This window comes from Narcine bancroftii, chromosome 6 (genome assembly GCF_036971445.1).
Source record: "Narcine bancroftii isolate sNarBan1 chromosome 6, sNarBan1.hap1, whole genome shotgun sequence".
In the NCBI taxonomy this organism is placed as follows: Eukaryota; Metazoa; Chordata; class Chondrichthyes; order Torpediniformes; family Narcinidae; genus Narcine; species Narcine bancroftii.
The window spans coordinates 234,561,354-234,705,532 of NC_091474.1; the positions used below are offsets into that span (position 1 = coordinate 234,561,354).

The following is a 144,179-nucleotide window of genomic DNA, read 5'->3' on the forward strand; positions in this document are numbered from 1 at the left end:
GATTGCGCAAACCCTACACAGAGGATTGAAGTAGGGTCTCCGAGTTAGAGAGGCTGTCAGTTGGGCTCTGGTAACACCCTTTGGCATAACATGCCACGAGACTGCAGAGCTGACAGGAGAACACCATCTCTTTCAGTTGCAAACAAGCAATTATTGAAACATCAGACTTTGTTTGTTTTTGAGGCAAGCTATTGGGAGATGTGATAAATGATTGCAAAAGTTGAAGGATGAAACAGGAGAGAAATGAAACAAAATCATTGTATCAGATACAAGATTGTATTGAAAACAGCAAAAATAGGGCACCTTAACAAAACGATGTCAACAGAATAATGCCCTCGGGCTTCATTACATAACTAAGGGTCTAGCCCTCAAAGACGGTGCACTCCAGATGTTACCTTTGGAAAGCTACAGGTTTAGTCTTCAAAATATTCAAACACAAAGTCATGATAACAAGGGCTGCTATACCTAGGAGTAAATAATTATAAAAAGAATCCTTAGACTATGTAGTGTATACATTGAAATTCTCTGGTGTTCCAATTGTGATAAAGTTTACCTATTCCACCCCCCACCCCCCCCCCCAAAGATTTTCAAAGACGTGAGTTCACAGGACTGGGCTGAAATGTTAGAATTTTAGAGAAAAAAATGTAGAGACTTAGAATCCTTGGTTAATTTTCTGTCAAAGGTTACTACTGATGACACAACATCAGATACCAATCGGTATCACACGCCTGATGTCAAAACAAAGGGAGCCCTCAAGCTGCCTGACACAAACTAGAGTAAATAATTGAAGCCCAGAGCTGGGAAAAAAATGATCACTACCTGAAGCTTCCTCTGCCAAAACAAAAAATATTTTGCTGTGAAGTTGTATTAAACTCACTTGCTAAAGTTTGCCACTCAATTTCTGCCCCTGTCCCTCTGTATATTCATGAACTAAGTGCTATATAGACTGGTTTTGGGAAATCGCCACAAGTAAACGTCTCAATAAAATCTAGCAAACAGTGCAAGTACAATCAGAACAGTAGGTTAAAACAAGGGGCAATCAATTGGTATGCATTTACAGGAAAGTGAGTGATAGCATTGGCATTAATGTCAACAAGGAGGCACAGCAAGTACCAATTAACTATATGAAAGGCTGCAGTACTTTAATAGAGCATCGAGTTAACAGATGTGGCTCCTTCAATAAATCTTGATGGCGCTTGAACCAAATCTGTATATACAGACGTACAACTTCAGAAATAAATAACCAAATCCCAAACAGTAAAACCAACTTCTTTGCAGACTTCAAGGGATTATGCTGGAGATAGCTTAAAGGTTGAAATAATCTTTTTTGTCCCAGCCTTAGACCTATTAACCTTCATCCCAGCCCAAAAACAAAATATTAACAATATGCACTGGTTACTGGAACTACATTGATTTACATTACAATATGCCACACCTGCGCATTTACTGGAAAACATTTTTTCAAAAAGACTTAGTTATTTCTTATTTTTTTTACAAGCATTGAGGCTCACATAGACAGACAGTAGCAGATGGTTGGACAGTGCCTACAGGTTACACACATTAGAATATGAACTGATTTACTGGTAGCTTTCTCCGTGTACAAATGATAAGGTGTTTCGGGCTGTCCTTACTATTCACCTCTTCTTGGGAGGGTTTGCCGTGCGAGGTGGTGTTACAGGGCGACCAGAGTTCAGACCGCCATACTGGTATTTTGCTTTCTTCTCAGAAGGTTTTAGAATCTGAAAGAAGACAAAATGCATGCTAAGCGAAGGAAAGAAAGAAAAAACACGATCAATCCAAAGGCCTGAAATAAGTTTACAGCAAGTGCCATATTCAACATCAAGGTAAAGGTGCAAAATTTACAAAAAGAAAACATTCTCCAAAGAGACAAAGAAAATGTGTGCCAGGCTTGATGGAGTAGGACAAAAGATGATCCAAAATGACAATTAAATTAACATTCCAAGACTTTAAAGTGTAACCTGTTGACAGAGATGTAGGTGAGCTCAGAATACTATGAAACACCCAACACATACTCCCCATTCTTCCCTATCCCTTGGTCTTCTTACCTCCAGCTCGCCACTCCATTCTCGCTCCATTCACAGAGCCATCTCCTCTCCCCTTGTTTGCTAGTGCGCCCTCCATCCCTTATCCACCTATTACCTCTTGCCAGTGCTCCTACCCCTGGACCCCCAAACTATTTTGTTTGGGCACCTACCTACAGTTTTGCTCATACCTTGATGAAGGGCTCAAGCCCAAAATGTTGGTTATGTATCTTTATCTTTGCTGTATAAATGACACTGTTTGACCTGTTTGGTTTTTCCATCATTGTGTTTTTACTTCAATCACTGTGTCTGCAGTCTTTCGCGTTTTACTCCAAAACATTTGGAGCTAGTTCTCAAAGGAACACTTTTTGTTCATTCGGAGAGAAGTGTCTTTTGGGATGTTTTAGGATATTGTTCTGGGATCATGTTGAACATAGAAAACAGGTGCAGGAGTAGGGCACTCAGCCTGCACCACCATTCCAATTCATGTCTGGCCACTGCTGTGCCTCCAAAGGTTCAGTAGAGTGGGTTCAGACTTTAAATAGGAAATGCAACCAAGAATTCAGAGGGAGTGGAGATTCCTGCTGGGTGACGTTGATGAGAGCTCAATATCAGTATGTATGATTGGATCCATTTTGTTATTCAAATAAACCCCAAACTGAGGAGGGGTAGTTGAAAGATGGAAGAATTTACAATGGTCAGTTCTCAAGACATTAAAAGCATCTGGGTTGCACGGTTAGCGCCACGCTATTACAGTGTCCATGACCCGGGTTCAAATCTTGTGCGGCCTGTAAGGAGTTTGTATGTTCTCCTTGCGCCAACGTGGGTTTTCCACGGGTGCTCTGCTTTCCTCCCACCTTCCAAAGATGCACGGGGACTAGAAGGTTAATTGATCACATTTGGCTAGCACAGGCTAGAGGACCAGACCGTGCTACATCTCTGAAATTTAAATTTAAACTCTTCATTTGTGGAGGATTAAAATAAACAAAGAACCTAAGATTGGAAGAAAGAAAACAATCTGCAGGTCGTATATTCCTTAACCTTACTCCGTCATTCATCCACCACACCTCCTACTATCAGCACCATGCATTGAAAATTAGCTGGATCATTATAAAGAGCTGCGGGTTCAAGATCCATATCCAAACCACAGGATGCTGTGGAAGGGCAAGGCGGATCTCAAGATTATTTCGATGTTACCTGGCATGTGGGAATTGTAATTAGAGAGAAACACTATAGTTATTATCACAACAATGTAGAAAACGGCTTCCACACCATAACCAATTTGTGTGAAAAAAACTAGAGGTAAAACTTGAAAGTCTGCAGACACCATGGCTGAAGTAAAAACACAATGCTGGAGGAACTCGGCAGGTCAGCGTCTTCTTTGCTATATAAAAGACACGTTTGAGCTGCTGAGTTGCTCCAGAATTGTGTTTTTTCACTTAAAAAAAAACCCCAGAGGGTTGTTAACTTGGCCTGCGACATCACGGGCATCAGTCTTCACTCCATCGAGGTCATCTACAAGTGGCGGTGTCTTAAGAAAGCAGCCCCTCTCCTCAAAGAACCCCACCACCCAGCCCATGCCCTCTTTGCTCTGCTACCATTGGGGAAAAAAAGTACAGGAGCCTGAAGATGATTGCTCAGCAGCACAAAGACAGCTACTTCCTACTGCCATCAGATTCCTGAATGAACAATGAACTACAGACACTGCCCTTTGACTTTTTCTTGCACTAGTTTTATTTATTTTTTTTAAGGTGGTTTATATGCTGCCACAAAACGATGAATGTTGTGACAAGTTCATGTCAATAAATTCTGATTTAAAATAATGGCAAAATTGATTGAAATGTATTGCTTGCAGAGACAGGAGGGTGGGCTGAAAAATGATAAGATATACAGCTGCAGAGCACAAAACTAGGACTAAGTAGACGATAGTCATGTGCTAAAAGTACCCAAAATGTGGAACCCTCTACACGAAAAGCAGAGATGCATTTAAAGGGAAGGTAGACAGGTACTGAGGGGAATTAGTGTGTTGAGAAGACACGATGAAATGTCAAGGGTTGTACAGCACGGTCAATACCAACCAAGGCATCTTCCTGAGCTAGCCTCATTTACCCGTGTTCAGTCATGTCCTTCTAAACCTTTCAGATCCATGTATCTGTCTGAACATCTTTTAAACGCTGTAATCGCATCTCCTTTTTACTCTGGCAGCTCGTTCCATACATCTACTGCTTGGAGAACTCTGCTGCTCGAGCCCCCCTTTTAAGCCTTTTCTCTCCCAACTTACACCCTTTAAGTTTGCATACCCAATTCTCCTACTCTGGGCAAAAGACCCTCTGCATTCACCTGGTCTATCCCTCTCATAATTGTATACATGACTGTGATGTCGTCCCTTATCCTGTGCTCCAAAGAATAAAGTCCTAACCTGTTCAACCTCTGTCTAAAGCACAGCCACCCCCACCTCCACCCAAGTCCTGGCAAGAGCCTTGCAAATCTTTTCTGTTTGAGGAAACGTTTGATCATCCTTTACTACTGCACATATTGTGCAATCTGAATGGAATATTAAAAGTTCCACAACACCAAAACAAAGCTCTGTTAGCACTTGATGAGAACGTACCTGAAAGGAACACATTAATGTTTCATCAACACTCATCATTCCTCCAGCATTATCAAACTCCCCGCAGTAGTTTGGAGCAGAAAACAAAGTAACCAACTGGCGTTTAGCAAAAAATTCGTAACCATCTTCAACCACCTGAAAAACAGATAAATTATTATGAGCAAGATTCCAACTAACCAGCTGGCGTTTAGGAAAAAAATTCGTAACCACCTGAAAAACAGATAAATTATTATGAGCAAGATTTCAACTTGATGCAAAATTCTATTCAATCCTACACCCCAAAGATATTCCCCAACAGTTAGGTGGCTGCATGGATAATGTAGCGGTTAGCACAATGCTGTTAGAGCGCCAGCAATCAGGGTTCAAATCTGGTGCTACTTTTAAAGTTTGTACAGTCTCCCCGTGTCTGTGAAGGGTTCTCCGGTTTTCTCCCACCATTCAAAAAACGTACCGGGGTGTAGGTCAATTGGGCAGCACGGGCTCGTGGACCAAAAGGGCTTGTTACCGTGCTATATAACTGAATTTTTAAAAATTGTCCAAGGAAGAGAAAGTCAACTGATCTGGTGATCTACATGTAATCAGTGAAGTCTCCAAAACCTCCCAAGGATGCCTAGTAAATATCTGCATGTTCCGCTCTCTCCCCATCATTATTTCTGCTGTAGAAATATAGAGGAAATGTCCTCATTAACAGCAAAATCAAAAGTGCAGAAATTTCAACCATGCTAGTCAGGTTGGTGAAATATGAGAGAAGTCTGAAGACAGAGTATCCTCATCCACCTCAGGAAATAACTTTCCAGTGCCCAGCAAGAACATTACACAGTCGCTGTTATAGCTGCTTCACAAAGGATTTATTTTTAAACAACAGCTTGTCTCTTTACCTGATGGGCACGACATATTAAATCCAAATCATGCCTGTTCAGAAATTTGCTGACCACATCTGCTCCAAAGGTGAAAGAGACGCCACGATCATTCTCACCCCAACCTTGCACGTCCTTGTCAGGATCTGACCACAGCAAATCACACAGCAAACCTAGACGGTAAACACAGCAAAGATTAAGTGCAAGCAACTCTCCCCTTTGCCTAGGCAATGCATAATTGCATCTCTACTATTTCAGCCAAGCTGGAGAAACTGAGCATCGCAATGTGAGTTTCAAGACACAGAGCAGTGGAGCCCCCTTAACTAACACAAGTTAATGGACTACAGTTACTCATCTTGGCTTCTCTCAACAGCACCTCCCAAACTTTGACCACCAAGGACAAGGGGAGCTGACACTTGTTGGTCGTGCTCCAAGTTGCATGCTGTACTGTTGTGGATATATATTGTTAGACCTTCGCCAGTGCTGGATTGCATCGGTCTGCATTGGTCAAGGATGTGGTTCACTTCTTATTTTTCAAAGGCAAATAGGGATGCGTAGCAAATGCTGGCCTTGCTAATAATAGCCAACATAAAAGCACAAGTGATGTTTTAACTTTGATAATTCTAAGCAGTCAGATGGGGGAAAAGTGCACGAAGATTAACCTCAGGGAAGATCTAAATCAGGTATTAAATAAAATCTCAAAAAGCAACATACCAAAAAATCCAGAGATCTTTCTTCTAAGCAATATAAGAAGTAAAGAATTAGGCCACAAGTTGGATGAAGCACAAAAAAGATTTATTATGATAGCCTTAGCTGTAGCAAAAAAATGTATAATGTCAACCTGGAAATCAGAAGAGAGCCTGAGAGAACAGCAATGGTACATGGAAATGAATAAATGTATTCCATTGGAAAAAAATAACAACTTAAAAAATAAAGTCACATTATTTGAACAAATTTGGGAACCGTACATGGAACACAACAGAGAGGACCTACCGCGGACCTCCACCCCCTAAAATGATAGAATGAGAAGAAGACGAAATGAACTGACCCAGTGTGTAAAAGTAGATGACACAATTTTCTTGTTTATTTTCATTGTGTGATGACATTGTTTAATGGGTTTATTGTAATGTATATGTTGAATATTGAGTGGGTGGGGAGGGGGGTGGGAAGGAGGGAGGGGAGAAAAATGACACTGTGTATATTCTCGACGGAAATGTTTGTGTGTATTTTGGTTAATATGGTTCATAGTGTGAAAAATAACATTTTTTAAAAAAAGATTAACCTCAGGGCCTACTGTAACAAGCTTCTGTATTTTCACGCTTCTTATTCACCTCTTCCTGCTCTGAATTAAACAAAAAGTACCCTGCGTCAATATTATAAAACCAAACTGCAGAGTCGGATCTGTTTGGATGCAAGGAGGGGGCAGAAGGAAAACTGCCAAGATCTCTCGCAGACCTATGAATTTTTTAAACATTACACAAATTCCCTGAATGCCACAATTTATTTTTAGCAGTTATTGACCTGATGACAAGATTTACATTTGAGTTGGTATTTGATAACTTGATTAAAAGAATTTATTTTCGTATCCATTTCGCTCACTGTTGATCAGTAATATGGCAAAATTCTGGGTAGAAAACACAAAATTTGTGAGTTTATTCCTCTGGTGTCACTGAGCAATGTTCTATTGAATAGCGACGCACGTTTTCATGGTGTAGATGAGGTTGTTTGAGCTGCCTGGGCTACTCAATTACCTCATTTCTTGGATGGATTCCTAATATAGTGTAATCTAACCTTAATTTCACCCTAAATGGGCAATCCATGCGCTCAGTATGGGGAATTACATCTACTAACTTGCTACTGGCAAATGCCATAAATTATAAACACATTTTCCACTCCATTTCCAAATCCAAAGGTTCTTCGCACTTGGGATGAACATCTTCCCACAGCAGGCTGTTATGACCAGGCAGCATGTAATGCACTAGAGGTTGCCTTAATTCTTTTTTTTTTAAATTCTCTGTTCCCTAAAGCAGTAGATCATTTGGTGCCAAACAAAACTGACACCTTTGGAGCTAAAAGCCTGCATTTTTTTTTTTAAAAAAGTGAAGCCTTCCCGTCTCCTTTCACAGCAGAGTGTTGCCTCCGCTGCTCCAGTAGTTCTTGGTCATTAAAGGAAAATGTGGAGTCCTGATTGTGCTTTTGCAGTCTGATTCAAATACCAGAATCAAGTCGACCCAAAATTACTTAGGAAAAAAAAATAAAGCATTTGGCTTAAAATAAATGGGGGAAGAGGCACCCCATTTCAACATAGAGCAAATTAATTTGAATTCATCCTTCACGCTTGAGAAGGGACAAGATCAAAAAATGAGTTTGGTTGCCAGTGTATAATTTGGAGGTCTTAAAGTGCAGGAAGATTCACACACAGATATTTATACTTTTGTTTCCCTGCCAATTAGATGAGCATCCAATGGGAAGGGAATATTATGATACATGTTGGTTGCTCTCCTTTCAAAGTGATGGTTCATACAAGGGTAATGAAGTATGCAGTCATAATTATATAGTGAAACCAGGTCCTACAGACTCTTCCAAACAACAAACTCCCATAAAGTGGTCATTTTAAGGCAGTCCCAAATATTTCATATCACAATGGATTCAAGAGAACTTTGATATGAGAGGTCAGTGACAAGGGATCTGCTCTCTGTGGTTTCTAGACGAAGAAGTCAAGGGATGGGTCAGTAAGTCTGCAGATGACGGGAGGGTTTGAGAGTTGTGGACGGTATTGGTTTGTGTGGGCTACCACAGGATAGAGACAGGTTGCAGAATTAGGCGGAGAAGTGGCAGATGGAGTTTAATTTGATAAGTATGAAGTGATACATTTTGGAAGGTCAACCATGAAGGCTGAGTTCATGGTTAATGGAAGGATTTTGAAGTGTAGAAGGACCTTGGGGCCTCCAAGTTGTTGCACAGGTTGGTACGGTAGTTAAGAAAGCTTATGGTATGCTGACCTTCGTAAGTCAGAGGATTCAAGAGTCAAGAGGTAATGTTGCAGCTGTTACACCAAACTTGGAATAATATATACAGCTCTGGTTCCCTCATTATAGAATGATGTGGAAGCTATGGAAAGGGTTCAGAGGAGATTTACTAGGACCTTGCCTGAATTGGAAAAAGTTTCTTATGAGGCAAGGTTAATGGAGCTAGGGCTTTTATCTTTGGAGCAAAGAGAGATGAGATAAGACTTCATAGATTTCTACAAGATAATGACAGGAATAAATTGGATGGATAGCCAGCAACATTTTCCTGGGACAAGAGTAGCAAACACCAGAAGACATCTGTACAAGGTAAAGGGAGGAAATTTTAGGGAAGACGTCAGGGTTAAGTTTTTTTAAAATTAAACAGAGAGTGGTGGATGCCAGGGGTGGTGGTGGAGGCTGGTACAATAGGGACATTTAAAGACTCTTAGACAGGGACATGGATGCAAGAAAAATAGAGGGATATGGGGGTGAGGTAGGGAAGATTTAGTTTGTTGAGTAGGATTTATATAGGTTGGCACAGCATTGTGAGGCGAAGAGCCTGTATTGCAATATTCTATTTGCAACCTGCAGTCACCTACTGACAGGTGATAATGGAATTGCTACACGGTGTTTGCTTTATGCAAACCATCTGATATATTTCTTCCAGGATGCCAGTGATTATATTTAAATAAAGACAAAAATTGCCTGCAAAACTAGGAGGTCAGGCTGCAACTGCAGGGACAGAAAATGCATCAACATTTCAAGTACAAGACTCCTTATGATTCCTGCAACATTAGTTTGATTTCTCCTTACCCAGATACTCCCTAGTTTCACAAATACTACAAAATACCAGCTTTATCTGGCGTTATTTCAAATGAACATGCTTTTGGCCGACTTAAGTTTCTTGCTTTGAAACATTGTGTGCTCACGAAAAGTTAGAATTTTTTTTTGTTGTTGCATGTATTGTAACTACTCCAGATACGGCTCCCCGAAACCCCATACCAATTTTCACAAGGCGCCACTGACGCCCAAGAATCAAGGCTCTCATTACAATGAGGCCTCTCCATGTCTGGTATCTGTGAAATTTTGGTGTTTGTGGTATGGCGATTTTGGGAAAATTGAGAAACTCTGCAGCCAGAGAGAAAATTATAACCAGCATTAGAACTGCAGGTAAGAATAAATTACTTGGTTATTAGTTATGGATGGGGGAAAATGAAGCCCAGAGAAATAATGTTACCAGTACTTTAAAATAAATGAATAAAAATAATGGACATGAACAAAGGACTAACATCTAAAGAATTTATAGAAAAGATCAAAGAATTGCTGGAGGAACTCGGTGGGTCAAACAGCATCCATCAAAGCTGACTGACCATTTCTATCCATGGATACTCTCTGGCCTGCTGAGCTCCCCCCAGCAAATCTTTGTTTGCTCAAGATTCCAGTTTTGAGATCTTCTAATTTATACAATAGCTTTAGTTCTGAAAAGTTTCAATTTGAATACATTTTTCTTAGACATTGCAAGCAGCAATAAATTAAAACTAGGCAATTTTATTAAAAGACATGCTTTTCCTTTAGGTCAAATAGACAATTGAAATTAAAATCTGACCTAAACTACAAGGCCTTGAAAAATTGTGCTGGTAAAGAGAATAATTGTTCTGGATTTTTTATTTATAGCTTTCTAACTATAATGTTAACCTTCATTTTTGACATCTGAAAATTAATCTAATAAGGAGGCAAATAATTTGTTGATTTATTAACAAAATTTTGTAATATGGATATTTGCTTTGGTTCTGACTTAGATCCACCTAGACCTTTCACAGCAGAGCTCAATTATTGGCTTTTCTAAAACTTTATGGGCATTGGCTTGAGAATTGTTTGTGCCATGGCCTACCTGTATCAGGAACATCTGTTGGTCTCATGATCCTGCGAATCTGCTCCATTGACTGCAAATCTGGGGACAGCCCTTTGGAATGAACAATAGAGTCAAGAATGAAACACTCCAGTCTGCAGACACAGTGATTAGAGTTAAAATAATGTTGGAGAAACTCAGTAGGACACATAGCATACTTTATATTGAAAAGATAAAGAGACACAACCAACGATTTGGGACTGAGCTCTTCAGTGCTTCACCTCAGACTGCTGATGCAGGTCAGGGAGTGAGCTCTGTCTCTCCTTGGTCTATCTGACATTGAAGGAAAGGTTATCGTCCTGGATTAAGCCGCTCGTCCCTCCATCTCCCTTCTGTGCTCCAATTCATCATTGTTAGAGATCCTGCCTACGATGGTGGCGTCATCCACAAATTTATGTGTGGAGATGAAGCACCGTTTGGCCACACCGTCATGAACGTAGAAAGAGTAAGGTGCTGAATACACCCTCAATCCTGCTTATTTTGTGAGTTCTTCTGGCCATTATATTATAGGAAGGATACAATTAAGATCCTCATGTTAATGTAGCAGATAGCGCAACGCTGTAAGAGTGCCAGCGATTGGTTCTAGGGGTTGAATCCCGCGCTGTCTATAAGGAGTCTGTATGTTCTCCCTGTATCTGCATGAGTTTTCCCGGAAGGTTCCAGTTTCCTCCCACCCATCAAAACATACCAGGGGTGTAGTCAACTGGGTGTAATTGGGCGGCATTAGCTCGACGGCATGTCTAAATTTAAATTAAAAAAAGATATAGAGGATGCAGAAAAGATTCACAAGGATGTTGCTGGGACTAAAGGGCTTGTGTTACAAGGAAGAGACAGGATAGGCTTGGAAAGTTTTCCCTGGAGTGGAGGTTGAGGGGCGACTTTAGATGTTTAGAAAATAATGAGGGGCACAGATAAGACGGATTGTCACAATCTTTTCCCCAAAGAGAGCAGCCCACAAGTTTAGGGTGAGAAGGGAAAGAGTTTTAAAAAATCTTGAAGTGCAGTTTTTTATTACTCCCACAGATGGTATGTGGAATTTTTGCCAGAGCGAGTCATGGAGGCAGGGGCAATTACAACATTCTATCGGGAGAGAACAAAAAAATGGCAGTGCTGCCACTGGACTGGACCCACGGGGAACAGGGAGCAGAGACACAGTGTTCCCGCGAGGTCCAACCGTCAGTTCAACCGCCGTCTGCTCCATTCAGGCTTTAAATGGCCTGTTAAAGGAGCTAATGGTGGTTTTATTTAAAAACCGTGACCACGGGAGTCTGGGCCCAAGATGGCAGTGCCTATGGTCAGCGGCAGCCACAAGGAATTCAAGATTCCAGGGAAGCGGAGGATTGGCGCTGGACACCAGAAAATGGGGAGATCAACCCCCGTCTGAGACGTAGAGGCAGAGGAGCCACCACATATGTGGTTCGAACAGACCAAGGCCCAATTCCACCTTCGACAGATCAATGCTGACGACACACATTACAACTATGTGGTAAGCTTGCTCGACCAGGACATGGCAGCAAAGATCGTCGACTTCCTGCAGCAGCCTCTGGACCAAGGCAAATACGATGCCCTCAAGGAGCTATTAACCTGCACCTTTGGGCTCTCACAATGTAAGATACATATAAACAGCTTAGGAGACAGGGCCCCCATCCCCCCATATGAGCGAAATGCTCGCCCTTGCTGAGGGACACAGGCCTTGCCTGCTCTTAGAGTAGATATTTCTGGAGCAGCTGGCTGAAGATGTTCGATTCTTGCTCGCTGACAATGACTTTAGCAACCCCAAGAAAGTCACAGCGTAGGCGGACGTGCTTTGGAGAAAGAAGAAAGAAAACAGCGCCTCGGCAGAGCAGGTCGCTTGGCCCCACACACAGCTGGCAACAAGGCCACAGCAAACAGAGAGGCAAGTTGGGCCCCTGACCCAACAGTATTGCTTTGATCATCAACGATGGGGTGCGGGGGCCCATCGATGCCGCCCACCCAGCACGTTTCAGGGAAACGCCATGGCCAACCATCTTTAATAGCTGTGGCGGTTGGCCAAAGTGACAATCTCTGTCAGGAAGGTGCTTCCCAATGGACAATGGCGACAAAATAAGTGTCCTCCCCCCACCCCTGGCCTACAGCATCCAGAACGGCAAACCGGGCCTGGCACTGAAGGCAGCGAACAGCACCACTATACAAATGTTCAGCACATACCCCGTCCTCCTCCGCTTCAGCAGCAAGCAGTTCATGTGGTCATTCATGACTGTAGCGGTGGCGCAACCGCACCTGGGAGCAGACTTCCTGCGACCCCACAGCCTGCTGGTGGACCTTAAAGGGCGGTCTTTGGTGCACGCCAGGACTTTTCAAACTACGCCCCTAGGGGAAGCCAAGTTACCTGTCCATCACCTTGACTCCGTTTCACTATCCGACAACACATTCACGCGGATCCGAGTGGAGTTCCCTTCGATTGTAGCACCACAGTTTTCCACCGCTGAGCCGAAGCACAGGGTAAGGCACCATATCCTCACCGAGGGTCTCCAGTGCCATGTCAGGGGGTGCTGCCTTCCCCCCCATAACCTAAGAAGAGCGTCGACAGCCCTTGGGCCTCCCCCCTGCACATGGTTCCAAAGGCAGCAGGAGGGTGGAACCATGGAGTGATTATCGCCACCTCAGCGAGGCTACCACACCCGACAGGTACCCGTGTCCCACATCCAAGACTTTTCTGCTGACTTACAAGGGGCATGGGTGCTTTCAAAAGTTGATCTCATCAGGGGTGATCACCAGATTCCTGTCCATCCCGATAATATCCCCAAAACCGCCATCATCATCCCTTTCGGACTCTTTGAATTCCTGAGAATACCCTCTGGACTTAAGAACCCAGCCCAGACCTTCCTGAGGCTGACGTGTGTGGTGGGTCAGGGTCTCCCATTCACATTCATCTATTTGGACGATAATCACATCACCAGCCGCTACAACACGGAGCACGAGGCCCACCTGAGGCAACTGTGCGCCTGGCTGCAGGAATTCAGGGTAACTACAAACCCTGCTAAGTGCCAGTTCAGGTTAGAATCGATCGACTTCCTGGGGCATTGGATCAACAGGCATGGAGCAAAACGCCTGCCTGAAAAGGTAAATGCCATTTGGCGTTTTGCCAAGCCCCAGACAGTGAAGGAGTTGCAAAGAATTTGCTGGTATGGTTAACTTTTATCACCGATTCATACCAGCAGCAGCTCGCATCATGCGCCCCCTTTTCGCACTCATGACAGGGAAAGGTAAAGACATCATCTGGGACAATGAGGCCTCAGAGGCTTTTCAGAATGCCAGATGCCCTGGCTAAAGCCACCCTTCTGGTACACCCCAGGCCAGAGGCGTCAACTGCCCTCACAGTAGATGCCTCCAGCATAGCTGTAGGGGGCGCACTGGAGTAATTCATTGAAGAGCAATGGCAGCTCCTGGCCTTCTTTAACAGGCACCTCTAGCCACCTGAAATCAAATACAGCGCCTGTGACCAAGAGCTTTTGGCATTGTACCTGGCAGATAGGCACCTAGTATTTTCTGGAAGGCAGACAATTCAAGGTCTTCGAGGATCACAAACCGTTGACCTTTGCCTTCCATAAAGTGACTGACCCGTAAACAGCCGGGCAGCAGCAACATCTCTCATGCGTGTCGGAATTCACCATGGACATCCAACAGGCCACACAAGGGGCCGAACTGAATGATCTGCACTGCAACGAAAGAGGACTTCAACGTCTCTGGAGCCGAGATGGTATACAGTGCACTGATGGTAATACTGGGGAAGTTCTTAGCTGCTGCCAAGGACCTGGAGGACCCCACAGCTTCAGTGACTAAGCAGAGGGGAAAACTGGGTGCTCTAGCACTTCCGTAGCCTCCACCCCATGGCCAGGCCAAAACCTACGTCCCCAAAGACTTAGAAACCTGCGAGTTTGTTTTTGTGCATGGGGGGGGGGAGCACATTAAACACCTCTGCAATGGCTGGATGAGGGGCCGTATAAAGTAATTAGGCACAACAGGTGCCTAATGTGTTGGATATCGACAGTAAGGAAGAGACTTTCACCATCATCCTCCTCAAACCAGCATACCTGGACATGAGCCAACCAGTCTCTCTGCAGCCCCCACATCGCAGTTAGGCCGCCGAAAGTGGCGAACAGTGCTCCAATCTCCGGTACTAGGGGGTGGGGTCGTGTCGCGGCCCGCTAACCGGGATGCGACCTGGTACTCAAAATGGCTGACGAACGTGGGGTCCGCGCAGACCCCACAAGAGCGAACAACTTTCATTCCAGGTTACCACCCACACGGCAGGAGAAACAGCGAGCAACGGTGGGAACGCTGCCCAGTCGGAGATCGGCGCTGCTGTGACATCACTCCTGATGTCAGCAGCGAGGAGTGAACATAAGCAGAGCTGCCAGCGCAATAAATCAGTGTTCGATTTCTTCTGTGTGTCTCCTTTCCACACTTTGCGATAGCGCGCACACTTCAACAATGTTTTTTATTACATGCCAATAAACTGAATCTTGGAAATGAAAGGGATAAGGAGCCAAATATGGGCAAATAGAACCATATCAGGTAGGTACCTTGTTCAACATGGACAAGTTAGGCCTGTTTAACTAATTAGGCCTGTTTAACTATCAATTGGTCAATCCAAAACTTGCTGACTGCTTTAATATGCAATCAGTAGAGCGGTCATCAAAAGATACCTCAATCACAACGCGTCTGGTCCACTTCAAAACAAGCTCAAAATTGAGTAACATTTAATTCACAAGTATGCATCGCCTTTTGTAACGATTAAAAAAAAAATCCCTTCAAAAACAAAATTTAAACCGCTCCTCAGGGTTTTGCTAATATAATCATAAATGGTTTCATATAACCGATGAACTTATTGATCAACATTTGTCCATCACAAGGATTAATTTCTAATCTTTCGAGTGCATGAAAAGCAAACAAGAGCGTGCTCATAGAACAGAACATCTAGTTACCATTGTTATGGAGATTATCTGCTGAATGCAGTCCGAAAATTGCCCAACTCTTGGCTAAGCACTGAACAGATTCAATATCTGGACTCAGTGCAAATCTGAACAAGCACTGTTACACTGACTATTTCATTCCTCTATACACTTAACTTAGGGCTAAAACACCACTTGCAAACTGCAAACCCTTGAATTGCAGTGTTGCAATTAAAACCTGTCAGCAATAGTTTAATAAGGCTGATCAAGGTACAAATTGCCTGGAACTATGTACCTATATATAGTTCATTATTTCTAGCTATACATTATGGTGCTGTAATTTATTCAGAATTAAATTTCCGCTCATTACTTGGAAATATTTTTCCTTATTAACGATTCAAACGTTTGAGATGTGTAAAACTAAACAGGCCTTTAAAAAACTACCGACTGATTGGAAAGATTACATAAGTTTATTCTATAGCGCTGATGATCCACATCACACCATTATCAATTTGAATGATGTGGGCCTGGTTGCTGGTAGAAATGGATTCCCTGCTCATTTTTCCTAACCAAAATTAAAGAATCTGTAAACTAAATGGCCTTCTCCTTGTCCTGGGGGTGGGGGAGGTGTGGTAAGTTTTCATTTCTAGCCAATGGAAAACTCAAAGCTACAGGCCTGCTTAACTTCACTACTGCAAATACATTTCCAATGCAAATTTAAGTGGTATGAAGCTGGAATTGAAAAGCGAAGCTGGAAACTTACCTCCATGACAACAGAAAATTTTCTCGTCCACAATGGCTGCAATCGGAAGACAGTTGAAACAGTCTGTAAATGTCTTCCAGAGTTTGATATTAAAACGTCTCTTACCTATGTAAATAGTCAAATAATTTTCAAAATTAAATCTTTAATATCAGTATACCTCTCAAGATCACTCCCCACCGCATGCCCTCAACAGCCATGAACAACCAACCCCATTTGTTATTCTTCTTCTAAGGTCTCAAGAAGGCTGCAGTGATTTAAATAGATTTTAATATAATAGACATAGAGCTTCCACTTGAGGAAGGATGACGCAAATGGTCACAAGACATTTCTTTTCCCAGAGATTGCTGAGAATATGAAGTTCAACTATAAATGATGATCGATTGAGACACAACACAAAAGGGGGAGATTTTAAACACTTTGTTTTGCATTCATATTTACCTGCGAGATGGACAGAGTCTGTAAAAGAGGAGAGCCATCCTAAGGCAATTAAGGATGGATAGCCTGACAAGCTACTCCCTATGATCCTGAATAAGCCCTGCACAGAAATTGCAGGTGCCCTAGCGGAGGCATTTAAGGTGTCCTTAGCCACGAGTGAGGTGCCAGAGGATTGGAGGAGAGCTAATGCTGTTCTGTCGTTTAAGGTTCCAAGAATGATCGGAGAAATTAAAGGCCAGAGAGTCTGATTTGTGAGTAAATTGCTGGAAGATATGCTAAGAGACCAGATGCACACATACGTGGATGCACAGGGACACAGCTTTGGTTAGACATGCACAATCTTATAAGGTTCTTTTAAGGAGGTTACTTGGAAAGTTGATGAAAGTTGTCACCGAGAAAGTGGATGTGGACAACATGGATGTTAGGAAGGTCTTTAATAAGGTCCTGCCTGGGAATTTAAAAAATAAAGTCACATTATTTGAACAAATTTGGGAACCGTACATGGAACATAACACCTCCACCCCCTAAAATGAGAGAATGATAAGAAGACAAAATGACTTGATCCAGTATGTAAAAGTAGATGACACAATTTTCTTGTTTATTTTCATTGTACGATGACATTGGTTAATAGGTTTATTGTATTGTATATGTTGAACGTTTAGTGGGTGAGGAGGGGGGGTGGGAAGGGGGGAGGGAAGGTAGGGGGGAAAATGCCACTGTGTATATTTAAGAGGGAAATGTCTGTATGTATTTTGATTGATATGGTTCACAGTGTGAAAAATAATTTTTATTTTAAAAAAAACAAGGTCCTACCTGGGAGGTTGGTCAAGGTTCTATCATTTGACATTCAGGATGAGGTAGCAAATTAGATCTGACACTGGCTTTGTGGGAGAAGCGGAGCGTGCTAAGTTGTTTGCTGTACATCAGTGAACGGGATGATAATGTGGTACACTGGATCAGAAAATTTGTATACGACACCAAGATTGTGAGTGCTGTGGACCGTGAGGAAGGCTCTCAAAGCTTGCAGCAGGTTCTGGACCACCTGGAAAAAGGAGCTACAAAATGCCAGCTGGAATTTAATGGGGACAAGTGCGAGAAGTTGCACTTTGGGAGGAACCAGGGTAGGAAACAGTACGGAACTGTGATGTTCTGCAGGAAAGAGGGATCTAAGAATACAGACACACAATTCCTTTCACATGGCACCACAGGTAGATAAGAGGGCTTTTGGCACAAGTACAGTGGGGACTTGAGAAGCTGAGTTACAGGGAAGGTGATCTAGATTTGGATTTTATTCCCTCGAGCCTTTGGAGCATGAGGGGAGATTTGATTGAGGTATATAAAATTATGAGGGGTATAGATCGGGTCAATGCAAACAGGCTGCTTTTTCAGTGAGACAAGAACTAGAGGACATGGGTTAAGGGAGAAAGGCAAAATATTTAAGGGGAACTTCCTCAACGAAAGATAGTGGAAGTGTGGAACAAGCTGCCAGATTAGGCTTCAATTTTGACATTCAAGAGAAGATTGGATAGACATAGATGGGAGAGATACGGAGGGCTATGGCTCAGGTCAATGAGAAGAGATGGAAATATAGTTCAGCATGGACTAGATGGGCCAAAGTGCCTGTTTCAGTGCTGCAGTTTTCTATTGTTTTGAGAGTTAAATGGAAGACAAGATGAACATGTCTAAGGGAGAAGGGAGTAGGGGTTGTGCTGGTAATACTCGATTTGGGAGCATGGGACATGGCTTGAATAAGGCATGAAGATCAGTCTGAACTGTTGGAGTTGAATGTCTGTTTCTATCTATATTATTTGTGAAATACAACAGCCAGCACAGATTTGCCAACCTGATGGAGTTTGATTTCATTGCTGCATACCAGATTTAGGTAGAAATTATGAAATTATAAACTGGTCAGTTGCAATTGGGTACATAATTGGCAAAGGGGATAGATACATGGTTGTGGTTGACAACCATTTATCTGACTGAAGAAAAGAATGCAATGGAGTCTCTCAGGGTCAGTAATAAGAAAATATGTACAGAGGGCATATTTTTGAAGTTTGTAGTTTATACAAAACTCGGCAAAGTTTGATCTGCAAATCATGAAGGGGTTTGAGGGTGTCTTGTAAAATGAGCAGGAACATGTCATTTGGCCCTAATATGCACAAATTGATGAGTGCTATTTCAAGGTACAGATTCAAACTTTTGCAGATTATTCGTCAGTGGATGGAATATTTGGTTTGCGTATAGGAAGGACAAACACAAAGCAATGAAGTCATGCCAAACATCCAAAACTACCAAGGGGATATTACATTCTGAAGAAAGAACAGGTGGTTTATCGGATAGAGGGCGACCAGAGCTGAGTGGTTAATTATCTGAGGAGTGAGGTAAAGCGTGAATTCAATGCCTTAGTGCAGGGAAGTTTAAGCAGAAACAAATTAAAATTTTCAAAATGCAGGCTTTTTAGATATGCAAATTTGGAGGAAAAATAAATGGCTGTGCTGAGGAGGTTAGCAATCAGAGTTGAAAGATTTAATGTAACCTGGAATTTGGAATGGACCACCTAAAAGCATAGTGGAGACAAATTCCTCTAGAACTTCTGAAGACGATTAAATGCAGGCTTGGAAAGGACCTGCTTGCATGGTCATTAGGAAAAGCAGAGAGAGAAGTTGAAACTGGACAGTTGGTTCCAAGAGCCACCACAGACACAAAGGGTCAAATAGTTCCCCTTGGTTACGGAAAATATGACAATCTTATTCCATATATTAGAATAACTTTGCTAAACATTAACTTGAATTTAGAAGCCCTGAATTTCCTTCTCATCAGGATCGAGCTGTTCTGGCAGATAATAGTACAAGAATTGGTTGCTGTGATTCTGCTATTTACAAAGCTCCAAGATAACTTTCCTTATTTACAAATAGAGTCCAGCTGCTGAATCAGAGATCAAAAGGGCATCTTTGAGCCCAAGTCCCAATTGCTAGTGGTTGGATTACACCCAAAATACTTTTATTTACCAAGACTGATTACTCTCAAGAACCATTAAAGTAATATAGAGTTAACACAAGCCAATAATTTTCACATTCCAAGTGAGAAAGATGAACATTGGCACACACCATTGTTGAGATGTGTTCCAAATAAATTAAACTTTTGAAGTCTACTCCTTATCTTTTATATCATAAGGTAGACACAACCATGCAAGAGATTAATTTATATTGCTATTAATTTATATAATCCAGTCCAATTTGTACTTCACCCCCTCATGAGCTACCTAATAACCATATAATTACAGCACAGAAATAGGCCAATTTGGCCCTTCTAGTCCATGACGAACACTTTCTCCCACCTAACCCCACTGACCACACTCAACCCTTAACCCTCCATTCGTTTCCCATCCATATACATATCCTCTCTTTCTTTGGCTTGGCTTCGCGGACGAAGATTTATAGAGGGGTAATGTCCACGTCAGCTGCAGGCTCGTTTGTGGCTGTCAAGTCCGATGTGGGAAGGCAGACACGGTTGCAGCGGTTGCAAGGGAAAATTGGTTGGTTGGGGTTGGGTGTTGGGTTTTTCCTCCTTTGTCTTTTGTCAGTGAGGTGGGCTAGCGGTCTTCTTCAAAGGAGGTTGCTGCCCGCCGAACTGTGAGGCGCCAAGGTGCATGGTTTGAGGCGAGATCAGCCCACTGGCGGTGGTCAATGGGGCAGGCACCAAGAGATTTCTTTAGGCAGTCCTTGTACCTCTTCTTTGGTGCACCTCTGTCACGGTGGCCAGTGGAGAGCTCGCCATATAACACGATCTTGGGAAGGCGATGGTCCTCCATTCTGGAGACGTGACCCACCCAGCGCAGTTGGATCTTCAGCAGCGTGGATTCGATGCTCTCGGTCTCTGCCATCTCGAGTACTTCGATGTTAGGGATGAAGTCGCTCCAATGAATGTTAGGATGGAGCGGAGACAACGCTGGTAGAAGCGTTCTAGGAGCCGTAGGTGATGCCGGTAGAGGACCCATGATTCGGAGCCGAACAGGAGTGTGGGTATGACAACGGCTCTGTATACGCTAATCTTTGTGAGGTTTTTCAGTTGGTTGTTTTTCCAGACTCTTTTGTGTAGTCTTCCAAAGGCGCTATTTGCCTTGGCGAGTCTGTTGTCTATCTCGTTGTCGATCTTTGCATCCGATGAAATGGTGCAGCCGAGATAGGTAAACTGGTTGACCATTTTGAGTTTTGTGTGCCCGATGGAGATGTGGGGGGCTGGTAGTCATGGTGGGGAGCTGGCTGATGGAGGACCTCAGTTTTCTTCAGGCTGACTTCCATTCCAAACATTTTGGCAGTTTCCGCGAAACAGGACGTCAAGCGCTGGAGAGCTGGCTCTGAATGGGCAACGTTCACGGACAAGTTGCTCTTGTGTCTTGGTGTGAGCTTGCAGGCGCCTCAGATCGAAGTGACTGCCATCCATGCGGTACCGGATGTAAACAACGTCTTCATTTTTGAGGTCTTTCATGGCTTGTTTCAGCATCATGCTGAAGAAGATTGAAAAGAGGGTTGGTGCGAGAACGCAGCCTTGCCTCACGCCATTGTTAATGGAGAAGGGTTCAGAGAGCTCATTGCTGTATTTGACCCGACCTTGTTGGTTTTCGTGCAGTTGGATAACCATGTTGAGGAACTTTGGGGGGCATCCTTCAAGCCTGCCTCCACCACTTCACCTGGAAGCTTGTTCCACACACCCACCACTCTCTGAGGAAAGAAGTTCCCCCTCATGTTTCCTCTAAACTTTTTCCCCCTAACTCTCAACTCATGTCCTCTTGTTTGTATCTCTCCCTTTCTTAAAAGAAAAAGCTTCTCCACATCAATTCTATCTATACCCCTAATAATTTTAAATACCTCAATCAAAACCCCTCTCAACCGCTACACTCTATTCTTTGGACCTAACTAACTTAGACCCTGTAACCCCGGTTACATTCTCGTAAATCTTCTCTGCACTCTCTCCAATTTGTTGATATCTTTCCTATACTTTGGTGACCAAAACTGTACACAATACTCCAAGTTTGGCCTCACTAATGCCTTGTACAATTTTAACACAACATCCCAGCTCCTATACCGAATGCTCGGATTTATAACAGAGGAATAGCTTTCTTCACCACCCTATCCACATGTGACATCATCTTCAGGGGACTATGTACCATTATTCTTAGATTCCTCTGTTCTACTGAACTCTTCAATGCCCTACCATTTACCATGTATGTCCTATTTTGATTAGCCCTACTAAAATGTAAAACCTCACATTTATCTGCATTAAACTCCATCTGCCATCTTTCAGCCCACTCTTCCTTAAAACCCTCTGCAAGCTTTGAAACCCTTCTTCACTCTCCACAGCTCCACCTTTCTTAGTATCATCCACATACTTACTAATCCAATTTACCACCCCATCATCCAGATCATTAATGTATATGACAAATAGTAATGGACCCAATACTGAACCCTGAGGCACTCCACTAGTCACCGGCTTCCAATCTGACAGTTATCTACCACTACTCTCTGGCATCTCCTATTCAACCATTGTTGAATCCATTTTACTACTTCAAAGTTAATATCTAATGATTGAACCTTGGAATCTTACCCTGAGGAACCTTATCAAAGACCTTACTAAAGTCCATATATACAATATCCACGGCCTTACCCTCATCAACTTTCATATTAACCTCCTCAAAAAATTCTAAAGTTTATCAAACACGACCTCCCCCTCATAAATCCATGGTGACTGTTTCTAATCAAACTCCCATCTTTCCATTAACTTACCCACCACTAATGTCAAACTTAAAGGACTATAATGACTAGATTTACTCCTCACATCTTTTTTAAAACAATGGAACTACATGAGTTACCCTCCAGTCCTCTGGCACCATTCCTGTTACTAAATTCATTTTAAATATCTCCGTCAAAGTCCCTACTATTTCTACACTAACCTCCCTCAAGGACCTAGGGAACATCTTGACAGAACCTGGAGACTTATCCACCTTTATTTTCCTTAAAAGTGCCTGAACTTCCTCTTCTTTAATCTTCATCACTTCCATAACTTCCCTACTTATTTCCCTTACTTTACATAGATCAATATGCTTCTCCTTAGTATGTACAGAAGAAAAAAAACTGTTAAAAATCTCCACCATCTCCTTTGGCTCCACACACAACCTTCCACGCTAATCCTTTTGGGGACCAATTTTATCCCTCCTGATCCTTTTGCTTCTAATATATCTGTAGAAGCTCTTTAGATTTATTTTCACCTTACTTGACAAAGCAACCTCATATCTCGACTTAGCCTTTCTAATTTCCTTCTTAAGATTCTTTTTACATTCTTTATATTCCTTTAAAACCTCATTTACTTCATGTTGTCTACACTCTTTGTACACCTCTCTCTTTTTCCGAACCATATTTCCAATAACCCTTGCAAATCAAGGCTCCCTAAAACTTTTAACCTTTCTTTTCATTCTAACAGCAACATACTGTCTCTGTACCCTTAAAATTTAATCTTCGAATGCACTTCATTTTCCTTCCACATCCTTCCCATAAAAATAATTTATCCCAGTCCACACCTTCCAAATCCATTCTCATCTCCTCAAAGTGAGCCTTTCTCCAATCAAAAATCTCAACCCTGGGTCCAGACCAATAGTATTGTGATCAGTGGACCCAAAGTGCTCCCCAACACACATCTCCGTCACCTGATGTTTCATTTCCTAATAGCAGATCCAACACTGCCCCTTCTCTAGTTGGTACCTCTATATATTGATGTAGAAAATTACCCTGCACACATTTAACCAACTCAAAACCATCCCAGTCAGTGTGTGGGAAGTTGAAATCTCCCACTATCAGGTGCTCACTACAAATATCTGTCATTTTCTTACAAATTTGTGGTCTATATCCACCCGCCATAAATGTTACCATTTCTTTCCCATTCCTCAATCCCACCCATAATGCTTCTCTAGATAAGCCCTCTATTCTATCCTTCCAAAGCACCACTGTAATACTCTCTTTAACAAGCAATCAACCCCCCCCCTTTCTTGTTCCCTTATTCTATCACACCTGAAGCAACAAAATTCAGTATGTTTACTTGCCATTCTTCTGCAGCCATGTTTCACTAATGGCTACCACATCATTATTCCAATTATCTAACCATACTCTAAGCTCATCTACTTTTCTCACAGTTCTCCTCGCATTGAAATAAATATATTTAAGAAAATCTCCTTCCCTTGCTCTCTGTTGATTTTTAATGGTGCATACAACTTCTCTGACTTCAATTTCATCTTTCTCCTCTACATCTATTCTTTCATTCTGGTACCCCTCCCCCTTCACATCTAGTTTAAACCCACTGGAGCCACACCAGCAAACCTACCTGCAAGAATATTTGTCCTTTTCCAGTCAAGATATAAACCATCCCTCTAGAACAGTTCCCACCTTTCCTGCAACGTTGCCCATTATCTACAAATCTGAACCCCTCCCTCCTGCACCATGTTTTCAGCCATGTGTTTACTGCACTATTTCTTACCTACCTGCACGTGGCCCTGGTAGAAATCCTGAGATTGCTAACCTGGAGGTACTGTCCTTAAACCTAGCTCCCTAAACTCATCCTGCATGATCTTCACATCCTTCCTCCCCACATCATTGGTTCCCATATGGACCACAACATCTGGCTGTTCTTCCTCAGTATCTTCTTTGGCTTGGCTTCGCGGACGAAGATTTATGGAGGGGGTAAAAAGTCCACGTCAGCTGCAGGCTCGTTTGTGGCTGACCAGTCCGATGCGGGACAGGCAGACACGATTGCAGCGGTTGCAAGGGAAAATTGGTTGGTTGGGGTTGGGTGTTGGGTTTTTCCTCCTTTGCCTTTTGTCAGTGAGGTGGGCTCTGCGGTCTTCTTCAAAGGAGGCTGCTGCCCGCCAAACTGTGAGGCGCCAAGATGCACGGTTTGAGGCGTTATCAGCCCACTGGCGGTGGTCAATGTGGCAGGCACCAAGAGATTTCTTTAGGCAGTCCTTGTACCTTTTCTTTGGTGCACCTCTGTCACGGTGGCCAGTGGAGAGCTCGCCATATAATACGATCTTGGGAAGGCGATGGTCCTCCATTCTGGAGACGTGACCCATCCCGCGCAGCTGGATCTTCAGCAGCGTGGACTCGATGCTGTCGACCTCTGCCATCTCGAGTACCTCGACGTTAGGGGTGTGAGCGCTCCAATGGATGTTGAGGATGGAGCGGAGACAACGCTGGTGGAAGCGTTCTAGGAGCCGTAGGTGGTGCCGGTAGAGGACCCATGATTCGGAGCCGAACAGGAGTGTGGGTATGACAACGGCTCTGTATACGCTTATCTTTGTGAGGTTTTTCAGTTGGTTGTTTTTCCAGACTCTTTTGTGTAGTCTTCCAAAGGCGCTATTTGCCTTGGCGAGTCTGTTGTCTATCTCATTGTCGATCCTTGCATCTGATGAAATGGTGCAGCCGAGATAGGTAAACTGGTTGACCGTTTTGAGTTTTGTGTGCCCGATGGAGATGTGGGGGGGCTGGTAGTCATGGTGGGGAGCTGGCTGATGGAGGACCTCAGTTTTCTTCAGGCTGACTTCCAGGCCAAACATTTTGGCAGTTTCCGCAAAGCAGGACGTCAAGCGCTGAAGATCTGGCTGTTCTTCCTCAGTATACCATGGACTCAATCTGTAATACCCCGTACCCTTGCACCAGGAAGGCAACATACCATATGAGATATCCAATCTCTTCCACAGAACCTTCTATCTGTTCCCCTAACTATAAAATCCCCTATCACAATCCCATGCCTCCTCCTATCCTTCCCTTCTTAGTCATAGGACAAGACTTTGTGCCAGATACTGGATTACTACAGCTCGCCCCCCCAGTACATCAACCCCCTCAACAGTAACCAAAGCAGCATACTTGTTCTTCAGGGGACACTCCACTGCCTGTCTATTATTTTTCCTCCTAACTGCAATCCAACTACCCTCCTCCCGACTCTTAAGTACAATATTATCCCTAGAGCTACTATCTATTACCCCCTTGGCCTCCTGAATGCTCTAAGCCCATCCAGCTCGGATGCACCTCTCGCATATTAAGTCCCTAGGGTCACTGCCAGTTTCCCCAATCTCCCACATCATACAAGAGGAGTATTTCTTTGCCTTACCTTCTCTCTTTGCCTTAATCTACTCTCTTACTAACTATTCCACGAGCCCCTCTTCACTTTAACTTTTTGTAACTCTGACTACTTCGGTAGCTCCTCAAACACTAACAGTTCACAACTCTAACTAAACTCTCTCACAACTTCACTCTGTAACTAAACTTGTCTTCCTAATTCAACCAACCTCCTACCCTAAATCTTTTTAAATCCCTCCCTCTCTTTTTTTAAACCTAGCTCTTACTCACCTATCACCTTCTCTTTTACCCTCTAACTTTCACTAACCTTCTTTCACTCCTTAAACTTTATCCTAACTTTAAAAATCCTCCCTAACTTTTCCAGGTATTTATTTATCTATTTATTCATGTATTCATTTAACCATCCATGTATTTATTTATCTATCCATTTATTTATCTCGCTATCTATTTATTTATCTAACCATCTATTATTTATTTATTACCTGTCTATTCATTATTTATTTATAACACCTAGTTACATTGGTAGTGTACCTTTAACCAATTTAGGAAAAACTTGGAACATTGCTCCCTGACTCCCTAATGTCAATAATCATTGCCAATGGGACACAAGGGGTTAACATGGATGGCAACAGATAACTTGTAGAATTAATACATCTCAGAGCAACTGGTTGAATAGCCTCATCAGATCTGGGATCCTGCCAAATGGTTGCTCTCCCTCCCTTTGGTATTTAATATTACTGACGTCGCATGAGGGGTGGAGTAAAGGAGCGTCCACAAATAGATCAAGGACTTAATATGGTGCGCTGATAATGTGGTATACAGGCAATGTGAAATGCCACAGTCCTTCATACACTAGCTAACCCGACATTTGTATTGATCAAAGCCATCAGATTAAAAAAAAATAAGTTTCCTAAAACAAAAAAAAAGCTTGAACAGATTCTCTGATTTCAAGAGTACAATTAATAGTCCAGATCACTGTAGAGTGGCCCATGATTATTCCTCAATATCAGAATGAGCAAATTTACATTCTCGGCAGTCACTATTTCACATTAGTATCGTGAAGAAAGCATGACAGCACTTCTACTTCCTCAGGAACTTTGGCATGACAATGGAAACCCTGGCAAATTTCTACAGAGGTGTGATGGAAAGTGTGCTGACCGGCTGCATCACGGTCTGGTATGAGGACACCAACACCCCTGAGTGTAAAGCCCTCCACAAGGTAGTGGACGTAGCCCAGGACATCACGGGTAAAACCCTCCCCACCATCGAGAACATGTACAGGGAACGCTGCCGTCAGAGAGCAGCAGCAGCAATCATCAAAGATCCACTCCACCACCCAGCACTCGCTCTGCTCTCACTGCTACCATCAGAAATGAGGTAGACGTGCCAAAAGACTCGCACCACCAGGTTCTGGAACAGCTGCTACTCCTCCACCCTCAGACTCCTCAACATCAAACTCAATCAGGGACTTATTTAAGGAGTCTACTTTTTCACTTCATTGATTTTTTCCCCTCTGTTTTGCAGTTTGTTTACATTTTTTTATTTGTTTACAAGGGGAAAAACAGAGTCAGTAATTCTGCCTCGTCTGCAGGAAAAAGAATCTCAGGGTTGTATGTGATGTTAAGTATGGACTCTGATAATAAATCTGAAACTAATCTACCAAGTCTCTATTTGCCCTATGGGGAGGACAGGATGGCTCTGAAGCGGAATGAACAATAGCGAAAAGTTAGAATGGGAAGAAACATGGCACAGTTGATGTAACATCAGGATTAGTTCTGCAAATGGGGTCGGGGTGTGGGGGGAGGAGAGAAGAATGCAAAATGCCATTTTGAAACAAGGGAGCAGGGAGGGTGGGAGGAATACTGGTAGCTCAAAGTTGCAGGACCGTGGAAAGGTGGCACAAGGTATAGAGAGCAAGAGCAAAATTGGACAGGAAAGGTAAAAAAAAGCACCATATTCTTTTGAAGAGTCAGAATTAGAGCGGAGAGAAGATAATTAGTTAGGAGATGCAAAGCACAAGGAACATTTAATTATTGGGAAGGTTCTATTAGTAATCAGGAGGTTCAAAATGACAGATATATATCATCAACAAAGACTGAGAGATGCTGGAGAAGATAATGAACTAGGAGCTATGGAGTGATAGAGTGTGGGGAAATAACTTTCCCAGAGAAGGTATTTAAAAAAAAAATCACGAAAATGATTGGCAGTCTTATATCGCCATCTGCACCTTTGCCAGTTGATAGGGGTGTTGAGGGTGGGCATTTCACAATGCCACCCCAAGTCCTGTTGCTATCAGGACCAACCATTATGGATGTGCTGCATCCGGCCCAGAAACAATGCAGAGTCTTCAGGCAGTGGGTAGTTCAGTAGGATCTGGCCCCACTCTCATTTAGGAGTTTGCTGCTTTTATCGGGTGGGGAGAGGGGCTACAATATCAACTCCTACAGAGTCACTTGTCAAATTTTTCTAGTTTTCTTTCTGGCATAAATAAGTGAACTTCCAGTTTTACATAAACCCTTCTTCAGATTGGTTAACAAATCTCCAAAAATTAAATAATTTAAAAAAAAATTAAGCTTACATTTGGCCTGTTAACTGTTGCATTGGAATTAGTATCCTGGATCCACTCAGAATGCACAGGCACAATATGGATATTGAAAAAATACAAATATCTTATTTTTAGGGCAGCAACAAAAACTTTCCATTGTTTTATTTGAACCCCCTCTCCAGACGTGATAAAAGAGCAATTCATATTGTACACGGTATGGTAGATGATGTAACAATATTGCAGTGCCAACAACCTGGGTTAGAATCCGACATTGTCTGTAAGAGTTTTCCTGCTCTCCTCACGACGTGCATGGGTTTCCACCCACAGTCCAAAGATGTACAGGGTAAATAGATCACATGGGTTTATGGGCTCAAGGGCTGGAAAGGCCTGTTATGGCGATGTATCACTGAAAATTGGAGGTGATGCGACCACAGCAAATTAAGTCAAAGTAACATTATACTCACATTCATCGTAGAAGCCATAGATGCGATTGATGCTGGCGCATTCATGATTTCCCCGCAAAAGGAAGAAGTTTTCCGGGTATTTGATCTTGTATGCTAGGAGAAGGCAAATGGTCTCTAGAGACTGCTTCCCTCGATCTACGTAATCTCCCAAGAACAAATAGTTTGCTTCAGGTGGAAACCCTCCATATTCAAACAACCTCAGGAGGTCTGTGTACTGCCCATGAATGTCACCTACAACAATGGAATAGAAAGTTCAAAATTTAGTTATCCAATTTCCACACAAACATCTTCTTGGAATGATTCTTCCCAATCTTAATCACATTAAAGCAATTCTCCTCAGGACAAAGAGCACAGAAACAGGCATTTTGGCCCATCATGTACCTAGTGCCATGAATCCCATTTCCCATCATGTCCACTTTGCCTTAAAGTTGTGAAAAAGATTCTCTTACCCCCATCCTCAAGCAGTGCATTTCAACCACTTAAGTGTGAAAATATGCTTTGGGCTCCTTTGAAATCTCCTACCCCCTTGCTTTAACTCTTTGGACTCTGGCCATGTCATACCTTTTGTAATATTTACGCTGGATTGGGTCCATGGGTAAACTACAACATGAACACCAGTACAAACCAGCTGGTGCTTGGGTATAAAACCAGTCCTGGAAAATGGGGACATGAAGTATATACACTAGTCGGTAGTCCCTGAAATCTGAGGCATGGGAGTCCAAAGAGTTAGGAATCAGGATTTATGGTCACGAACAAGTCATGAAATTTGATGTTTTGCACTCTGAATAGGGGAAAAGTTGCTCAACATTTACCCAATGCATCCTGTAACTTTGTATAACTTAATCAGGTCCCTTTTCAAACTTTTCAGGTCTAATTAAAATCCAGTCCATCTAATCTCTTCACTTTGTTGCAACACTCCATCTCAGGCACCTGCTTTCTTCCTCTGCACACTTTGGTCACTAGTGCAATGATGTCCTTCCTATAGTGTATCAACAAAACAGCACATCATGTCGCAGAGGCCTAATTAAAGTTGCACCAAAACCTCCTTGCTCTTGTATTGCCTCGACCCATGAAGGCAGACAGCTGGTAGTTCTCTTAACTAATTCATCCTCCAGTGTTGACTTCATGTGATACACACCAGAGGACATGGGTTACAGGTGAAGGGGGAAAAGTTTAGGGGAAACTTCACACAAAGAGTGGTGGGAGTATGGAACGAGCTGCCAGCTGAAGTTGTGAATGCAGGCTCAATTTTAACACTTAAGAAGAATTTGGACAGGTACAAGGATATGGAAGGCTATGGACTGGGTGCAGGTCAGGGGGATGTGGGAGAAAAATAGTTTGGCACAGACTAGAAGGGCCTGTTTCTGTGCTGTAGTGTTCTACATCAAGTTGGTCTGCTTCTTAATACTTTTCCTATAATGTATCCCCTCATATTTTTCAGAATTAAAATCATCTGCCAAGGCCTTGACATCTTATAAACTCAATATTGTTCTGGTATTCAAAGACTACCCTCCTCCTATCCACAACTCCACCAATTGTCATGTCATCCTGCATTCTCATATACACAGAGCATTCATGTTTTGCAACAAGCCCTTCAGTCACAGGCTTCCAATCACAAAATCAAACCTTGATCAGCACCCTCTACCTCTTAATGCTGAGCCAATTTCAGATCCAATGTCAGACCACTATAAATCCTACAGCCTCTAAATTTTTGGAATGGACTTCATATGAGATAAGGGTAGCACAGCTGGTATAGCAGTTAGCATAATGCTGTTACAGTGCCAGTGATCGGGGTTCAATTCCAGCGCTGTCTGTAAGGAGATTGAACATTCTCCCCGTGTCTTGTGTGTTTTCTCCGGGTACTCTGGTTTCAAAAACATACCGGCGGTATAGGTCAATTGGGTGGTACGGGGTCGTGGGACGAAAGGGCCTGTTACCGTGCTGTGGGTCTAAATTTACAACTGTAAAAAAAATTGCTAAAGTCCTTACTGAAGTAGACAAGTGGACCAAATATACTGCATGTTCTACTGAGTTTCGCCTGCACATTTGTGTACTGCAAAGAATACATTAACTGTACCCTGTTCAACATACTGAAACAACACCTCAATAATTCAATTAAATTTGAGAAAAAGGCTATTTCCTTGAAGCCCTACCTCTCAATTTTTGCTTCTCCAGTGCTTCTTAATACAGCCCCCATCCCAATAATTTCCTTACCATTATTATTAGATTCACCAGCCATTAATTGCCTGGGTAAGTTGGAGGAGAGTCTGGCAATCTCCAAGTGAATGGCTTTAACATCGAGTTCTCTGGTTTCCATTAGGACACTTCCCTATCTTCCCAAATCCTCCTCAGCTATCCACCCTCTTTCCTCTCCAGAGAGCTATCGCACAAGACTCTGATAGAGCAGAAATAGGCCATTCAGCCTGTTGAGTCCACTCTGCCATTCCATCATCAGCCTATCCATTTTCCCACTCAGCCCCACTCCCCTGCCTTCTCCCTAAAACCTTTGATACCTTGTCTATTCAAATACATATCAGAGACAGATAGACACCAGCTATGGCAGGGAGTGCAAGCCATTACAGCCTACAAAGTGAGGGTGAACACCATAGATGGCCGTGATGTTCACTATCCAATGAGCTGAACACCTTCTATGCCCGCTTTGAGAAGAACCACTAAACAGTACCTACTACAATCCCTATCTCTGATGGCGACATCAGAATTTCATTCAAGAGGATGAACCCTCAGAAGGCATCGGAGCCTAACCGCATACCTGGAAGGGTACCGAAAATCTGCAACAGCCAACTAGCCAGAGTGTTCACAGACATTTTCAACCTCTCAATGCTGCAGTCAGAGGTTCCCATCCGCTTTAAAAGGGCTTTAGTCATCCTGGTACCCAAGAAGAGTAGTGTGATCTGCCTCAACAACTACCACCAAGTAATATTTACTTCCACTTTGAGATACTGGATATGGCTAGAATTAACACATACCTAAGTAAAGATGTGGACCCACTGCAATTTGCCCATCGTCACAATTGCTCCACAGCAGATATAATATCGCTGGTTCTCCCCTCAGCTCTGGATCACCTCGAAAACAGCAATTCATACATACGGCTGCTCTTCGACTACAGCTTGGCCTTCAATACCATTATTCCCTCAGTGCTGGTCAAGAAGCTACAAACTCTAGGCCTTTGTACCCCCCATCTGCAACTTGACCAGTCAGTACGAATTGGAAACGTCTACTCCTCACTGATTATCAACAGAGGTGTACCCCAAGGATGCATGCTTAGCCCACTGTTCTACTCATTATACACCCATGACTGTGTGGCCAGGCACACAAGTTTGCCGATGACACCACAGTTGTCAGAGGAATCACAAATGGCAATGAGGAAGCATACAGCAGGGAGATAGATCAGTTCGTTGAATGGTGTAAGGATAACAACCTTGCACTCAACATTAGCAAAACCAAGGAGATGACTGTGGACTTCAGGAGGAAGACAGAGGAACACGACCCAGTCCCCATCAAGGAAATAGAATAACGGACGAAGTACACAGCTTTGGGGAGCTCCTGTGTGGATTGCAAGTGTGGAGGGCGAGGTACTGCACAGATAGGCACCCACAACTCTGCGTTTAAAAAAAAACGTACCCCTGATGTCTCCCATAAACTTCCCTCACTTCACTTTGTAGATATGTCCCCTGGTGTTTGCTACTCCCAACCTGGGCTAAAAGTACTAGCTGTCTGCCTCTCAGAACCTTGTAGAACCTTTTTTAAGTCACCTCTCATTCTTCTTTGCTCTAAAAAGAAATCCAAGCTCTGCTAACCTTGTTTCCCAATCTAGGCAACATCCTGCTATATCTCCTCTGCACCCTCTCCATAGCTTCCACATCCTTCCTATAATGAGGTGACCAGAACTGATTAAAGGAAGGATACAGAAGCTATGGAGAGGGTATAGAGGAGATTTACCAGGTTGTTGCCTTGGGTTAGTTCACTCTTGCTCTTGACTGCAAGTCATGTCGGAATGTACATCGATACGACTAAAGAGGCTGCTGATGCGGGAATTTGGAGAAAATAAAATCTTCTGGAAGAACTCTGTGGATTAAGCTGCACCTTTTTCTCCCACTGATACTGCTCGACCAACTGAGTTACTCTAGCACAGGGGTGGACACCTTTTAATTTTTAAATTTAGATATACAATCTGTGCAGCTCAATTAACCGGTAATATAATCGTGGGCCAAATGGCCTGTTACCATGCTGTATGTCTAAATTAAAAATTAAAAGGTTGTCCACCCCTGATAGACCATGTATTTACCTGAGAATTAAACATGTTCTCTTTGGAGATACCTAGTTCCTGTAAAATGTTCTGTATTATAAAGGGACAACTAAATTTAGAAAAAAAAAAGGTTGTCCACCCCCTGATAGACCATGTATTTACCTGAGAATTAAACATGTACTCTTTAGAGATACCTAGTTCCTGTAAAATGTTCTGTATTATAAAGGGACAACTAAATTTAGAAAAAAAAAGGTTGTCCACCCCCTGATAGACCATGTATTTACCTGAGAATTAAACATGTACTCTTTAGAGATACCTAGTTCCTGTAAAATGTTCTGTATTATTAAGGGACAACTAAATTTAGAAAAAAAAAAGTTGGCCACCCCTGATAGACCATGTATTTACCTGAGAATTAAACATGCACTCTTTGGAGATACCTAGTTCCTGTAAAATGTTCTGTATTATTAAGGGACAACTAAATTTAGAAAAAAAAAAGTTGGCCACCCCTGATAGACCATGTATTTACCTGAGAATTAAACATGTACTCTTTAGAGATACCTAGTTCCTGTAAAATGTTCTGTATTATTAAGGGACAACTAAATTTAGAAAAAAAAAAGTTGGCCACCCCTGATAGACCATGTATTTACCTGAGAATTAAACATGCACTCTTTGGAGATACCTAGTTCCTGTAAAATGTTCTGTATTATTAAGGGACAACTAAATTTAGAAAAAAAAAAGTTGGCCACCCCTGATAGACCATGTATTTACCTGAGAATTAAACATGCACTCTTTGGAGATACCTAGTTCCTGTAAAATGTTCTGTATTATTAAGGGACAACTAAATTTAGAAAAAAAAAAGTTGGCCACCCCTGATAGACCATGTATTTACCTGAGAATTAAACATGCACTCTTTGGAGATACCTAGTTCCTGTAAAATGTTCTGTATTATTAAGGGACAACTAAATTTAGAAAAAAAAAAGTTGGCCACCCCTGATAGACCATGTATTTACCTGAGAATTAAACATGCACTCTTTGGAGATACCTTGTTCCTGTAAAATGTTCTGTATTATTAAGGGACAACTAAATTTAGAAGAAAAAAAAGTTGGCCACCCCTGATAGACCATGTATTTACCTGAGAATTAAACATGTACTCTTTGGAGATACCTCATTCCTGTAAAATGTTCTGTATTATAAAGGGACAACTAAATTTAGTAAAAAAAGGTTGTCTCCCCCTGATAGACCATGTATTTACCTGAGAATTAAACATGTACTCTTTGGAGATACCTAGTTCCTGTAAAATGTTCTGTATTATAAAGGGACAACTAAATTTAGAAAAAAAAGGTTGTCTCCCCCTGATAGACCATGTATTTACCTGAGAATTAAACATGTACTCTTTAGAGATACCTAGTTCCTGTAAAATGTTCTGTATTATTAAGGGACAACTAAATTTAGAAAAAAAAGGTTGTCTCCCCCTGATAGACCATGTATTTACCTGAAAATTAAACATGTACTCTTTAGAGATACCTAGTTCCTGTAAAATGTTCTGTATTATTAAGGGACAACTAAATTTAGAAATGTTTATGATCATCTGATTGTGTTTTGCACCCAAATCTAACCACAAGGATACAGTTCGATTACCATATTGCTATTTCTGAATGAACAATGAACCACAGATACGACCTCATCTTGTCTTTTTTTTAATTGTTTTTATTTATTTTGAAGTGTGGTTTTACATGAATATTTGCACTGTAATTGGTGCCATAAAACAACACATTTTGTGACATGTTCATGGCAATAAATTCTGATATAGAGTTCTACATTGTCACAACAAATAGTAATCCTGTTCTTGATTTGCAGTAGGATTGCACAACGCTTCCTTAAGCCTTTTCTATTTCTGGTAGCTTCCCTGAAAGGAAATCTATGGCTGACTGTCAATAACTTCACAATCAATTTGACTTATTACTATTTAGCTCTATTCATGTGCTCTAATCCTAACCACATAACAGTATTGACATACACACGACTAATTTTCAAAACAAAATTTATAAATTGAGTAGCATCTGTGCCATAACTTGCATTTAAAATTGACAGTTGGTGTTGCACGACAATTGGTAAAATATTCATTTCAGTAATTTCAATTTGTCACTTCATTGACAGCTGGAAGGTTAAAATATGTGATTTATGTGTTGCCTGGAGCTTTTGGTTTCAGTGCAAGGGAAAGGCTCAGATTTGGGAATGCGTGACTGTTGGGACTCCAGAGCGAGTCGGCTGGAGGGTTAGGACTTGGGTGGGGGGGGGGGGGTGGGGTGGAAGAAAAGCATCTACTAAACAGACAAACAGCAAGTCACACAATTACATTGCTGATCTCCAAACACAAGCAAATTTATACTGGTCCGCCCTCCGTAATTAAATACTTCAAATCCATTTCAAAATACACAGCTTTACCTTGGAACTTAGGACAGTTATGTCAGGGAAGCTTGCAACCTGAGGGCAGATGCCAGATTTAGGACAGCTGCGGCTGAATAATTGATAGTGGGTCATCCGTGCCCATCTGCACAAATTGGTGAACTTACCATTAGAGCACCTCACGGTATGCTGTGCCAATGTACATTCGTAGCACTGAGTGCCAGCTGGAATCAGACACTGGTTCAATTTAAACAGAGCTTGTCGGTTAACCACTCTGCCACAGACATAATGGAGCATGTATATCCAGGTGTCTGTGTGTAATTATCATGTGTATATAGGGTGGCCATTTCCAATTTTGCAAAACAGAGGAATTTTGGGGGCGGGGGGGGGGGGGTGTGGAAGAAGAGGGGAAGCTTATCTGCCATGAACCTTGGTACATCATCATAACTTCCCCCTCATCAGGCATGCATCAGCTGGAACTTTGTGCACCACCATCACACTTCCCCCTCATCGCGCATGTCCCAGCCGCACTTGCACATGCGCACGAGAAGAAACATGGCCGTGAACGGCCTTACAGACCCCAGGATGCTGCAAAATTCACAGCTAATTTCTACCCCTTATTTTGTCTTCCATTTGGGGGTATAGGGCCTACACCCTCAAATGGAGGACAAATTAACTTTAGACTTGACGTGGCGCCAGACAGACGATAGAAGGCTCAAAAGCCTGACTGTCCGGCCTAAAACTGGACATCAGCCACTCCATTTGACACCACTATTCCATGAGAATTTTCCTTTTCAAGCCACAACAGATTATTCATATATTGTAGTACATTGTTCAGAGAAATTAGGCCCTGTTCAATGTACAGCCCCAGTCAGACTTTCCAGAGCAAGAAGTAAACCAACCCTTTGTTATATTGCCTGCATTTTGGAAAGATCCTTTAAATGGAGGGATCTGAACTAATCAAACAGCCCATGGTATCCACAAAGAACACCAGTTGTCTCTTTCCATTAACGATATCTACTGGCAGTATTTATGAATATGCTGGAACCTCCCTTCTCAATTTAAAAGGCCTCTCTGTGTTAGTATGGACGCCACTAAGTTTCTAATGAAGTTAAAGCTAATTAATCTTTTGGCATTGACATTCATTCCCTTTTCATTTTCAAACATGGGAATGATATGTCAAGCAATGAGCTGCTGGAGAAACTCCAGTCAGTTAGCATCCATAGATAGAAATGGTCAGACAAACCTATGGGCCGAGACCCTTCATCAAGACTAAAGTGACAAGGAGATGATATGTAAGAAGTTGGAGAAAGTGATAGGATTTGGACAGAGGTCGGAGATGGAGAGACAGTAAGGGGGGCAGGTGGAAGTTTGAGAGCAAAGTACACAAACGGCTAAAGAGAGGTGGAAAGAGTGAAACCAGATGGAGGTGGGTTGGGGGAGGGGGGCACGGCAGTACCTAAATTAGAAAAAATCAATGTTCAAGTTTATGAGGTTTATTTATATTGGGAATTGTATCAACTGTTCTCTGGAACCCCTCCCTTTTCATCTGTTATGCATTTTTACATCGCCTTACCTAATGTTTATTAGCTCCCCTGCTCAATGTTTGACCAAGTTCATTTCACATGAAAAACTGGAAACTAAGCATTTTAAATTCAATTAAAATATAACATCTTTCAAGGTGCAGACATCATTGACAAGTCCAGAATCTTCTTGCCTACCTCAAATGTCATAAAGAGATGTTTTATTTTAAATCAGATTTTTGAAGTCTGTGACAAGGTGGTTGGGGAACGTCAGTATGAATTTCTAAAATAAAACAATGTTTTGCATAAGATATTTTGTAGATGAAAGCCCATGGAATTGGAGGTAATGTGTTTTTTAAAAAAAATGTTTAATTAAAAAAATTAAACCACAATTACATTTATCAATTGATAATGAATTATATAGAAAAAAATACATGTGGTATATATGGCCTTAATCCCCCCCCTCCCCCCTCCCGTGCTACCCCTAACCCCTAAGAAAGAAGGATATTATCAAAAATACATTTGCAACTTCAAATCAACTACTGTGGAGCCAAAAATCACCGCCAGGATGAATTATTGAGAGTTCTAAATCTTCAGACCAACATACTGTTTGTTTTCAAAAAAAAATTATATTTATCACATAAAAACTACAAGTTATTTGGTGAAGTGCTTTTGATCTGTACTTTTTTTCTGAAAGTTTGGAAGCAGAGGAAAGATTTACTCTCTGATTGGCAAGTTAGTGCATCTGCATGAGGGGCTTACCATCTCACTTAATATTTTAGCTTGGATGAAGGAAGAGCTACATATCCACTTGCTAACAACAGTTGTAAAGCACATCAAATCATAACTTAGTCCATCTTTCCAAGCAAAGCAATGTGGTCAGGCTCCAAGAGGACAAGAGCAAAGCAGATTAGGCTCAATGCGGAGGCAGATATGGGAGCTCCTGCTTCGGATCTGAGAGAGATGAATCACAATTTTGTTTAAATGGTAAGAGGTGAGATATGACAGGCCAAAGGAATATGGATGCACACATAAAATTAAAGCACAAAATCCAAAACATTTTGTATATTGGTTTGAGGCCTTTTGCAATAGGCTAAATGTAAGCATCGGAGTCAAACACAAATTGCTGGAGGAACTCAGCGGATCAAGCAACATCAGTGGGACAAAAAAGATAAGACATTGAGCCAAAGCATCAGTCCTGATGATGTTTTGGCTCAAAGCGGAGACCATTCTATTTTTTCCACTAATGCTGTTTGACCTGCTGAGTTCCTCCAGTAGATTGTGTTTGATTTCAGATGTCAAGTGGTGCAGCTTTGTCTGAGTTTAGACAATAAGACATCAGAAGATTCAGCCCATTGAGTCTGCTCTGCCATTCAAATCATGGCTGAAGCATTTTTCTTCACAACCCACCTTCACCCCATAACCTTTGATACCCTTGCTAATCAGGCATCTATCAACCTCCATTTTAAATATACCCAATGACTTGGCCTCCAGAGCCATCAGTGGCAACAAATTCCACAGATTTACCATCTACAGCATGAAGAAATTTCTCATCTCTGTTCTAACGTTTATCAAGTTAACTCTTGATGGATCAGCTTGGGTATGGAGGCAGGTGAGGGCTTATTAGGTAATTTCTCCTCATTCTATATAGCAAACCATAGTTTAAAAAAAAAACCACACACACATTATTTGGAATTCAAGCAACTGGCAGCTTCAAGTAACTGACAAATAAAAAGTAAAATAAATAAGTAAAAAATTTTAAAAAGTTTAAAATTGGCACCAATTACACAACACTCCATCTCAAGCAACTGGAAAATTCACTTATCCGGCATCTACAAATCCCCATAGCTGCTGGATACCAGGGGTTTTACTGTACTAGGTCACTTTGACACGCATGACAGCCCCAATATAAAGTCTGCGTGGGAGGTGCCTATCACAACTTCTCACAAATGGTTGTATGGAAATATTGGCCGGAAGGTCACTTCCAGTTATTGGCCTCTTCCTTGTCTTCTGCATTCTGATGTTCTCATTCGTCTGAAGAGGAGGAAAAGCAACAACCCTGCAACGAAGAACTATGGTGAATAATGCATGGATGGATGAAGACATTGGGTGACTGTGACTGAGCAAGAGGCATGACCCTACAGGGAGCACGTGGCTTTGAGATATCAAGTACTTTCCTGCAAATGGTGTGACCAGACAGAGGGTGTTTATTATTCTGTTGACCACAGCTCTCCAGATATCTAGTATTTTAGGTGGGAAACCTGGAAGTGATACATTAACATAAATGTTGGGTTAAACTCTTGGATAGCCACAATTAATTACTTTTTAGGGTACCATGTCCCCCATCACCATAAATGTACCAAAAAATCTCTTTAAATTTGTTTTATGCATAGCTTAAGCTCTGTAGCACAGATTATGGGCACATGAGTTTAGACAGTGCTCTGGCAGACTAAATAACAAGATAAATTAGGACATATGGATTGGCAGAGGGTAAGAAATATTACTGTGCCTGTAATTTTTTAAAAAACAGTCCAGGGAAGAAGGCTCCCTGTTTTAATACGTGTACTATTCCCTTTTACTCAGGACATGTTTTCTTGGAGAATGAAGAGCTTAATTCAAATTCTGACAGTTTTTAAAAAAACTTCGCATTTATTTTTGTTGCTGCTTTAATGCAAAGGGTTAACAAGTCTGTCTTAATAATATTTACTTCAATGTAATCCTATCATTCCATGATGTCAGAAATAATCCTCCTTTAACCTATAATGACAAATCCAGAAATAGCTCAGTTGGAGAACAGGTTAAGGGCTGCTTCTTTGTTACACATAATCCTCACTTTTTGTTCAGGTCCAAAGCTATCCTGCTTCTTTATTCAAAGCTTTAACCCAAAGTATCTACAAGCAACCTCACGCTGCACATTTCACGAAGAAAATTGCTCAGTTACACCTCCTCTGGTAACTTTACTCAGCCACCCTGGGTCCAAAGCAGCAACAGTGGAGAAGTGGGAGGAGATGAGGAATTTTCCAACCTTTTCTACCTATAATCGAACCTTTGGTAGAACTTGGGCTCCATAGGTAATGGTCAGGCAAATGAACACAGCTATGACCTGCTGAATGTTTCCAGCACTTTTGTGTGCAGTGCAGCTATGATTTATTCATTTGTCAGGTCATGCACTTTTACAGCAGGGACACAGGCTCTTCAGCCCAACTTGACCATGTCAATGAAGCCTGTCTACCTAAGCTTGTCCTATTTGTCTGCATTAGGCCCATGTCCTTCTCATCTTTATCCTACCCATGTATCTCTCTCAATGTTTCTTAAATGTTGGAGAACCAGAGAACACCACAGCACAGAAACAGGCCCTTCAGCCCATCTGGTCCACACCAAGCTATTTTTCCATTTCATCCCATTGATCTACATCCAGACATAGCCCTCCCATCCATGTACCTATCCAATCCTCCATAAATGACAAAAATTGAACCCACATTCGCCACCTTTGCGTGAAGAAGCTCCCCTTAATCCTTTCACCCTCAACCTTGTTTCACTTAACTTCAATGAAAAATGCCTGCTTACATTTACCCTATCTATACCCCTCATCAGTTTGCATACTTCTGTCAAAGCTCCTACATTTTAGGGAATAAAGTCCTAACTTATTTAATCTTTCCCCGTAACTCAGCTCGTCGAACCTTGGCAACGTGGTTGTAAATTTTCTCGGTATTCTCTCAATATTATTGATATCTTTCTTGTAGACAGATGAGCAAAACTGCACACAATACACCAAATTTGACCTCACTAATGTCTTATACAACTTCAACATCACATCCCAACTCCTGTATTCAGTATTTGAATTTTGATTGTAAATGCCCCCACCTCTATCGCTTCCTCTGGTAGTCTGTGTCATGTACCTACCTTTCCCTGTGTGAAATTTGTACCTCGCAAGTCCATGTAAAAATTCCCCCCATCTCACCTTTCTCATATTACCCTGGAAAAAAGCCCGACCATTTAACAATTCTATGCCTCTCATGACTTTATGAATTTACAAGGACTATAGGAATCAGGCCCCTAGCGGGTTTAAAAGGTGAGACAAAGATGCACAAATGTGCTTAGGTTGAGAATGGCGATTACATTTTGAGCAATTAAGTGGTTTTAAATAATCTAAATGTTGAACCATAGTTACTCAAGGGAAATGATCAAAAATGCTTGAGAACAATGCAGTCACGACGATAGGAAGACAAAACTGCCAATTTGGCTTGCCAACTATCCTTTTGGCAAAATCCAACTGGCACCCTTCCCAGCAACAATCTCTTGAATGATGGAATATTCAACTATCACAATTCAATTCAGAATAGAATTGAATCCCAAGAGCTAAAATTGCAGTTCCTGCACCCATTAGCACTTTATTTAAACTTACAATTAACATATTTGCCAAGAAAATAAGATGTTCATCATAAATAGTTGCAAATAGTCAGGTAAGACAGCACCCAGCAGATGCAATTTCACTGGCTCTCCACTCACCTACATCAGGCTATTCTTCATTGACTACAGCTCAGCTTCAACACCACCATACCCTGAGTACTGGTCAACAGCTCTAAAACCTGGGCATCTGCATCTCCCTCCTCAATGGGATGAAATGGAAAAATAGCTTGGTGTGGACCAGATGGGCTGAAGGGACTCATGGTGAAGACCACCATCAGTGCATATCAGTAATAACTTCTCTTCCTCACTGACAATCAACACGGGTGCACCTCAAAGATGCGTGTTTAGGCCACTGCTCTACTCTCTCTACACCCATGACTGTGGGGTAAGGCACAATTCAAATGACATCTACAAATTTGCCAATGACAGCAATGAGGAAGCATACAGGAGCCAGTTAGAGCAGCTAGTTGAATGGTGTCACAACAACAACCTTGCACTCAACGTTAGAAAAATCATGGAACTGATTGTGGACTTCAGGAAGTGGGGAAAGTAGGAGAACACAAACCAATCCTCATCAAGAAGTGGAAAGAGTTTAAAAACTCAAAATTCCTGGGTGTAAGCATCTATAAAGATCTATTCTGGGGCCTCCTTGTCAATGCAATCATGAATAAGATTCAGAAGGTTTGCCAGGAGCTTGGGGATGTCACCAAAGACTTGCAAATTTTTACAGGTGTACTGCAAAGATCATTTTGACTGGTTGGATCATTGTCTAGTATGGAGGTGCCAATGCAAGGGACAGGAAAAAACTAGAGTTGTGAACTCAGCCAGCGCTACCATGGCTATCATTCTTCACTCCATCGAGGACATCTACAAGAGGTGGTGTCTTAAGAAAGCAGCCTCATTATTGTTACAGATTGAAATGCCTGATAAAGAGAAACCAGTTTCTGGATGTAGATTAAATAGTTTACTTTTAAAAAGGTCAGATTTTTGTGCTTTTGTAAGAGAGCAAATTCGATTGTTTTGTGATCTGAACTTGCATTCAGTAACTGACAAGTTGTCATTTGGAAATACATTGAAAGCTTATTTGAGGGGACAAATTATAAATTGTACCTTTAAAATAAAGAAAAACTATATGAGGGAATTGGATCAATTAGAAAAGGAGATAACTGATATGGAAAAAGATTTACGTTCAGAGGATAAAAGGAGGTTATTACTTAATAATAAGCTTCAACACCATGAAGACTTTCAGAACAGAAAAATAAATAATGAGAACTAAACAAAGATACGAAGAATTAGGTGAGAGATCACAGAGTACTAGTGTGGCAATTGAAAATGGAACAAATCTCCAGAACTATAAATGCTATCCAGAAAGACATACTCTCTTTTGCTTCTCTTTCTCCGACTGAAAGAGGCACTTCCCGCAGTTTTTGCTGATGGCGAATTTGTCTGCCTTACAGCAGACAAAAGCAAATTCCGTGAAACATTGCACTGTTTTTACGACATGTCAATAAAGGAATGCTGAATCGTAAATGGCCACTGCAAATTGCCTGCTTGGTAGAACATGGGGTAGATTATGGGAATGTAATAACAAGTTTATTGTCATATCCATGGTACAATGCTCATTTGCACTGAAATTCTTATTTGCTTCAGTAAACAGATACTTTCTATCAAAAAGTATACACAGGTCATTTAAAAAAAGTATAAAAAAAAAGGCAATAGATATTCAGATATCCCAGTGTAAAAAAATGACAGCAATAGTGCTAATGTGATGCCAGAGCAATCCATGATTAGTGTACCAAGGGAAGGTTCAAGCTCCAGTTGGAAAGAGATTATTCCTGAACCTAGAGGTGCTGATTCTCAGGCTTCTTTCTTCCCAAAGTTAGCAGGACGAAGAGGTTATTTCCAGAGTGATGGGGGTCCTTTATGATGTTGGTTGCCTTCTTGAAGCAGCTCTTCACGGAGAGAATTACAATGGATGGGAATCAGAGCCTCCGATGGATCTGATTACGTTTGCGGCCTACTGTGTGTACCTGGGCAGTCGAATGCCCAAATCAGGCATTGATGCAACCAGTCAGCACCCATAGAAGTTCGATAAGAGTATCCGACAACATGCTAAATCTCCTCAGATTTCTTCAAAAGTAAAAGCGTTGGTGTGCATTCTTTACGGTTGCCTTGATGTGCTGGGGGAGATCTGAAATATGAACTCCAAGAAAATCGAAGTTTACTGTATACACTCATGCAATTGTTTTTTTGGAATAATTTTCTGGGTCAAATTTGGTCCGGGATTGGGTAGTAAGTCTGCGTTCGGGGACTTGGAAACTCGGATGGGTGGGTGGCTGGGGCAAGGATCAGTGGTCGGAGCATCAGGAACTTGGATGAGTGAGAGGCTGGGGCCTAGGAGAGAGTCTGTGGCCAGAGCATTGGGAGTTTGGGCGGGGGAGCTAGGTCAGGGCATCAAGAGCTCCAGTGGATGGGCAGTTGGTTGAGGGTTTGCGGTCATGGCATCGGGAGCTCCTGTAGGCAGGCGGCTGAGGCAATGGGAACTCCATTGGGCAGGTGGCCAAGGCAAGGACCACGGTCATGGCCTCAGGAGCTTGGATGGGCATGTGGTTGGTGTCAAAAAAAGGGAGGTCAACTATTACATGTGATCGACTATTACATGATATAAACCTCCACACTTCTGTCCCATCAATACAGAGAGGTACATGACCCTCAGCTTCTCCTTCCTAAAATCAACAAATTCTTCTTGGTGACATTGAAATCAAGGCTGTTGCTCTGAACCCAATCGGTTTCTTGATCTCCATTCGGATTCATAATTTTCAGTGATGCTGCCAACAAAGGTAAATGGCATCAGCACATTTGTTGATTGCGCTGGAGCAGAACTTGGCTATGCAGTCGTGAGTGTACAAGGAGTACGGGACTAAGCATGCAGCCTCAAGATACCCGTGTCGATGGTCAGTGTGGAGGAGGTGATGTTGCTGAGTTGGGATTGCTGATGAGGAAGTCGAGGATCCAATTGCAGAAGGTCATTTAGAGTCTCAGATCTCTTAGATTGATCATGTTTTACTGGTTATGATGGTGTAGAATACCAAGATGTGGTCAAAGAACAACAGTTTTTAAGAAAAAATTATTTTTCGCACTATGAACCATATTAACCAAAATACACACAAACATTTCCCTTTTGAATATACACAGTGTCATTTTCTCCCCTTTCCCTCCCTCCTTCCCACCCCCCTCCAAACCCACTAAACTTTCAACATATACAATACAATAAACCCATTAAACAATGTCATCACACAATGAAAATAAACAAGAAAATTGTGTCATCTACTCTTACACACTGGATCAGTTCATTTCGTCTTCTTCTCATTCTATCATTTTAGGGGGTGGAGGTCCACGGTAGGCCCTCTCTGTTGTGTTCCATGTACGGTTCCCAAATTTGTTCAAATAATGTGACTTTATTTTTTAAATTAGATGTTATTTTTTCCAATGGAATACATTTATTCATTTCCATGTACCACTGCTATACTCTCAGGCTTTCTTCTGATTTCCATTATACATTTTTTTGCTACAGCTAAGGCTATCATAATAAATCTTTTTTGTGCTTCATCCAGTTTGAGGCCTAATTCTTTACTTCTTATATTACTTAGAAGAAAGATCTCTGGATTTTTTGGTATGTTGCTTTTTGTGATTTTATTTAATACCTGATTTAGATCTTCCCAAAACTTTTTCACTTTCTCACATGCCCAAATTGCATGTACTGTTGTTCCCATTTCCTTCTTACAGCGAAAACATTTATCTGCTACTGTTGGGTCCCATTTATTTAACTTTTGGGGCGTGATATATAGCCTGTGTAACCAATTATATTGTATCATGCGTAACCTCGTATTTATTATATTTCTCATAGTTCCGGAGCATAGTTTTTCCCATATTTCATTTTTTATCTTGCCCCCACTTTTGTTTGGGTTTATAGCTTATTTCATCATTTTCTTTCTCTTGCAGCCTGATGTACATGTTTGTTATAAATCTTTTAATTATCATTGTGTCTGTAATCACATATTCAAAGCTGCTTCCTAAAGAACAACAGTTTGATGTAGATGTTCCTGTGGCCCAAGTGATCTCACGCAGAGTGGAGGGCCAGCAAGATGGCATCTGCTGTTGGCAAGTGAAATGAAGTGGGTCCGGGCCCTTCTCGAAGTAGAGGGCTCCTTTACCAACCTTGGGTACTTAATAATAATGGACACCAGTGCCACTGGCCAATGGTTGTTGAGGCAGGTCCGCTTTGCTTTCCTTGGGTACTCAAACAATGGAAATCCTTTGGAAGCAGATGGGGAGCTCTGAATATTGTCAAGAAGTTGAAAATGTTCTCATGTCTAGAATGGTGGCCTGGGGGGGGGTTTCTGTTTAAAATTATGGCAGATTTAAAACAGAATTGAGGCCAGAAATATTTTTGAGAATTATGATTTAGAAAGAGCAATGGAAGCAGAAACTTTTGAATAGTTTTAAAGCAGAAGTAGCTCGTTTCCAACCATTAAAGGTTATCTTCAACGAGGAGCTGAAGTCACAATCAGTTCTACTCCAATTTTGTATGCAATTCTGCCTGTAGACAGTAATAATATAAAAATTATATTACTCCAGTGAAAGGAAAATATATCCTTTCATTTCCCTAAAAGAGAAAATACTTAGAATCTTGCAGCATAGAAAAAAAGTTTGACCAACAGTGCCAGCACCGAGAAAAACCCCTAACCTTCATCAAATTAAACAGGGGAGTCTGCAAACACTAATGGTTTTTTAGACCGCAGTCGTGTAACCACAAAATCCAGGAATTTTGCTGCTACACAGGCAGACTAAAATGGAATGTGCAGGAATTTTGAGGCCACCAATTCCTGCTCCGCAATTTATCCTGCAGGAGCCCTACAACTTTTTGGAGGAAGCCTGCAGTGTAAATCGTACCGGAAAAATTCATTGATGGTCATTCGCTCGACTGCAACTGGGACCTGTCGCACTCAGGTACTTGCAGTCTAAAAAAGGCACTTAATGTGAATGACCACACGGGCAGTAATTATGTTAATATTTCCCACGGTTTTCCCGACATAACTGTGATTGTTGTTTAATAATGAATGAACTCAACAGCTACATGACCTGCTGAGTTTCTCCAGCACTTTCATTCTAATCTTATTGGTTTGTTCTTAAGATTTTTCTTATTTTTAATCATTCATCCAGATCCTCTTCGAATAGTGCTATTTTATCTTGTCTCACTCATGGCAGCAGTGAAATCCAAATCAATACTCTGAGGCTTGGAGAAACACCAAGAGAAAAGGTGCATGTTCAAATTAACCACAACAGACTGCTTCAATCTTTATGGTATACAGGCAGGTCCTTGCAACTTGGCCTAATATCTGCATTTGCAGTTCAATGAGCTTGCGACTGTCCGTTTGCTTAATAAATAGGCGCACCTAGTGTGTGGTGAGCAACTTGAGTCAACACAGCGCAACATTTACATTGGAGGTGGAAAGCCAGATTGTTGGCTGCTTGACCAATCTTTTGATACAATATAGATTAAATTTCACAACATCCCAGTGAAATTTTCCATCTTTTTCACTGATCCACTGCTAATCCACTGTACTTGGCCCTGAGATTACAAAGTACAGACAAGGAAGATGAACACGAGTTCAGCCCCCTACTACAACAGCAACCAATAATTTTTGGAATAAAAGGCTGTTGCTATCAGTAAATGGTGACCACTAAAATTAACAGATTGTTGTAAAAACCCATCCAAGTTCACTGATGGAAATTTGCTTTCCTTATAAAATGTGGCCTTAATGTCTATAGACTAACCCAGCCATTCTCAACTTTTTTGCATCTTTATACATTTGTCACATTGAAGCAAATCAGTTCAAACTACAAAAAAAATCCCTCCCTATCCCCAACCCCCCCCTATAACAATAATAATGGTTGCATATTCTCAGATTATGTAGTAACATAATAAAAAAGTAATGAACTTGTACTAGGATAGGGTTTGGGACTCCAAGGATTTTTATCATCTAAATTTTTTTTTTTACTCAGCTTTCATCAATTTATCATGTGGCTCATTATTGCAGGGGCAAAAAAAACAACCTGCTGGAGGGATCCAGCAGGTCAAGCTGCAACAGTAGAGGCTCAGAAATGAGTCAAAACCCTTCACCAATCCTTCCCTCCACCACTGTCGCTGATCAACCTGCTGAATTCCTCCACCAAAATGTTTTTAGCTCTAGATCACAGAATCCATAATCGCTTGGGTCTGGAGTTTACCTTGTCTGCAGACTTTCGTGTCTTACTTTTTTCTTCTTTGTGTGGTGCATAAGCCAACTTCATGAAGTTTCAGCATTTGGTTCTTGATTTATAAATAGAATTGTCAATTAATTCTAAACCTGCAATCAGACTCCTGGTTCCTGCTGTTCATCTTTGCGGGAAATACATTTTTTTTCCAAAATCTGAATAGTATGGAAGGTTGGCAAGGAATGAGGGTGGCACAGTTAGCAGAGAGGTTAGTGCAACGCTGTTACAGTCCCAGCAACTAGAGCTTGAATCCGGCGCTGTCTGCAAGATATTTGTATGTTCTCTCCATATCTGTATAGGTTTCCTCCAGATGCTTCGGTTTTCTCCCACCCTTCAAAAGGTACTGGAGATTGCAGGTCCATTGGGTGGCATGGCCTCATGGATCAAAAGGGCCTGTTTACCATTCTGTCTAAATTTAAATTTAAAATTCAGCAGGGACAATGATCAGTAGAAATATGGGCAGAGAAATGGCAGATGGTGTTTAATCTGGACGTGCAAGGGGAGAGCAACAGTAAGAGAAAATTATTTAGTAAATGGCAGGACCCTTAGGAACAATGATACACAGAGGAATCTTGGGATGCAAGCCAACCGATTCCTGCATGTGGCAACACAAGTAGATGGGGTGGTAAAGGTGATGTTTGGTATATTTGTCTTCGTGAATTCGAATGCTGAATATAAAAGTCACATCGATGTACAAAACTTTGATTAGGACATATTTGGAGTATTACAGGTAAGGTGTGGAAGTTTTGGAGAGGGAGAAGTTGTTCTAGATTAGAAAGCTTTAGGTGCAAGAACACATAAGACAAACTTAAGCTGGTTATTTTTTGGAGTGTCAGAAGCTGAAGGACATAGATAGGATAGATAGTCTTTTTTTTTCCAGGTTGGAAAAATCAAATACAAGAGGCTATCACTTTAAGGTGTGGTGTGGAAATATAAAGGAAATATTAAAAAGTGGCGTCTGGAGAATGCAGCCATGAGAGGTAGTGGAAGCAGAAAGTATATCTACAGTGCTGTCTATAATGTTTGGAAGAAAGACACTTTTTTTTCCTCTTTATTTGCCCCTGTGCTCCAGTTTTAAATTTGTAATCAGTCAATGCACATGTGATTAAAGTGCACATTTCAGATTTTATTAGAGTATTAGAATATTGGAAAAACAAGCACCCCGCCTCAAAAAAAATTCCTCCAAAATAACAAAAAAAATGAAAGTTTGGCATTACCTAATTTTAGATTTTTATTACCCTGCAGCGAAAACGAGATCTATTGCTATTTGGATTCATCATAATGAATACCAAGGTGCTTCAAGATGGATTGATTTGGAGATTAAGTCTATTAAAAGGTATTTTCTCCTTTCAATACTTGGAGCACCCTTGCCTTTTTTGGCTTCTAAATTAACTGATAATTTGGTAGTCAGACAGACTTAATTTAGAAAACATTTTGGTTACCATTGGTTAGCTCCATTCTACATAACCTTTGGTCCAAGATATCGGTTATACTCAGTGGCTAATATTGGGTTTCCGATCTTTTCTAGATCTATATATTGACCAAAATTTTGCTTCTTTTGAACAATTATCTAAATTTAAAATACCTAAACATCACTTTTTTTGTTACTTACAGAATTGGAGCTTCTTAAATTCTTCAAGGTTGAAGCTTCATCAGAATTTAGATCTTAACCTTATTTGGAAATTTTTTTTAAACCTAATCATAAAGGATTGCTTTCTGCCCTTTATGAACTACTTTCAAGACCTAGGGATAGTTCCCGGAACAGTATTAAGAAAATATGGAAACTAGATTTTCAACAACCATTTGCCGAAACTACACAGGATTCCATTTTGAAACATGTTCACTCAGATTCTCTTTGTGCAAGGCATTCATTAATTCAATTTAAAGTAGTCCATCGAGCACACTTTTCTAAGGTTCAGTTAGCTAAATTTTATCCTAATATTTCCACTAAATGTGATAAATGCATATCTGAGGAAGATACTTTGATTCATATGTTTTGGCTATATCCTTCTCTCTTTAATTTCTGGTGAGGGGTATTTCACACCTTATCGTTAGTTCTTAATATTGACTTGACCCCTAGCCCTTTCATTGTTATATTTGGAGCGAGTGGGCTTATAGATTTAATATTGACTTTTTCCACAATCCCACATAGTGGCTTTTGCGTCCCTCATTGGTAGAAGGACGCAGCAAATATTTGGCTGAGATGGAAAGATGCTGTCCCTCCCAATCATACTCAATGGTAGTCAGATATGATGGCATGTCTACCTCCAGAAAAAAAACTAGGTGTTCTACTACTGCAATAGATGTTGTTCAGGGTGCCACACCAGACCAGAAATTAGGGGTCTTCCTATAAACGAGTGCTGATGGCGGGTTCCTCAACCTCACAAGACTGAGAGCAAAATCAAAAGTCAAGGACATTGTGGTGCACAAGCTACAATTTTCTGATGACTCTACATTGGTTGCCCACTCTCTCGAAGACTTACAGGAGATCACCCGTCACTTTGCCAGTGCGCCAACAGCTGTGGAATGACAATCAGCCTGAAAAAGACGGAAGTTTTGTACCAATCGGCCCCTGGCTCAAGATACAAAGAACCAACTGTCCTCATTGAAGACACTCGTCTCAATGCTGCCAACAAGTTTGGCCTCCTGGGCAGCACAATAACATCCTCAGCTTCTTTAGATGTAGAGATTGGGTCAAGAACCAGAAAGGCCTGCTTTGCCTTTGGTCAGCTGAAAGATCGGGTTTGGTCACAGAACATCAGGTTGGCCACCAAGTGCTGTTGTCATATCAGCCTTGGTTTATGGACGTGAGCCGTAGTGTCCATATCAGAGTCACTTACGTCAACTTGACCAACGGTAGCAGCTTCACCTACGTTCTCTGATGAAGATCACCTGGCGAGACAAAGTCTCCAATAGCAATGTCTTTTCTCGAGTCGGAAGGCCAGCAGTTTCAACAGTGGTGATGCCAGCCCAACAGAGCTGGGCAGGACATGCTGTCAGAATGTCTGTCGGAAGACTACCCAAGGACATCTCGTACGGCCAACTGTCCGGTGGTACCTAAAAACGAGGAGGCCAGCGACTCCAATACATGGACACTCCTGAGGAAAAGTTGAAAGAGGCAAAAGAGGAAAAGCACAGGAAGTGCTATAACAGAGTTTCTGCCCCTGTTGCCCCTCCAGACCTCACTTGCTAAGCTTGTGCAAGCAGTGTTTGTCAAGGATCTGCCTGCACAGCCACTCCAGGACGCACAGATCAAACCCCACATGCTGACTGAAAGGAACCATCATTACCCACGGGATAGAGAGCCAGAAGAAGGATCTTAACTTTCTTTCTCTTTGGGGTTCTTTTCTCAATTACTTTCAAAGCTTGGATAGTAATCATCTTTGGTTTATTTATTCATGATCTCATAATTATTATTGAGTAGTGAACTCCTTAACTTTGCCAGCAGTCCTCATAGGGTGGGGGTTTGATTCTTAGTTTAGGAATATTTTATTTTCCTCTTTTTCTTTTTTCCATTTAATAATATAGGTTAATGTGTACCTTGTTCATTGTTATTTGATATGTGACGATATTAATTTACTTTATTATTACTATATATACCTATGTATTTTACATGTAAAAACTAATAAAAAGATTGAAAAAGAAAGTGGTAAGAGTATTTATATACATATTAGTTTGACCATGTAGAAATTACAGCACCTTTTATACATAGTCCACTCATTTCAGGGCACCCTATTATTTGGGACAGAGCAATGTGTGTATATTAAAGTAGTCACGTTTCATATTTGTTGCATATCCTTTGCATGCAATGACTGCTTAAAGTCTGTGATTCATAGACATCACCAGGGCTGAGCATCTTCTCTGGTGATGCTCTGCCAGGCCTCTACTGCAGCCATCTTCATTTCCTGTTTGTTTTGGGGGCCTGTCACCTTAATTTTCTCTTCAGCATATGGAAGGATGCTCAATTGGATTTACGGGTGACTGACTTGGCCATTAACGAATTTTCCAGCTTTTAGCTTTGAAAAACTTTGTTGCTTAAGCAGTACTGTTTATTTTGGTGAACAAGTCGACTGGCGTATAAGTAGACCAACCCCCCCTCCCCCCTCACCTTTTCAGCCTCATTTTAAGGGCTTTATGGTATACCCAGTGTACAAGTCAACCCCCATTTTCTGGGTGCCTGAGGTTCCCCATTGACCAGCGTATAAGTCAACCCCCAAAGCTTGCGATGCCTGAGATGGGCCATTGACCGGTGTATAAGTCAACCCCCAAAGCTTGCATAGTCTGAGATGGGCCATTGACCAGCGTATAAGTCAACCCCCAAAACTTGCGATGCCTGAGATGGGCCACTGACTGGCGTATATGTCAACCCCCAGAGATAGTGCAGATTGATCTGCTGGGTGATGGGTGGAAGTGATTGCTATCATGGAGGGTCTTTTGACACAATGCAGCATGTGACGAAAATATGAAGCAAGCTTCAAGTTGAAAGTGAAAGAAATGGCCAAGAAAACTAAGTGCGCTGCTGCAAGAAAATTTGATGTGTAAGAGAAGATGGATAAGAAACTGGAGGAAGAAAGAAGAGACTTTAAGAAAAATACCAAAAAGACAACATTTTTTGAGAAAAGGAATCACTCATTGGCCAGAGTTGAAAAACCATGTTTCAGAATGGGTACAGGAACAGAGGTAAGATTGCTACCTAGTCACCTGTAATAAAATAAGAACATTTGCACTGCAGTGGGCCAAGTCGCACCCAAACCTCAGTGATGATTTTGAGGCTACGGTAGGCTGGTGCAATCATTTCATGAACAGGAAAAATCTGGTATGACACCACGAAACCAAAATTGCACAGAAACTACCAAAAGATCTCGATCATAAAGTTGCAAGTTTTCACCAGCTTATTATATGTAGCCAGCAGAAATAGCAGTTTGCATTGGCGAATATCGGAAGTGTGGACGAAACCCCCATGAATTTCAACATGATAGGCAGTAGAACAGTGGAATGAAAAGCTGTTAAAACTGTGCAAACCAGAAGTACTGGCCTTGAAAGCATCATGTTTACTGTGATGTTATCATGCATGGCCGACGGGACAAAGTTAAGACCCATGGTAATCTTCAAATGCAAAATTAAATGGAAAATGAAATTTCATGAAAATGTACAAAAATACCTGCAGGAAAATGTATGGATGGATGGATGAAAATAGTGTAAAACTATAGATAGATTGTGTGGAACAGGCAGCTCAAGCAACGAACAGAGTTTGGGATATGTTTGTAGCTACTTAACTGAGAAGACTAAAAGTAGATTAGCACTACATAATACTGACATGGCAGTTATCCCAGGTGGTTTGACACCTATATTGCAACCTCTTGAACAGGCCATTCAAAGACCATATGCACAAGGAATGGAATACGGGATGTAGAGTACAGAAAAGTAGTTTACAAAAGGCAGGGCAATGTGTGCTGCATCATTCAATGTGCTGTGTAACTTCATGCTCAAGGAATGAGTCAAAGTTAGATACTGTGATAAAATTGTATAAAAAGTCCAGTATCTCTTGTGCAATTGATGGCAAGGTAGATGATTTATTGTGGGACACTGACGACTAAGCTAAAACCGCTTCATCAGATACAGACTTGTACCCATATGATGATTGTTTAAACAGTGAGAGTATGGATGTGCTTGCCGCCATCTTTGCTTCAGACGATGATACCGAGTGATTTTAAAGGGTGCTACTTGTGTTGTTGTTTACAATAAAAATCTCAATGAAAATCTGTCGCAGTCAGTGTTTTTTTTTGTTTTTCAAGGATCGACATATGCTGAATCAGTTTTTCAAGGGTTGACCTTTACCAGCACGGATTGGATTTTGAGCTGAATTTTTGTACGCTGGATATACTTTCGAGACCAAGTCAACCCTATTTTGGGGGGGGGGGTTTCACAACTTGACTTATACTAGGGGTGGCGAAACTTGCTTAACATAAGAGCCGCATACCATAAACTTCAGATGTCTGAGAGCCGCAGCAATCACGCGATCTCAAGCCACACCCACTAACATTATCGTTAGCCCTTCAGGTGGCCACACCCGAATGTAAAGCCGCCTAAAATATCCGAATGCGGCTATTGGGAGGCCATCTGAAAGCGAAGAATTCGTCCCCAACCCACCTCGGGGAGGTACATTCTCCGCTTCCGAGTGCTCCCCTAGGCACCTGAAAGCAGCAGCCTGAAAGTGGCTAGCAGCTTTCAGGTGCCTAGAAGGGGCCGGGTTGATGGCAATCAGCCAGCAACCCAACTCCCTGTGTCTGACAGCCCCCCTTCCCCACTACCCAGTGACCCAACTCCCCGCTGCCAGACAGCCCCCCGGCGCGGGACATTGGGGCTGGAGTGGCCAGTGCGGGAGGTTGCCCACCCCTGTACAGTTTTGTTGAGGAAAGTATTTTCCAATCCTTGTCTTGCAAATCATCCATTTGTAAAATACTGATACACTGCAGATAGTGAAGAAGCCCTGTTTCAAAGGGAGCAATTTTGCAAAAGATTTTTTTTCCTAATCAAGTCTACACACATTAAGTTATTCTCTCTTGCCCCTTTAGCCACCTTCAGGTGCTCAGATGCAGATAATGAGCCTGTAGAGTCCCTTTCTGGTGGCTTTGGCTGGGAAATGCAGCTCCGGAGCCTTGTGGGTGTGGACCTTTCAGGTGGCAGACCTGCTGACAGCCACCCTCCCCGCGAGCCACACATTACATGTCAAAGAGCCACATGTGGCTCGCGAGCCATGGTTTGGCCACCCCTGACTTATACGCTGAAATATACGGTAGGTTTGGGATCATTGTCTTGCTGTAGGATGAAGTGGGCCATCCAATGAGTTTGGATGTATTTGCTCGAACCTGAGATGTTTCTATAGAATTTATTTCGCTCCTGTAATCAACAGTAACATCATCAATGAAGATAAGTGCACCTGTGCACTTACAAAGATAGTACCTGTGATAGCCATTCATCCCCATGTTTCTCAGATGAGGTGGTATGCTTTGGATCTTGGGCAGTTCCTTTATGCCTCCATACTTTGCTCTTGCCAAGTTAATTTTGGTCTCATCTTTCCACAAGTCCTTCCTCCAGAATTCTGCAGGCTCTTTTAAATACTTGGCAAACTCTAATCTTGCCTTCCTGTTTCTCTGGCTAATCAGTGGTTTGGATCTTGTAGTGTAGCCTCTATTTCTGTTCATGAAGTCTTCTGCAGACAATAGTCCTTGATACATCCACATCTGCCTCATGAAGAGTGTTTCTGATCTATCGGACAGGCTTTGGGGGATTTTTCTTCACAGTGAGAAGAATTCTTCTGTCATCGGCAGTGGAGGTCTTCCTTGGCCTACCAGTCCGTTTGTAATCAGCAGTACGCTCCTCTTAATGATGTTCCAAGCTGTTAATTTTGGTAATCAAGGTTTGGATGATGTCTCTTACTGTTTTATTCTTGTATTTCAACCTATTAATAGCTTCTTTGACTTTCACAACATGAACTACTTTGTTTAGGAAAGCAATTTCACTGGTTCTGCAAGGCTAATGATAATGAGTTTATTGTCGTACACATTGTAGTGTATACAAACGCCAAAATTCTTAGTGGTTGCAGCCAATCAGGTGCTAGCAATGAAAAGCTATAATAGTAATCCAACTGAAATAAATTAAGAGACAACCAATGCAAGACAGATAGATAATTATTCACAGCAACCCTAGTGGAAAAAAAGATGACTTGCAATAATGCAGACAGTCCTGTAGTGCTGTATAAGCAATTTATGATTAGTGTCGATTAAAAATACTTCCAAACAAATTATAGTTCATGCCCACTATATTGTTATTTCACACTATTCAAAAATAAATTTAATTTAAAAGATAGACTAACATCTTCATTTTGAACATCTGAATTAAATAAAATCCTAGCTCAGTGGTTCTCAACTCCCCCCCCCCCCCCCCACCACATATCATTTTAAGCAATCCATTTCTAACTACAGAGCATTGTAGCATCGGATGACACAGGCGCTCTATAGTTTGTAAGGAGATTACTTAAAGTGGAATGTGAGTGGATGAAAAAGGTTGAGAACCAGTGTCCTAGTCTCAATTATGACCTCGTCAAACCTGACCCCATGTGTCGATAATGTTTTCCATAAATAATCCATCGTCCTAAAATGAACCAATGTTGCTATTTGGGTGATAAATATTAATATCAAGGCTTGGACAGAAAACAGGACCAGGCTGCAAGGCAAAACCTAAATACAAGCCCTGTAATTTTACATTAATATTCAACTGATCCAAAGCTAATACAGTCACGTTGATCTCAGTCAGGATACTGACATGATACCCTCAGTCAGGATACTAGTTTTTGTAAGGCATTCCAGATTCAATTATTTTATCATTTATTAAATTATAGGATTTATTTCAGTTGCTAATTGTATATTTTTTAACATTGGTGTGAAAGCAATGCAAGCTGAAACAATACAGAACAAAGTTTAATGTTTTAGTTACTGTAGGGTTTTCCACTGATCCTTCAAAGTGAAAGCAGCCAAGGATAAATGGAAACTTACAACAGTGAATGTTCCCACATTTATCAATTTACCTGTTGCAACTTGTCTGATATTCAAGAACATTCTGCACAATTTCTTACTTCTGCAAGGTTCAATTGTTGGGTTGAAAACTTGTACAATTGCTTGGCCCTAACACTGGACACAAAAAGACTGCTTCACGTGGGCCAATTTTAGCGCTGGCTACAGTTGATTGAAGAAGGTCCACGTGATTAATGCCGGCTGTGCAAGAAATCACTCGACATACAAACAGAATGAACGTTTTGATTTGGCTGAAGGTTTGCATTCAGGATCCTTTACGATCTCTGATCATCCCAAGGCAATAAAAATACCTTTGAAGCAGGAAATATGGCAGTCAACTTGCATACAATGACCCAGATAGTACAATGTAATTATGACTAAATGATGCATTTTTTAAAAAAAATAGAATGTTGGGTTCTTCCAACAGTTTTTATTTCTTTTGATGGAGCATGAATTACGCCAGGCACCTACTGGAGTGACTTGATGTGGACCAATTTATACTGGTTCCATGTGCATTTTGGAACAAAAAGGAAGTAATCCTGACAAGTGGGGAAGAACACTAGGAAGCTAACACATCGGCTGGAGGGGTCCCTGCATCAGTGCTGCAGGATTGGCCTGGAATTTGGACTCGTATCCCTGGAGTGGACCGGAACACAATCTGAAACAGAAGTTGCCTGCTGTGTTTGAGCTGTCAAACACTTAAAGCACCCAAAATACTAAGGGAATGAAAGAGACATAGGTCATTCAGTGTTATTGAAAAAGAATCCATGGGAAAATTATGATGCAGGGAAGAAGTCTTTTGACGCACCACTCCCCTAATGCTGCTGCTTTAGTCAAACCTATTCCAAACTTTCAATCCATGGCCTTCATCCAGTACTTTTATTTTACATGCTATGTGAGTTTATATCTCCATCATTTTATCAGAGAATTCCTGACCATCATATGGTTATTTTCATTCATCAAATATGCTGACCCTTTTACCAATCAACTCAAAAGTAACATCACCTGGTTATCAATTTTCTTCATCGTGACAAACAGGTTCCTTCGCTGATGCTGTATAAACCATATAATCTCTCAATTAAATCTCAATCTCCTTCGATCTCAAAAACAATCGGGCTAGTCCACTCTCCGCATCCCAGACAAGATCTCTGCTGCTTCCTTTTTCGCACTTCCAAATGATGCAATAGATAGAAATGTACAAGATTAGCAATCAAGAACTCAAGCTTAGTCTACTTTTATATACACAGCTCCAGCAAAATCTCCTTGGTATTTGCAAAAACTCAAAGCCAAGAATCTTGTATACCTTCCTGTATTTACCTCTCCTGCTATAAGCTACAATATCATCCATTTTGTGCATTAATTAATCTTTACTTTCAAGCCTTGAGAGAATATGACCATTGGCGTATGCCCATTCACTTCAAATAGTAGGTTGCTCCAGGCAGAGTCCTTGACAACAGAATGTTGTCAACATCTCTCCTGAGGGACAAGTGCAGTCTGTAAATCAATTTGTGAAATGCAATTATGACATCTACATTAAAACCAAAAAGATTACCCAGTAACTCGGGCTTGTGCTACCCGAGAAAAATACAAGCTTATCTTCAAGTCTGCAGAATGATTTGCAACTCATGGTTTTATCCCATCTCAGATACAAGAGTGAGTCATCCTGTGAATCATAGCATGAGGTTTGCTTCAGCACATTTACATAGAGTTGGATAGAAAAACTGCCATTTAGGAGACATGAGGAAGTTCACAGATAACAAAATAGTAGCATAGTCTCTGATGACAAGACAATACAGATGAATTTAAAAGATGGGCAGAGGAATGGCTCACTCTCCCTCCTATCTTGGGGAACTTGATACTCCTCCTCTCTCCCTCCCAACTTCAGGCACCCGATACTCTTCCCTCTCCCTCCCAACTTCAGGGACCCGATACGCCTCCCTCTCCTTCCCAACTTCAGGCACCCGATACTCCTCCCTCTTCCTCCCAACTTCAGGCACCCGATACTCCTCCCTCTCCCTCCCAACTTCAGGCACCCGATACTCTTCCCTCTCCCTCCCAATTTCAGGGACCCGATATGCCTCCCTCTCCTTCCCAACTTCAGGCACCCGATACGCCTCCCTCTCCCTCCCAACCTCAGGCACCCGATATGCCTCCCTCTCCTTCCCAACTTCAGGCACCCAATACGTCTCCTTCCTCCTTCCCAACTTCAGGCACCCGATACGCCTCCCTCTCCTTCCCAACTTCAGGCACCCGATATGCCTCCCTCTCCCTCCCAACTTCAGGCACCCGATACGCCTCCCTCTCCTTCCCAACTTCAGGCACCCGATATGCCTCCCTCTCCTTCCCAACTTCAGGCACCTGATATGCCTCCCTCTCCTTCCCAACTTCAGGCACCCGATATGCCTCCCTCTCCTCCCAACATTCAGGCACCCGATACTCTTCCCTCTCCCTCCCAACTTCAGCGACCCGATACTCTTCCCTCTCCCTCCCAACTTCAGCGACCCGATACGCCTCCCTCTCCCTCGCAACTTCAGGCACCCGATACGCCTCCCTCTCCCTCCCAACTTCAGGCACCCGATACTCCTCCCTCTCCCTCCCAATTTCAGGCATCCAATACTCCTCCCTCTCCAAACTTGAGGTTCCCGATTTTCTCTCCTTGCTTTAGTTCCAGGTGGAATTTAAATCAAATGAGAGCTAGGTGATGTACTTTGGAAGGAATAATGAGGACAGGGAAACACGCAATGGGAGGGGTCTGGGGTATCGAGGATCGATAGTTTACAAGGATCCCTGGAGGTGGCAGCACAGGTAGGTAAAGTGATAAAACAGGCATTTGGGATACCTGCACATACAGATCATAATTTTGCAAGTAGAAGAAACTTCCTCCACAGCATATTTATCTAAAACCAGAGAGCACCAGTTTAGGAGAAGGTACAAGAGGTTTGGATGGGATTAATAATCTTTTTCCTCTCTAGAGACTAGAAGAAATTTGGAATGCACTGTGGGGTGTTGGAGGGGAGAACTCTCATACGTACAAAACAATATTTATTTTTACAAAACAATATTTGTATGGATGAAATACTTGTCCTGCATATGTACTGTTTATCTGTATGTGTGTTATGTCTATATGTTTTGCATCGAGGACTGGAGAATGCAGTTTCGTTGGGGGTGTACTTGTACATCAGATGACAAGAAACTTCACTCTTACAACATTTGCCCAGTAGCGAAAAGAGTACTTCACTCTCCATGGTATACAAAGCAATACACTGCGTTCTGCCAAATGGGATTAATACAAATGGGCACTTGGAGTGTTCATGGGTCAAAGAGTCTGCTTCCACGCTGCATGACTCCAAATGGACACTGGAGGTTGTACACCGGGGCGGGGGGGGGGGGGGGGGGGGGGGGGGGAAATATCCTCATTTATTGATGAGCTTTGCCAGGTACTTCAGATCCTTTTACAACCACTAATTTCTTATAGAAATCCTCTTCTGCCAAGACCAACAACAGCATAAAAAAGCAAGAAGTAGTGAATATTTTGATTTGGGAAGACCCTCACTTCCTATGATGCTTTCAAATACACCATGCTTTATAATTCAGACTATGCTCAATTGCTAACAGGTGTTTTTTGTTGAGGTGCTAACAAGAACTTTTTTTAAAATAACTAAGGGAAGAGTGACTGTTTGTAATCTCCACTGATCAATTGCTGGTTTATTCATGGCAGGGCCAAAGGACAAGGAGGAAGTCTACAGCAAATTAAGTGGCAAATAAATTTGCTGCCATTAGCACATCACATTGCAACCCAAGCTGGTCACTTACCTAAGTGCCAGAACATTGTTGCTGATCACGTGGGCCTTCCTCTTATTCTAAAATGCACACATAACCGATTTAAGGAGGCCCTCATCATATCAGAATCTGGCATCATCCCCTGCCTGGCTAAACAAACAAAAAAACTGGTTGAAGTCAGTGGGAGGAACAGCACCTGTGGAGGCAAAGGGATGGTGACTATTTCACGTCAACGCCATGCGTCAGTGCAGAATGTGGAAGCAAATGAGATTGTGAAGAGACAGAGGAGATTGGAAGAGGAGTGATGAGGAATGGGCGACTGCAGTTAGATTGTGTTGAGAGGGTCAGGGGTAGAGGCCGATAATACGTGGAGGCAGGTTAAGTAGGGGGGTAGGGAAGAGAGAGAATGATGGGCAGGTGGAACCAATGGGGAAGGGGATAGGAAAAATGAACCATGTGAAAAGAACCCCAGGTTGGTATGTACGTTGATGATGGCCAGAAGGAACCAAGTGGGGAAGCTGATAAATAAGGAGAAGAGGGTAGGAGGAATGGAAATGGAAAACAAAGGGATAAGGAAGGATTAGTGAGAGTAGTTACCTGAAACTGGAAAATTTGCATTTACACACATCAAACACGTTTCCTAGTTTGCGTTTTGCCTCACCAGGGCAGTAGAGAAGATGAGGGGAACTCAGTGAGGGAGAGAGAAGGGAAGTCAAAATGACTTGTGACCAAGCCCACTGCCTGATAAAGCACATGCACTCCAAGTCCTGTGCCCTCAATATGTGCAACAAATGAAGGGCTGGTGTGGGAAAGAGGAGAAGGGACCTTCTTGGTTTGCATCAAGGGCAAATTACCAATGGTAAGTAGCAAAATAAATTAGACAAGAGGACAGAATACTGGAACAAGTCAAAATTACATTAAAGGATAACGGAAAGTTTTAGAACGTTGACCGAATTGAAGCAAAATGGCGAATGACATGGGAACAGTCACTTCAGGTCACAGCCTGATGTTAAATTGAGTAAGCTATGGAATGAAAAATCTGCAACGTTTGAGATCAAAATAATTTTAAAGTAGTTCTGGATTTTTGATTCAAGCCAGTGGTTCTCAACCTTTATCTTTTCACTCACATCACACTTTAAGTAATCCTAGGCCATCGGTGCTCACTGACAAAAGACAAAGGAGGAAAAACCCAACACCCAACCCCAACCCACCAATTTTCCCTTGCAACCACTGCAACCGGTGCCTGCCTGTCCCGCTTCGGACTTGTCAGTCACCAACGAGCCTGCAGCAGACGTGGACATACCCCTCCATAAATCTTCGTCCGCGAAGCCAAGCCAAAGGAAAGGGCTCTAGACCCAATTGTAACTGAAATATTTTGCTGCAGAAAAATGGTCACTGGCCCATTTCCTTTGGAGCTATGAAACCGTGCACATAACAAGTCAATGAGGGATGATTTCAAACCTTTTCTTTCAATTCATACCCCCCCCCCCCCTAAGCCATCCCTCATTAATCACAGAGAACCTATGGCATAGGGAATAGTTAAAGTGGCATGTGAGTGGAAAGAAAAAGGTTGAAAACCACACTGATTTAAGCATTCAAAATTCCTCCCACTTTTCAGTTCAAGTTTTCCATTGGTATCTCAGTCAGCACATGGACATGCATTATGCTCTGGATTTCAACAACTTCTGGCGCAACTAAATTTATTTAAAACATTTTTTTAAACATGCAGCACAGTAACAGGCCTTTCGGCTCATGAGTCTGTGCTGTCCAATTAACTTATAACCCCCAGGTTTTCAACGGTGGGAGGAAGCCATGCAGACAAGGGGAGAATGCACAAACTTCTTCGACAGTGTGGCGCTAACTGTGCTATCCCATATGTTGCCATTAACTGGGCCATGACTATTATTAACAGAAAATTATGTTCTACTTTTTCAGTTTCCTCAAAGAAAACTTGACCATTTTCATTCAGTGAATGGAGCACTTATCGACTTCAGCAAACCTCAGGCTGGTCATTCCAGTTACAACATTACAAGGACCACAAAATAAATGCCCTTCCCCCTCCACAATCAGGGTCATTAATCAACTTGCTCAACCATACATCAAAACATTTACTCAAAGATCACACTCTCTTGTACATTATTTGACACGGTATGCATTTTATCGGAAGACAACAAAGTAGGTGATAATTTAAAAAACAATTGAGGTGGCCTTTATAGGCAGACTATTATACTTGGCTTTCCTAGTTTTTTTTTGTATGGGCACAGTGATAATTGAACTTTAATTGACTATTAGGGCACCAAATAAAATGTATTGGCCAAGCCCTCAAGCTAGATGTTTCACATATTTAATAGTCACTGATTTTAAAATGTGTAAATATTAATGCAAAAACAATGCTGGAGAAGCTCAGTACTTTATATAACAAACATAACCAACATTTCGGGCTTGAGCCCTTCATAACAGCATTGACTTTTTATTTTAACCATGGTGTCGTCAGACTTTCATGTATTACTTCAAACATTAATACAAGTTGAATTTAATAATCAAAAGTTTTAATTTTGTTGGGCTAACTACAATGGGAACAAGTTGACCAAATCCAATGACACCCACTCACTGAATGATTTGCAGATGACTTGCTAAAGTTTCATTATGAATTGAGCTGCAAGTTTCAGGGGATTTAATTGTTCTATCTATAAGGTTTTAAATTGCTGCAAGTCACAACAAAGATGTTATTTTACATAACAGACAATAGAAAACTCAATTGAAATAAAGATTACTAAGCAACAATGCCTCAAGCAGTAACAACAATTTTTCATATGCTTCGCTTATGAAAGCGACTGGGATAATCAATGGAGGCTGTTAGGTCTGCTTTGTTCATGAATGAGTGAGACAAACACCAGGCTGAGTCGAAATCAGGGTTCTTTGTTCTTTATTACCGATTGTAACACTTGCGACCAACCATGTTAGTCGGAGAATGCATTCTGCCGTTATCAGCAAAATGGTGATTTTTTATACCCTTGGATATGTGCTTAGAACATCATCATATCATTACTTGTCCAATGACTAAAACTGTTGCTATCCTTTCCCTGCTAGCTTCCTGCCTCTCAATCCATCAATGTCTCTCTTATCTTGTAAGTACAAGGATGCATTCACATCTTGTTACAGCCCTGTACATTCCATCTCATGATGTTTTACCTAACAAGGCTTAAAAATATGGATCAAGATGTCATTGAAATAGGCCACAAAATCCAATTTTCACGTGGTCATCAAGTTAATTTATGTCTCCCTGTTATTTGTACCAGTACTGTTCATTTCAAAATTTGGTCTCTGATTCCATGGTTTAAATTATGATCTGCAATCGTTCCAACATTGCACCTTGTGGGATTCAAATCAGAATTTATCGTCATGAACGTGCCACAGAATTCATTGTTAGGCCGAAGAGCCTATTTCCACATTGTAAAAACTCTTGTGACTGTCACCTCCCCTTTTTGTTTCTTAATATTCTTCTCTCCTTCAGAATTTCCATTATTTTCTCACCTCTAATGTTATTTTGACTGGCCCTTAATTCAGTGAACACTTAAATCTGTGAATTCCAATAAGTGTTTGGATCCAAAACATTTTTTCCCTCTCCATGGTCCAGATTTCCATCATCTGCAGTTTTCTTTAAAATTTCCATGATCCATAATTTCTCTTGTCCTCATAAATCCTGTTAATTGAGATATCTTGCAGTCTGCTAACCCTACACATTTATTATACACACTGTAATACTTCTGCTAGCTTTTCAAATACATAGATGAAAACCGTCTAGTCCATAGATTCGGGGTTTTACCTTCTTGGAGTATAATTAATGTTCTCCTTATTTTATTTGATATGCACTCATTTCATTACTCACGTCAACCAACTGCCTACATTGGTTCTCTTTCCTTGATAAATACAGAAACAAATAATGTGTTAATAATTTTACCTGTGGTACTGTCCCATCTATCCCTTGATAGCTCTTTTCTCATGCCAACCATTTTCCCCCTCAAAAAGTATTTCTATAATTCCTTTGCAATTTTGGTTTCCCTTCATTTTTATCACTTTCTTTTCTTTACCTGTGTTTGTTTGCTGGGGTGATCATGAGCTTTCTGTTGTCTGGCACTAATTCTGCATCCTATTCTCGTTCTGGACAGTCCATACAGACTGCTGCATTGTTACAATGCACAAGTGAGAAACCCCTCCAATCCAGCACACAGTATGGTTGACCTAATATCTTATTAGGAAGAAGGTACAGGAGCATTAAAAATCAGGACTGCCAGGTTGGGGAACAGTTTTGACCTGCAGGCTGTGAGATTGATGAATGATGTCCTGTAACCTTATGAAACATCAATAAAACATCAATTATTCCAAAATATTTATATACATTTATATTATATCTCTGCATATATGTAATTTTTGTGTGCTGTACATAATGTATGGGCTGTGGTCAGGAGAAACACTGTTTCATCTGGTTATAAACGTACAATCAGATGAGAGTAAACTTGAAATTCATATTTCACCCAAGGTGCCAGCCTTCCAGACAATGCCAGATTCTACATCTTCGGTGACTAATCCTTTCGCTCAGGGACATTTGGTCCTTTTTAACAGAATGTCTGCTGTCTAAAAAAGACCAAGACAGAATTGGGGTGGGGGGGGGGGGGGGGGGGGGGGGGTGGGGGGGGGTGGGGTGGGGATCATTCCAGTCCCGGCTTTTTTCCGGCAGCAGACTCTTGTAACAATCCCGGAATGCCAGCTGCGTAAAAGGTATTTCTGGTATTCCAGGACCAATTCGGGTAAGGATGTGCATCATAATTTTTTTTTAGTGTATTTACGGGTAAGCATTTAAAACTTGGATAAAACATGCAAGTAGGACAACAGGAAAAATCATTTAATAAATAATTCCACTGTCCCCACTCGCTCTTGCTGTGGGCCGCTCATGGAAAGGGGTGAGGGCAATAGCAAAGTGTGGCTGGGTCCAGCACCAACCCAGCTAGGTATCATTCCCAGCATATCACTAATTTGACACTAGGTCTGCCAGATTGAGCTGGAATTATACAGCAAAGGTAAAGGGCAGAGTCGATCTGGCTGACAGAGAGTAGTTCGCTAGGGAATATATGACCAGCCTTCAGTAGGTGAGTGAAATGCTGATGTGTTACTGGGAGGAGAATGAGAAATGATTTAAATCATAAGTACATAATTCATGTTTCGACATGAAAGAAATGGGGTGACTGTTGGTCTTTCAAAATGGGACGATCATTCATGAGTAAGATAAAAAATACGAAAGGGCACTGAATCTGGAACTCTACAGAAGGAGGGTGTGAATGCTCAGTTATTGGATTTATTCAAGACAGTCAATGACAGACCTTCAGATATTAAGGGAGAGGAGATTAGTGTGAGGGAGCACCATTATGAAAAAGACCATCCCCCACAATGACACATTGATCCCACCACCCCAGACTCAGCTGTCCCCAGTTGTCTCAAATCACCTTGTGCTGTGAGCAACCTGTCTGTGGGTTTGTTCTCAGTATGAACAGTCTGAAGCCCATGGCCTCGCTCCCTCCACCAGCCCCCAGTGATAGGCAGTCGTGATTAGTAAGGGATTGCTTAAGGTGGTAAGTGAGTAGAAAGGAAAAATTTAAAATCCACTGCTTAAAGCTCAATATTTGCAGATTTCCCCCACATTCTTTTATAAATTACGCACGTTTTATTAAAGTCTGCGCGCCTTCCCATGCTCTTTTCATTTGTGTGCGTGTTTTGTTGCCACCATGATTTTCCCACAACCCTTGTTTTGTGTTAATAAAAGTAATGTTTTTCATTGCAAACCCTTGTCTCTCTCGAACCTGACACTTTCTCAACACAAGAATGACCAGTGCGGGGACCGACAGCGTTATTCACCATTAATACCCTAATTTCAACCTCGCATACAAGATCAGGGGAATATTTTTGACCATGTTTTGTGTAAAAAACATGCCGTCAAACAAGGTATGTTATACGTGACACAAGGTGCTGACCGCTGTTGAATTACATAATCCTGCCTAATTTTGCTCGCGGAATGCCGGCTTGCTGTATAAAAAGACACACTGATGCAGAAAAATGCAGCATCGTTTGTTTCAGTGTAAAAGAGCAATGCCGGCTTTTAATGGCATGTCTGTCTTATGGAAATATTGCAGAATTTCTGAGTTTAAAAAAAATTACTTTATCAAAAATTCCGCTGTCAGCTATTGGTGACATGAGCTCAGGTTTGCCTCTTTCCATTCGTACAGCATGTCCAACAGCCCTGTGCTTTGCAACATTTTAGGTTTCTCTTTTATATCATTCTCAAATTGTTTCCATTTCTACTCCACTCATCTCCAGGACACCCCATAACAAATATTCCCTTTTTAATCTCTCTCCATCTTCTCAGTTGCTTCTTCCTCGTTCCCATTTCTGGTTATAGATTTTTGATCTGAAAGGTTAATTTTGAGGTCAACCGTTGCAGTTTTTATTTTGTTCCACAGATACTGCCCCACCTGCTGAGTGTTTTCTACATTTTCTATTTTAATTTCAGATTGGCAGCATTGGTGTTCTTTTGAAATTCTTTTGTTTACATTTGAATGTGAACACCCTGCAATGCCCAATTCACACACTAGATTTTTTTTGCAATCAGGTATCACTAATCCCAAGGCACAAAAATACTTTTCAATTTCTGATACTGTGTGCATGGCTGCATTAAACAGTTAATTCATTTTTAATGGTATTTCCTTTCAACATGGCTAACCCAGTGACTTAATTTGCTCTGCTCGTGCTAATGGCCTCCTGATTTGATCCTTCTTTCTCTTGCAGTTTGCTCGTTTACTTTTCTCTACTGCTTCTCTTACAAGTTTTAAAACCCTTGCCACCTCCCTGTTTATTCTGCCCTAAGAACAAAAGTTGGTTCAATAATGTTGGGGTGGGGGGGGGGGGGGGCGGGGGGGTGGGGAGAAAGGTTTGAGTCTGCCTGGAAGAGTGGTAACTCTCCTCTTAGGATATTTTAAAAAATGCAAATAGAACCCAATATGTCAAAATCAATGCAAGAACAGGGCTTCCAGATGTTGTGGGAAATCTGCATTAATAAAGTTACTAAAGTCAAATTTGGTCAGTGACAATTATATTTAATCTGATCAATACTTTGTGGAAACCTTGTTAAGTCTAAATTGGTGAAAGAAATTCACAATTCAATTTTAAGCACTTTGGAAGATACTGAGAGGGACTACAGTTAGGAGAATGCCACCATATGGAGAGCGGTTACACTGGCTCTCCGGTCTAAAGTTCTCCCCACCTCTCACTGGCAGGAGGTTCTCACTAGTGCCTTACACTCCATCCGCTCCCTCCTAGGTACCGCAACAAATGCCAACCCCACGAAAGGATGTTCCTTTTCCTGAGGAAATCCGAATCAGGAACCACTGTACCGGCATGGCTCACCATCCCTGGCCCCGTCCTTTAGCGACGCCACGTCTGGCACTCAAAGAACGACCCCTTGGTCGACTGAGTGACTCTACTTCACGCGAACCCGCATTACGCCTACGTTGAGTTCCCAGACGGGCGGGAGGACACTGTTTCGGGTCAGGACGCGGCAGACCCAGCAAACCCCCCAACCCAACCTTCCCCAACTCTTTATTCCGGATGCATCGCTCTCGACTTGAAACAGGACAGACTCATCGATCGCGTGCAGCGTCACAGCGGCGATGTCGGATTTGATTCGATCGAAAGCCACTCTGGCTTCGGTGAAGAGGGGAAAGGAGGTGGTATTGATAAGAGGACGCGCCTTGTCGGCGTAGTGCGGAACCCATTGGGCGTAATACGAGAAAAGGCCCTGGCAACGTTTGAGCACTTTCTGGGTATGGGGGGGGGGGGGGTAAGTCCATTAGGGGACGCATGCAGTCAGGATCTGGCATGACTATCCCGTTCTCCACCACGCAACCTAGAATCGCGAGTCGTGTGGTCCGGAAGACACACTTGTCCAAATTGTAAGTCAGGTTCAGCCGACGGGCAGTTTGAAGAAATTTGTCTAGGTTGGCGTCGTGGTCCTGCATGTCGTGGTCGCAGATGGTGATATTGTCCAGATACGGGAAGGTAGCGGTTAGCCCGTTCTGGTCCACCATCTTTTCCTGCTACCATTTCTTTCTGATTTTTAAAGGGTGGGCAATACTCTGACAGATCATGCTCCAAAGCCATTGTGAATGTACTGAAATTATGGTGTGCAGGTTCTGCATTGACACGATTAGTTATGAGGAAAGCCAAAAGCAAATAATTTGGATGATTGTTGAGCTAATAGCTGTGTTATCAGGGCATGACACATGAGAAAGGTTATCTGGCGAATGGGATTGATGGAATTGCGTTGAAGTGACAGACTGAATACAAGAAACGTGAAAAGAAAAACTATCGGAAGATAGAAATATTACTCCAGTAATATTTCTACTAGCAGCCGACTGCAAAAAGAAAATTAGTGACAGCAGATCACTGTTCACGTTGAACACAGCATCTTTCCAGGGTTACTGACACAACTCCAAGTTCATATATTTTAAGATACGTGAACATAACAACCATCCCCTGCTTGAAATATTGGATTATTTACTCAAGATTCAAATTGAAAATTGCAAAAGCAAGTATAAACCATATTCCTTAGGGCTTAAATTGGATGGAGATCAAGCATAGCATATCCAAGGTTTGTGATGAGTGTTTCAAAATCAATTCCGTCTAACATATTAGTTGAATAATAATGTAGCCAGTGCAAGACTATTCACTGTTTTGAAAAATAAATGATGTTTTTTTCTATAATAGGCTATTCAAAGTAATTTTAAATACACAACACAAGCTTAACGTGCAGCACATGCAATTGGAAAGACACCTTCACTGGCTTCAGCAGAAATGTACTCATCCAACATGGTTTTGGCTTCTCTACACCAAATATACCTATTTTAGAGACTGCAAAACAAAAGCACTAGTTAAATTTCTACAAGTGGACCACAAAAATAGGTTGAACTACATTCACAAGTTCAGAGTAATGAGAAATTGAACTAAAATTCTGAAGGAGTTTGTCAGCATGTAACATTCCACTGGCTGGAGTCCACATCTGGAGGATCACAGAACCAGGCGACAGTAGCTATATTCTGATGAACAACTTATCTGAGTGAGAAACTATCTACCACAGAGAACAGTGGATTCCCCGCCAAGTCAACACACGGACAAGATCAATGGGCATGAATGGAATCAAGAGGCACTGGGATCATATGGGAAAGGAGAAATGAGGGCAAGGACTCGTCACGATTATACTGAATCTTGGCACAAGTATAAAGGGCTACCTGGCCTAATACCAGCAGAACATTCCTGCAATCCAACTATAATAAGACTCCTTATTGCTCTGCTATGCCACTTTGCTTTCTTAAAAGAGCGTGTCAAAGTTTCTACTAGTCACATGATCCAAGTGATATTTTTGGAGCCATTTTAATAGAATTGTATTTTGAATTTATTTACATCCCTTCCTGCAAAAATCATCCATTAAGTAGACTGACACATTTGTTTTCAAGCCTACAACAAAAGCTGAGATCAATTGAAGTCCTCAGTGCCATTTAATACAGTACATCTTTCAAGAGACAGACAGACTGCCCATTACCCATTAAACTGCAGACGCATCGTGCCCTCAGATGAAACATGGAGATCAGCAGTAACAAGTTAGCAGCTATTTTTAAAAATACAGGTCGAGTACCCCTTATCCGAAGTTCCAAAACTTTGAGTGCCGACATGACGCCACAAGTGGGTATCAATTTGTTACAAACCATTACTCACTATTTTTTTTGCCCTCCAGCAGAATTTCTGGTATTTGGTGTTGCATTCATCTGCTTTTGTTTGCAGGATCAAGTTTTTTTTGATAAATACAAAACATTATTAAACACATTTTTCCAAACCCCCCAAAAAAATCCAAAATCGCAAACACTTCAGGACGCCACACATTTTGGATAAGGAGTACTCAATCTACATGTACTTTTAAGAAAACAGGGCAATGACCAGAACTTTTGTCCTAATTATCCAAATACCTCATGTTTAAGGACATTTTAAATTTAAATTCTATAATTTATTGGATTTCTTTGGAGCAGAAAACAAAATTGTTTTTCTTGCTCCCTGCTCTTATCAATGGGATAGATTTCATAAACCAACCTAACCACGCGGTTTCTGAGAATCCTGAATGGACTTGGTGTGTGGACAACTTCATAATTAGATCTTTATCTCTTTCACTTGACAAAGGGCTAGATTCCAAGCTAAGGCTTGTTAAAAGGTCTGGAGTGAACATTGTCAGTACAATGCAGTGATTTAGGAAAATCTAAAGTAACCCTAGCATCTTACCACAGATCTTCAAGGGTGCTTCCAACTCCAAAAGGATAGGTTGGCTGAGAAAGATCTACACCCGAGACTTTATACATAGGCCTCGCACTTCGGCCTCAGTCATCTGTACAATTTTCCAGGGCGGCATCCTCGCACTACAAAAGAAAGGATGGAATCAATTTTATTGCAAACAGTAGATTATTGCTGATCGTCAGCTCACAGAACAAAATCAAATGGCAAACTACAAGAACTGCAGATGCTGGAATCTTGAGTAAACAATGAACCTGAGGGACTTTGTTCATTCAATCTCATGGCTCGCCTGATCTATCAATTTGGGGTCAGGATTCTTCCAAACTCTTTCAATAATAAATCCATAAAATTTTAAATATATGGCAACATGTTTGTTGAAACGTACAGATTAGGCACATAACTTTTTTCTTAAAAGACATCTACAGTACTCACATCCACTCGCACACAAAACTATAGCAGCTCAAAGATAGGTATCCCTTTTCTCAAAACACAGATGCTGGAGGAACTCAGCCGGTCTCGCAGCATCCATAGGGAAATTCATTTCATGATTGCGTGTATTGCCCCAACTTAGTGGATGACAGTTGTACTTAATAACATCATTTACCAAACAAAGCAGTTATTATTTAAACAAGAAAGTCTGCAGAGACTGAGATCAAGTGCATTACACAAACGTTGATGAAACTCAGCAGATCACACAGCATCCATCGGACAGGGGAACCAATGTTTGGGCCCGAGTATTAAATATTATTCAGTATACACAATAAATTTCTAAAATAGTCAGTAACTGCTTTACTTGAAAAGGAAGTTATTACAATGCAAATGCGATGTAATAGTGGAAAACAAATCAGCATGAACTAGAAGGGTCCGAATGACTTGTTTCTCTGCACTGTAAATATTCTGTAGTTCCAACAGAAAACTTTCATAATCCAGCACTTAAAGAAGTGTCAAGATGGGCTGATGCCTCAAAGGAATCATGTGATTGCAAGGATGTTGCCATTGACGTGCCATTAAGTTTAGCAATTGGCCACTTTCTCTCTCTCTCTCTCCCCCTATCTCTATATATCTATATCTTTAGAGAGCCCACCTCATTGACAAAAGGCAAAGGAGGAAAAAACCCAACACCCAACCCCAACCAACCAATTTTCCCTTGCAACCGCTGCAATCGTGTCTGCCTGTCCGGCATCGGACTTGTCAGCCACAAACGAGCCTGCAGCTGACGTGGACTTTTTACCCCCTCCATAAATCTTCGTCCGCGAAGCCAAGCCAAAGAAGATATAGATCTACATACATATATATATATATATAGGGAAAGCAGCGGCGGCCCCGGCCTCGGTCGAGTGAGGCTGGCGGAGGCCCCGGCCCGGGCAGAAAGTAGGAGGAGGCGGCGGCCCCAGTCTAGGCACAGGGAAAGCAGCGGCGGCCTCGGCCAAGGTCCGGGCAGTATGGACCGACCTAGGAGGGGAGGCAGACCCCCCCCAGCCCGAGTAAGAAACCTGCATAGGAGAAGGCCACTCCGATATAAAACCTACGACCCAAGGACCTCGCTGCCACGTCCCAGCTTGCTTGGCCACGGCACACGAACCATGGGTGTAAAGGGTGGGGCCAGTACTGCGCGCACTGCACTCCACCTAAAAGCTCCTTTGCGCAGGCCCGAGGACAGGTCCACGCCCTCCCCCTCCACGCCCTCCCCCCTCCACGCCCTCCCCCTCCACGCCCTCCCCCTCCACGCCCTCCCCCTCCACGCCCTCCCCCTCCACGCCCTCCCCCTCCACGCCCTCCCCCTCCACGCCCTCCCCCTCCACGCCCTCCCCCTCCACGCCCCTCCCCCCTCCACGCCCTCCCCCTCCACGCCCTCCCCCTCCACGCCCTCCCCCTCCACGCCCTCCCCTCCACGCCCTCCCCCTCCACGCCCTCCCCCTCCACGCCCTCCCCCTCCACGCCCTCCCCCCTCCACGCCCTCCCCCTCCACGCCCTCCCCTCCACGCCCTCCCCCTCCACGCCCTCCCCCTCCACGCCCTCCCCCTCCACGCCCTCCCCCTCCACGCCCTCCCCCTCCACGCCCTCCCCCTCCACGCCCTCCCCCTCCACGCCCTCCCCCTCCACGCCCTCCCCCTCCACGCCCTCCCCCTCCACGCCCTCCCCCTCCACGCCCTCCCCCTCCACGCCCTCCCCCTCCACGCCCTCCCCCTCCACGCCCTCCCCCTCCACGCCCTCCCCCCTCCACGCCCTCCCCCTCCACGCCCTCCCCCTCCACGCCCTCCCCCTCCACGCCCTCCCCCTCCACGCCCTCCCCCTCCACGCCCTCCCCCCCTCCACGCCCTCCCCCTCCACGCCCTCCCCCTCCACGCCCTCCCCCTCCACGCCCTCCCCCTCCACGCCCTCCCCCTCCACGCCCTCCCCCTCCACGCCCTCCCCCTCCACGCCCTCCCCCTCCACGCCCTCCCCCTCCACGCCCTCCCCCTCCACGCCCTCCCCCTCCACGCCCTCCCCCTCCACGCCCTCCCCCTCCACGCCCTCCCCCTCCACGCCCTCCCCCTCCACGCCCTCCCCCTCCACGCCCTCCCCCCTCCACGCCCTCCCCCTCCACGCCCTCCCCCTCCACGCCCTCCCCCTCCACGCCCTCCCCCTCCACGCCCTCCCCCCTCCACGCCCTCCCCCTCCACGCCCTCCCCCTCCACGCCCTCCCCCCTCCACGCCCTCCCCCTCCACGCCCTCCCCCTCCACGCCCTCCCCCTCCACGCCCTCCCCCTCCACGCCCTCCCCTCCACGCCCTCCCCTCCACGCCCTCCCCTCCACGCCCTCCCCCTCCACGCCCTCCCCCTCCACGCCCTCCCCCTCCACGCCCTCCCCCTCCACGCCCTCCCCCTCCACGCCCCTCCCCCTCCACGCCCTCCCCCTCCACGCCCTCCCCCTCCACGCCCTCCCCCTCCACGCCCTCCCCCTCCACGCCCTCCCCCTCCACGCCCTCCCCCTCCACGCCCTCCCCCTCCACGCCCTCCCCCTCCACGCCCTCCCCCCTCCACGCCCTCCCCCTCCACGCCCTCCCCCTCCACGCCCTCCCCCTCCACGCCCTCCCCCTCCACGCCCTCCCCCTCCACGCCCTCCCCCTCCACGCCCTCCCCCTCCACGCCCTCCCCCTCCACGCCCTCCCCCTCCACGCCCTCCCCCTCCACGCCCTCCCCCTCCACGCCCTCCCCCTCCACGCCCTCCCCTCCACGCCCTCCCCCTCCACGCCCTCCCCCTCACGCCCTCCACGCCCTCCCCCTCCACGCCCTCCCCCTCAAAAGATGCTCACAAACTCAAGCTAGCATGCTGGAACATCAGAACCATGCTAGACAAGGCTGACCGATCTGAACGTCGGTCTGCCCTCATTGCACATGAACTCCTCAGACTTGACATCGACATAGCCGCTCTCAGTTAAGTCTGCCTTGCAGATGTAGGCAGCCTCCCAGAACGCGGCGCGGGCTACACACTCTACTGGTCTGGCAAGCCTATGGATGAATGACACCTATCTGGTGTAGGCTTCATGGTCAAGAACTCCATTGCCTCCAAACTCGAAAACCCTCCCGACAGGCCACTCGGACCGGATCATGTCCATGTGACTCCCCCTTCAAAACAAGCGTCGCATCACCCTCATCAGTGTCTATGCTCCAACCCTCCAGGCAGAACCAGCAGAAAAGGACAAGTTTTACACTGATCTGCGCAACCTCATTCAACGAACCCCTACAGCCGACAAGGTTGTCATCCTTGGCGACTTCAACGCTCGCGTCGGCAAAGACTCAGAAACCTGGCCAGGAATCCTGGGCAAGCATGGTGTCGGCAAGTGCAACGACAATGGGCGCCTCCTGTTGGAGCTCTGCGCAGAACAGCGGCTTGTCATTACAAACACCCTTTTTCAGCAGAGGGACAGCCTGAAGACTACCTGGATGCATCCCCGATCCAAACACTGGCACCTCCTGGACTACGTCCTGGTGCGAGAAAGAGACAAACGAGATGTGCTTCACACCAGGGTCATGCCCAGCGCGGAATGCCACACTGACCACCAGCTGGTTCGCTGCAAGCTCAACCTTCACTTCAAGCCAAAGCCCAGGAACAGTAAAGCCCCCAGAAACAGGTTCAATGTTGGAAACTTGCAGTCAGACGAAGTGAGAGGAAACTTTGGTGCACCTCTGTCACGGTGGCCAGTGGTGAGCTCGCCATATAACACGATCTTGGGAAGGCGATGGTCCTCCATTCTGGAGACGTGACCCACCCAGCGCAGCTGGATCTTCAGCAGCGTGGACTCGATGCTGTCTATATATCTACATATATAATCTCTCTATATCTCTCTCTATATATATATATTATATATATCTCTATATCTCTCTATATATATTATATATCTATATATATTTATCTCTTTCTCTATATATATATATCTCTATATCTATATTCTCTCTCTGTATATATCAATATCTCTACATATATATATATCCCTCTCTATATATCTATCTCCTTCTATCTATCTCCTTCTATCTCTCTCTCTCTATATATATATATCTATATATCTCTCTTTCCCTCTATCTTTCTCTCTATATCTTTCTCTCTTTCTCACTCTATATATAGATATATATAGATATCTCGCTAGACATTTCTCTCGCTAGACATTTCTCTCGCTAGACATCTCTCGCTAGACATTTCTCTCGCTAGACATTTCTCTCGCTAGACATTTCTCTCGCTAGACATTTCTCTCGCTAGACATTTCTCTCTCTAGATATTTCTCTCTCTAGATATTTCTCTTTCTCTATAGATATCCCTCTCTATAGATATCTCTCTCAATAAATATATATAGATCTCTCTCTCTCTAGATATATCTATATCTCTCTATAGATATGCATATCTCTCTTTATATATATAGATATATATATCTATATAGATATATATATTATATATATATATCTATATATATCTCTATATATTCTCTCTATCTCTCTCTATATATACATATTCTCTCTATCTCTCTATATATATATCTATATCTCTCTATCTCTCTCTATATATATATTCTCTCTATCTATATATATATTCTCTCTCTAGAAATATATATATTCTCTCTCTATATATATATATATATATATTCTCTCTCTCTCTCTATATATATTCTCTCTCTATATATATATATATATTCTCTCTCTCTCTCTCTCTCTCTCTCTCTCTCTCTAGTTGTTTAAAATTCTAATTATGGAGACATAATAAAGTTGGGAAATGATCCAAAAATCTGTGGTCGACTGTGAGCAAAGCTTTAGCCTGGAGGAAGATACAATTTGTCTGGCCAGCTGAGCAGAGCAGAATTTATTTCATGGAACTGAGAGAACAGAGTTGGAGATATAATTTTTAGAATTTAACATGTAGACTTAAAAGGCACTGTAAAAGCCCCTTCTGGCCCACAAGCCAGTGACCCCAAATACATAAATTAACTTACAATCCTTGGAGGACGGGAGGAAACTGAGGCATTTAGAGGAAACCCAGCAGTTACGGGGAGATCGTACAAACTCCCTACAGACAGCGCCATATTCCAACATGCGTTTGCTAGTGCTATAATAGCGTTGTGCTGACTGTGCCACCCGCAAATGTGCAACAGGGTACAGGGAAGTACAATAAATGGAAGGATATAGAGCAGTCGTTTCAAACTGCCCCCTAAACTCATATTCCACCATAACCAATCCCTATGCCATAAGTACTCTGTGATTAGTAAGGGATTGCTTAAGATGGTATGTGAGCGGAGCGAACGTTTGAAAACCACTGATTTAATCGTCTCTCATTGACTCGTAATGTGCATGGTTTCAGAACTCCAAAGGAAGTGGACCAAAGACAATTTTTCTCAAGCAAAATATTTCAGTAACAACTGGGTCTAGAGCAGTGGTTTTCAACCTTTTTTCCCCCACTCACATTCCACCTTAAGCAATCTCTTACCAATCACAGAGCCCTTATGGCATAGATATTGCTCAAGGTGGAATGTGAGTTTAGGGGGCAGTTTGAAAACCACTGATAAAGAGTAACATACAGAAACAGACAAATATTTGTGTAGGTTAGTATAACCATATAGGCAATATGAGGTTAATAAGGTTAAAAGGAAATACAGTACAAGATGCTGTCCTTAGAGCAAACTAACAGAATACAAGGGAAGGGAGGTTAAATTGTATATAACAGCTGGAGTACTTAGAAGTCAAAATAAAGTTCCCCAACTCCTATCTTCAGTAACTGAGTCCGCAGCTCTACAGGTGGAACTCTTAAAGTAGCGTTTCAAGCACTATTTAAATATAATTAGGGATTCTGTCATCACACCAAGGAGTCCCCTTTCGTATTGCAAATTTTCTAAAAGTCTCTCTGTACTTGTCTTTTTGTTGAAAACATATTTTTTTTGGCACCCAGATAAGTGGTGGGGGGGGTGGCACAGAGGCAATGGACTGAAATTTAGGTTGTGAAAAAGCCTGATGTCTAAATTTGGAGAAAATTAAATATAGCATTAAAAATGTCCAGGTTGAATTCGACAAGATACGAGGCCCATTCATCACAACCTGAAGATTTAGTTATGTGAACAATCTGAGGATTCCCTGTCTGATGTTCAAGTCACGATTCGATTCATATCTACTTACTATATGCAGGCTAACCTTGTTTAGTGGAGGGGTAGGATTAGTGGGTTCGGGGTGGGGGGGGGGGGGTTATTTCTAGAGAAAACCAGGTTATAATAGACAACTAATAATGATCACATTATAGAATAGGATGAAGATTTATAGTCCCTGTATGGGATTGCGAATTCTATCTTATTATTTTCTGTTTAACATCATAATCCAAGGTTATGAGCAAAATATGTTGCCTGATAATTATGGTTTATATTCTGTATTACGATAAATGTATATCCTGTGAATTTAATTATGTAATCAGAAATCATATATAATATTTTTAAAAAAGACCAACCTATACAAGGAAACATGATGTTCACATGGAAAAGAAAAAAAAACTAAAAGGAATCTTTTCTAGGTGCCTTGAACAATGATTTTCAGTAAGAAGTTTTATTTGGTGCTAAAACTACTTTACTTTGCTGGTCAATTCCCGTTGGTAGCTAAAATAACCTTCTGGTTAAATTATGACCTTCACTGTAACATCACAATGCCACTGAACCGAACCCTTGGAAGAAATCCTATTACATTTTTATTGACATTGAAGCTCTGTTTTACAGTTGTATTTCTCTTCAGAGGTCGAAGCCTCATCTAAAAATCTAGTTTTGAACGAATTTAAACTGCAATTGTGACTTCAAAGCACGACTAATTTTGCTGTGCAGATTAACTTCGACACAAAGTTTGAGAGCAATACACTCTGCATCTGAGTCATTAAGTTGTTTATACAGGCAATCAGACATGCACTCAATTTGAGCTTCAAATTACTACGGAGGCTCTGGCCTGTTGCTGTTTGGGGGAAAAAAATTACATATTTTCCATATCAGAAAGATGAAAAAGATAACCAAAGAGCCCTAGAGTTCTCAATTAGCTGTCAATTTCTCTCCAAAAAAAAATCACAATGCAGAAAATAAAGATGACAGATGTTTCATATCTGAAATAAAAGCAGAAAATACTGGAAACTCTCCACAAGTCCATTGTCAGAATACTGTTTGTGGCAGCTTGCTGTGTGCAAGGCTGGCCACCACATTCACAAACAACTCTTTCTCCTAGATACTGATTATGAAGCCCTGGGATTGCAAGATACACCAAATGCAATTTTCCTCTGTTGCTCTGAGTTACAAAGCTTCATTCTCCATTTTGGTCAAACCGTTCTCTTAGCTGTCAATACCGTCTCCTGCTCCTTTCAACTAAAAATAGAGCATTGCATTATTGTTCATGAACTCTTTTAGAAATGTGAAAACTAAGTTAGTTCTATGTGCCTGGTCTTTTGAAGTACAAGATCCTGCCTTAGTGAATTCTCTGCAAGTCCAGGAAACCTGATCCTTTGAGCACCACTGAAACAGCAAATGGTGGAGACACTGAGAAGGTCAGCTGAACTGTAACTTCATTAGCTGCTTGCTATCCATAACTAGATACATTTACAAAAACGACTGCACCTCAACTAATTGGTGGAAAGTTTTTTGGCATATCCGAAGAATACAGAAGCTGATATACAAATTCATGATTGTTGCTTCCTGTGAAGATGCAAATCAATAGATTGTTGGAAGAAATTTCACATGGCAGCTGATCAAGTGCTAAATGATAGTGCAAACATGAATTATAAATTGGCAAATGACTGATTTGGTCACAATATATCAAAAGGAGAGAGAAGAATGCACTAATGCAGTTCTGGGACAGAGTCTTGAACTGAAACATCAACCTCCCTCTCTGACCTTTGGAACTGAACAGAACAAGCCAACTACATGCTTATCCCCTCCTACATAGCCACCATTTCGTACTAACAGAAGAGTCTGAAGATTAAATGTAATCCACACTGATCTGAATTAAATGTGTCTGTGCAGAATACCAAATGAAAATAACAAAGCAACACGTGTGAACTCAGTTTTAAGGCAACAAAGCCAAAGGGATATTTTCTCAACAGAGTGAAATTTTAGCAGGTGACAAGTGCAGGTTATTGTGGGGACAGGTGCAGATCAAGAGAGTACAAATGGTGATCACCAGAGTCTCTAGCTCATTCAAAGTTCTGAAAAATATATATTTTTTAAAAAGTCCAGAAAGTCTCTGCAGACTACAAGATTACACCCAGATTCCCTCTGATCAGATTTAAAAACATATATACTTAATATCCATCAAGATGTGTTGTCACTCTGACCAGACACATTGTCATTTTCAAAGATCTGAGAGCTGCATCATACTGGCCTTCTTAGACATACAGCACAGAAACTGGCCTTTGTGGCCCACAAGCCCGTGTCACCCAAATACCCCAATTAACACAAACCCGCACATTTTTGAAGGTTGGAAGGAAACTGGAGCACCCAGAGGAACCCCATGCAAACACGGGGAGAACATTGCTGTCGTTGTAATAGCGTGGCACTAATCACTAGGCTAACCAGGAAAGCCATCCCATTGCTGTTTGAGTGTTAATGATGAAAAATGATCAATGGTAACATCACCTTTCCAAAGCAATTTACCACATTTTGTCAGGGAATTTATAACTTTATTATTCTAATCGTTTATTTAACCTACAATAATCACTTTTGCTCCATTTCCAGCTGAGATATGATTAGTAGTTTCTAAAGCTACTGCCAAAGGAGGAGAGAAAGAATCAATGTCTGTTTTCCACTAATATTAAAAAAAAGTAAAACTTTGACCAGGATTTTATGAAGATTTGTTCACTCCACTATGATACTGACGGCAATTTTAAGCCACAGATAGATGGAAATCCCAAAGTTTCCATATGTAGATTTTGCCTTTTTCTTCAGCGAAATTGAGCACCAATTGAATGGACTGAACAAAATCTGAGTTTACAAATTGTGTACAAACATTATTATCAAATGCCCTGAGACCTTGGTTACATAAGAACCAAGTTAATTTTTAATTAAATTATAATCAGTAACTATTGCCTGGCAAACTTTGTCCTACAGTACTAATTTTATGAAACTAAAGCAGTAAAGGGCCAGTAGGGCACAGAACCTGAAACCTTAACTGTTTCTATTCCCACAGACACTGCCTAACCTGGTTAATATTTCAAAGCTTCTCTGCCTCATTCTCCCAGAGTTCGCAATCACGTTCAGCTGCATGCACTAATTTTACGAATGTGCATCTTAATTTTCTTGCTTGAATACCTGAAAATCTCAATTTTATGTTCCAACATTTTAATTGTTATGTTCCATCCATTTTTTTTTTTTAATTTAGTATTCCACATTGATTTAAAAAGAAACACAAATTACCTGACTGAGAAATCTTCAATGTGATTGGCTGTGCCACCAGTTTGTTAACACCAAATACATCAGAAATGGGGCTTTTCACTAACCCCAGTCAGGGAATCTCCACATGTCCCAAAAGCAACAATAGCAAATATCAGACATCTGTCTGAATGGAGGAAATTTGTTGGGGAAATATTAGAGGCAAGTTTCTATTGATTTTTAAAAAAAACCCACTGGGAGCAGAGATGTGTAGAATGCATTGCCGAGAGTGGTGGTGGACACTGGTACAATAGGGATGCTCACAAGACTCTTAGCTAGGCACATGGAAAATAGAGGGATATCAGTACTAAAGGATTAGATTGTGATGGAGCAGGTTTATATTGAGGGCTGAAGGGCCTTTACCATGCTGTAACGTTTTCTGTTCTGGAACAAAATCTGCCAGTACCCAGGTGCCTTGTGGGAACCGTGCATCAGGACCAGGATTCACGAGGGTGCAGACAAAGGCTCTCAGACACTGATCAATTCCCAATTGTATCGGAGTTTCAGGATTGGGAGCTCAGGTTTGCTGATGGAGTGGACAGGAAGCAAAGCGGTTATGGGAGCGCAGAAAACAAGACACTGTCTTTAAGGGGACTCTCTTTTGCTTCTTTCTCCTATTGGTGGAGCTGCTGGGCTTGGCTAGAGGTACCTCCTTGTGGGTCTTTATGACAAGCAAAATTCAACAAATTTCATGATAATAAAGGAGTCTTGAATGGGAAGGCTAATTTGGAAATTGTGGGATATTAGGTTAAATACTGATTAGGCGTTGGGAGATGGAGAAATGCAACTTTATTCTTCATCAATTATCACCAATTTGTGTACAAAAAGGGCCTCCATTAAAAAAATTCAATTTTAGAACTACAAAGCTATATGGACTAGTGGACAAGAAATCCTAAGACCCAAGTCAATAGCTTTCAGTACATAAAAGACTTAAAATTCTTCAATTCTTAAGAGCTGCCAAAAGATTTAAGAGAACAGTCTGTTTGTTCTCAGTTCTCCCAAGCATATCACTTTAGGAAATGTGTCTTTCGGGACAGAATACTTGATACTGAAAAGCAAGGCACTTTTATTTTAAAAGCCAACCATTTTTCCAAATTCTGTGCCATCATTCTAAAGTTCGCAATTCAAATATCACAGAATGTCTTTGCTGCTCTATTAACCAATTTGCAGAGCCGGGTTGGAATTCAGACCCAGTCATTTGGAATTCCCTCCAGGCCAACAGCTCTTCAGCACAAAATTTAAAGAGCAAACAACTCCATCCCTCCCCTTGTCTTTGCCAAATTCAAGAATGCCATTGAAAAGTTCCAAATGATTTCATAAATAGGATAATCATCCAAAAGATGATTCTGAATAGGCAAATATCTAAACCTTTTCCATTAGAAAGGTCATCTAGACAAGGATGACCATTTTTATTTGCAGTGGCTAAAGAACCATTGGCAGAAGTGATAAGAAGAGATAATGAGATTAAGGGTTTTATGATAGAAGATAGAGATCATAAAATTATCTTGTTTGCAGATTATGTTACTTACAGAACCCGGAATATCATTGAAGAAAATAAATGTACAATTGACAGAATATGGTTTGATTATCAGGTTATAAAGTCATGGTAGAAAAGAGTGAAGTGATGCTTATGAATGATGGGGACTATACATTAAGTAAGAAGGTGATGAAGTTTAAGCTGCAAAAGGAAGCAATTAAATATTTAGGAATCAATATCGATAGAAATGTAAATAATTTATTTAAATTGAATTATCTATCATTACAAAAAAAAATCAAGGAAGATTTAAAGAGATGGAAAGATTTACCAATAACTTTAATAGGAAGGGTAAATTGTATAAAGATGAATATTTTTCTGAGGTTGCAATATTTATTTCCATCGTTACCCATTCCTATAGCAACAAAGTTTTTTCAAGAATTAAATAAAAGTGTAAGAAAATTTATTTGGCGTGATAAAATGCCAAGGATAGCTTTGGAAAAATTAACTTGGAAATTTGATCAGGGAAGATTATGGTTGCTGAATTAAAAAAATTATTATAAAGCAGCTCAATTAAGATTTCTATCCTGTTATCAAATTGGGGAGAGGACAGCATGGGTAAATATTGAAAAGAACGAGAAACTAACCCAGAACATTTTTTGCATAAATGGAACAAAGAACTTTTGAAAGGAGTACCATTTTTGAAACATTTATTCAAGATATGGAATGGAATTCATATACAAAGAGGAATTAAGAACTACCAAATAGCTAAGATGATGTTAAAGCAGAATCCACATTCCTTTTACTTTAAATAATCCTTTCTTTGATATCTGGCACAATAATGGGTTAAAGAGAATAAAATATTGTTTCTTAGGTTCTTTTTTCTTGACTTTTGAACAAACTAAACTATTTTTTCATACTATCAGCTTAAATCATATTTAAAAAAAGAAATTAGGTGTGAACTTTAGACTGCTGGAACTGAGCCAATTTGAGTATTTAATAATTCATACATTTATTGAGAAATGTATTACTAATATGTATATACAATTACAAGACACAATGCAGAAAAAGGAACTATTTAAGTAAACAAAAATGGAAAAAAGATTTAAATATACAAATTCACTATGAGGCCTGGTCAAGATTGTGCTAGGAGAGTGTAACTAATACAATTAATGCTAGATATCAAATGGTACAATATGATTCTTTTTGACTAATTATACTACACTCCATATGAATTACATGAACTCAATTCAAATTGTTCTGACCAATGTTTCAGATGTAACAAGGAAACAGGAACCTTATTACATGCAGTTTGGTTTTGTGAAAAAGTGGGAAAATTTTGGGAAGATTTGAATATAAAGATCCTAGAATATTTTTGCTTGATGATTTATATGACATTGATACTAAATTGAAGTTAGACAAATTTCAACAAAAATTTTTGAGTGGAGCAATAACAGTTGAATGGAAATATATGGCAGTAACATGGAAGTCAGATAACTTTTTTTTGATGGCATATGGAAATTCAAAATTGGATACCATTGTAAAAGATTACCTATAATTTAAGGAATCAACCTGAGAATTTTTATATGATTTGGAAACTGTATATAGATTTAATTAGTAAGAGACCATCCACATTGCCCATAATACCCACTCTTCCCAATTAATATGTACAGAAATATATGAATAGTGAATGATAATAAATTCAGCAGTTTTCTTTTTCTTTGGGGGGTAATTAAAAAAAACTATATATCATTTTGTATTGTTTTTATTACATTGTATTGTTAGATGATGAAGAATTTATATGTACGTATTGATGCAAATGAAAAATAAAATTTAAAAAAAAATGAATGTCAATGAAAGTCAACTATTCAAAATCGATTGTGCACATGGATCCCAGTACCATGCAACACATTACACAACTATTGTTTAACTACAGCTGGTAAACAAAGAACGACAATAAAATGCTGGTTTAAAGTTGGAGTGGAGGGAAGCTCAAAAAAAAATGTGACAAAGAGGATGATCACTAACTAATTGGTGTCTCTGGGGTCACAACAAAACATATTTGAACAGTACTGACAAATTTCTTCTGACCCTCAAACTATCAAGACATTTTAGGGAAATATTCAGAAAATGTAACTAAATGACTTCCCTCGCAATCAAAAGACTAAAAATGTTCTGTTTGCAGCACAAACCCAGGCAAATCAAAATGAGAAAATGAAAACAGTTTGAGAGACCAATACTGATTTTCAAGTGGCAACTTCCCTATTAATTTTGTAATACCCCGATGTGAGCACATTATTTAATTGAGGTTATGTCAATACCTCATTAATGTTTACCATGGATTGCACTGGCAACAATACAACAAATGCACTGGCACTTTAAAGATCTTCAAATGCTTCAAAGCAAACCTCGAAATTTTAGAAAGGCTTCAGTCTGGTCACTATCACACACCTATTTATTCAAACTCAATGCAACGTGCTATTCAGGAATAAGACAGAGGTCTACAGCTATTCCCTGACATACATCAAGTTCCGGTCTGACTGACCGGTTGTATCTCAAAATGGACACAAGTATGGTAGCATGGCGTGTAAAATCGTAAATCAAATCATTTTTAATTCCAAATAGAGCCTCTTCCTCGGCTTCTTGCCAGATTTATCAGCAGGGGATGGGTTTTTCCTCTTGTTCGCCATCTTCTTTGGCATGCTTACCAAATGGCAACTGAGAGACGGTCACTATCGTATCCACAAAGCCATTAATTTTTTTCCCCCGCTTGTATGTACAGATGGTCACAAGTCGCATAGGTTGTAAGTTGGGGAGAGGCTGTACTTTGAGGCTGGGAAAGTGGTGAAATACAGGAAGTCACTAAATAAACAGGGTTATCCTGGCTAACAACACTGGGCATCTTTAAATAGATGCCACCCCAAAAAAAGAGGTCAATTGACACCCCAAGCTCATTATTTTTCCAATGAAAATAATGCAGCTAGCAGAATGAAGACATCACCTCTTACTGGGAATCCAACCGCCTCTTCCCCCGCCCCCCCCCACCCCCCCCACATCCCCAAGTTCACAACCAGCTCTGGTATTGTGGGCAACTTTGGATGCACTGGGTTAAATGGTGATGAAATGGTATACTTTTACAAGTCTCCACTTTACAAATGTACTGAGGCTCCTTTACTTTATCAAAACACGAGAGCAAGCGATCAGGTGCACACGAGAGCAAGCGATCAGGTGCACACGAGAGCAAGCGATCAGGTGCACACGAGAGCAAGCGATCAGGTGCACACGAGAGCAAGCGATCAGGTGCACACGAGAGCAAGCGATCAGGTGCACACGAGAGCAAGCGATCAGGTGCACACGAGAGCAAGCGATCAGGTGCACACGAGAGCAAGCGATCAGGTGCACACGAGAGCAAGCGATCAGGTGCACACGAGAGCAAGCGATCAGGTGCACACGAGAGCAAGCGATCAGGTGCACACGAGAGCAAGCGATCAGGTGCACACGAGAGCAAGCGATCAGGTGCACACGAGAGCAAGCGATCAGGTGCACACGAGAGCAAGCGATCAGGTGCACACGAGAGCAAGCGATCAGGTGCACACGAGAGCAAGCGATCAGGTGCACACGAGAGCAAGCGATCAGGTGCACACGAGAGCAAGCGATCAGGTGCACACGAGAGCAAGCGATCAGGTGCATGCAGAGTCTTGAGCTCAGAGTAGGGGAATCTATAACTAGAGGACATGGGTTAGATTTAAAAAGAACCTGAGGAATAATAGACATTTTAAAAATATATACAGAGGGTGTAAGGTGCATGGAACGGGCTACTAGAGGAGGTGGCTGAGGCAGGTACTATTGCAATGTTTAAGAAAAAATTGGATGACTACATTGGATAAAATGAGAGAGTTATGGGCCAAACTCAGCCAGATGGGACAAGTGCGGTGGAACATTTTGGTCTGCATGGGCAAGCTGGGCCCATTTCCATACAATAGAATGTTACTCCATTTTCATTTGAGAATTGCAAAAGTATGACCAATGTTCTTTCCACTTACTTCTGTAGTACCCTCAAAAAAAATTAAAATTTAATTTCTTTTTTGTATTTTATGCATTAAGTATAAAGGCAAATTATTTCTGAAATATTTTTGGTGCACAATCTGCTCACAGCATTTACCCAAATATAAACCCTGCATAAGGCACCATTTTACAACAGAGGTGAGCATTCTCTAACTCACAGGTTCAGTCATGCACAATTGACACGTCTGACTGGCTTACAAGAAAATGTACAGCCAGCATCATAATAATTTCAAGTCTTGCAACGTAACAGTTTTAATGACAAAATATTAGGATGTTGGAAATCTGATGGACAATCAGTAATCGAGTTCCACTGATTTTCCACAGGCATCTCCAGCATTTTCTGGTTTTTCTTTTAGCAAGGAACATTAAGGATCATTAACCCTTCATTATAAACTCACTTGGAACTTTATTTCACTCACTCAAATCAATACATCATGCAACTATTCATAAACAAGTCTTTCTGGCTCTGAGTCCAGGCAGCAAACAACGGAGAAAGCACTTTGTTTATAGAATAAACACCATTTGTTTAAATCTTCTGAGTGACACTCGAAAACTATCCGCTCAGTTGAAAATAAATGAGACTCCACTTTAAAAATCGCATTTAGAAATGGGACCTTTGACAAATTACATCTAATAAAACCATGCATAATAACATAAGCATCATATGGTCAAGTTTTTAATCCAAATGCACCTATCAGGCCAATATCATTTGCCCTCCAAAATAGAGGGTACACCAGTGAGTTGCAAATCAGAAACACCAACGATGATAAGATTAGACGAAATTGCTCTTGCCTAAACAAGTTTTCTGTTGTTACCAAGACAAGTGCACACACACACAGATATATTTTATTTTAGCTGCCCCTCAAAGAGTAGCATAAATTATTGATCTTGCGAACCACGGCTGTGGCGCATTTATTGGATTATGGTTACCACCAGTTCCTGAGATCAGGTCCACTGATAAACAAATAAATATTTCAAGTTTCCTTTTTCTAATATTTTACTCCATCCAAATGAATCTTTTCAATGATTGATGACAATAATAAACTTATTGACATTCACACAAGTATGATGTATATATACACCAAAATTCTTTCAATCTCCAGCTCCACAGATACTTCCTTTAAAAAAAGGGCCAACAATACATATTAAATTATCCCAGTATGGAAAGAGATACAAATAAAAGATGGATAACTAGTGAGTGACAGTCAGAGCAAGAACAAAAGAAGCGATGTTACAGTGGTGCAGACAAATCTTTTTTTGTGGTACATGAGTAGGGTAATAGGAAAAGTTAAATGGCCAGATGGCTGTTGGAAAAAAATGACTTTTTAAACCTCAAGTCCAGTTTCTCTACCTTCTTTTTGAAAGTAGAAGAGACTGTGACTAGGGTGATGGGATCCTTTATGGCAGTGGTTCTCCACCTTTTTCTTCCCACTCACACACCACTTTAAGTAATCCCTAGGCCATCGGTGCTCTGTGATTAGTAAGGGATTGCTTAAGGTGGGATGTGGGTGGAAAGAAAAAGTTTGAAAATCACTGTTTTAATCGTACCTAATTGACTCGTTATGTGCATTGTTTCAGAACTCCAAAGGAAATGGGCCAATGACCATTTTTCTCAAGCTATATATTTCAGTAACAATTGGGTCTAGAGCAATGATTCTCAACCTTTCCCTTCCCACTCACATCCCACCTTAAGGAATCCCTTACCAATCACAGAGCCCCAATGGCATATGGATTCCTTAAGGTGGCATGTGAGTAGAAAGAAAAAGTTTGAGAACCACTGCTTTATAGTGTTGTCTGACTTCTTGAGGCAGAACCTCACACATCAATACATAGATGAGAGGTCAGAGCCAGTGATGGACCTAGCTCACTCCATAGTGTAGATTATGGAGGGTTATGCATCCCCCTCCATCTGGAATCTGGTGGGAATGTGGATATCACTTTGCTTATCGTTACCTGGGCCGGACTCTCCAGCTGATAACACTATAAAGCCCACTGCATGTGAGCCATCTTCCTCTTTTGGGACAAACCCAAGCTCCAGGTTGGGAACCTTGGGCAACAGAGGATTATTGGTAAGGTGTGCACAGACAAAGGGTTGGGAGCTGTAGTATTGTGAACATCGTGTTCCTAGTTTATTTAGATAAGAGCCATGCCTGCCAGAGATATAAGGGGTGGTGGGCATCATATGTGATAACTTGATTGTAAGGCCTTCTACCCATGAGTGGTTGAAAGTTTATCGTTTAACTCAGCAAGTGTGTGTGTGTGTGTGTGTGTGTGTGTGTGTGTGTGTGTGTGTGTGTGTGTGTGTGTGTGTGTGTGTGTGTGTCTTTTACCCTATTGCACCTCCTTACATGTGTAAATAAAACACTACTGTTCAATCAGTTGCATTCAGGCTCATTACCCTGGAGATCCATCAAATCAGTTTCACATACACAATTGGTGCTGCAAGCAGGGTCCTCAGAGTTCCAACTGAACACAGCTGCAGGGGAGATGTTTTGGAATTGGGGCAGGAGAGCTAGTACAGGCAGCGAGATGAGGGGCTCAGGCCTGAAACATTGGTTCTGTTCTTTATCTTTGCTACATAAAAAATGCTGCATGACTTGCTGACCACCTCCAGCGTTTTTATGTAAACTACAATCACAGCATCCGCAGATTTTCTTGTTGAACTCCCTTAATTTGGTCGCAAGTTTGTTAGTAAGATGTTGTTGAACACAAAGCTACAGTTAATGAACCACAGCCTGACGTAGGTGTCCTTGTGGTCCAGGGAATCTAACACAGACAAAAACGCCGCCAATAAGATGGATCTACCATTGACCTGTTGTGACAATAGGTGAATTAAAATGAGTTAAGATTGTTACTGCAACAGGAGTTGATTTGCTCCATAACCACCATCTCAAAGCATTTAATCACAGTACAGAAGTCCAAAAACCCAGATGCCAGAAATCCAGACCACTCGAGAATCTGGATTTTTTTGAAAACTCAATCTTTTTAAATTTAGCACAATGGTTCCCAACCTATTTTATGCCCCGCACCCCTAAAAAATTTTAATATATTCTCGCACCCCTTAAAGTAATAATTTATTTAAGAATAAAGGTGAAGGTGACCAAAACAAATTTGTATAATCAACTTTTAATAATATATAAACAAAAATGAAACGTATGGAAAAAAATATTACAATTAAAAGCTGCATAAACCCTACAAAAAAATTAAATTTTCAACTATGCAAGAGATTTCTTTAAAAAATTTAAAGAACTAATGTTCAAATGCCAATTTAAATTTAATGACTCTTTTGTTCCTGTTTATTGCTCAAGAGTTATTCAAAACGTGGCACTTTGTTGCTGATGGCAATCCGCGGGTCTGCCTGTGCACCCAAGCGATTTCTAGATTTTGTCTTGATTGACAAAGGGGCACGTAATCCAGACTTGCCTATGTAGTCGCGAATGAGATGAGCAGTTAGCGCTTTTTCACAAAGTCTTGGAAACATGTCCATCGCCGAACTCCAATATTGTTCTAAAGTTTTGCTTTCAAACTGCATTTCAAGAACAGGATTTGTGCGCAGTTCAATAAGATCTTCCTTCAGCTCTTCATCATCCGACATATTATCCAAATTGAAGGAGTATGGATTTATTTTAAAAAAACTGAAATGTTATCTCGCACCCCTGGTTGGGAAACCCTGATTTAGCAGGTGCGTGTGTATACGTGCGTAAGCGCCACAGATGCACAGTGGCAGCAAGTGACCACAGTTGTTTACTTTATTTTTCTTTAAAATTGCTTGTTTTGATCAATGAAATATGCTGTTGTTAATGGTGCTATTCATTTGCTATTGAAGAAACTATCAAAATTTACCTGTTCATCTCTTCTTTATTCCTCCTTAAATTTGAATTTTAAAAGTACTGCCCAACCGAAAATCTGGACCAACACAATCCTCGAACAGTCTGGGTTTTAGGGCTTCTACAGTAGATGCCACTGGTTGATAATTGTTGAGGCAGATCACTTGGGCTCTTCTTGGGTACCAGCATAAGGGATGTTCTTTTGAAGCAGGTGAGGATCACTGACAATGACCCAAAGCAATTCATTTCCAGAATTTTGCCACTGATCTATTGTTTATGAAAACTTTCTTTAGCTGAGGCAATTAAAAAAAGAGTTGATAAATGAACCACCTTTGAATTAGTCACACATTTTAATTAATGAAATAAAATCAGAGACTGCTTTTGGACCTTTCAGAGGACTAAAGATTTTGTCAATGATGTTTGCAGTAATAATATCAAGCCTTTCTAATTAAGATGGCCCGAGAATCAAATTCTTAACAACATCAGTGGCAACGGTAGGCACTAAACCGGTTATTCAACACAAGAGAGCACAGCAAGTCTTCAAGGTCAAAGTTCCTTTATTTTCATGTACACAGAAAAAACGTTCACCTGTAAAAGCACACAAAGAGGCACTACTTGTCCAGTGCTCAGATCAAGGAAAGAGAAGCAAAAGAGTCTCTTCAGAGACACCGGGGATCCAACCACCTCTTCTGACGCAAATGCCTCTCTGTTCCCTCCGTAGCCGCGTGACCCTGTCTGTTCTAGGCATCGAAGTCATTAGGAAATTTAAAAATACAACCATCTTCCGAAGCAATAAAGCCAAACAAAATTTTAAGAATTTAATAATTGCTCAACTGACAACAGAATGTCTAAATGTGCAAAGTAGTTCAGTTCCTGGACCAGGAGCTGCAAAACGCACTTACACTTGGACTCTTTTCTCTGGAAAAAGAATTCAAATACAAAGTGGACTGTTCGGACTGAATATCATTCCTAATTTTGTGTTTGGATACACCAAAGAAAGTTTGGATATATACTGGCTGAATCCATCATCTCCGCTGACACATTGCTCTTGCTGCAATCTGAAACTCGTGTTTCCGGATGCATCAACTGCCTCAGCTTGCCTATACAAGCTGGTGATGCACTATTTTGAAGGGCAAGAAAGATTAAAGAACATTTTTAAATAAATAGAACTTGCAAAAGCATATGCCACACAAATGTTCCTATAATTAATTTAGAAATAAACTTTAACTCAGTGGTTCTCACTCTTTCCTCATCCACAGACCACCTTGGGTATCGATTTACAAACCAATGACCACATACAACAAAACCTGCCTCCAGTTGGAGAGATGGCTGGCTTTTGGGAGGGGGCAGGGGAAGGTGAAAGACTAGGTCCGATCTCTAGTTGGGGGAAGAGGTGCATGGGGGGGTGGGGGGGGGCATGTTGCCCAAATAACCAACAACCCCAGTATGTTTCGAACGGTGAGAAGAAACTGGAGCCCCCAGGGAAAACCCACACAGGGAGGGGAGAACATATAAACTCCTCACAGACAGCGCGGGATTTGAACCCCTGTTCCAAATGTTGCGCTAACCACTTTTTTCCCCATCTTCAAATTTACAACCTTTTTTTTACATAGTACGCTTATTTCACACAGTGGTCATTAGGGACTCCATTGTCAGAAATACAGACAGGAGATTCTGTGAGCCAGATAGGTATGTCCGCATGGCGTGCTGCCTCCCTGGTGCAAGGGTGCGGGATATCTCAAATCGGGTCCAGGGTATTCTAAAAGGGGAAGGCGAACAGCCTGATGTCTTGGTACATGTGGGTACCAATGACATAGATAAAAAGAAGGAGAAAGTACTGAAAAATGGATTACAGAGAGCTAGGACAGAAACTAAGAAATAGGACAGCCAGGGTGGTGATCTCTGATTTGCTACCTGTGCCAAGTGCAACTGAGGACAAAAATGGAAGGTTAAGAAAAATGAATGTGTGGCTGAGGGGCTGGTGTAAAGGACAGGGTTTTGGCTTCTTGGATCATTGGGATCTCTTTTGGGGAAGGCATGACCTCTACAAGAAGGATGGGTTACACCTAAACCCAAAAGGGGTCAATATATTGGCAGCTAGGTTTGGTACAGCCATCAGGTGCGGTTTAAACTAATTTGGGAACCTGTATGATAGGGCAAAGGACAGAAAAGATAAAACAGGAAAAGTTAGGTTAGGCAGCGAAAGTAAAAAAAAAAATCAGAAAGAGCAAGGAGGATGAAAAAAGCAAATCTGAAGGCTTTATATCTTAATGCAAGAAGCATTCGGAACAAGGATTGATTGGGATTACAGAAACATGGCTGCAGGGTGGGCAAGCCTGGGAACTTAACATCCCGAGGTATACGATATTTAGGAGGGATCGGCAAGAAAGAAAAGGGGGTGGGGTAGTACTGATGGTGAGAGAAGGGACCGACACGATTGACAGAAAGGGTATCAACTCGGAAGATGCGGAATCTATATGGGTAGAACTGAGGAATAGCAAGGGGCGGAAAACGTTAGTGGGGGTGGTATATAGGCCTCCAAATAGTAGTGTAGAAGTGAGGGAAGGCATTAAAAGAGAAATTAGAAAAGCGTGCAATAAGGGAACAGCTATCATCATGGGAGACATTAATTTGCATATAGATTGGACTAGTCAAATTGTTAAAAATACAGAGGAGGAGAAATTCCTTGAATGTTTACGGGACGGTTATCTAGACCAATATGTCGAGGTACCAACTCGGGAGCAGGCCATTTCAGATTGGGTATTATATACCGGTTTGGCATAAAAATAAACCAAAAAAGGTGACTCAACCGTGGATAACAAGGGAAATTAGAGACAGCATTAGGTCCAAAGAGAGAGCATATCAATTGGCCAAAAAAAGTACCACAACCGAAGACTGGGAGCAGTTCAAGATGCACCAAAGGAGGACAAAGGGATTAATCAAGAGAGCAAAAATAAATTATGAAAGTAAGCTTGCGGCAAATATAAAAACTGACTGCAAAAGCTTTTATAAATATGTCAAGAGGAAAAGATTGGTGAAATCCAGAGTAGGTCCTTTGCAGTAGAATCAGGGGAATATATAATGGGGAATAAGGAAATGGCAGACCAATTAAGTTCTTACTTTAGTTCTGTTTTTACAAGAGAGGATACAAATAACCTCCCAAGGATGTTGGGAAACATAGAGACTAATGCAAGGGAGGAACTGAAAGAAATCAGTATCTCTAAGGACATGGTCTTGGGGAAATTGATGGGATTGAAGGCAGATAAATCCCAAGGGCCTGATAATCTACATCCTAGGGTACTTAAGGAAGTGGCCATTCAGATAGCAGATGCTTTAAGAATGATTTTCCAGAACTCAATAGACTCAGGATCAGTACCCATGGATTGGAGGGTAGCTAATGTTACCTCACTATTTTAAAAGGGGGGTAGATAAAAAGCGGGGAATTATAGGCCGGTGAGCCTTACATCAGTAGTGGGCAAAATGATGGAATCCATTATTAAGGATGTAATAGCAGAGCATATGACTAGCAGAGAAGGGATCGGACAGAGTCAACATGGATTTACAAAAGGTAAATCGTGCTTGACAAATCTATTGGAATTCTTTGAGATGGTGACAGGTAAAATAGATGGGGGAGAGCCAGTGGATGTGGTGTACCTGGACTTCCAAAAGGCCTTCGATAAGGTCCCGCATAAATGACTGGCTTACAAAATCAAGGCTCATGGGATTGGGGGCAAAGTATTGATGTGGATTGAGAACTGGCTGGGAGGAAGAAGACAGAGAGTTGGGATAAATGGCTCATTTTCTGAGTGGCAGGCGGTGACCAGTGGGGTGCCACAGGGATCTGTACTGGGACCACAGCTGTTCACAATTGACATTAATGATCTGGATGAGGGAATTGGATGTAATAGCTCCAAATTTGCAGATGACACTAAGCTAGGAGGGGTTGTGTGCACGAAAGAGGGGGTCAGGAAGCTCCAGTGTGATTTGGATAAATTGAGGGACTGGGCAGATACATGGCAAATGCACTATAATGTGGATAAACGTGAGGTTATCCACTTTGGTGATACAAACCGGAGGGCAGATTACTATTTGAATGGCAATAGATTAAGAGATGGGGAAGTGCAGAGAGACCTAGGGGTACTTGTATACCAGTCTCTGAAAGCGAGCATGCAGGTACAGCAGGCGGTTAAAAAGGAAAATGGTATGTTGGCCTTCATATCAAGAGGGTTTGAGTATAGGAACAAGGATACCTTACTGCAGCTGTACAGGGCCTTGGTGAGACCCCACCTGGAGTATTGTGTGCAGTTTTAGTTCCTTATCTAAGGAAGGATGTTCTTGCAATGGAAGGAGTGCAGAGGCGATTCACCAGGCTGATACCTGGAATGGCAGGAATGACTTATGAGGAAAGATTGCGCAAATTGGAATTGTACTCGCTGGAGTTTAGAAGATTGAGAGGGGATCTCATAGAGACCTATAAAATTCTGGCAGGACTGGACAGAATGGATGCAGATGGGATGTTTCCAAGGATGGGAAAATCCAGAACCCGGGGCCATGGTTTGAGGATAATAGGCAAACCATTTAGGACTGAGATGAGGAGGAATTTCTTGACCCAGAGGGTGGTGAATCTGTGGAATTCATTGCCACAGAGGGCAGTAGAGGCAGGTTCATTAAATGTATTTAAGAGGGAATTAGATCTATTTCTTCAGTATTAGGGTATTAAAGGTTATGGAGAGAAGGCGGGGACGGGGTACTGAACTTTAAGATCAGCCATGATCTCGTTGAATGGCGGAGCAGGCTCAAAGGGTCGAATTACCTACTCCTGCTCCTATCTTTTATGTTTCTATGTTAGTCATAGATATTGATCTTTATCATACTGCTTGTAACCAACTTGTGGTCCGCAGATTGAGAAATAGCACTAGCCTGTTGAACATGTCTATAAACTTCAGTGAACTCAGAATATCAAGATTAACAGAGCAATCAAATAAAGAAGATTGTCTGGTGCATCCGATGTTATTGAATGGTAGAAATCTCAGGCGATCCACTGTCCCTATTCAAAATCAAAAAAGTTAGACTAGCCCCGCATATAATGCCTGTTGGATTTCCTTTGAAAACAATTCACTGTACCTGCATTCACCATTGTTCCACATAGAGCCTGCCAGATGCTGGCCATTTGAGAAGGGATTTCACCAACCTTACAAATCTTGTGCTCAGAAGGGGCACAGCATTTAATAATCCGAGGTTATTGGCAATTCAGAAATACACATCTTGTCAAAGGAGTTGCTCTAATAAACAAGTTGGCCTCCAAAAACATTTCCTATTTCAGGTAACTTATTTACTTCTCTCCTTTCTCCCCACAAAACAAAACTGGTTCTATCGGCTCATCTCTTCCCAGCTGGTTCAACACATCACATTTCCACCTATCCCAATCACCTACCAATCTCTATCCCACCTCACCTCACACTGCTGTACACTGGCATTCATTACTCTTCCATTGCAGTCTTGATGCAGGCTCTCAATCCAAAACATCAACTTGCACCTTTTGCCTCCACAGATGCTGCTTGACTTGCTGAGTTCTTTTGGCATTATATTTTATTCCCAACATGCTCTCTGGCAGCAAACCTCATATCAGCAAATAAAAATGGAATAAAAATGAACTCATTTGGCAAATGAGTGGAGGCATGAATAGGAAATTACTGGCACAAGGTTATGCCAAAAATACATTCCTAACCGGATTCAAGAGATTCTTCTGGCACATAAAATAGTCAGCTAAATGACTCTGACCTCACTGAAAATGTGTCAGGACTTTAAAATCAAGCCACGTTGTACCTGTGACTCAAATGCAAAAAACATGTGACAATTATTACCTCCTTGCAGTCACTCGCACGTGAATAAATCAACCTCAAAAAGTACAAGGTACCCCACGGTCAGCCAGTATCCGTCACCTATGGGAATTGGTAGCGTATTTTCCGGTTGCTTGAGACTTACTCTTACGATGTTTAACTAATACACATGCATTAACAATAAGCAGTTTTAAAAAAACCAAAATATACTAATCTGTATTTACACTGAACAAATCACTGAACAAACCTTAAAGCATTTTACTTTATTTTCAGTCACTTTCTTTGAAAGCATTTAACCATCACTGCACCTGCAGATTCCTCCCCCTCCATGGAGCTACCCAAAAGAAATACAATAGCATTAGAGATAATTACTGCCCCCCCCCCCCACCAAGTTTACAGATAAAGCCTCTGGCCGGGGGTAACTCTTACTAAGCAGGGATAAGGAGACCTTTGAACAGAGCCACCCTAACAGCAAGCAGCATCAACCTGAGGGACGCCATTGCTGTTTCACACAACTTTATTCAAAAAAGAGCTGCTATGAACAAAGCATGACCAAGGCACTCAGCTGGCCGAATATTTGCTCCCAACTTCAAAGCTTTGTGTCACTTCAGAGAACATTTACTTTTACAATTATAAACTTGTGTATTTTTTAAACCCATATTTTATTCTTAAAATTAAAATGTTCATTTTCTTTGATTTATTTTTGCTGGTTGCTTGAACTGAAGATGCCACTGGTTTTACTTTACCACATTTCACCCAGCAATTAAGAGTCGCTGTTTCACAGCTCCAGGAATCCAGATTCAATCCTGACTTCCAGCGCTGTGTAGACTTTACTCGCCTTTCCTGAGACAACATGGGTTTCGTTTCGCCCCCACCCCACAACCAGGTATGCTTGTTTCCTCCATCATTCCAAAGGTGTTCACTAGCTTTTAGATTTTATTAAAATCTAAATGAGATTTTAGCCATTACAGAGACTTGCTGTCTCAGAGGCAGAAATGGCTGCTTAACATGTCGGGCTTTAGATGTTTCAAGAAGGACAAGAAGGGGTGAGGAGTGGCATTGCTGATCAGGGATACTGTCACGACTGCAGAAAAGGGGGAAATAGTGGAGGGATTGTCTATTGAGTTAGTGTGGGTGCAAGTCCCGAATAGGAAGGGGGCAGTAAGTGAGGTAGTGACAAAGGTGGATGATGAGAGGAGGGCAGTGGATGTTGTCTATATGGACTTTAGTAAGGAGTTTGACAAGGTCCCTCACAGTTGGCTGCTTTAGATGGAGGAATGGAAACTATGCAGAGTTGTTAGCTTGAATACAAAATTGGCTGACACAGAGAAAACAGAGGGAAGTGCCAGAAGGGTATTATTCAGGCTCAAGGCTATTGACTAGTGCTGAGGGATCGATGATGGGACCCCAGGGATGTATGATATACATCAATGATATGAATGAAAAGTAGGTGGGTGGGTTAGTAAGTTTGCAAATAACATAGATTTGTGAGGTGGACAGTGTAGAGGGCTATTAAAGAATACAACAGGATATATATTAGTTTCAGGTACAGACGGAGAAATGGTAGATTGAGTTTAATCCAAACAAATGCGAGGGAGGTTAAATGTAAGGAGAATGTATGCATTTAAAAGCAGGGCTCTTAGGAGCCCTGATGTACAAATCTGGGGCTCTGGTCCACAGCTCACTGAAAGTGGCCAAGTAAATAGGGTGGAAAAGATGACATATGGTATGTTTGGCTTCATTGGGCAGGGCATTGACGTGTTGCAGCTATATTAAACTTTGGCCAGGATGCATCTGGAATACATGTGCAAATAAGAGGTGTCTGGTGTATAGGGTACAAGTTATCAGAAAAGATTGGACAAATGGGTTATTGGGGGCCAAGTGGCAACCTGATAGAGGGTTATAAAATCATGAGATATTGATATGGAATGCACCGTCAAAGGGAGCAGTGAAAATTGAGTCACTGACAGGATTTAAGAAATCTTTAGATGAGCAATTTTAAAATTTAAATTTAGACAGGCATACAACATGGTAACAGGCCATTTCAGCCCATGAGCCCGTCCTGCCCAATTACATCCAATTGACCTGCACCTCCAGTACATTTTGAAGAGTGGGAGGATACCAGAGCATCTGGAGGAAACCCAGAGAGACATGGGGAGAACGTACAAATTCCTTACAGACAGCGTCGGATTTCAACCCAGGTCGGTAGTTCTGTAACAGCATTGCGATAACTGCTATGCTAACCACACCGCCTTTGAAGTGCATGAACGTCGAAGACTATGACCCAATTGCTGGAGGATGCAATTAATGCAGATGGGGTGACCGCCCACTGCTTGGCATGAACGCAGTGGGGCAACTAGCATGCTTCCCTGTTGTATGATTCTTAATATCTGGAATGAGAGATGAACTACTCAATCTGAGTCAGCGATGAGAGTCATGCCAAGTAAGCAATGGCTGAGACAGTGGAAACACTATCTTCAACTGCAACTTCATTTATATAATCTAGCATAGCTTGATAGGGGAAGTGGTAAAAGGTACACCAAGGCTTGGAAACTATTTTTAAAGCTATTACATGCTGCTATCAAGAGTCATATATCCACAGGTTTTTATTTTTTATTTCTGTTTCCATTATACTTTTAATTCTGCTAAAAAAGCACTAAATACTTAGCAGTACCACGAGTCAAGAACTGGCACTCGGCCACATAAGATAGCAGTGTAAATCACAAAAGCTTTGGCAAAGAAACTTATTTTGAAGTATGCTAGATGAAAGAAACAATGTCAATGACTGATTAAAGATTCACCCCGTACTAACTAACAGACAAGCATTTTGACAACTAAAAGACAGGTCAAGGGATACTGAGGTAAAAGAAACATTGTAAAGCACAAGTGGAAACTAATGCCATTTTTGGGTCATGCTGTTGACCAAATGAGAAATGGGATGATGACTAAAGAGAGCCATTAGGGAGGCACCAGAGATAGACATTGAGGAGCTGAAAGATAAGCCATTGCGCTCGTGGAAGTTGAATGGATACTTTTGATCCACGCAATGCAGTTATCGGCAGATTCCTTCAGAGCTTTTCACTTGGTGCTGGAGGTGAGGATGATGGACACCAGCTGTTCAACGTATCATTTCAAGTCTGTATTCCTTGAAAATAAGAGTGAAGAAGAGGATGGGATGTGGGGAAGATGGCAGACAACTTGGTTGTGTGGGGCGATTTTGGGGACGCAGATGTTCATGGTGGAAGAGAGAACATGATTAAGCTAGTAGGAGAGAGAATGCATGAGGAGTATATGATGGTTCTGGGCCTGTACTCACTGGAATTTAGAAGGATTGGGCGGTGGGGTGGTGGGGGGGAAATAGCAGGGGAACCTCACTGAAACATGCTGAATATTCAAATGAAATCCCTTTAGAACAGAGAGGAGGGGAAAACTGTTGCCAGTGGTTGGTTAATTTGGGGAATTCGTTGCTACAGATGACCAGTGAGGCCAAGTCATTGGTTATATTTAAAGCAGAGGTTGACACGTTCTTGATTAGCAAGGGTGTCAAAGGTTACAGGGAGAAGGCAAGAAAATGGGGTAGAAAGGAAAAATACAGTCATGGGGGAGAAAACTCAATGTGCTGAATGACCCAACTCTGCTCCTAAGCCTTGTGGCAAGTTGAAATCACAGAATGGAATACCATGGAGCTGAGGCACAAGACTGAAAAGGAGGGTAGATATTTCAGACTGAAAAAAACACTTAAATGGGCCATAGATAATCAATACCTGTAATTTAAACACAAGGCAAGATCCCTAAAGCAAATGTGGTCCAAAACTAAATATAGTCAAAGGTGTACTTCAAGGTCAATGGTTTGGATGGGTTAAGTGGCCGAAGATATACCGAGGCTGGAAAAATGACAATTTGGAATTGTTCAGTTCCTCATTCATGCTCCACAAAGTCATGATATCAATTATGGCAAGGGTCTTGCTTGCAAGTGAAATGATGTTAACTATCCAATAAAATTCCAATGTATCAACTGTGGTTTGGAATCAATGTCGGAATGCCATGTCAGTAAAAATAATTTAAGACAGAATTATTAATGTTGATTTCACAGGATCAATACACCTTGTGAAATACACTGGAGTCAAGGTGCCATGAATATTTTCTCATGCTATTAATACAAAATTTCTAACTCAAAGGGGGTGCTGTGCATGAAGTAAATGAGCAGGAAAATAAAACTGAGATAGACAACCTTCCCCCCCACTCCCCCCCCACCCCCCCATGTTGTGGTATAAAAACAAGCAGGCATTAGTTTAAGGTAAAAGGAAGGAGTTTAAAAGAGGAAAGTCCATCAACAGTGCATGCTTGATATCTGGAACACTCTAGAGGTATTTAGACAGGCACTTCAACTGGCATGACGTATGGAATTAGGCATGAGATTAGTGTAGTAGCAAAATGGTTGCAGTGGTTGTAGGAGTTGCTTCTGTGCTGAGTACTCCTTGCCATGGATAGCAGTGATTGAGAGAGGAATAGGCCAAATACAGGTAAATGGGACAATCTCTGATAGACATCTTAGTTGGCATGAATGTTGACATTTGTTTCTGTGCTATAACTTTGCAAAGTCACAGACTAAACTGCCCTGATGAAGCTATTAAAAAATTAAAAGTAATTCACTTAAAATTCTGTTTAATAGATAGTGACAGTGGACAGAACAATCAGGCCAATATTTTTGAACAGACAAGGAATTGCTGGAGGAACTCAGCAGGTTAGATAGTATCCACGGGTAGAAATGGCCAGTTAACTTTCTAGGTTTGAACCGCTCATCAAGATAGAATAGGTGAAATTACATATACAAGGGATTTGGGGGTGGGGGGGTGGAGAGGGACAGAGAAAGACAAGTGAATATAGGAGATAGAAACAGTGAAATCACATGGGGCTCCTTTTTTAAGTAGAGGTTGACTTGCCTCAAAAGCACGCAAAACTGTACTGATGTACATTGAACAATTCAAAAGCAAAGAACAGCACCACAAAAAGCAACATGGGCAAAAAAGTAGGTAATCCCAAACAAAAATAGCCAACTTCAAGAAAGATCATGTTTTTAAAAAAATATTTTTATATAATTCTATTAAATTGAAGACTTGATTGATTCATGTAGATTTACTCACCGTCATCTAAACAATACCAGCTCAAGCTATGAAGTCCAATTTCACCCCCCCACGACAATTTTGCCTCTAGAACCCAAGTTACGTGATATAATTATAAGGGGGGGGGATACATTTCACACTGTGGGGGGGGGGGGAGCTGATGGAAAGAAATCAGATTCAGGGAACAGGGTGGACGATCAGCTGTAAATATATTTCAAAGTGGAGCGGGCATGGGAAAATGCTGGAAGAACTCAGCAGGTCTCGCAGCGTCCTTAGGAGATCAAGAGCACCGATGGCCCAAGTCCTTTTACAAATTCTACTCAGATTTTCCATGATTCTATCATTATTGTCCATCTCTCTCTATTCCCTCCCTATATATCTATCCTACATAAAAATTTTCTATTCTTCATTTGATTTTTGTCTTTTACTTGAAACTGAACCCAAAGTAGCCTGAAGCAGAAATTAGCGTGAAGAGAAATAACCTTATTCATTTTCTTTCCCCTAGAGGTTCAATGACTGGTTGAGAACTGAGCATCATTACCAAAATGTTTGGTACTATGTTTTAAAAAACTATAACAGTATAATGAGGCGGCACGGTTGGTGTAGCGGTTAGCGCAACACCTTTACGGCGCCAGCAATTGGGACTAGGGTTTGAATCCCGCGCTATCTGTAAGGAGTGTGTGTATTCTCCGTATGGGTTTTCCCCAGGGGCTCCGGTTTCCTCCCACCGTTCAAAAACGTACAGGGGGTGTAGGTCTATCAGATGTAATTGGGCAGTACAGGCTCGTGGGCCAAAATGGCCTGATGTCTAAATTTAAAAAGGAGTTGGCTTTTCACCACATTGTCTCCTACAGCACTGCAACACATCTGGGGTCAGTCCCATTCCCCTATCCATCCCTGTAGATTTGCAAATTTACTTCACACAAATATGTATTTGATTTATTTTGAAATCATTAATCATTTCTGCTTCATCAGCGAGTTCAAGTCTCCACCATTCTCTGCATAAGCACTCTTCTTCACATCTAAAACCTTAAGTATACGCTCCCCAATTCTTGTTTCATTGTGCATTCAAATTCATCTTTCTTTGTGTAGAATATAAGACAGTAGAGCAAAGGAACGGGCCCTAAGGCCCATGAGTCTATACCGAATTTGATGTCCAAATCAAACTGTTGATTGCATTAACATCATAAAGGATCCCAGTCACCCTTCTCACTGCTGTCTTCAGACAGAAAGGACAGAAGCCTGATGACCAATACCTCTTGGCTCAAGAACACTTTCCAACAGCTCTTGTATATAAGGGAGGCTCCCCTTGTTACGTTAATCAACTCATCACCAATTTTCTGACAGCACAAAAGGAAGTCACCGTTTTTAGCTCTAGGATAACTGAATATCATTTCTTAGATTGTTGTCTCTTTTTAATTCAATTATATATACCATTATAGTTTTTTTTTTAAAAAAAACAGTGCCTTGTATGGCTGCAGCAAGAATTTTGGTGCAAACGTATATTGTACATTCTACATGTCGATAAACTCATCATCATTGCAAAGCTTTCACATCCTTCCAGTGACGGGAATAACCAGAAATGCATGCAGCCTTGCAGAGATGCAATGAGACATTGTTATCTTTTATCCTTCAAGCCCCACCCAATGAAGCCATATCCATCATGTGGCTTCTTTACCACACTTTCTACTTGTGTGGCCATTTTCAATGAGCAATGGGCCTTGACCCACATGCCTCTCCATACCATTAAGGGCCCTGCCGTTAACTTTCATCACACTTGTCAAATTAAACTCCCTGCTCAAATCTGCATAATCTACGTCCTGTTGCACTCTTTGAGCACTGAAGCTCAAGATTAAATTCAGGTCACTTAAGTCACAAGCTCTAATAGCTACATCATTGCGGCGACTTCTACCAAAATATTTCACCCTGATCACGTTAAACTCCATGCCAACTTAGGGAGTCAAAAATCAACCAACCCGATCGTCCTAGCAGACCCATTGTTTCTGCTCGCTCCTGCCCCACCAAACGGGCATCTGCTTACCTCAACTCTGTTTGGTCCCCCCCACCCCTTCCCTCTTACATCAGCAATACTTCACATGCCCTCCATCACTTCAACAATTTCCAATTCCCTGATTTCAACCACCTCATCTTTACCATGGACTCCCAATCTCTATACATCTCCATCCCCCATAACGAAGACTGCACAGCCCTTCATTTCTTTCTCGACAACAGACCCCACGGTCCCCCTCCACCACCACCCTCTTCTGGCTGGCAAAACATGCCTTCACCCTCAATTACTTTTCCTTCGACTCATCCTATTTTCTCTAGGTCAAAGGGGCAGCCATGGGCACCAGCTATACCTGGCCTTTTGTTGGCTCTGTACAGCAGTCCATGCTACAAGCCCACAAAGGCAAAGTCACCAACTCTTCCTCCAGTACATCGATGATTACTTCGGTGCTGCCTCATGCACCCATAACCTCAATGACTTTATCCATTTTGCTGCCAACTTTCACCCCGACGTCAAATTTACTTGGTCAATCTTGAGCAACACCATCCCCTTTTTCGATCTCTGTCTCCATCTCAGCAGACAAATGCGACAGATATCTTCGACAAATCACCAATTCCCATAGCTGCCTCGACTACATCTTCTCACAATCTGTCCCCTGCAAGGATCCATTCCTTTCTCTCAATTCCGCCATCTCATCTGCTTCCAGAACAAGGTCTTCCTTGCCTCATTATAAGAGATGTCCTTCTAACAATGTGGTTTCCCCTCTACCACCATTAAATAGGCCCTGACCCATATATCCTTCATTACCCCGCACATCTGCCCTGGTCCCCTCCACTCTCACGTGCAACAAGGACAGGATTCCCCTTGTTCTCACCTACCACCCTAACAGCCTCCGCAGCCAATATATTATCCTCCATCATTTATGCGATCCCACCAGCAGAAGCATCTTCCCTTCTACTCCTCTCCACTTTCTGCAGGGATCGTTCCCTCCGTGACTCCCTTCCCACTAATCGCCCACTTGGCACCTACACCTGTGGCCGCAGGAGATGCTCCACTTGCACCCACACCTCCTCCTCCTTCACCACCATTTGGAGCCACAAAGAGTCCTCCCAAGTGAAGCAACACTTCACTTATGAATCTGTAGGCATCATTAACTGCATCTGGTGCTCCTGTTGTGGTCTCCTTTGCATCAGAGAGGCTGGTCGCACACTGGGAAATCATTTTGTTGAGCATCGGCATCTCTGTCCACTACAATAGTGGGGATCTCCCAGTGGCCACCCATTTCAATTCCCCCTGCTCCATTTCTTTGCCAACATGTGTCCATAGTCTCATGCACTGCTACAATTTGGAGGAGCAACATCTCATATTCTGTCGGAGCACCCTCCAACCGGATGACATTAACATTGACATCTCCGATTTCCATTAGCCCCTGCCCCCATCTTTCCCCATGTCTCTCTCTCCCCCCCCCCCTTTTCCCCATCTCTGCACTCAGAGGAGAAACTCCCCCCTTTCCCCATTCAATTCTCACCTTTCCCCTCTCTTGGCCTCTCCATATCCAATTAACACATTGTGTCCGTTGGTCTATATGCCTCCCCCCGCCCTTTCTTTCAATTCAGACATCTGCCTGCTTTTCACTGGTACCATGAAGAAGGATTCAAGATCAAAATGCCAGTTATACATCTTTACCTCCAATGGACACTGTGAGACCTGCTGAGTTCCTCCAACAATTCTGTTTTTATCGTCAAGATCCTATTGCAGCTAAATGATATCATCATATCTCACAGAATGGAAACAGAACCTTTGGCCCAACTTGTCCATGCCAATCAGTTGCCCATCTGAGTAGTCTCTCATTTTCCTGCTTTTGGCCCCTATCCCTCTAACCATTCCCTATCCATGTCCAAATATCTTTAAAATGTTGTAACAACACCCTCCTCTATCACTTTCTCCAGCTTGTTACATATACCCACCACCTTCCTTGTGGAAAAAGTTGCTTCTCAGGTCTCTTTAACTTTCCCTCACTTTAACTGTCTAGATTAGACTCACCTACTCTTGGGAAAGGACTGACAAATCATCTCATTGACATCATTCACGATTTATAATACACCCAGAAGTCCACCCCTCAACATTTTGTTCCAGGGAAAGTAGTCCTAGTGTATCCAGCCTCTCAAGCACTCCAACACCTGCAGTATCATCTTGTATCCTTTTGCACCTAACATTCACTGTTTGTCACATTGAGGTGCTGTGTGATCAGAAAAGTGGAACATCATTAGATCTTGGATCAAGCATCCTCCACTCTATAAAAGCACCACTTAAGAGTTTTCGGTCCTTGAGCCATTTTATTTTGTCCTTAACGGAATCTTTCTAATCTCGATAGTCACTGCATGCTTATTTTTACAATAACTTAGCTGCAAAATAAAATAACTTTAATTTAAAAATTCAAAGTGCCAATATCTGCAATAACTACAAAATGCATCTCCTTGAAAACGCAAAGTATCATATATTTCCATATTTAGTTGTCCTTTTATAATACATTTGCAAATTTAGTTGTTCTTCTATATATAATACATTTCCAAATTTAGTTGTCCTTTTATAATACAGGATATTTTACAGGAACTACCATATGCATCTCTGAAGATACATCCCATGCTACATCCATGCTCTAGAGCAGCGGTTTTCAAAATGCCCCGCTAAACTCCCATAATTGCACAAAAAATTTTGAAAACCACTGTTTTAATCGTCCCTCGTTGACTCGTTATGTGCGTGGTTTCAGAACTCCAAAGGAAATGGGCCAATGACAATTTTTTCTCAAGCAAAATTTTTCAGTAACAATTGGGTCTAGAGCAGTGATTCTCAACCTTCCCTTCCCACTCACCTACCACCTTAAGCAATCCCTTACTAATCACAGAGCACTTGTGGCATAGGAATTTGTTCCTATCCATGTATCTATCTGAATGTCTTTTAAATGTTACTATTATTACCTGTCTTTACCACTTCCTCCAGCATCTCACTCCCTATACCCATTACCCTCCATGTGAGAGACCTACTACTTGAGTCCCTTTCAAATTTTTCACCTCTCATAGCTAACACAATGGAAATTGTCTATGGTCTTTACAAATACACCAGTATTAGATCTCATCTTAAACCTTTGCCCTCTAGTTTCATCCAGGAATTGGAGGACATACAGTAATTTAAAAATAGAATCATCCTTGGAGGTTTCTATAGCCCAAATGATCACAGCTAATTGAAGCCAATATAAGGGGGTTTAATTGTAATCATGTGTGGCATTATCCTTTTTTTGATTAAGGAATTCCACTGGGGAGCAGCATGGTGAACTTTTCATTGCAAGCGTAGCAGCGCAGACAAGAAAAACAAGGGCAAGAAAGCAACAATTACTTGGAATTCAAGAAAACGTTAATTTTTCATCAAATACAGAAGTTTACTCTTTAAAATAATGAGGCGCTGGGCAAGTTTGAGTGATAAAAAAATTGAATGAGCGAGAACTAAAAACTCCCAGAAGCAGGTAGGGTCCCCAATTATCTAAAATTCCCACAATTGCACAATAGTTACAGAAAAAATGCACCTAAAACTTGGGGGAAAACTCTTCACGAATACCACCACTCACGGACAAAAGACTACAATGACAGCCTCTCTACGAGATTCACATCTTGTATGATCCTAGCAATACCACACCTAATATTCTATATGGACACTCTCCAATCAAACGGCATTAACATCTATTTCTCCCATTTCTCTTAAACACCACCCAAGTCTCCCTTTCCAAATTCTTCTGTCTCCTTTCCTCCAGCTCACCATCACTCTCCACTTAGAGAGAGCTACCCCCTCCCATCACATCTCACCTTTTCTACCTTTCCACCCATGACCTCTTACCTGATAACAGCCTGCATTTTGCCCACACCTTGACAAGGGGTCAGGCTCAAAACATTGGAAACCTTTACTTCCTATAGCTACTGTGTGACCTGCTGAGGTTCTTGATCACTTCGGCGTATTGCACTACAACTCCAGAATCTGCACGCTTTCCTGTTTAATCCCATATGACATATTTTACTCAAGTAACATCAGAAGAAATAAAAGCAGGAGTGGACCATCTAGCCCACCCAAACTGTTCCACTATTCAACAATTGGAGTCAGCTCCAATTACCTGTCTGTTCCTCATAACCCTTATTTTCACTATTATTCGAAAATCTGTGCCTTAAATGCATTTAATGAGGCTTCCTCCACTGTTCTCTTGGACAGAGAATTGCAGATTTATTACTCTGGAAAAAGCAGTTCCTCCTTATCTCCCCTTGAATCTTGAGTCTCTTATATCCCCTAGTTCATCTCAACTGCCACGAAACATCCTCGTGTGCTTCCATCACATCCATTCCTTTCATAATTTTGCACGTTTCCCCCCTCATCCATCTAATGAATATAGCCCAAGGCAACTCCATGTCCCATCATAAGCTAAACCCCATCTCTGGCATCAACCGTCAACATCTTCTGCACCACCTCCAAGATCCCTTCCCAAGCAAGGAGACTCTCGCCAGTAGAGTTGGAGCAGAACCTCCCTCCTTCTTAAATTCCTCTGGCCATGAAGACCATCATCCCTTGTGCCTTCTTGATTGCCTGCTACAGCTGCAAACAAACTTACTGCAACGTCTGCAACAAGAACTCCCACGCCTTATACATGCCTTCAACATGAGCAAGCCCTGGAATTCATCAACTGTCTATGACCTTCATGAAGTAACCAAGGATGGGCAGAGAGCCAAAACACCGTTTTGTGAGCATCATTGGAATCTAATGATCAAGAAAATGCAGCCCTAAGCTCAAAGTCAACTAGTCAAATTTATAGATATCACTTAACAAAGCATTATTAAATCTCCTTTTTCAAATTCCCTTTGAAACTATTCCATCATAGCTTGAACAATTTAATCTCATCAGGACCCCCTCAAGGTAATGCTGGAGAGCCATTGAAAAACCCCATAGGCATGCGCCATGAATTAAGCAATGCCTTCTGTGGTCCACCATAAACAGAAATCAGAAGGCCATAATCATCTCCTGTAGGATAATTTTAGAACTGACCCCGGCACTAAACGTGGCTCAAATGTAAATGATGAAATCAATTGTCACATTAAAAAGGACAGATTTGAATTTGTACTTTTGGAAGAACAACAAAGGGTCAAGAAATGAATTTTATCTACAGAAAGACCCCATGATTGGCTACAACTACAGAGAGTGGAAAATACCTGATTAATACAAAACAAGAACATGCCTCTCATTTCAGCTTTGAAATGGGAATGTTCTCACTGAAGACGGAGGACCAGAAACAAACACAATTTAAGCAGATATCTTGGAGCTCGATGCTTCGAAAACTACTCATTTAGCTATAAACCACTTCATGCAAGGAGGACATGAATTATACAAATTCAATTTTTTTGTTCTTACTTGAAGCCAAGGTTCCACTAAAGGTCAACTTATAAGATGCAGCAGGTATTAGGGCCAAAAGCAACAGCTTATATATGTGGAAAATCAACAAATTGGAAGGAACACAGTTCCTCGGAGCTTGCTTCTCCATTCAATCTCTTCCACTTTCCTGACAACCCCCAAAGTCAAAGAGTTGCATAGCAGAAACAAGTCTGCCCTGAGGATCAACCATTTATTTACATTAATCCCATGTATAATATTCTCCACCAACTCCAACTTCCTACCACCTCTGAGGCAATTCACAACAACCAATTAATCTACTATCCAGTCAGAAAATCAGAGCACCCTCCAAAATCCCAGTCACAAGGAGAATGTGAAAACTCCACATAGACAGCACCAACAGTCCGGTCGGAGTCTGGATCTCTGGGACTGCTTTCATAGCAGCTGCTCGCTCTTGGCCACCCACCATATCCTTCCCCATGATTTCAAAAATCTATCACTCTGGCTTAAATACAGCTGAATACACACGCAGAGATCATTTTAAAGCCTCAACCTATATAGAGGCTCCACATAACTGTCATTCTAAACATGTAACCTGCCATCTATGAAACTGTGACCCCAGTTCTGGCCTCCACACCCAATGGAAATGATCTCAGAACTCACCGTGTCTAAGCCGATCTGAATCTCACGCTTCAGAGAGATCATTTCCTATAATTTCAAACAGCAGAGAAAATAGGCCGATTCTATTCAATCTCTCCTTAATTAGCATAGGAGGTAAGCACCACGCTATTACAGCGACAGCAACATGGATTCGGATCTGCCGCTGTCTGTAAAGAGTTTGTACATTCTCCCCGTGACCTGCGTGGGTTTTCCCTGGATGCTCGAGGTTCCTCCTAGCATGGGTCTCAGATTTCAGGTTTATTGTCAGAGAACATTCTTAACATCACATGCCACCCTAAGATTCTTCTTCCTGCAGGTGAGGCAGAATTACCACTTATTGGTAGTGCAAAAAAAATCTACACTATATATATAAAAATATAAATAAATATAAACAAACTGATTGTGCAATACAGATTATTTTTTTAAATATTGTATATTTCGGCGTACAAGTCAAATCGTGAAACCCTTTAAAAAAAAATCACTCAAACTATGGGGGTCAACTTGTACATCAGATATACTTTTGAGACCTTAAATTCAGGTCAAAAACTGTTTGATGCCAATAAGTTGTCCCTGGAAGTACCAATTCAGTGTATTAGTCAACCCTGGAAGCATCTCCCCACAGCTGGCACTGCCGCTTCGATACCTCCTTACCGCCGAACGCCGCCATAACCTGCCCAGATATTCTACAATCGTAGAGCCAGAGGTCCCCGCTCCTGGCAGGAGAAGGAGGTCGCTGCTTCTGCCACGTAGGCAGAGGTCACCGCTCTTCCTCAGTAGAATAGGAGCGGCGTGGCAGGCCTACGTGGCAAGAGTGTGAAACTCCGCCTACGTGGCAGAAGTGGTGACCTCATCCTCTCAAGCAGGAGTGGGAACCTTGGCTTAATGAGGTTGCCGCTTGACATGTCGGTCCAAGGTTCCCGCTCCTGCCGATAGAACGATGTCGCCGCTCCTGCCCGGTAGGTCAAGGTTTTTTTTAAAACTTGCTTAATTTACAACTTGTTACCTGGCTATTTAGGTGTTGTAAAAAAATTTTGGGTTGTTGCTGGGAGGCCCAGACATCACAAAAATTTGTGTGTGTGTGGGGGGGGGCAAGACAAAAATCGACTTATAAGTCCGATATATCATAAAACTATTAAAAAGAGGCTAGAAGATAAAGGTTAGACCTATCTGGCAGTTGACTTAAATGTCGAAATATGCAGTAATCAATAAAGAGCAAAAGTAAGAGACCTTAAATAAGTCTCTGATTGAGTTTATTGTTGAAGCATCTAATGGTGGAGGGGTAGCAACTGTTCCTGAACCCGTAATAGCCATAATCAGCTTCTACCATGTTGTAATTTTTTTTAAAATCCTCCATCCCAGAAACACGATCACTACAACACAAACTCTAAACTTCACCAGTCGTCTCTTCAAACCTCTAAGATTTCCAACTCAAACTCATGACCCTTGCAGTGAAGGAAACAAAATGTTTGCAAACATGGGAATACATGTGGATGCCCAAATCTCTCTGAACAGCATCCAATAATTGCTCTCAATTTTAAAAATGCCATTTCTCGGACCAGCCGTTTTCACATTTAACGCTATCTGCCCAGTGTTGCTATATCACAATAGTGCCTGCCACACTTTCCCCACATAGCTTGAATTGATTTTTTTTATGGTCATCAGCAATGAGAAAGCTTTGTTTTGAAAGCTATCCAGGCAAGTAAGCTCTTACTCAAGTACAGCAGGTAGTGAACAAAAGTGCAGGGTGTTGTGCTCCAACAACAGGTCACAGCAGCAAGGGTCGTTGACTTCCCGCGGCAGACTGAGCAAGGTAAATATGATGCCCTCAAGGAGCTATTAACCCACAGATTCGGGCTCTCACAGCGCAAGTGTGCTGCCCGATTGTTGTATATGGATTGATTGGGGGATAGGGTGCCACCCTCCCTTATGAGCAAGATGCTTGCCCTTTCTGAGGGACAGAGGCCTTGCCTGCTCTTTGAGCAGATGTTCCTGGAGCAGCTCGACAAGGATATCAGGGTCCTGGTCACCGATGAGGACTTCAGCAACCCAAGGAAAGTTGCAGCCCTGGTGGACGTGCTCTGGAGAGTGAAGAAATAAACTGGCGCCTTGGTGGAACAGATCCCTAGGACCCGCACACAGGCGGCAACAAGGGGCACAGCAAATGGAGAGGCAAGTGGATCCCCCAACCTAACAGTACTGTTACTATCACCAACGATGGGGTGCAGGGGCCCGTCGATGCCACCCACTCTGCACGTTTCAGAGAAATGCCATGGCCAACCATCGTTAATGGCTGCGGTGGTTAGCCAATGTGACAGCCTCCTCCACACATGGAACTCTGGAAGGTACTTCTTCACTGACACCGGTGGTGAAATAAATATTCTTTCCCCCACCCCCTCAGCCTATGACACCCAGAACGGGCAGCAAACAACTTCACCATACGAACGTTCAGCACCTGCACCGTCCCTCTCCACTTTGGTAGCAACCAGTTCACGTGCAGATGCACGATTGCAGCTGTGGTGCAACTGCTCCTGGGAGCAGACTTCCTGTGAGCCCACTGTCTGCTGGTGGACCTTAAAGGGTGGCGTTTGGTGCACGCCAGGACTTTTCAATGCCCTTGGGGGAAGCCAAGTTACTTGCCCTCCACCTCAACTCCGTTACTTTGTCCAACAACACATTTTCGTGAATCCTAGCAGAATTCCATTCAATTATGGTGCCACAATTCTCCTCCACTGAACCAAAGCACGGAGTAAGGCAGCACAGTCTCACCGAGAGCCTGCCACTCCACGCCAGGGTGCGCCGGCCATCTCCCCCCCTTCTCAAGTATTTAAAAAATGGAAGACCTGGGGATAGTGTGGCATTCTGACAGCACCTGGCTTCCCCCCTGCACATGGTACCGAAGGCAGCAGGAGGATGGAGGCCATGTGGTGACTATCACGCCCAATAGGTTCCCCATGCCTCACATCCTAGACTTTATTTATCCTAGACTTTACTAGACTTAGTATTTTCAAAAGTCGACCTCATCAGGGGCTATCACCAGATCCCCGTCCATCCCGATAACATCCCTAAAACTGCTATTGTCACTCCTTTTGGACTGAGTTCCTGACAATGCCCTTTGGACTTAAAAATGCAGCCCAGTCCTTCCAGAGGCTATGGATGCAATGGGCCAGGTTATCCCATTCATCTATTTGGATGATATTCTCATTGCCAGCCGCAACAATACTGAGCATGTGGCCCATCTAAGGTGACTGTGCGCCCGGCTATAGGAATTCGGATTAAGTATACATCTTGCTAGGTCCTAGTTCGCACTGGAAATGATAGACTTCCTGGGACATCAAATCAACAAACTCAGGAGCAAAACCCCCTGCTCGAGAAGGTAGAGGCTGTTTGGCACTTCGCCAAGCCCTGGACAATGAAGGGATTGCAAGAATTCGTCAGTATGATTAATTTTTAAATCACCGATTCATTCTGGCAGTGGCCCGCATTATGCGCTCATTTTCGCACTCATGGCAGAGAAAGGTAAAGACATTATCTGGGACAATGAGGCCATGGAGGCATTGCAGAAGGCCAAAGACACACTGGCCAACGCCACCCTTCTGGTACCCAGGCCAGAGGTGTCAACTGCCCTCTCAAGTAGATGACTCCAGCACAGCTGTAGGGGGCGCACTGGAGTAATTCATTGAAGGGCAATGGCAGCCCCTGGCCTTCTTTAGCAGGCACTTCCGGCCACCCGAAATCAAATACAGCACCGTGACTGAGAGCTATTGGCACTGTAGCTGGTAGTCAAGCACTTCAGGTGCTTTTTGGAAGGTAGACAATTCAGAGTCTTCATGGACCACAAATCATTAACTTTTGCCTTCCATAAAATGTCCGACCCGTGATCGACCAGGCAGTAGCGACGCCTCTCACAGGTGTCTGAGTTCACCACGGACATTCAACACCTCACAGGTAAAACCAACACGGTGGCTGATGCACTGTGATCGAGTCCGTACTGGACCTGCCCCAGGGAATAAACTATTCAGCCCTAGCCAGGGCACAGCAGAAAGGCCCTGAGATACTGACATACAGAACTGCAGTTTCCGGGCTCAGGATGGAGGATGTCGCCATCGGACCTAGTAACCAGACGGTCCTCTGTGGCATCTCCACCCTCAAACCCGCCCCATTCTGCAGCAGCACGGAGATGACAGGTTTTTGATGTGGTGCACAACCTGGGGCACCCAACCATCAGAACCACTGACAAAATGGTGCACTGTAGGTTTGTCTGGCATGGTCTCCAGAAACAGATCAGTCTGTGGGCCAAGACCTGCATGCTCTGCCAGACATCCAAAACGCAGACACACATCAAGGCACCACTACCCCATCCTACCCCCGGCTTTCAAGCCAATGCAACATCAGTTCAGCCATGTCCATATTGACATTGTAGGGCTGCTGCATGTCTTCCATGGAGCAAGATATCTCCTCGCCATGATTAAACGCTTCATGAGGTTGCCAGAGGCAGTCCTGCTAGCCGACACAATCACCAAGACCTGTGCCAGGGCATTGATCAACACCTCGGTGTCGAGACTGGCATCTTTTTTTTTAATATCTATTATAATTTTTTATTTTTCACACCATAAATCACATTAACCATGATACACATTTTTTCCTTTTCACACATATACAATGTCATTTTCTCCCCCCCCCTCCTCCCCTCCCACCCTCCCCATCTCCCCCCTCCCGTCCATTTAAGGTATAAAATCTAGGATACATTAAAGCAGTCAGACAATGTTGTCATTCAATAAAAATACACCAGAAATTCCACTGAGTCCATTCTTTTCAATTTCCTTTTCCTTCCGTTAACTTAGGTAGTGATTGTCCCCAGTAGGTTTTCGCTATTGTGTTTAATATAATATTTGTTCGAATATTTCAATATTATTTCTTAAACTATATGTTATTTTTTCTAATGGAATACATTTATTCATTTCTATATACCATTGTTGTATTTTCAAATTATCTTCCAATTTCCAGGTTGACATAATACATTTTTTTGCTACGGCTAGAGCTATCTTAACAAATCTTTTTTTGTGCATCCTCCAAATCAATTCCAAATTCTTTGTTTTTTATGTTACTTAGGAGAAAGATCTCTGGATTCTTTGGTATATTGTTTTCTGTTATTTTATTTAATATCTGATTGAGATCTTCCCAAAATTTTTCTACTTTTTCACATGTCCAGATTGCATGAATTGTTGTTCCCATTTCTTTTTTACATCGAAAACATCTATCAGATACTGTTGGGTCCCATTTATTTAACTTTTGAGGTGTAATGTATAGCCTGTGTATCCAATTATATTGTATCATACATAACCTCGTATTTATTGTATTTCTCATCATTCCAGAGCATAACTTCTCCCATGTTTCCTTTTTTATCTTTATATTTAAATCCTGTTCCCATTTTTGTTTAGTTTTACCATTTGTTTCCTCATTCTCCTTTTCTTGCAGTTTAATATACATATTTGTTATAAATCTTTTGATTATCATTGTATCTGTAATCACATATTCAAAGTTACTTCCCTCTGGCAAACTGCTTCCTAATTTATCCTTCAAGTAGGATCTCAATTGGTAATATGCCAGTGCTGTATCTTGAGTTATATTGTATTTATCTTTCATTTGTTCAAAGGATAATAATCTATTTCCTGAAAAACAATTTTCTATTCTTTTAATCCCTTTTTTCTCCCATTCTCTAAAGGAAAGGTTATCTATTGTAAAAGGGAGTAACTTGTTTTGCGTCAATATTAGTTTTGGTCATTGATAATTTGTTTTATTTCTTTCTACATGAATCTTCTTCCAAATATTGAGTAGATGATGTAATACTGGAGAACTTCTATGTTGTACCAATTTTTCATCCCATTTATATATTATGTGTTCAGGTGTCTTTTCCCCTATTTTATCTAATTCTAATCTAGTCCAATCTGGCTTTTCCCTTGTTTGATAAAAATCTGATAGGTATCTTAATTGTGCGGCTCTATAATAATTTTTAAAGTTTGGCAGTTGTAAGCCTCCTTGTTTATACCATTCTGTTAATATATCTAGTGCTATCCTCGGTTTCCCCCCTTTCCATAAAAATTTCCTTATTATTTTCTTTAACTCCTTGAAGAATTTCTGTGTCAGTTGTATTGGCAATGCCTGAAATAGGTATAATATCCTTGGAAAAATGTTCATTTTAATACAGTTTATCCTTCCTATTAGTGTTAATGGTAAATCTTTCCAATGCTCTAAATCGTCCTGTAATTTTTTCATTAGTGGATAATAATTGAGTTTATATAGAGGGCCGAGATTTTTGTTTATTTGTACACCTAGGTATCTTATTGCTTGCATTTGCCATTTAAATGGTGATTCTTTCTTAAATTTTGAGAAATCCGCATCATTCATAGGCATTGCTTCACTTTTATTTACGTTTATCTTGTAACCCGACACTTCTCCATATTCCTTCAATTTCTTATATAATTCTTTTATTGATAGTTCTGGTTCTGTTAACTATACTATAACATCATCCGCAAATAAACTGATTTTATATTCCTTGTCTTTTATTTTTATCCCTTTTATATTATTTTCTGTTCTTATCAATTCTGCTAGTGGTTCTATAGCTAACGCAAACAATAAAGGTGATAGTGGGCATCCCTGTCGTGTTGACCTGCTTAAGTTAAATTGCTTTGATACATGTCCATTTACTGTCACTTTCGCTAATGGTCCCTTATATAATGCTTTAATCCAATTAATATACTTCTCCGGTAAACTGAATTTTTGCAATACTTTGAACAAATAATTCCATTCTACTCTGTCAAAGGCCTTCTCTGCGTCTAAAGCAACTGCTACTGTTGGTGCTTTATTCCCTTCTACTGCATGAATTAAGTTAATAAATTTACAAATATTGTCTGTTGTGCATCTTTTTTTGATAAATCCAGTTTGGTCTAGATTTACCATTTTCGGTACATACCCTGCTAATCTGTTTGCTAATAATTTAGCTATTATCTTATAATCTGTGTTAAGTAAAGATATTGGTCTATATGACGCTGGTGTGAGTGGATCTTTCCCTTGCTTTAGTATTACTGTAATTATTGCTGTTTTACATGAATCTGGTAAGCTTTGCGTTTTATCAATCTGGTTGATTACTTCCAGGAGGGGCGGAATTAATAAATCTTTAAATGTTTTATAGAATTCTATTGGGAATCCATCCTCTCCTGGTGTCTTATTATTTGGTAATTTTTTTATTATCTCTTGTATTTCTACTATTCCAAATGGCTCTGTTAATTTATTTTGACCCTATATTTGTAGTTTTGGTAGTTCAATTTTAGTTAGAAATTCATCTATTTTCCCTTCTTTCCCTTCGTTTTCAGTTCGGTATAATTGTTCATAGAATTCTCTAAAGTTTTCCTTAATTTCTTTTGGATTATATGTAATTTGTTTATCTTTTTTCCTTGATGCCAATACCATTTTCTTAGCTTGTTCTGTCTTAAGCTGCCATGCTAGGATTTTGTGCGTTTTTTCACCTAGTTCATAATATTTCTGTTTTGTCTTCATTATATTTTTCTCCACCTTATATGTTTGTAGTGTTTCATATTTTATTTTTTTATCCACCAATTCTCTTCTTTTAGTTATATCTTCCTTCATTACTAATTCTTTTTCTATATTTACTATTTCCCTTTCCAACTGCTCTGTTTCCTGATTATAGTCCTTCTTCATCTTGGTTACATAACTTATTATTTGCCCTCTAATAAATGCTTTCATTGCATCCCATAGTATAAACTTATCTTCCACTGATTCCGTATTTATTTCAAAATACATTTTTATTTGTTTTTCAATAAATTCTCTAAAATCCTGCCTTTTAAGTAACATGGGGTTTAATCTCCATCTATACATTCTTGGAGGGATGTCCTCTAACTTTACTGTCAATATTAAGGGTGAATGGTCCGATAGTATTCTAGCTTTATATTCTGTTTTTTTTTTACTCTATCTTGCATACGAGCTGATAACAAAAATAGGTCTATTCTTGAGTATGTTTTATGTCTAGCTGAGTAATATGAATATTCCTTTTCGTTTGGGTGTTGTTTCTTCCATATATCCAAAAGTTGCATTTCTTCCATCGATTTAATTATAAATTTGGTTACTTTGTTCTTTCTGTTAATTTTTTCCCCAGTTTTGTCCATATTTGAATCCAAATTCAGGTTGAAATCCCCTCCTATTAATATGTTCCCTTGCGTATCTGCTATCTTCAAAAAGATATCTTGCATAAACTTTTGATCTTCTTCGTTAGATGAATATACATTGAGTAGATTCCAAAACTCCGAATATATCTGACATTTTATCATTACATATCTCCCTGCTGGATCTATTATTTCCTCTTCTATTTTAAATGGCACATTTTTACTAATTAATATAGCTACTCCTCTTGCTTTTGAATTATACGATGCTGCTGTTACGTGTCCTACCCAATCTCTCTTTAATTTCTTATGCTCCAATTCAGTTAAATGTGTTTCTTGCACAAATGCTATATCAATTTTTTCTTTTTTCAGTAAATTTAGCAGTTTCTTCCTTTTAATTTGGTTATGTATTCCATTAATATTTAAAGTCATATAGTTCAACGTAGCCATTTTATACTTTGTTTATCTTCCCTTTCCGTTTCTCCATCATTACCTTTCCTTCTTATCCATTTCTGTTTTCTTGTTTTGAATCCTTTATAAGACAACATTCCTAAAACATCAAACATGTTCCTTATTCTCCTATTTAAAACTCCTTTAGCCCCAATCCCCCCTTCCCCTCCTGAGTTGTCCTTTATCCCTTGTCGGACAACCACATCTCCCCTCTCCATTTGGATTTGCGAATTCACTCGCAAGCGTCAGCTGATTTTGCAGTGACCGTAACACCCCCCCACCCAGCCCCCCCCAGAAAAGATTTCACTTTTCATATGTGACAAAGGTCACTCTTTTAATTCCCTCCTTATTCCCTCTATTCCTTTTCCTTCCCTTATTAATTCTTGTCTATACTATCTATATTTTCCTCTAAATACGGATACATTCATGTATGCACATTATACATATGCACACATGTACCTCTTTACCCACATACATATAAATCGTGGTCATTTTTACTCTTATTACATGTCTTCATCTCTCGGTTTGTTTTGTAGTTGTTCTGCAAATTTCCTTGCTTCCTCTGGATCCGAGAATAGTTTTTTTCCATAAGATCGTTTTCGATGTTTTGAACTCCTTCCTCTTCTTCAGGAGTTCAAAACTTATGTCTTTTTAGTTTGCAGTCTTTTGTACTCTCGTTACACGTCTTCATCTCTCAGTCTATTTTGTAATTGTTCTGCAAATTTTTGTGCTTCCTCTGGATCCGAGAATAGTCTGTTTTGTTGTCCTGGAATAAATATTTTCAATACCGCTGGATGCTTTAGTATAAATTTATACCCTTTCTTCCATAAAATCGCCTTTGCTGTATTGAACTCCTTTCTCTTCTTCAGGAGTTCAAAACTTATATCTGGATAAATGAAGATTTAGACTCGGCATCTTGAAGCATACGACCTCCGATAAAGGTACACATTTCTCTTCGGGACTCTGGGGGGCACTGGCCAATTTTCTGGGAACTCAACTCCAGCAAACCACAGCTTGCCACCCTCAGGTCAATGGGTTGGTGGAACGTTTCCACAGGCACCTAAAGGCAGCCTTGATGGCTCAGCTCAAGGGGCCGAACTGGGCTGACAAGCTACCTTGAGTCCTACTAGTGATCCACACTGCACCGAAAGACTTCAACACCTCAACAGTATGGTATATGGGGCACCACTGGTCATACCAGGGGAGTTCTTGGCTACCGCCATGGATCCAGAGGACTGATGGCCTCATTGACTAAGGTGAGGGAAAGACTGAGTACTCTCGCCCCTATGCAGCCTCCACCCCATGGCCAGGCCAAGTCGTGTGCTCCCAACAATTTAGATACCTGTGAGTAGATTTTTATTTAGGGGGAGGGGGGCACAACAGACACCTTTGCAATAGCCATACGAGGGTCCATATAAAGTAGTCAGATATAACAGGTCAACATGTGTGCTGGACTTCAGCAGTAAGGAAGAGAATTTCACCATCAACCGCCTCAAGCTAGTATTATGGGCCTAGAAGGCCCAAAACCCAGCAGCAATAGATATTCACCAAGACAAATGGTTACTTAAACAAAGGTTGCTTTTAATTATCTTTAAACATGAAAACAGAATCAAACTTTAACATTACTATTAACTTAACTCCCTTCTAATTCTAAGCGTGTGTGTGTGTGTGTGTGTGTGTGTGTGTGTGTGTGTGTGTGTGTGTGTGTGTGTGTGTGTGTGAGAGAGAGACAGAGACACTTCTACAGTGTTACCGCCAGCAACAGCATCTGGCACTTGAACAGGACAAACTGGCAAGCTTGTTTAAAGCCCCATTTGGAAGATGGCCTGATCAAAGTCCTTGTGGTTCATGCAAGAGGAGAGGACTGGCTGTCTAATATTTCACTTGGAATAAGGGAAACAGAAAGGAACTCGGTGGTGACCTGAAAGAAAGAGGTGATCATCTGGAGAATCCTGAAGGGACAAGTTTCATCAGCAAGACACTGAGGTGGCTGATGGAAGTACATCAGTGGTGGATGTCCTGGAACAACAAATCTCGCTGAAAACTTAACTCCCTTCTAATTCTAAGCGTGTGTGCGTGCACGTGTGTGCAGTGATACATTATACAGCCAGCCATCTCCTCTTGTATGGACCACAAGGGCTTTGACCAGGCTGAACTAAGAACTCACAACTTGTCTTCAAAATGGGGTTTTTCCACAAGCTTGCCAGCTTGACCTGTTCCAGTCCCAACTGCTGCTTCTGAACTGTAGAAATGAATTCTCTCTCTCTCTCTCTCAGAGAAACCACACGACCCTCTTAGAACAGCCAAAAGCCCTCAGACAGACTGCGGGTCCAGACCTAATCTTCCGTGTTTGTTCATTTGTTGCTTTCCAAAACAATAATCCATTACTCCACAGCATGTCCAATTAACACCTATTTGTGAAGTCTTTATAGGCATTCTTCAAAGTTCTTTCAAAGGCACCTGGAGCCTGGACTCTGGTTTGAGCAGCACTGGCATATTAAATGAGTTCTGTTTTGAAGTGCTTGTATGTGGCCTACACTAAAAAACCTGCCACAACATATCTCCTTTTAAATATATCTATATACAATATAAAATGCTATTACAGCACCAATGATCCAGATTTAATTCCAACATACTAGCACAAAAACAGGGAGAACATACAAACTCCTTAGAGAGTATGTCACACTAGCACATCTGGACATTAGCCAACTGGCCTCCACTCAGCCCCCGCAACTTTGGCCTCCACTCAGCCCCCGCAACTTTGGCCTCCACTCAGCCCCCGCAACTTTGGCCTCCACTCAGCCCCCGCAACTTTGGCCTCCACTCAGCCCCCGCAACTTTGGCCTCCACTCAGCCCCCGCAACTTTGGCCTCCACTCAGCCCCCGCAACTTTGGCCTCCACTCAGCCCCCGCAACTTTGGCCTCCACTCAGCCCCCGCAACTTTGGCCTCCACTCAGCCCCCGCAACTTTGGCCTCCACTCAGCCCCCGCAACTTTGGCCTCCACTCAGCCCCCGCAACTTTGGCCTCCACTCAGCCCCCGCAACTTTGGCCTCCACTCAGCCCCCGCAACTTTGGCCTCCACTCAGCCCCCGCAACTTTGGCCTCCACTCAGCCCCCGCAACTTTGGCCTCCACTCAGCCCCCGCAACTTTGGCCTCCACTCAGCCCCCGCAACTTTGGCCTCCACTCAGCCCCCGCAACTTTGGCCTCCACTCAGCCCCCGCAACTTTGGCCTCCACTCAGCCCCCGCAACTTTGGCCTCCACTCAGCCCCCGCAACTTTGGCCTCCACTCAGCCCCCGCAACTTTGGCCTCCATTCAGGCCCCGCAACGCAGAGGTAGGCCACCAAAGCAGCCAACAGTGCTTCAATCGCTGATTCTTAGGGGTGGGCAGTGTGTAGCAGCCTGCTAACCAGGACATGACCTGGTACACAAGATGGCTGACAAATGCAGTGACCACGCAGATCCTGCAGAGGCCAGCGACCTTCGTCCCAGGTGACAACCTGCATGGCGGAAAACAAGGCGTAACAGTGGGAACGTTGACCAATCCAAGGCCAGCGCTGCTGTGACATCATATCTGTAATCAGCAGCGGGGAGAGAATACAAGCAGAGCTGCCAATGCAATAAATCAGTCTTCGACTTCAACTTCTTGGGTGTGTCATTCTTTCCATACTTAAGAGTCTAATAACTGCAGGAAAGAATTGATCCTTGAATCCAGAGGTTCAGATTTTCAAGCTCGTGTATCTTCTGCCAGGAAGAAGAGAGTGACTGGGGTGGGATGGAGTCATTTGTTGGGATTTTCCCCAAGAATGGGAGGTACACATAGAGTTGATGGAGGGGTGGGGGGGAATGCTTCTGCAGAATGGGTTGAGCTGTATTGACAACTATGTTATGCATCCAAATTTGTTGATGATATTGTCCCTTCATCCAAATGATTAGACTACAAATAGCCGAATTCCAAACTCCGTAGCACGGTTAGTCCAATGCTATTACAGCACCAGTGATCCAGATTTAATTCCAACATACTCTCTAAGGAATTTGTATGTTCTCCCTGTTTTTGCATGGTTTCCTCTGGGTGCTCCAGTTTCCTCCAACCTTTCAAAAAATGCACGGAGCTTGTTTTGGGTTAATTGGTGTATTTGGCCAGAAGGGCCTGTTACTATGCAGGATGTCTAAATTTAAATTTGTTTTTTCTAGAAACCAATCATGAACTCTAGAACTTTTGTGACAATTAGCTCAGACTAATTAGCCTAGAGATCTGTTTTCTCCCCCCTCTGTTTTTCCTTATTTCTTGAAATAGTAGCTTAACAATTGCAATTTTCTGATCCACTAGTATCTTTCTAGAATCTAGGGAATTTTGACAGGTTCCTGGATCAGAAAGTTTTAGAGATACAAGCCAAACACAGGCAAAAAAAGGACCAGCTGGGATGGTATCTTAGCATGGATGAATTGGGATGAACATTCTGTTTCCATGTTACATAACTCAAGAATGAATACAATCCATCAGCCATTTCTTAGAACACAGAGGAAAGGCAGTGAGGGGCGAAAGAGAAAAGGTGGAGTGGGGCCAATTATCCTCCTCAAACCCCTATTAAAAAGGTAGTGAAACTCCCATTACAAATACACATTGCAAAATAATCTTACAGCAAGAAATGGAAAGATTAAAAAGTTCTTTGTGATCAAATTTCTCAAAATTCCCTGGAATGAAGAAATGTGGTACAGATTGGAAAAGTGACTATTTAAGAGAAGGTTAAAAAGAGAAGTTGGGGAGTTACAGAACTATTAATTTGATGCTGTTTTTAGTGAAGGGACTGAAATCTACTCGAGTGACTGAGCATTTGGATGATCAAAGAGACTCACAAAGATTAGTGGAACAACATGTTTAACTAATCGAGTTGAACTGCCCAAGGTCATGATGAAAATGGAATGTTGTCAACACAGAACTGCAAAATAAACACTCAAGTCTCAGCTCGGAGTTTAATAGCAAAAGTAAAACAAATCTTGTGATGTAGATTGGTAGTGGTGCGAGAAAAGGAAAATGATAAATTTTGTCTGTGATTAACTAACAATCTCACACCAGGAAAGGAGAATATTCATATTATCTGACAGTAGTAGAAGCGATGAAATAGCCGAATCATTTAGCTCCATTCCCATTTTACCTCCAATAAAGCAACATGGTTATCAGAAGTAAAAATACAAAGCTGGAGAAAGTCAGCAGGCATCCTTCACGTAGCGAAGGTAAAAATACATAGCAGATGTTTCAGGCTCGAGCCCTTCATCAAGGTATGGAAAAATGTCAGTAGGCATCTCAACAAGAGAAAATGGTTTAATCAAAATCCTCTTTAATTTCAACTCTATTAAGCAACCTCAATCTTCTCCACTTCAAGAAAAATGACTTGCACGTTAACTTCAGATCGGCACAGCAGACACCCAGTAGGGCTGGACTTTTTCCTCCCAGATTTATGATCTTAAGAAAGATGGGGGGGGGGGGGGGGGGGAGCGAGCAGAGATTCTGAAGTATCGTAACAAGTCATGCACTGGAACTCAGACAGAAGAATGTTGTTTAGGCAACCCATCTTCTCATCCCTCCTTTCAGGAAGATGACACACGAGTTTGAAAACCTGCACCACCAGATTCAAGGAAAGTTTCTTTCTCCACTGTTATCACACTCCTGAACAGACACCTCATTTGACAAACAAATGATGGCCTTCAAGTTTTTTCCCTTCAACTCTTTAGTTTTATTTTACACTAACCGTTGTATTTAAGCATGTGTTGACTTGCCGGGACAGAATGTAAAACAACATATTTCATTGCATCTCAGTACATGTGACAATGAATAATTCAATATCCAATGGGAACAACTCCAAAACTCACCTTCAACTTAGATCGGGTGTTGGAAATGTGACTGATTTTTAAACGCTTCACTGGCCAGTTCTATTGTTCTTTTTTTTCTTTGGCTTGGCTTCGCGGACGAAGATTTATGGAGGGGGTAAAAAGTCCACGTCAGCTGCAGGCTCGTTTGTGGCTGACCAGTCCGATGCGGGACAGGCAGACACGATTGCAGCGGTTGCAAGGGAAAATTGGTTGGTTGGAGTTGGGTGTTGGGTTTTTCCTCCTTTGCCTTTTGTCAGTGAGGTGGGCTCTGCGGTCTTCTTCAAAGGAGGCTGCTGCCCGCCAAACTGTGAGGCGCCAAGATGCACGGTTTGAGGCGTTATCAGCCCACTGGCGGTGGTCAATGTGGCAGGCACCAAGAGATTTCTTTAGGCAGTCCTTGTACCTTTTCTTTGGTGCACCTCTGTCACGGTGGCCAGTGGAGAGCTCGCCATATAATACGATCTTGGGAAGGCGATGGTTCTACTATTGATCAATTAAACATTCAGATTCAATGGTTCAAGTGATTGATTGGCCTTGTAAAATGGCATATTATCAAACATTAAACAACCTACTTTGACCCCCTACACTTGCCTTTAGCAAATTCGTCTCATATCTGTTTCAGGCACAGGCCTATTCAGGATGGATCTCCTTGCACAAGTTATCTCACAAAAAGTCTTTAATCCAGCAACCCAATAAAATCAACAAGGCTCACACAAAATCTGTGGACAATTTAATTCCAAAGACTGGGCTGGATTTTGACTGAGCTAACCATCATTGGTATCATGTCCCACTTAGAATTACACGCTTGTGAGCTGAAGTATTTCGCTCACCAAGTGGCTAGAAGTGCAAAGTGACGAGCAGTAAAGTGATACACAGGATGTTGGTGAATGATGGGGCCAATTGTACCTCCCTTTTACCCACAAGATTGAGGGAGCACAGAATAAAGAGAGGAAGGCAGCAAATTAAGATTAGGTAAATCCAATGCCAGATCAAACAGCAAGAGCAGGCCCACAGGTGTGAATGTGACTAGGCTAAAAAAAAGAATTTTATTCACATTAAAGCCACTAATCCAAGGGAAAGTTGCAGGCTTACATTTACTTTCTGGTCAAGAGATGTTTAACAATTTTCAATCCTTAAAGGTATTTACCACAGAATTAGCCGATCAATTTAATGTTTACTACAAAAAAAATCAGGATTTCATCACGTTATAATTTCTGCAAAGCGAATACCAGCGTGGAGCAAACCAGAAATGATTCATGGGTACCATTTCTTCGGCACAAGTTGCTGGATGTCTTGTGCTTCTTGCGTCAGAGAAATTTTGTACTTATTATGGGCCATTGGGTCCACATCAAGTCTCAGCAGAGCCCCACTCCCATGAGCCAGCCCATTGGCTCTCACCTGCCCATCTGTCGCTCACCTACTCTGAAGGACAATTGTAGACAGCCATTTAACCAAATTCTTGCTGCTGTGCGACCATTCCACCCAATCTCATACTGTCGATACTTTATTGCACCAATGCCCTTCAGTCAAGTACTGGCAAGGAATACACAGCAGAGACCCAAAGTCAGGCTGCCATCTTTCTTCACTGCCGGCAAGTATGAAGCCATTGGAAAAAATTAAAATATAGAAACTTATACATTTAAAATCTCATCGAAACTGCTCAAAAATGTCACATCCTTGTGCATTCATGCTAAATAAATTTCATTCTTAAGCAATCTAACCCACTAGGTATCAGAGCCAACTTAGCTGAATTAGTGGCACTCACTTCTGCCCTGGGAGGCTGTTATTTTAAACCCTATAAAGGGAACAACCATATAATCTTGGCTGACATTTCAGCTAAGTTAAGAGAGTCTGCTAATTTACAGAGGTTCAGTTCTTCTCTTTGACCCTTTTTCCAATTTGGAAGAGCCTCAAATATCTGTATCAGTTTAACTTTAAAAAATATTTAACTATCATATAACCATATAACCAGTTACGGCGCAGAAACAGGCCATGTCGGCCTTTTGAGTCCGTCGACCAGATTTCTTTTTAAAAAAGGACAAAATTCCAACTTAGAATTGAACTAGCAGGCCAACCCTCCCTGTCTCACCAGGACTGCCATTTTGTACGTGGATAGACTGAGCAAACTAAACTGCACATGGACGCTAAACAAGCACAAGGTATAATTGCTGATACAATCTAATCACCGCCAATATGACCAAGGAGCCAGATGAATGGAGGAATATTCAGCGAGCAATAAATATATAACTACTTTAAAATAAAGCTATTAATTACTTCTGGTCTCCTTACTTGATGATTGGCTTTGGAGGCAATGTAGAGGAGGTTCACCAGGTTGATTCCAGAGATGAGGGGGTTAGCCTATGAGGAGAGATTGAGTCATCTGGGACTGTACTCGCTGGAATTTAGAAGAATTATAGAAACATAGAAGATAGGAGCAGGAGTAGGTCATTCGACCCTTCGAGCCTGCTCCGCCATTCAACGAGATCATGGCTGATCTTAAAATTCAGTACCCCGTCCCCGCCTTCTCTCTGTAACCCCTAATTCCCTTATACTGAAGAACTAGATCTAATTCCCTCTTAAATAGATTCAATGAACCTGCCTCTACTGCCCCCTGTGGCAATGAATTCCACAGATTCACCACCCTCTGGGTAAAGAAATTCCTCCTCATCTCAGTCCTAAAGGGTTTGCCTATTAACCTTGAACCATGGCCCCGGGTTCTGGACTCCCCCACCATTGGAAACATCCCTTCCGCATCCATTCTGTCTAGTCCTGCCAGAATTTTATAGGTCTCTATGAGATCCCCTCTCAATCTTCTAAACTCCAGCGAGTACAATCCCAATTTGGGCAATCTTTCCTCATAAGTTATTCCTGCCATTCCAGGTATCAGCCTGGTGAATCGCCTCTGCACTCCCTCCATTGCAAGAACATCCTTCCTTAGATAAGGCGACCAAAACTGCACACAATACTCCAGGTGGGGTCTCACCAAGGCCCTGTATAGCTGCAGTAAGGTATCCTTATTCCTATACGCAAACCCTCTTGATATGAAGGCCAACGTACCATTTGCCTTTTTAACTGCCTGCTGTGCCTGCATGCTCGCCTTCAGTGACTGGTGCACGAGAACCCTGAGGTCTCTCTGCTCTTCCCCATCTCCCAATCTATCGCCATTCAAATAGTAATCTGCCCTCCGGTTTGTATTACCAAAGCGGATAATCTCACGTTTATCCACATTGTAGTGCATTTGCCATGGATCTGCCCAGTCCCCCAATTTATCCAAATCACACTGGAGCTTCCTGACCCCCTCTTCAGTGCACACAACCCCTCCTAGCTTAGTGTCTTCTGCAAATTTGGAGCTATTACATCCAATCCCCTCATCTAGATCATTAATGTAAATTGTGAACAGCTGGGGTCCCAGTACAGATCCCTATGGCACCCCACTGGTCACCGCCTGCCACTCAGAAAACGAGCCGTTTATCCCAACTCTCTGTCAGTGGGGACCTTGTAGAAACGTATAAAATTATGAAAGGCATAAATAAGACAGAGGTAGGCAAGTTGTTTCCATTGGTAGGGGAGACTAGAACTAGGGGCCTCAAGATTCAGGGTTGTAGATTTAGGACAGAGATGAGGAGGAACTGCTTTTCCCAGAGGCTGGTGAATCTGTGGAATTTGCTGCCCATTGAAGCAGAGGAGGAGACCTCAGTAAATATATTCAAGACAAGGTTGGATAGATTTTTACAAAGTAGCGGAATTAAGGGATATCGGGAAAAGGTGGATAGGTGGAGATGAGGCTATCTTTAGATCAGTCATGATCTCATTGAATGTCAAAGCAGGCTTAACGGGTCGGATGGCCGACTTCTGGTCCTATTTATGTTCTAACTAAAACTGAATCTAAATAAACACAACCCATTTTGTAAATAGGATAAAAACGGCAGGTTATACTATCGTCAGAATATTTTTTCAAAATTTAATTTGTGCCAAGTTTTAGGCTAAGTATACAATCAACATGTTTCTATTGAATATGTATTTTGAACAATGCTAAATAAACAGTGGTACATCTGTCCCAAGTTGCAGCTGCAGTCACTTAAGCTTTGTCAGCAAGACATGACCGTCCACACAAACTTCAGCAGCACTGTTGTCAATTTTCTTAAAAATAGTACACGTCAGAGAGTGCAGTAAAACCCCCAGTGTCTGGCACAAAGAGGGTTTGCAGAATGCCAGATATGCAAATTTTATGGTCCCTGAGACACACTCTCACAAGGTATCACTGATACACCTGCATTAAGAATAAACAATTTTAAAATCAAAAGGCGGTGCAAAATGTAAAGTAATTTGAAAAAAAAATCAACATTGCAGTCCTTAATTATGCAAAGTTCACTTTAATCAGGGAAGTCCCATCATTTACACAATTTTAATTTAAATGTGAACCTCAGTTGCTGGCGCTGTAACAGCGCTGCGCTAACTAATCCCTTCCCCAAGCTTCCAGATAAAGCCTTAACACTCATAAATATTACTACTAATAAAAATAATGTCTCTTACTAGGCAGGGATAGGGAGTCACTTTGGGAGAATCACTCCATTTGGCGAGCAGCATCTGCCAGCTCTTCATCCTGGATCACGTCATTTTACTCAAATAACTTTATTCAAATGGCTGCTGCGGGCACGACCGGGAGCTCCGCTGGCTGAATGTTTGCTTCCATCTTCGGAGAACATTTACTTTTATAATTTTAAATTTTTATTTATTCTTATTCATTCTATTTCTTTATTTACTTACTCAATTTTTTTTTTGCCGGTTGCTTGAATTCCGGATACTGGGGATTTTAATGTATTTTACAAAGTCTTTGATAGTTTTTTTCAATCATTAAACTTCTTGCTATGAAATACTCTCACCATACTAAGTCAAATTCGCTTTCATCAGAATTACCAAAACTAGTGTCAAAGAAAATAATAATCATTTGCTTGGTTAAGAAAGGCAAAATAAGCCTGAAAATGCAGGGGAAACCTTGCTTTCAATACTTCCTGTGTCAGCTGATGTCTCCCGCAGCCAGGATACATAAAATAGTGGTCTTGGCATCCTTGAAATTCAAGGCTGAGTCAGCCACAAACCTGTGCTGGAAATGTATTGTGCATACACAGGCATGAAACATGACTGACAGGGAGCTGAAAAAAGGAAATCGAGAACCAAAGGACCAGACACTAATATGGCAACAACTCTCAGAGAGAAAATGGCAGTGGAACAAAAGGAAATGCACAAGGTAATTAAATGGTGCTTTAAAAGAAGGATATACATTGAGAAAGTGCATCTAGGTCAGATCCAATGAAGTCAAGGGTGACTACAACTAGGCCAAAAATCAAAAAATTCCCCAGATATGCAGTAAACCCCATTACCAAGAGCTCTTTCAGTTTCTACGCCACCTTGCCCTGCGTTCTTCTTTCTCTTACCCTGTTACATTTTTTTTTTAAATCAAGTGGCATGCTAATTGGCAGGAAGATCAGAGGGAAGTCGTGAAGAAATATTTTCGCCATAAAGGTGATGAGGGTTTGGAAATTCAATGCCTGAAAGGACACACGTTTCAAAGCCCGCACTCATACGAACATTTAACACACAGAGTCAAAAGACTAAGAGCTGTGACATTAGCACGAATGGCTCTTTATCATTTGGCATGCACATAATGGCTCAATGACCTCCTGTTCAGTTACTTTCCAGTATTATGTACCAGTAGCTAACAATTACCCTTTTCTTTTACAAAGGAAGGAATAGTTCTTTTACGTCTTTCCAAATAGAACCTACTTTGAAGTATTCCCAAAATATGCACCCAAACTATTAACCTTAGAGGCAATTACAGTGTTTTTAAATTCTTAATAACTAACCAACACAATATCTTTAAGAATTTAGTTTCAATCACACTGATTCCAACCCCCCCCACCAAAGAATAAACTTTATTCGCAATGAATTATGGATGATACAAGACCAAACGCTGTTCCAAGCTTCACCTTCATAGTTTCAAACTGACTGGAATCACACTGATAAATATTTTGATGGTAACATCAGCAGTCTTTCCCAACACCTAATTTATCTATACCCCGATCCACCATCCCCACTTAAGTAACTTTGCGGGGGGAAATCGCAATGGCGAAGTTATGTCATGGCATCAAACAATTCCAAGAACGTGAAATTTTTCTTCTTTTCCATCAAGGTAAATGCCTTGGGGGGGGGGGGGGTGGGGGTGAGAGAGGTGAAAGTAGGATTTGATGGTGGGGGGGGAAGAGAAAATAAAAGAGGTCCAGAGCATTCGCAGAAAGTTGACATCAGACAGACCCAGAGTGCCCTTGTAAGGATTGCACCATGAAGCTCCATGTGTTTATTCACAAGAAGGCGTGGTGGGGGGTGGGGGAAATGTTATACTCACAATGCAACCCCACCCCAAAAATAATGATTTGCATCTGAGAGTTTGGCAGACCAAAAACCAAGTGGGAAGTGAGGCTGGGCTCATGAATGCCAGCCTGTTTGGACAGAACTGTGACCATTTGGGACCCCAAATCCTGTCCAACAAAGGGAAGGGAAGAAGAGTTCACTTTGTTCCCAAGCCCGCAGGCTTTATCAGAAGGTCCAGTCCACGTCGCAAATGAATGAATGTCACCAACTCCCTCTCATTCCCATCACCCTCACCCACAGGGTTGGCCCCTCAAGATGAACGTGACGGCGGAAAAGGACCAAGAGGGGATGGCGATGCAGTGGGGGGGGGGGGGAAAGACCCAATGGGGGGGGGGAGATCCAGTGGGGGGGAGAGCCAGCGGGGGGGGGGGGGGAGAGCCAGCGGGGGGGGGGGAGAGCCAGCGGGGGGGGGAGAGCCAGCGGGGAGGGGAGAGCCAGTGGGGGGGGGGGGAAGAGACCAAGTGGGGGGGAAAGAGACCAAGTGGGGGGGGGAAGAGACCGTGGGGGGGGGGGAAGAGACCAAGTGGGGGGGGGAAGAGACCAAGTGGGGGGGGGAAGAGACCAAGTGGGGGGGGGAAGAGACCAAGTGGGGGGGGGAAGAGACCAAGTGGGGGGGGGAAGAGACCAAGTGGGGGGGGGGAAGAGACCAAGTGGGGGGGGGAGAGACCCAGTGAGGGGGGGAAGAGACCCAGTGGGGGGGGGGGTGCCAGAGGGGAGACCCAGTGGGGGGGGGGTGCCAGAGGGGAGACCCAGTGGGGGGGGGGTGCCAGAGGGGAGACCCAGTGGGGGGGGGAGAGACCCAGTGGGGGGGGAGACCCAGTGGGGGGGGAGACCCAGTGGGGGGGGAGAGACCCAGTGGGGGGGAGACCCAGTGGGGGGGGAAGAGACCCAGTTGGGGGGGGGGTGCCAGAGGGGAGACCCAGTGGGGGGGGGGTGCCAGAGGGGAGACCCAGTGGGGGGGGGAAGAGACCCAGTGGGGGGGAGACCCAGTGGGGGGGGGGCAGGTCCCCCCCTCCCCCAGCCCACACCAAGCCTGGCCTCACCGGGGCGCCCGCTGAGGAGACTCCGGGCCTCCCGACACCGGCTCCGGCTCGTCACCCGCAAGGGGAGTGACGAGGGCAGCCAGCAGGCCCCGGGTCCATCCCCGGGCTGGCAGACAAGCCGACCCGGGCTCCAGCAGGAGGGTGGGCGGGGGGAGACCCGGCCAAGGCCAGCGACGCTCCGGCTCCACACGGCGACTGGGATCCGGCGAGGGGGGGAGCGGGTTTCCCTCGGGGGAAGTGAAGGGCCGAGTGTTCCCCCCCCCTCCCGGATGCCCCCTCCCCCCACCCCGAAGCCCCCTCCGCCGGGGGAGGACGGCCCCAGCCCCGCCGGACTCACCCTCCAGCAACCGGGCGATCAGACTGTCCACGTTCAGCTCACCGTCCGCCATCTTAGCGCCAACCCGAGACGGAGGGGAGGGTTAACCCTGTGTGTGCCGGAGAGGGGAGGGTTAACCCCGAGTGTGCCGGAGAGGGGAGGGTTAACCCACTGTGTGCCGGGGAGGGGAGGGTTAACCCTGTGTGTGCCGGAGAGAGGAGGGTTAACCCTGTGTGTGCCGGAGAGGGGAGGGTTAACCCCGAGTGTGCCGGAGAGGGGAGGGTTAACCCCGAGTGTGCCGGAGAGAGGAGGGTTAACCCCGAGTGTGCCGGAGAGGGGAGGGTTAACCCACTGTGTGCCGGGGTGGGGAGGGTTAACCCTGTGTGTGCCGGAGAGAGGAGGGTTAACCCTGTGTGTGCCGGAGAGGGGAGGGTTAACCCCGAGTGTGCCGGAGAGGGGAGGGTTAACCCCGAGTGTGCCGGAGAGAGGAGGGTTAACCCTGTGTGTGCCGGAGAGGGGAGGGTTAAACTTGTGTGTGCCAGAGAGGGGAGGTTTAACCTGCTGTGTGCCAGAGAGGGGAGGGTTAACCCACTGTGTGCCGGGGAGGGGAGGGTTAACCCCGAGTGTGCCGGAGAGGGGAGGGTTAACCCACTGTGTGCCGGGGAGGGGAGGGTTAACCCTGTGTGTGCCGGAGAGAGGAGGGTTAACCCTGTGTGTGCCGGAGAGGGGAGGGTTAACCCCGAGTGTGCCGGAGAGGGGAGGGTTAACCCCGAGTGTGCCGGAGAGAGGAGGGTTAACCCTGTGTGTGCCGGAGAGGGGAGGGTTAAACTTGTGTGTGCCAGAGAGGGGAGGTTTAACCTGCTGTGTGCCAGAGAGGGGAGGGTTAACCCACTGTGTGCCGGGGAGGGGAGGGTTAACCCTGTGTGTGCCGGAGAGAGGAGGGTTAACCCTGTGTGTGCCGGAGAGGGGAGGACTAACCCTGTATGTGCCAGAGAGGGGAGGTTTAACCTGCTGTGTGCCAGAGAGGGGAGGGTTAACCCACTGTGTGCCGGGGAGGGGAGGGTTAACCCTGTGTGTGCCGGAGAGAGGAGGGTTAACCCTGTGTGTGCCGGAGAGAGGAGGGTTAACCCTGTGTGTGCCGGAGAGGGGAGGGTTAACCCCGAGTGTGCCGGAGAGGGGAGGGTTAACCCTGTGTGTGCCGGAGAGAGGAGGGTTAACCCTGTGTGTGCCGGAGAGGGGAGGGTTAACCCCGAGTGTGCCGGAGAGGGGAGGGTTAACCCTGTGTGTGCCGGAGAGAGGAGGGTTAACCCTGTGTGTGCCGGAGAGGGGAGGGTTAACCCTGTGTGTGCCGGAGAGGGGAGGGTTAACCCTGTGTGTGCCGGAGAGGGGAGGGTTAACCCCGAGTGTGCCGGAGAGGGGAGGGTTAACCCCGAGTGTGCCGGAGAGGGGAGGGTTAACCCTGTGTGTGCCGGAGAGGGGAGGGTTAACCCTGTGTGTGCCGGAGAGGGGAGGGTTAACCCTGTGTGTGCCGGAGAGGGGAGGGTTAACCCTGTGTATGCCGGAGAGAGGAGGGTTAACCCTGTCTGTGCCGGAGAGGGGAGGACTAACCCTGTATGTGCCGGAGAGGGGAGGGTTAAACTTGTGTGTGCCAGAGAGGGGAGGTTTAACCTGCTGTGTGCCAGAGAGGGGAGGGTTAACCCACTGTGTGCCGGGGAGGGGAGGGTTAACCCTGTGTGTGCCGGAGAGAGGAGGGTTAACCCTGTGTGTGCCGGAGAGAGGAGGGTTAACCCTGTGTGTGCCGGAGAGGGGAGGGTTAACCCCGAGTGTGCCGGAGAGGGGGAGGGTTAACCCTGTGTGTGCCGGAGAGAGGAGGGTTAACCCTGTGTGTGCCGGAGAGGGGAGGGTTAACCCCGAGTGTGCCGGAGAGGGGAGGGTTAACCCTGTGTGTGCCGGAGAGAGGAGGGTTAACCCTGTGTGTGCCGGAGAGGGGAGGGTTAACCCTGTGTGTGCCGGAGAGAGGAGGGTTAACCCTGTGTGTGCCGGAGAGAGGAGGGTTAACCCTGTGTGTGCCGGAGAGGGGAGGGTTAACCCCGAGTGTGCCGGAGAGGGGAGGGTTAACCCTGTGTGTGCCGGAGAGGGGAGGGTTAACCCTGTGTGCGCCGGAAAGAGGAGGGTTAACCCTGTGTGTGCCGGAGAGGGGAGGGTTAACCCTGTGTGTGCCGGAGAGGGGAGGGTTAACCCCGAGTGTGCCGGAGAGGGGAGGGTTAACCCTGTGTGTGCCGGAGAGGGGAGGGTTAACCCCGAGTGTGCCGGAGAGGGGAGGGTTAACCCTGTGTGTGCCGGAGAGGGGAGGGTTAACCCTGTGTGTGCCGGAGAGGGGAGGGTTAACCCCGAGTGTGCCAGAGAGGGGAGGGTTAACCCTGTGTGTGCCGGAGAGGGGAGGGTTAACCCCGAGTGTGCCGGAGAGGGGTTAACCCTGTGTGTGCCGGAGAGGGGAGGGTTAACCCCGAGTGTGCCGGAGAGGGGAGGGTTAACCCTGTGTGTGCCGGAGAGGGGAGGGTTAACCCCGAGTGTGCCGGAGAGGGGAGGGTTAACCCCGAGTGTGCCGGAGAGGGGAGGGTTAACCCTGTGTTTGCCGGAGAGGGGAGGTTTAACCCTGTGTGTGCCGGAGAGGGGAGGGTTAACCCTGTGTGTGCCGGAGAGGGGAGGGTTAACCCTGTGTGTGCCGGAGAGGGGAGGACTAACCCTGTATGTGCCGGAGAGGGGAGGGTTAAACTTGTGTGTGCCAGAGAGGGGAGGTTTAACCTGCTGTGTGCCAGAGAGGGGAGGGTTAACCCACTGTGTGCCGGGGAGGGGAGGGTTAACCCTGTGTGTGCCGGAGAGAGGAGGGTTAACCCTGTGTGTGCCGGAGAGAGGAGGGTTAACCCTGTGTGTGCCGGAGAGGGGAGGGTTAACCCCGAGTGTGCCGGAGAGGGGAGGGTTAACCCTGTGTGTGCCGGAGAGAGGTGGGTTAACCCTGTGTGTGCCGGAGAGGGGAGGGTTAACCCCGAGTGTGCCGGAGAGGGGAGGGTTAACCCTGTGTGTGCCGGAGAGAGGAGGGTTAACCCTGTGTGTGCCGGAGAGGGGAGGGTTAACCCTGTGTGTGCCGGAGAGAGGAGGGTTAACCCTGTGTGTGCCGGAGAGAGGAGGGTTAACCCTGTGTGTGCCGGAGAGGGGAGGGTTAACCCCGAGTGTGCCGGAGAGGGGAGGGTTAACCCTGTGTGTGCCGGAGAGGGGAGGGTTAACCCTGTGTGTGCCGGAGAGAGGAGGGTTAACCCTGTGTGTGCCGGAGAGGGGAGGGTTAACCCTGTGTGTGCCGGAGAGGGGAGGGTTAACCCCGAGTGTGCCGGAGAGGGGAGGGTTAACCCTGTGTGTGCCGGAGAGGGGAGGGTTAACCCCGAGTGTGCCGGAGAGGGGAGGGTTAACCCTGTGTGTGCCGGAGAGGGGAGGGTTAACCCTGTGTGTGCCGGAGAGGGGAGGGTTAACCCCGAGTGTGCCGGAGAGGGGAGGGTTAACCCTGTGTGTGCCGGAGAGGGGAGGGTTAACCCCGAGTGTGCCGGAGAGGGGAGAGTTAACCCTGTGTGTGCCGGAGAGGGGAGGGTTAACCCCGAGTGTGCCGGAGAGGGGAGGGTTAACCCTGTGTGTGCCGGAGAGGGGAGGGTTAACCCTGTGTGTGCCGGAGAGAGGAGGGTTAACCCTGTGTGTGCCGGAGAGAGGAGGGTTAACCCCGAGTGTGCCGGAGAGAGGAGGGTTAACCCTGTGTGTGCCGGAGAGGGGAGGGTTAACCCTGTGTGTGCCGGAGAGGGGAGGGTTAACCCCGAGTGTGCCGGAGAGTGGAGAGTTAAGGCTGTGAGTTCCAGAGATGGGAGGGTTAACCCCGAGTGTGCCGGAGAGAGGAGGGTTAACCCTGTGTGTGCCGGAGAGGGGAGGGTTAACCCCGAGTTTGCCGGAGAGTGGAGGGTTAAGGCTGTGAGTTCCAGAGATGGGAGGGTTAACCCCGAGTGTGCCGGAGAGAGGAGGGTTAACCCTGTGTGTGCCGGAGAGGGGAGGGTTAACCCTGTGTGTGCCGGAGAGGGGAGGGTTAACCCCGAGTGTGCCGGAGAGAGGAGGGTTAACCCCGAGTGTGCCGGAGAGAGGAGGGTTAACCCTGTGTGTGCCGGAGACGGGAGGGTTAACCCTGTGTGTGCCGGAGAGAGGAGGGTTAACCCTGTGTGTGCCGGAGAGGGGAGGGTTAACCCCGAGTGTGCCGGAGAGGGGAGGGTTAACCCTGTGTGTGCCGGAGAGGGGAGGGTTAACCCCGAGTGTGCCTGAGAGTGGAGGGTTAAGGCTGTGAGTTCCAGAGATGGGAGGGTTAACCCCGAGTGTGCCGGAGAGAGGAGGGTTAACCCTGTGTGTGCCGGAGAGGGGAGGGTTAACCCTGTGTGTGCCGGAGAGAGGAGGGTTAACCCTGTGTGTGCCGGAGAGGGGAGGGTTAACCCCGAGTGTGCCGGAGAGTGGAGGGTTAAGGCTGTGAGTTCCAGAGATGGGAGGGTGAACCCACTGTCTGCCGGGGAGGGGAGGGGTTATCTCTGTGTGTGCCGGACAGGGCAGGGTTAACCCTGTGTGTGCCGGAGAGAGGAGGGTTAACCCCGAGTGTGCCGGAGAGTGGAGGGTTAAGGCTGTGAGTTCCAGAGATGGGAGGGTTAACCCCGAGTGTGCCGGAGAGAGGAGGGTTAACCCTGTGTGTGCCGGAGAGGGGAGGGTTAACCCTGTGTGTGCCGGAGAGAGGAGGGTTAACCCTGTGTGTGCCGGAGAGGGGAGGGTTAACCCCGAGTGTGCCGGAGAGGGGAGGGTTTACCCTGTGTGTGCCGGAGAGGGGAGGGTTAACCCCGAGTGTGCCTGAGAGTGGAGGGTTAAGGCTGTGAGTTCCAGAGGTGGGAGGGTTAACCCCGAGTGTGCCGGAGAGAGGAGGGTTAACCCTGTGTGTGCCGGAGAGGGGAGGGTTAACCCCGAGTGTGCCGGAGAGTGGAGGGTTAAGGCTGTGAGTTCCAGAGATGGGAGGGTGAACCCACTGTCTGCCGGGGAGGGGAGGGGTTATCTCTGTGTGTGCCGGACAGGGCAGGGTTAACCCTGTGTGTGCCGGAGAGGGGAGGGTTAACCCCGAGTGTGCCGGAGAGGGGAGGGTTAACCCTGTGTGTGCCGGAGAGGGGAGGGTTAACCCCGAGTGTGCCTGAGAGTGGAGGGTTAAGGCTGTGAGTTCCAGAGATGGGAGTGTTAACCCCGAGTGTGCCGGAGAGAGGAGGGTTAACCCTGTGTGTGCCGGAGAGGGGAGGGTTAACCCTGTGTGTGCCGGAGAGAGGAGGGTTAACCCTGTGTGTGCCGGAGAGGGGAGGGTTAACCCCGAGTGTGCCGGAGAGTGGAGGGTTAAGGCTGTGAGTTCCAGAGATGGGAGGGTGAACCCACTGTCTGCCGGGGAGGGGAGGGGTTATCTCTGTGTGTGCCGGACAGGGCAGGGTTAACCCTGTGTGTGCCGGAGAGGGGAGGGTTAACCCCGAGTGTGCCGGAGAGGGGAGGGTTAACCCTGTGTGTGCCGGAGAGGGGAGGGTTAACCCCGAGTGTGCCTGAGAGTGGAGGGTTAAGGCTGTGAGTTCCAGAGATGGGAGGGTTAACCCCGAGTGTGCCGGAGAGAGGAGGGTTAACCCTGTGTGTGCCGGAGAGGGGAGGGTTAACCCTGTGTGTGCCGGAGAGAGGAGGGTTAACCCTGTGTGTGCCGGAGAGGGGAGGGTTAACCCCGAGTGTGCCGGAGAGTGGAGGGTTAAGGCTGTGAGTTCCAGAGATGGGAGGGTGAACCCACTGTCTGCCGGGGAGGGGAGGGGTTATCTCTGTGTGTGCCGGACAGGGCAGGGTTAACCCTGTGTGTGCTGGAAAGGGCAGGGTTAACCCGCTGCATCTGCCGGAGTGGGTTGTGGTTAACTCTGTGTGTGCCAGAGAGGTGAGGGTTAACCCTGTGTGTGCCGGGGAGGGGAGGGGTTAACCATGTGTGTGCCAGAGTGGGGAGGGTTAACCCACTGTGTGCTGGAGAGGGGAAGGGTTAACCCTGTGTGTGCCGGATAGGGGAGGATTAATCCGCTGTGTACTGGAGAATGGAGGTGTTAACCCTGTGTGTGCCGGAGAGGGGAAGTTTTACCCGCTGTGTGCCGGAGGGTGGAGGGTTTAACCCTGTGTGTGTCGGAGAGGGGAGGGTTAACTCTGTGTGTGCCGGAGAGGGGAGGGTTAACCTGCTGTGTGCCGGAGACGGGAGTGGTTAACCATGTGTGAGCCAGAGAGGGGAGGGTTAACCTGCTGTGTGCCAGAGAGGGGAGGGGTTAACCCTGCCCTTTCCAGCACACAGAGGGGGGATGTTTAACCCGCTGTGTGCCAGGGAAGGGAGGGTTAACCCGCTGTGTGCCGGAGAGGGGAGGGTTAATCTGCTCTTTTCCGGAGTGGGGTGTGGTTTTCCTGCTGTGTGCCGGCGTGGGGAGGGGTTTTCCCGCTGTGTGCTGGAGTGGGGAGGGTTAACCTGCTATGTACCAGAGAGGGGAGGGGTTAACCCGCCGTGTGCCATAGAGGGGAGGGTCAACCCACTGTGTGACGGAGAGGGGAGGGGTTAACCCGCTGTGTGCGCCAGAGAGGGGAGGTGTTAACCCGCTGTGTGCCGGAGAGGGGAGAGATTAACTCTGTGTGTGCCGGATAGGGCAGGGTTAACCCGCTGTGTGCCAGAGAAGGGAGGGTTAACCCACTGTGTGTTGGGGAGGGGATGGGTTAACTCTGTGTGTGCTGGAGAATGGAGGTGTTAACTCTGTGTGTGCCGGAGAGGGGAGGGTTAACCCGCTGTGTGCTGGGGAGTGGAGGGTTAACCCTGTGTGTGCCGGAGAGGGGAGCGTTAACCCGCTGTGTGCCAGAGAGGGGAGGTTTTAACCCTGTGTGTTCCGGAGAGGGGAGGGTTAATACTGTGTGTGCCAGAGAGGGGAGGGTTAACCCTGTGTTTTGCGGAGATGGGAGGGTTAACCCTGTGTGTGCCGGAGAGGGGAGGACTAACCCTGTATGTGCCGGAGAGGGGAGGGTTAAACTTGTGTGTGCCAGAGAGGGGAGGTTTAACCTGCTGTGTGCCAGAGAGGGGAGGGTGAACCCACTGTGTGCCGGGGAGGGGAGGGGTTATCTCTGTGTGTGCCGGACAGGGCAGGGTTAACCCTGTGTGTGCTGGAAAGGGCAGGGTTAACCCGCTGCGTCTGCCGGAGTGGGTTGTGGTTAACTCTGTGTGTGCCAGAGAGGTGAGAGTTAACCCTGTGTGTGCTGGGGAGGGGAGGGGTTAACCATGTGTGTGCCAGAGTGGGGAGGGTTAACCCACTTTGTGCTGGAGAGGGGAGCGGTTAACCCTGTGTGTGCCGGATAGGGGAGGATTAATCCGCTGTGTACTGGAGAATGGAGGTGTTAACCCTGTGTGTGCCGGAGAGGGGAAGTTTTACCCGCTGTGTGCTGGAGAGGGGTGGGTTATCCTGCTGTCTGTCAGTGAGGTGAGGGTTAACCTGCTGTGTGCCAGAGAGGGGAGTGTTAACCCACTGTGTGCCGGAGAGTGGAGGGTTCAACCCTGTGTGTGTCCCAGAGGGGAGGGTTAACTCTGTGTGTGCCAGAGAGGGGAGGGTTAACCTGCTGTGTGCCAGAGAGGGGAGGGGTTAACCCTGTTTGTGCCAGAGAGGGGAGGGTTAACCCGCTGTGTGCCGGAGAGGGTTGGGTTAACCCGCTGTGTGCCAGAGAAGGGACGGTTAACCTGCTGTGTGCCGGAGAGGGGAGGGTTAATCTGCTCTTTGCTGGAGAGGGGAGGGTTAACCCACTGTGTGCCGGAGAGAGAAGGGGGTTAACTCTGTGTGTGCCAGTGTGGGGAGGGGGTTAACCCGCTGTGTGCCGGAGTGGGGGGTAAACCCGCTGTGTGCCGCAGAGGGGAGGGTTAACCTGCTGTGTGCCATGGAGTGTTTAACCTACTGTGTGCCGGAGAGGCGAGGATGTTAACCCTGTGTTTTCCCGAGGATAAGGGGTTAACCCGGTGTGTGCCAATGAGGGGAGGGTTAACTCAATGTGTGTCGGAGAGAGGAGGGGGTTAACTCTTTGTGTGCCAGAGAGTGGAGGGGTTATCCCGCAGTGTGCCAGGGAGAGATGGTTAACCCACTGTGTGCCGGGGAGTGTTTAACCCACTATGTGCCGGAGAGGGGAGGATGTTAACCCTGTGTGTGCCAGGGAGGAGAAGGGGTTAACCCGGTGTGTGCCAATGAGGGAAGTGGTTATCATCATGTGTGCCATGGAGAGATTAACACCCTGTGTGCCAGGGAGGAGGGGTTAAACCTCTGTGTGCTGGGGAGAGTTTAACCCTGTGTGTACTAGAGAGGGGAGGGGTAACCTTCTATGTGGAGGGGTTAGCCCCATGTGTATTAGGGACGGGAGGGATTTACTCCATGTGTGCTGAGGATAGAAGGCTTAACCCCGTATGTGCCAGGGAGATGCTAAAACCGTGTGTGCCAGGAAGGAGTGGGATTAACCCTCTTTGTGCTGGGAAGAGGTTAACTCCGTGCGTACTAGGGATGGGGGAACCCTGTATGTGCCAGGGAGAGGTTAACCCCATGTGTACCAGGGAGGAGAGGGGATAACCCTGTGTGTCATAGAGAGTGGAGGGGTTAACCCTTTTTGTGTCAGGGAGAGGTTAACCTCGTGTGTACTAGGGAGGGAAGGGATAACCCGTGTGAGCCAGAGAGGAGGGGGATTGACCCTGCATGTTCCAGAGATGGGAGGGGTTAACCCCGAGTGTGGCAGGCAGGGGAGCAGTTTAGTCCTGTATGTGCATCGGGTGTAACTGTGTGAGCAGCAGAGCAGAAATTCACCTTATGTGTTCTGGACCCAGGGGGAGGTAATAGGGTTAAATTTTGTGATGGAGCTTGGGCCAGGTTGACCTTTTATGTGCTGGTGTGGGGAATCATTAATTGTGCCCAGTGGGAGACAATGTTAATCATTTGTGTGTGCCAGATTGTAGAAGGGAAGAGTGGGGTTGACACAATTTTGAGAAGGGAAGAGAGGCAACAACTCCGGACATGCTGGAGAAGGACAGATGTTTGCTCTCTGCATGTTGAAACAGTGGAGGAGCTAAATGTGTGTCAGTGGGGTTTTAACTGCCTGTGTGCCATATCTGGGAAAGTGTTAATCCTGTACCAGTGACAGAAAGGGTTAACCCTAAGTGTGTCAGACAAACAGGCATCATGGTTAGCGTACCATAGAGCACAACACTGTTACAGAGCCAGCAATCAGGACCGGAGTTTGAATCTCATGCTGTCTGTAAGGAGTTTGTACACTCTCCTCGTGTCCGCATGTGTTTCCTCCGGGGGCTCCAGTTTCCGCCCAGCGTTTGAAACATAGTCGGGGTTGTAGATTAATTGGGTGCAATTGAACAGCATGGGCTTGTGAGCCGAAAGGGCCTGTTACCATGATGTATGTGTACATTTAAAATGTTAACCATTTGTGTGCCAACTGGAGTGGGCTGTTGGGTGTCAGAGAGAGGTGGTGTTAGCCCTGAATGTGCTTGAGAGGGAGGAGTTAACCCTGTGTGTGCTAGAATTGGTAAGGCGGATAGTTAACCAGGTGGAGAGGGATTATCCTGTGTATACTGAGGAGGTGGAGAGGTTAACCCTGTGTAGGACTGAATGGGAGGAGGGAGAACTAGAACCCTATATGCCTGAATGGGAGAGGGTTAATGTATCTGTGGGAAAGTGAGAGGGCTAACCCTGTGTGCTGAGGGGAAAGGTTAACGTGAAGAGGGTGAGAGAGGTGGGATGGGAGAAATGGAGGGGTAACCCTGCGTGTCTCAAATTGGGAGAGAGTGAGGTGACCCAGTGTGTCCCAGGGGAGGTGGGAGAGGCAAGAGGGTGGTTGCCAACTTATGATGGCTAGAGAGGCAGGTGTTTGTTGCCCAGATTGGGAGGCATGGAAGGGAATGGGAAATCTGGTGTGCCTCAGAGTAGAAGATGGGGTGCTTGAAACCCTGCGTTTGTCAAGAATGAAACATGAAAACGGTAAAGTGGCTAGAATCTCCATGGAAAAGTTGATTTGGGATTACAAACTGGGGGTGGGTTAAAATTGTCAGATTTCAAAAAAATATTACTAGGCGGCCCAGGCGAGGTTTATCGCCTCACTCTTGGACTACATGCAGTAGGTGAAAAGATAGTGGGAGAGTTTATAAACAAATAGGACACTAAAATAATTTCAAGCAAAGTGGATAACCCCACACGAAAGCATATACTTCAGATGTGGCAAAGAATGAATCAATGTATTGGATTGAAGGTGGGGATATCTCCCAAAACACCTTTGACCCAGAACAAATTAATACCCATGACTCTGGACAATAAGATTCTGGACATCTGGTGCCAGAAGGGGATCAGGTGTTTCGAGGATTGTTACAAGCGAGGACAGCTCACGCTATTTGAGCAGTTGAGGAACAAATACAATTTGTCTAATAGAACATTATTCTGCTATCTGCAACTAAGATCTTATTTTAAGGGACAAATCAGGACCATCTATGACCCTGCACATATATAGTGACATGGAGATTCTAATTCGAAGGGGGAATTGGCATAAGTTTATCTCTATAATGTATTACATATTCCAAAGTGAGGCCCTGAAGTTGGGCTTACATAAGACAAGGGAAAGGTGGGATTCGGACAACAATCCATGAGCGGTGCTGGTCAGATCTGTGTCTGGACAGCATGACAGCTGTTATTAATGTCAGGTACAGGTTGGTGCAACACAATTTTCTGCATCAACTGTACCTCACTCCACAAAAATTACATAAATTCAAATCAGAAATGTGCTTTAGGAGTGGTGTGGAGAGTGGAACCGTTAACCATTCAACCTGGCTGTATACAAAGGTGAGATCTATCTGAGAGGACCTGGGGGAAGTTGTGAAAAAAATGACAAAGGTGGATTTTCCACGGGATCCGGGATTGCACCTTTTGGGAAACATTATTGACGTGAGTTTTAAACTGTCCAAGTATCAAATTCAGTTTGTGAAGGTTGCCTTGTTGGTAGGCAGGAAATGTCTAGTGGTCTCATGGAAGTTCGACTCCCAATTAAACATTACATGAGGGAATATGGAAATACAGAGTGGCATTCCCCTGGAGAAAATCATGTATAATTTAAGAAGGAAATATGACACTTTCGTGAGAGTGTGGAAACCCTATCTGAAATATACTGCTATGCAGATACGACTATCCCCCTTTGGAACAAGAGTACTGAAACAATCAGGGAAATGATTGGGATCAATGAAGTGGGACGTGGCGCAGACGACGTGCTCTGTTAGTTTTTTTAAATTTCTTACATTTTGTTACTTAGTCACCATGGTTGTTTTTTCCAAGGTCTCTGTAGGGGTTGTTGACCCCACTGGTATTTATGTTTTTCTCATCTGTATAATTTGTATGACTTTGTATCGGGCAAAGGGGGAAGAGTGGTGGGAAGAGGATAAAACGGACTCTGGATGTCATATTGATGTTGGTGGAGATTGTGTCATTTGATTGAATTTATATGAGTCTTTGAAAATCAAAAATATAATATTCAAAAAGTAAAGAATGAATGAGGAAAGTCTGTGGATCCTTTGATTGAAATCCTGGAGGAACACAGCAGGTCTTGCAGCGTCCATAGGAGGTCAAGATATATTACCAACCTTTCAGGCCTGAGCCCTTCCTCAATGTGGGTGTGAGAAAAACAGGCATCTAAATTAAAAGCTGAGGAAAGAAAGAGGGAGGAGTACAGACCACCAGACAAAAGGTGTTAGTAAAAACACAAACCCACTGGAGAAACTCAGTAGGTCCAACAGTGTCTTTTACATAGGAACCAACGTTTAGGGCTTGAGCCCTTCGTCAAGGTATGGAAAAATGTCAGCAGGCATCCGAATAAAAGGGTAAGGGGGAGGGGCATGGTAGCAAAGGCAGGAGGTAATAGGTGGAGAAGGGAGGGAGGGCACAGCAGCAAGTGGGGGGGAGGAAGGATGGTTAGATGAATAGAGACGGGAGGGTTTGGAGGGGAAGGGAGAGCAGGTTAGCAGAAACCGAAAAGGTCGATGTTAATGCCATCTGGCTGGAGAGGGCTCAGACAGGAAATCAGGTATTGTACCTCCAATTTACGGGTGATGTTGGTACATGAGGCCATGGAGAGGCATGGTTGTATGGGAGTGGGATGTAGAACTGAAATGGTTGGCTACTTGGAGGTCTCTGTCGCTGGTGCAGATAAAAGGTGTTAATGGGATATATTTGATAATTGATTTTGGCTCTGTGAAAGCAACCAGAGGAAAAGGGAAGAGATAGACAGACAGAGCAAGAGTAAGGAGACAGGGGAAGGAGATGGGAGGGTGGTTTCCAATAGAAATGGGAGAAGTTGATATAATGCCATCTGGTTGGAAGACACCCAGATGAGGTGTCGTTCCTCCACTTTGCGGGTGGTCTCAATGTGGCAGAACATAATACCATGGACAGACATGTCAGCAAGGGACTGGGGTGGAGAATTGAAGGAGCTATTGCGGTGTGTTTGTCAGACTGGCAGATGAAATAACAAAAATAATGTTTCCAGGTGGCAGACTGCAAGTGAGAGGGTGGGTTTAATAATCCATTGAATGCTGGACAAAGAGATGGGAAGATGAAACAAGGTCAGAAGAAGATAGGTTGAAATACTCTGGGTCCAGAAAGAAGGAGTACTTTCTTGTTGAAGCAATATTTTTTGAAGTGTTATCAGTCTTGCGGTGAAGGCAAAACAACACCCAATTTGGAAGACAGCTCCCATGTTACAAAGCAACCATCCCCAAGTAAGCATTCTTCTGATTTCAGTATTTTGGTCACTGTTCAGATGGTGACAAGGCATTAGAGATAAATTAGATGAATCCCCTTCCATTCCTTTAGCAGAGTTTCATGGAATCATCTGTATTTATCTTTATTCCATGAAGGCAGTTTATATACATTGATCAAGTTCAAATTTATTCTCAGAGTACATACATGACACCACGTAAACCCCTGAGATTCTTTCTCCTGTGGGCCAGGCAGAATTTCTTCTTCTAAAATTTTTTAATTCAGGCATACAACACGGTAACAGGCCCTTTCGACCCATCAGCCCATTCTGGCCTTTTCCACCCAATTAACC

General features: G+C 43.4%; 1 protein-coding gene across 1 annotated transcript; it reads right to left on the reverse strand.

Moving 5' to 3' along the window:
• Nucleotides 1–254: 254 nt before the first annotated feature.
• LOC138737380 (serine/threonine-protein phosphatase PP1-beta catalytic subunit-like) lies at nucleotides 255–76,049 on the reverse strand. Its single transcript, XM_069888126.1, is given in 9 exon segments — nucleotides 255–1,739; nucleotides 4,654–4,788; nucleotides 5,532–5,683; nucleotides 10,410–10,481; nucleotides 16,128–16,232; nucleotides 28,694–28,924; nucleotides 70,345–70,455; nucleotides 70,458–70,478; nucleotides 75,815–76,049. Coding segments are annotated over 9 exon segments (1,167 nt in total). The 3' UTR covers nucleotides 255–1,634.
• Nucleotides 76,050–144,179: the final 68,130 nt, after the last annotated feature.